This window comes from Salvelinus namaycush, chromosome 5, assembly GCF_016432855.1.
Source record: "Salvelinus namaycush isolate Seneca chromosome 5, SaNama_1.0, whole genome shotgun sequence".
Classification (NCBI taxonomy): Eukaryota; Metazoa; Chordata; class Actinopteri; order Salmoniformes; family Salmonidae; genus Salvelinus; species Salvelinus namaycush.
Window position 1 is genome coordinate 29,753,079 of NC_052311.1, and position 116,531 is coordinate 29,869,609.

At 43.7% G+C, this 116,531-nt stretch overlaps 7 protein-coding genes across 8 annotated transcripts; all 7 read left to right on the forward strand.

The window, feature by feature from the left end:
- Positions 1-1,597: 1,597 nt before the first annotated feature.
- LOC120047052 (protocadherin alpha-3-like) lies at positions 1,598-4,563 on the forward strand. Its single transcript, XM_038992599.1, has 2 exons — positions 1,598-3,980; positions 4,526-4,563. Exons 1-2 carry the CDS (start codon positions 1,598-1,600, stop codon positions 4,561-4,563), a joined length of 2,421 nt encoding a protein of 806 aa, XP_038848527.1.
- A 194-nt stretch (positions 4,564-4,757) lies between these two features.
- Positions 4,758-16,929, forward strand: LOC120047053 (protocadherin alpha-8-like). The gene is made up of 4 exons (XM_038992600.1): positions 4,758-7,133; positions 8,029-8,055; positions 13,769-13,785; positions 16,683-16,929. Exons 1-4 carry the CDS (start codon positions 4,758-4,760, stop codon positions 16,927-16,929), a joined length of 2,667 nt encoding a protein of 888 aa, XP_038848528.1.
- A 10,688-nt stretch (positions 16,930-27,617) lies between these two features.
- Positions 27,618-63,916, forward strand: LOC120048174 (protocadherin alpha-C2-like). Of its 2 annotated transcripts, none has more exons than XM_038993927.1 (4): positions 27,618-30,197; positions 35,459-35,517; positions 42,834-42,922; positions 60,550-63,916. In XM_038993927.1, exons 1-4 carry the CDS (start codon positions 27,618-27,620, stop codon positions 60,849-60,851), a joined length of 3,030 nt encoding a protein of 1,009 aa, XP_038849855.1. In that variant the 3' UTR covers positions 60,852-63,916. The 2 variants fall into 2 exon arrangements, with proteins under 2 accessions (XP_038849855.1, XP_038849856.1); XM_038993928.1 differs by having other exon boundaries at positions 27,618-30,185.
- Positions 63,917-92,080: 28,164 nt separating this feature from the next.
- On the forward strand, positions 92,081-96,830 carry LOC120047054 (protocadherin beta-15-like). Its single transcript, XM_038992601.1, has 2 exons — positions 92,081-94,465; positions 96,546-96,830. The coding sequence occupies exons 1-2, from the start codon at positions 92,081-92,083 to the stop codon at positions 96,828-96,830; spliced, it is 2,670 nt and encodes an 889-aa protein (XP_038848529.1).
- A 1,528-nt stretch (positions 96,831-98,358) lies between these two features.
- On the forward strand, positions 98,359-100,779 carry LOC120047055 (protocadherin gamma-A11-like). Its single transcript, XM_038992602.1, has one exon. It carries the CDS (start codon positions 98,359-98,361, stop codon positions 100,777-100,779), a length of 2,421 nt encoding a protein of 806 aa, XP_038848530.1.
- Positions 100,780-107,490: 6,711 nt separating this feature from the next.
- LOC120047056 (protocadherin gamma-A11-like) lies at positions 107,491-109,902 on the forward strand. The gene has a single exon (XM_038992603.1). The coding sequence runs from the start codon at positions 107,491-107,493 to the stop codon at positions 109,900-109,902; it is 2,412 nt and encodes an 803-aa protein (XP_038848531.1).
- A 3,272-nt stretch (positions 109,903-113,174) lies between these two features.
- Positions 113,175-115,977, forward strand: LOC120047057 (protocadherin beta-15). The gene is made up of 3 exons (XM_038992604.1): positions 113,175-115,589; positions 115,743-115,761; positions 115,973-115,977. The coding sequence occupies exons 1-3, from the start codon at positions 113,175-113,177 to the stop codon at positions 115,975-115,977; spliced, it is 2,439 nt and encodes an 812-aa protein (XP_038848532.1).
- The last annotated feature ends 554 nt before the right edge of the window (positions 115,978-116,531 follow it).

Below are 116,531 nucleotides of genomic sequence, written 5' to 3' on the forward strand. Positions count from 1 at the left end.
TGCCTAAAAAATAAAGGTTGAGCAAAAAATATTGAGATTGATATTAGGCTACAGAATTGATAATGACTATGTTACCCTCAAGGAGATTTCTTTAGCCATTTCTACCGTAGCTTTTCCTTTCAAATGTCTATGTTCAGCAAGTGGGGAACTCCTAGCACAGTCCATGGCACTGAAACCGTTTGTGCTCTGATTAGGGGCAGTGTTCATTTAACATTGAATGCGGTTACATGCACAACATAATGCTATTATTGTGGATAGTCAGATTCATATATTAGTTCGATTAAAACGTTTATATGCTTTGCAAGAATAACGATTCCCCTAATAATCTTTTTTACATGAACACATTTGAAATCAGGCCAGCTGGTGGCACTCTGATACGTGCAGAAAACCGTCAATCAAAATAAACGTTCTACCACAGCGACCATGTTATTTTTGGGAAGCATATTTTATTCTGAGTTCGGGTATATAAAGTTTGTATGTGAGACCTACTTCTAAGAAGCGTACATTCAGTTGTTCCGAACTCACTTCACTCTAGATAAAGAGGGAGGCTGGCTCAGCTGGTGCTAGCACATGCGCAGATCAAATACATCGCTGGAACGCCGATTAAGATGTTTACACGTCCTAATAATTCGAAAGATTGCTCAGGAAACCAGCTGTATTAATCGGCGTGTGCTTACTTCGATTTTGACATTACACTCATTAAGATACGCAGAGTAGCGTCTTTACATGACGATTGCATAATCTCCCTACTGCCATAATCAGTTTAATATCGAATGATTAGTGTGTAACGCATGTAAACGTATTGATACCTTCCACTGGTGTAACGGAATAGATGCAACGTGGAAATGTGTTCATGAGTATTGTGTATTTGTAGTCTTGAGAGCATTAGGTAGCCTAGTGGTTGGAGCGTTGGACTACTAACCAAAAGGTTGTAAGATCGAATCCCGGAGCTGACAAGGTTAAACTCTTTCGTTCTGCTCCTGAACAAGGCAGTTAACCCACTGTTTCTAAGCCGTCATTGAAAGTAAGAATTTGTTCTTCCCTGACTAGCCTAGTTAAATAAAGATAGAATGGTAGACCAGTGAGCTTTCCGTGTCAATGCCTTACGTTTTAGTCCGCACTACTGATCTTTGATTGTTTTAGCTTCTGTCATTGTTATCAGAACATGACCATGTGAAATGTATTTCTTTACGTGAAGTTCATTTACTTGCATGTAGCTACGTTCCCTGTGTTTTGCATGTAACAGCACATTTGTCCTTTTTAACACTTGGGCCTTTCGGTGAGTAAATGTCCAGTATGATATTGTCGACTTGAGGTCATCGCAGTGTTCTAACAACAAGTGAAATGCAAGTGGCACACGGTGTCACTATAGACCACAGAAGGAAATGAAGTCACTGATGTTCTATGACTCCTCCTCTGACTGAAAAAGAGCCTAGCGTCACCAGTCTCGAGAGCATTGTGATGCGAAACTCTCGAATGGTGGTGAGACGGAATGGGCTGGGTGGATTTAAAAAAAAAAAAATCATTTTACAGATTTTTAGGTTTGGTGGATATGTGACTATATTCTGTTGGATTAATTTATTTTGAAAAAACAACCATGATTCGTCGAAGACAAAGAGAAAGCGTTTGGATTCAGTGCGTCGCGTTGCTTTGTTTATTTGACTGGTCTGCAGCGCAGATCTCTTACTCCGTTTCAGAGGAGGTGGACAAAGGCACGTTTGTGGGGAATCTCGCTAAGGATTTAAACCTTAATGTACACGAACTGGAGTCGAGGGGTCTAAGGATTGTATCGGGACAGAGTAAGAGCTATTTTGATGCGAATCTGAAAACAGGAGTACTGTTCGTTAACGAGAGAATAGACAGAGAGGAGCTTTGTCCGAATACGGTAAAGTGCTCTCTAAATATAGAGGCCATATTGAGCCATCCTATGCTTCTCCACCGCATTGAGGTGAATATTTTAGACATCAATGACAATTCTCCGTCATTCATTAAAAAGGTTGCTACTTTTAACATATCTGAATCTTCATACCCCGGCGAGCGATACCCACTACCAATAGCGAATGACGCAGATACCGGCAGTAACTCGGTAAAGAGCTACAAGCTGAGCCCGAATGAACACTTTTCCCTGGATGTACAGAACGGTGGAGAGCAGAGTGTGTCCGCTGAGTTAGTAATGCAGAAAGCTTTAGACCGAGAGAAACAGCCTGTGATCCAGCTCACACTGACCGCTGTAGATGGAGGAAAACCTCCACAATCCGGAACGTTGCCTATTGTTGTAAATGTCATAGATTCTAATGATAATTCACCCTCATTTAGCAAGCCGCTGTATAAGGTCAGTGTGCCTGAGAATATACCTTTTGGGACCACAGTCTTAACACTCAGTGCTACTGATTTAGACGAAGGACTAAACAGTAAACTTGTGTATTCATTCATTGAGCGTGGGAATCTGAATCCTGCTGATATGTTTGCCCTGAATTCAGATACAGGTGAAATGACTGTCAAAGGACATTTGGATCAGGAGGAAAACGCAGCATATGAAATACGTGTACAAGCAACTGACCAAGGCTCCTCACCTCGCAGTGGTTATTGTAAAGTATTAGTTGAGGTTGTTGATGTCAATGACAATGCTCCTGAAATATCAGTGACATCATTAATGAGCCCAGTCAAAGAGGATAGTGGAATAGGCACGGTAGTCGCCTTGGTGACAGTGATAGATAAAGACGGAGGGAAAAATGGCCTAACTAACTGTAATCTTGTTGAGGCTGTTCCTTTTAAATTGAAGTCGAACTATAAAAACTATTATTCGTTAGTTGTAGACGGGCCTCTTGACAGAGAGAGTGCTTCTCAGTATAATGTCACTATCATCGCTACGGACGAAGGGACCCCGCCTCTCTCCAGCACCAGCGTTATTACTGTGCGCGTTTCTGATGTCAATGACAACACTCCTCGCTTCTCAGAACCCATTATTAATGTTTATGTTAAAGAGAACAGTCCGGTAGGTGACGTCATTTATACGATGTCTGCTTTTGATCCAGATTCAGATGAAAATGCAAAGATGACGTATTCATTATTAGACACAAGTGTTTCAATATCATCTTCTGTAAATATAAACTCAGATACAGGAGATATAGTCAGTCTTCAGTCTTTTAACTATGAGGAGATAAAAACATTCAGTTTTAAAGTTCAGGCTACAGACTCTGGTGTTCCTCCGCTCAGCAGCAACGTGACTGTGAACGTTTTTATTCTGGATGAGAATGACAACAGTCCTGGGATTCTCGCGCCCTATTCTGATCACGGCTCCGTTAACACTGAGAACATTCCCTATTCTGCTGAAGCGGGCTACTTTGTGGCCAAGATCAGGGCTGTAGACTCCGACTCTGGCTACAATGCGCTGCTTTCTTATCACATCTCTGAGCCCAAGGGAACCAACCTCTTCAGAATCGGAACCAGCACAGGGGAGCTAAGGACTAAGAGGCGAATGAGTGACAATGACCTGAAAACTCACCCGTTGGTCGTGATGGTTTCTGATAACGGAGAACCTTCACTGTCAGGGACTGTGTCTATTGATGTAGTGGTGGTTGAAAGTGCCATTGAAATCCAGACTCAATTCATAAATGTGCCGAGAATAGAGGAGAGCTTCTCTGATTTAAACTTGTATTTGCTGATCGCCATTGCCTCGGTGTCAGTGATATTTTTACTAAGCCTCATCAGTTTAATAGCTGTAAAATGCTTAAGGACAGACGACAGTTTCAAAAGGTACGGCGCCCCAGTGATCACCACACACCCTGACGGGAGCTGGTCTTACTCTAAATCTACTCAGCAGTATGACGTGTGTTTCAGCTCAGACACACTGAAGAGTGACGTAGTGGTTTTTCCCGCGCCGTATCCACCTGCAGATGCAGAACTGATCAGTATTAATGGAAATGACACGTTTGACAGGACTCAGACATTACCCAACAAAGACAAGGTAAGAGTTACAGGTCAGTTAAAACTGAAATCTGTTTTTCCCCCTTTGTTTAGGCCTACCAACTTATCTGCATTGTTTTGCTTATGCTGGTTATTATGACGTTGTTTTGTTACTCTTTTGAATGATCCGTTTTATTTTAGAACGTTCTGAAGTTGTAACATTGTGTTACCAGTTGTACCAGTTGTAACATTTGTAACATTTGTACCAGTTGTAACATTTGCTTAATATTTGCCTGCATGGTTAAAACGAGAGTGGTCTCGCTCTCCATGGTGCTGAAACGCATCATGCCCGTTTGCGAGAAGTTTGTCTGATGAAGTGGCTGAACATTTGGGTTCTGGTGTCTATGTTAACTAGGCCGAATCAAATGGAGTAGTTTTTACCTCCTCATATTTAAAATACTGTAGAACTCACCAATATCGTCGGATATTAACAGATATTATGGTCATGATCCATAGCTTGTATGGTCACTGTTACCTTTTATGTGTTTTTGGGGGATTGCTGTTTTTGGTCTTCACTTCCAAAGAAATCTATAGCCGAGTTGTTCCGTTTTCTCTGTAGATATCCACCCGGTGTCGCTATCTGCTCACACCGTGTAAATCCTCGCTCGTTGTTTGAGGCTCCTCCCTTTACAGGGGCATTGTTCGGTGTCGAAAAAAAGGCTTTGTTTGCCCGAGCAGCAGAACATCGTGGATCTCGTCTGGATCTGTTTTGGATTTTAAGAAATTACGCAGCTATGCGGACGATAGCTGCTTTTGGTAGCTGAAGGGTTGGTAAACAGAATACTGTCACAATGACTCACCAAGCGTTTAGTTTTCATTCGTGGATGTACTACCTTCTGCCGTTGTCCCATCTTTGGAGTATCGCATCAGCACAGATTGTCTATTCCATATCGGAGGAATCTAACCCGGGCACTGTTGTTGGACATTTCGCGAAGGATTTGCATCTTAACGTGCAGGACCTTGAATATCGCGGGTTTGAGATTTCGGGACTCAATAAGAGGTATTTCGATGTAAATACAAAGACTGGCATTTTGTCCGTGAGGGAGAGAATAGACAGAGACGAGCTCTGTACTCGGAGCACGAAGTGTTCCTTAACGCTAGAAGCCATTGTGAATTCGCCATTGAACCTATACCGCTTTGAAGTGAATGTTTTGGATATAAATGATAACTCGCCATCGTTTAGGTCTCCTAAAACATATTTGAATGTATCGGAGTCTGCATTTCCAGGTGAGAGATTTCCTATGGACAGCGCCTACGACGCGGACATAGGAGCTAACTCGGTAAAGAGCTACAAGCTGAGCCCGAATGAACACTTTTCCCTGGATGTACAGAGCGGTGGAGAGCAGAGTGTGTCTGCTGAGTTAGTGCTGCAGAAAGCTTTAGACCGAGAGAAACAGCCTGTGATCCAGCTCACACTGACCGCTGTAGATGGAGGAAAACCTCCTCGATCAGGGACATCACTTATTATAATAAATGTAGAGGATGTTAACGATAATATTCCTATTTTCTCAAAGCCCCTCTACAAAGCTCGTATTCCTGAGAATACGCCTCCGGGTAGCTCCGTGATTATGGTTGAAGCGAAAGATTCAGATGAGGGGCTAAACGGAGAAATAGTGTATAGTTTTATCAACCAAAACAATGACAATAGCATTGATGCATTTGAAATTAATTCCGTTACTGGAGAAATCACTGTGAAAGGCGTGGTTGATCACGAGACAAACAACGCGTTTGAAATCCGTGTCCAAGCTAAAGACAAAGGCCACAAGCCAAGAGCATCTCACTGTAAAGTGCTGGTCGAAATTACCGACGTGAATGACAATCCACCAGAGATATCTGTCACGTCTTTAGTTAACGTTGTAAAAGAGGATGCGTCATTAGGGACAATGGTTGGCCTGATAACAATAATTGACAATGACGCAGGCAAAAATGGCGCCGTACAGGTTAAAATACTAGACTCCGTACCATTTACGATAAAGAGCTCTTATACTAATCATTATTCTTTAGTAGTAGATGGGCCTCTTGACAGAGAGAGTGCTTCTCAGTATAATGTCACCATCGCAGCTACGGATGAAGGGACCCCGCCTCTCTCTAGCACCAGCGTTATTACTGTACACGTTTCTGACGTGAATGACAACGCTCCTCGCTTCTCAGAACCAGTGATTAATGTTTATGTAAAAGAAAACAGTAAGGTAGGAGATGTTATTTGTACGACGTCTGCTTTTGACCCAGACTCAGATGAAAATGCAAAAGTAACTTATTCTTCATTAGATAAACGTGTTTTCGTATCATCTTCTGTAAATATAAACTCAGATACTGGAGATATAGTCAGTCTTCAGTCTTTTAACTATGAGGACATAAAAACTTTCCAGTTTAAAGTTCAGGCTACAGACTCTGGTATTCCTCCGCTCGGCAGCAACGTGACTGTGAACGTTTTTATTCTGGATGAGAATGACAACAGACCTGGGATCCTCGCGCCCTATTCTGAGCACGGCTCCGTTAACACTGAGAACATTCCCTATTCTGCTGAAGCGGGCTACTTTGTGGCCAAGATCAGGGCTGTAGACTCCGACTCTGGCTACAATGCGCTGCTTTCTTATCACATCTCTGAGCCCAAGGGAACCAACCTCTTCCGAATCGGAACCAGCACCGGGGAACTTAGGACTAAGAGGCGAATGAGTGACAATGACCTGAAAACTCACCCGTTGGTGGTGTTGGTTTCTGATAACGGAGAACCCTCACTGTCAGCGACTGTGTCTATTGATGTAGTGGTGGTTGAAAGTACAGGCGAAATCCAGACTCAATACAGAAACGTACCAAGAAAGGAGGAGAGCTTCTCTGATTTAAACTTGTATTTGCTCATCGCCATTGCCTCGGTGTCAGTAATATTTTTACTGAGCCTCATCAGTTTAATAGCTGTAAAATGCTTAAGGACAGACGACAGTTTTAGCATGCACAGCGCCCCAATGATCACCACACACCCTGACGGGAGCTGGTCTTACTCTAAATCTACTCAGCAGTATGACGTGTGTTTCAACTCAGACACACTGAAGAGTGACGTAGTGGTTTTCCCCGCACCGTATCCACCTGCAGATGCAGAACTGATCAGTATTAATGGAAATGACACGTTTGACAGGACTCAGACATTACCCAACCAAGACAAGGTAAGATCTAGGCTATACATAAACCGGCCTTTTATTCTATTGAATTATACCGTTATTGCTCCTTTAAACTTCTTGCAGTCAAGAATATTGTTTTCAAAGTTTCTCTTACTTTAGAAAACAGCCCTTAACTCTAGAGTTGTCACCTTTGCTTATTTTCAATGAGCGTATCGCCTCATGTCTTGAGTGAGTGTTGCTGTCCTGGGTGCTGAAGGGGCGCTAAGCTTTCAAAAGCTAAAGTTAACATCTGTGACGTAGGAATGCCTCTCTATGACGCTGTGGAAATGTGTTTCCGAGTTACTTTTGTATTTAATTCAATAATCCAAAAATGATGATGATACAGTTGCAGCCTAATTGAAAAAGGCAAATTGTGAGCTTTGTAATGGCAGCAGACTCAGAACGTCAGCTATTGTTGTTTCTTTGATGGATTCTGATTTTTTTTTTCATGATTGAGCAACAACCAATAGTTTCTTTCATAGGATGTAGTTTTATTTCCATCTTCTATTTATATAATGTCAACACTTACCCCCATGTTTAGAAATTTACTACTTAGAGCATTCTTCTGAGTCCATCTTCTCTCTCTCTCTCTCTCTCTCTCTCTCTCTCTCTCTCTCTCTCTCTCTCTCTCTCTTGCATCCACAAGATCGATTCATTGATGGTGTTTGCATGTTGTTGAATCTTTTACAAACCACCACCGAGGTTCAGTGATATATTAATTGAAGCAAACAGACAGTCTTTTAAATTAAGTGTAAATGGAGGAGTCTGTGTTTCTGTGTGTGAGTGAGCTGGCTTGGCACAAGCAGGGGCCTGCCTATCTTTTTGAGTCCCCAGGTGGTGTGTGGATGACAGGATAGGCCTCTCTCTCTCTCTCTCTCTCTCGCGCTCTCAAGCCTTTTATTCTGCTGTTCCCTCAGCTTGGAGGATTACTGCTGTAACAACCTTTTCTTTCACATCTGAGTGCATGAGTAATCCTTCTCTTTCATTCTCTCCCTTATCCTTTTTATTTATCCCCTATGTTTCTCACCCCTGCTGTTGCTTTGTACATTTCCCTGACTCACTGTGTATTTCTCTCAATCTCATGGTCTCTCTGCTCCTATTGCATTCCCAACCCTTCATTGATTTCCCTCAAACCCTCTGCCCCTTTCCCTCAGTCTCTATCCCTGCCTGTCTTTCTCGGTCTATGTTCCCTTTTCTAATTCATCATTTCTCTTTCCTCCAGTCTCCCTTTCTCTTGCTTTCCCACCCTTCAATGCCCCCTCTGCCCCTCCCCCTCCTACCTTTCCCCTCAGCCCACAGGCCTTGTTCCATCCCTCTGATTCTCTCTCCCCTTATTTCACTCTCTATACAACATTTTCCTTCCATTTTCTCAGCCTCAGTGTTTCGCTCGATGTCAATTCCTATCTATCTCTTTGTCTCCCTATCGCCCTATCCCACCCTCCTTCCGTCTACCCTCCCTCCTTCAGTCCACCAACCTTGTTTTCACGTGTGTGTGCCTGTGTGTGTGTGGGGTAGCAGCTGAGAGGAGTAATGGTGAATTAGCAGTAGCTCTCCCCAGACATGCATGCTATCAGCCTGAGCATGCTGTAAACAGGATTCTTCCCATTTTCATTAGCATGCGCTAAGTGTGTCAGGGCGGCTCGATCCGCTCAGCGTGTAAGCTGCTCAGACCCTTTTTGTTGGACTACACAGACAGTGTCTATCAACAGCAAACACTATCTACTCATGCGGATTGAGCATTCTTTTGGCCATTTAAAAGGGTGCTGTTTGTAACCAGTGGCATTCAAGTGGGTTTGTAAATATTGTATAGTCTAGGCCTCAATGTAGCTCTGTCCTCCTTGGTCTCTGTATCGCATGAAGCTCTATGATGTACTTCTCTTTGATAATACGTTCTCTAATACTCTGTCATAATACACTGACCTATTTTTTTGTGAGTGGTCGGTCAGTAAAAACAACTAAATAAAATACAAGCCACAGAGCCACTGTATGATCATTTGGTTGGTTCAGAATGTGGTCTGCTTTGGGGCTCTCTATGAACACACAGGGGTTCTGAATATTGCAGTGCATGTGTAAGTGGGTCCGTGTGTGTTTGGAAGATTGCAGTGCCAATGTGAGTCAGTATGTGTTTACTAGGTGTCTGAGAGTCACACAATATATATTCTCTATGTCGCCACGCTCGCTCTCTCTGTGCTGCGTTTGTCCCAGTATGGCTCCAGTAACAATGCCTGAAGCTGTCTCTTTGCATTCGAGTGGTTCAGAATGCGCTCTGTAGGCTGCAGCTCTCTCTCTCTCTCTGTGTGTGTGTGTGTGTGTGTGTGTGTGTGTGTGTGTGTCTGTGTGTGAGAGAGGCTGTGGTAATTTTCCGCTCTGCGCTGCAGCAGCAAGGATCTCTCAGAGCCTTGGCGCCTCGGTGAGCTGCAGGCTGGGCTGGGCTCTGGGCTGGGCGGGGCTGACGTTACCGGCAGCATCTCAGCTGTCAATCACAGCTAAATCGGGGAGGCGGGACAAAGAGTTAGGGGAATGAGGTCGCAGGGCTTATCCCTCCAGCTCTCAGGTCACCACCATGTCTGTGTGTGGGTGGGTGTTTGTCAGTGTGTTCTCTGTGTACGTGTGTTTATTTGAGTGTGTGTAATTGCCTGATATCAACAGATTCATGTTGGTGTATTAAATAGTATTGCACTTGGTGTATGCGTTTCTTTGTGGGAGCAGCAGTGTGTGTAGTCCTGTATTTAGCTGAGTGTGTGTCATTCAATAACGTGTTTATTACATTGGCTGTGTGTTAAGTGTGTGTTGGCTAAAAGCCTCTCCCTCTGCTCTGCTGGCCCCAATGTTGCAAAAAGCATTACATTATTGATTATCTAAGTACATTATCCCTGGTGAGGTAGCCAGCTAAGTGCTTCACAATTTTACTGGATTGTATTTCTACAACAGGGGCATTCATTCACCTACTGTAAGTCATTTAGGTTCAGTAACCATCCAGATGGGGTCAACTATTGTTACCCCAAAAAACACCCTTACCCCCAGCTCTCTGGTTCAGATTTTGGTAGCATCATGGTTGACGTGATTGGGCTAATGATAATGCAGCACCTTGAGACTCCTGCTCTTTGTCCTGGCTTTGTTCCAGCCTCCTTTGTTTAGCACACAGACATGCACGCATGGACACTCGGGTGTGAACACGTCACTTCCTGTTTCCCCACCTCCTGGGTGTGGCTCTTGGCAAGGGGATGGGAGCTCAGCTGAGGTTGCCATGGAGGTTGCTATGGAGATGATCCCCATTGCTGACGTGCACCAGTCTGTTTCTCAGAGAGAGAGAGAGAGAGAACTGCAAATGTGAATCCACCCCACTCAGAGATGAAAAAAAGAGAGAGTGGAAAGGCAGAGTGAGGGAGAAAGGTGTGAGAGTGGGGAGAGAATAATGGATTGAGAGAAAGAGGGAGGGAGATGAGGACAGCAAAAAGGTGACAGATTTGAACAGGGTGAAATCATGTGAAAGGGAGAGAAGGAGAGAGCCTGGATGAGGCAGACGAAAACAAATTAAACAACAAAATGTGTCTTGCAGCTAAGTGGAAATTACAAGGGGCTGAGAATTGGTCACAGATAAAGACTGAACACACACACACACACACACACACACACACACACACACACACACACACACACACACACACACACACACACACACACACACACACACACACACACACACACACACACACACACTTTATGGCGTTAGGCTGTTGTTGCAGTCTATAGATTAGCTTTGTCATGTTCAGAACCACAGGGTTCTTCCATATCCATCCATCCCCGTCCATCCAGTGTGGCTACTAAGCCAGGGGTCCTGAGTGGAGGGATAGAGGGGAACGGGCGCCTGCCTGCTGTCTCAGATAGCTTTGTTTACCACAACACGAATCTGTTTGATTTTATGTTCAGGCAGAACGGGGACGGCCCACACGCTGTTTAACCCCTCCAGGACCCCGGAGGAGAGATTTACTTCCACTTTCGTAGTGTCATGCCCATTACACAGAAAGGAGAGGATACACTGGGGAAGGCATAACCAAACGCACCCAGCACAGTCTCTCCATCCAACCCTCTACGCTGAAAGGGAGGTACACTTGGGAAGACACAGCCAAACGCAGCCAGAATAGCCTCTCCGCCTCATCCTACATACATGGGAAGGGGTCATCATCTCTACTGAAACCAAGATGTTATATCTGAGATTGAAAAGGTTCTAAAGCATGTTAGGAATGAGTTAAATACGCAGGGGTAAACCTGCGCACCACTTTCAAACAGGCCCTTCGATCTATGAGTCTTTAGATGGAGATTCTCGGTAGAAAGGTGTGCGGTCTTTCATAATACATTGGTGTTACAAAGTTAGCGCCGATGCCGCTAGAGTGTTAGCATTTTATTAATCGGACGTGATGCAAAATGCAGTTAAGAGTTTTGCCGCACGGTAGCCTTTGATCTCTGTGTGCTGGAAGGTCTTTACGATATCATGGTTTGGTTCTGGATTCATTAAAATCTTTACTTAATACCCATCCCGGATCCGGGAGCATCCTCATTAAAAAAGCTGACTAGCATAGCCTAGCCTAACGGGACAGGGATATCATATAATATAATTTTCATGAAATCACAAGTCCAATACAGCAAATGAAAGATAAACATCTTGTGAATCCAGCCATCATTTCCGATTTTTAAAATGTTTTACAGCGAAAACACAATATGTATTTCTATTAGCTAACCACAATAGCCAAAGACTCAACCGCATATTTTCACCATGTTTCTACCGCATAGGTAGCTATCACAAAACCGACCAAATAGAGATATAATTAGTCACTAACCAAGAAACAACTTCATCAGATGACAGTCTTATAACATGTTATACAATAAATTTATGTTTTGTTCGAAAATGTGCATATTTGAGGTATAAATCATAGTTTTACATTGCAGCTACCATCAAAAATATCACCAAAGCAGCCAGAATAATTACAGAGAGCAACGTGAAATACCTAAATACTCATCATAAAACATTTATGAAAAATACATGGTGTACAGCAAATGAAAGATAAACATCTTGTGAATCCAGCCAATATTTCCGATTTTTTAAGTGTTTTACAGCGAAAACACAATATAGCATTATATTAGCTTACCACAATAGCCAAACACACAAACGCATTTATTCACCGCATAGATAGCTTTCGCAAAAACCAGCAAAAGATATAAAATTAATCACTAACCTTGAACAACTTCATCAGATGACAGTCTTATAACATCAGGTTATACAATACACTTATGTTTTGTTCGAAAATGTGCATATTTAGAGCTGCAAACCGTGGTTATACATTGTGAAAATGTAGCAACATTTCCCCAGAATGTCAGGAGCTATTTTGGACACTCACCTAATCTGACCAAAGAACTCATCATAAACTTTACTAAAAAATACATGTTGTACAGCAAATGAAAGATACACTGGTTCTTAATGCAACCGCCGTGTTAGATTTTTAAAAATAACTACCATAACAAACAGCTTGCGTTATTGCGAGACAGCGCCCGCCAAAACGGCGGAGAATAGAAATAACTTTTCCACAGAAATACGAAATAACATCATAAATTGTTCTTACTTTTGCTGAGCTTCCATCAGAATCTTGTACAAGGAGTCCTATTTCCAGAATAAATCGTTGTTTGGTTTTAGAATGTCCTTTTCTCCTGTCGAATTCGCGCCACAATGCTAGCCAATGTTGATGACGTTCCCAGTTTCTCTCGACGCAAAGAACGGAAAACTCCAAAAGTCCCAATAAACGTTGAATAATCTGATAAAACTCGGTTGAAAAAACATACTTTACGATGTTATTATCACATGTATCAAATAAAATCAGAGCCGGAGATATTAGCCGTGTATACCGAACGCTTATCAGAAGACAATATGGAGGTGCTTCGCGCGCCTAGGTAGAGAAAGGAAATTCCTGACCTGCCACTCCAAAAGCTCTTGTTCGACCTCAGATCAAGCTAGACACCCCATTCCACCTTCCACTGCCTGTTGACATCTAGAGGAGTGCATGCATATCGATAAATATAAGCCAGTTGAATAGGCAGGCCCTGGAACAGGTTTTTCACTTCCTGTATGGAAGTTTGCTGCAAAATGAGTTCTGTTTTACTCACAGATATAATTCAAACAGTTTTAGAAACTTGAGAGTGTTTTCTATCCAATAGTAATAATAATATGCATATTGTATGATCTAGAATAGAGTACGAGGCAGTTTAATTTGGGCACGATTTTTTCCAAAGTGAAAATAGCGCCCCCCTATTGACAAGAAGTTCAGGGGAAGGGGTATACCTCGTCAGTTGCACAACTCAATGCAGTCAACCGAAACTCAAAACCTCTGAATAAGAGAGGTGCTGGGGGATCACAAATCAACATCCATGTCACCGGCGCACTGGGAACAGTTGTTGTCGGGGGTTAACTGCCTTGCTCAAAGGCAGGACAGCAGATTTTCCCACCTTGCCGGCTCAGGGATTCAAACCAGCGACCTTACGTTTATTGGCCCAATGCTCTTAACCGCTAGGCTACCTGACAGAAATACCAGATATGTTATCTGTTAGTTATATCTGGTTTTTGTGTTTACGGGTGTGGTTGATCACGTTTACCACAGAGTGCTCTGATCAATCTGTGAGATCTGGCTTGTGTGATTTCTAATGCCTTGTTGCAGACATGTATTCTCTTGCAGGCTGAGGGTGTTGTCATTGGAAACAGGTTCTCTCATCAGCATCTTTTAGTTTCCTTCTCTCTCCTCTGGAGGGGGCCTGGCACTGTCCTTCACAACCACACTGTCAGACACGGGAGGAGAGGAAAGGAGGGGAGCTGCGGATTGAGACACACACACACACACATTGTGGAGACCATGCCGAGTCTGTCCCTGCAGTATCCTCTTACACCAATAGAGGTCCTAGTATTACTGTTTCTCCCTCTCTCATCCTGTCCTGGCTGCAAGCTGCAGGGCTCTTAGATGTTTCTCTCTCTCTCGCTCTGTGGCACAAATCTTGAAACGCTTAGTTCCAGAAAAAAATCTCTCAACCCTCCTGTTCCACACAATATGGTAGATATTGTAGCTATCGATTGAAATGGATGAATCTCCATCATTTATCACATCCCTCCAATAAGTGGTGCAGCCTGATGCATGGGCTCTCTCTTTACCTAAATTGTCAGGATTTGTTTTCTTCACTTTAGAAAAATAATTGTTCCCTGATGCGATGAGTACTTGAGTAAAGTATCATTTGTGATAATGCGGATGATCAGTGTGTTTCTGCCATTCCTTTCATGGTTTGTCAGCCTCTCCTCCTATAGCCTATATATCATTCTCTCTGAGGAAATGGATGTTTTGTCATTTTCTGCCTGTAGATGCAGATATTTCATCACTCTGGCCTTTTCTCCTGGCAACACAGACGCTGTGATTGCTGTCCTCCTACACAACAGCCTGCAGGCATTTTCATTTGTTGAGAGAACAAGAGACAGAAAGAGAAAAAGAGAGAAAGAGAAAGCTATTTTGTTTTTTCATTATTATTTTTAATGGATTTCCTAAAAGCAAGAGTCCTAGAAAACCAGGTGGCCATTTTGTGTGATGTACCCTATTTTAGCAGTGTAATACAGTGGCAAGATTTGTGGCATGCACTAGTTCTGTATAAGAAGTCTAAATCCTGTGTATTAACATTGTAGTTACGTATAGGCACAGTGTAACTACACATAATGTATGTGTCTCTTCACGATGAACAGTAGGTGGTTCAAAGCTCTGACTCCATCTTGTGTGGCGCGGGGGAGGGGGGGTGACATGTATGAGGTCATCACTCCTTGCCCTGAGAACACCAGACCAGACAGCAGCTGACGATAACAAAGAGACAAGACACTCTCAGAGCCCAGATGCTCATTCAGTCTCTTCACCCAGGGCTAGAGTCAGTGCTGGTCCCAGTCCCTTTGTGTGTGTGCATGTGTGTGTGTGACAGAGCGACTGAGGCTTGATTCACCCAGTACCGTCCATGACCCATCTCCCCGCCGCGCTCTCCTCTAGCTGGGACATCTGACTCAGAAACGGAGGGCTTCCACATGGCATAACAGATGCTGAGGGGGGCTGGACGAATGGCTTTTGAACCGGGACAATTAATGTGTCTTAGTAGAGAGAGTGTTACTGGAGAGTCTGTTATTAATATGTCCGCCATCTTGCATAATGGATGGAGAGGGTCATTAATATTATGTCTCGTCTAGCTCCAAAAAGAGAGCACAGGAAGTGTACTCAGAGCTCTGTACCTTTTTCACTCTGCCATTCACTGCTCCATCTCTCCTCCTGTCAGTCTCTCTCCATTCTTTACCTCCTCCGTTTCTCGTCTCTCCCCTCCCTCTCTCTGTCCCGCTCCACTTCTCTCTCTGGGGTGGTTTTAAGAGAGGACATGACAGTGGCGAAGGAGAGGCAGCAGCAGCAGCAGAGACATTAGCTCCTGTGTTTCCACTTCAGACATTCTGGTGGCCCTGGGCCACAGCTCTCCCAGCTGGAGCAGCGGATGTCACAGACACACAGCACAGCTGGGAGGGAGGGAAGGAGGGAGGGAGGGAGGGAGGGAGGGAGGGAGGGAGGGAGGGAGGGAGGGAGGGAGGGGAGGGAGGGAGGGGAGGGAGGGAGAAGAAGTGAAACAGGAGAGAGGAAGGATAGAGGCACTGAGAGGGGAGAGTATGATGCAGTTGGTAGAGGGTAAGAGAGGGGGTGGTGAGAGTGAGACGAGTAGGGGAGGATTGCAGGAAGAGAGGAAAGAGACAGTGATGGTTGGTGAGGAGAGAGATGGGATAGAGGGAGACAGAGAGGCAGAATAGATGATTTCACCCTTCAGTCAGTGGTGAAAGGACAAGAGCAGAGAGAGGGAGCCATTGAAGAGAATTGGACCTTGTACTGTGTTTATTCGGGCGAGACTAACGTCTGTTTGTCTAGCAGAGGAGGAATTTAGATACTTAATCCCGAGCCCCTAGAGTGCAAATGAAATAATGCACAGATCTGTGGCGTGCAATTAACGGTGGAACAGATGGGTGGATTCTAACAGGTACAGTGAGAGAGATGTCAGTTATCTGCCCATGTACCATCAGCCCAATAGACAGAGCGCGACAGAAGAGCAGAACACGAAAAAGAGAGAGGCAGACAATGGAGCGAGGTGGAAAAGGCCAGGTGTAAATCCTGCGGTGTGTGTAATTGACGAGATAACAGTCGCCTCTTTTCATCGCTGTCTCAAATTGCCGTAAACATGGAGCTTGGGCGCCCCACTGGGAGAATCTTCTAAATGTCAGGGGTAGCGCTGCGGCTCGCATGCTTCTGAGACTCACGAGTACGGACCGACACGAGACCCCCGCTGTGTCATCTCCACAGCTCAGTTAAATTGGGCATTGGGAAAAAAAGAAAGGATAGAGGATGTGTAATATAGAAAATAACATTTCCAACTCTGTCCAATGAAAAACTTCCCTCTCGGTCCATCAAACCTAACTCAAGTTCCGTTGCACCTCCATCTCTGTTCTCTTCCGTTGCATCTCTCCAGCTCCCCAGTTCGCCACCCCCTCAGCCTCGCTTTGGAGTGTGAAGAAGAGTCGCTCAGCTCTCTATCCATCTACTTGTGGCATCGGAGTGACTCACCGCTCAGCGGCCGTCTTGCGGGCTGCCAGGGCATGTCATCGCCGTGGGCAGAGGGTTCAGTGGAGGAGAGCTGGTGCCGCACCGGGAGAGGGGAGGGTTGTGTGGGCGTGTTGCGTGCCTGGGTGAATCAGACTGGCACTAGGAATCTCTGAGGTCACACGGTCCCAAATAAACACAGAACAACAACTTGATGCTCAGTCTACCATACTGATATAGGCCTATAACTCAGACTATGTTTACTACCCTGAATGTGTGATTTACCCAGAGATAGACATATAGACATATAGACATATAGACCAATGAATGACCACTGGCTGAGCCAATTTTGTAATTGATGAAAACAACATTTTTAGTTTGAGTCATTTTTCAAAGTAAATGAGCTCCAGGCTATGCTAGTAGTTTCCCTTTTTGACTAAATAAATCAATTGGATGAGATCAGCATTCAAGAACATTACTGTTTAGGCAAGCCCGGCTCCAGGATGACATGTCTGAGGGGTCATTTTAAATCCATGAGGGGTCACAACAAGCATTGATAACCCTGAGCCCTGATAACACAAGGTACAGTAGATTGGTTTTACTACTTTTCAAATGGACAAAAAATGTATCTGAAACGAGGCCCTACGCATGAACAATGAGCCATCGTCGCAATTTGCGCCTACCAACACGCACAGATCCGCTCAAAGATTCTCACAGGCTTCGTAGCTTAAGCTTCAATAACTACAACTAAAAGCTACATTTCTGTTGAATTTGTGACACTACGCAATGACCGTAACCAAGCCACCACTTCTCCTGCTGCGCAATTTTTTTCTGTGGGAGAGTTTCAGAAAAGCGAACTAAATCAAAAATAAGTGCATATTCTACAGTCAATTTGAATCTGCCGCGAATAAGATGAAATGCCCATTCCGAGAGCAACACACACTCTATAGCAAGAGAGCAGGGAAGGGGTGAAAAAGTAGGCTAAAGTTTTGACATCACTTTTACAGTAGCCTATCACACAACTAATGTGTAATGCAAATGAATGACAACAGAGTGGACGTTTGCATAATTATTTTTGTAAGCTACACAAGGTCTTGGTCCTACTACTGCGACATACAACATTTACAAAAATGGAGGCCTATCTGAAATGCAACCATATACACTGTCATTTTGCACACAAGAAAGCAAGCAATGTTGAAGAGAACCCCAAGATGCGCTCATTAAAATGGCACACACCGTAACCGTCGATTCAGGACCATGGACAACAGGCTACCGCCAGTCAGTGTGATGAAAGCATAGCACTAAATGCACTGCCAATTTCAGCACCACTGGAGTGGACAGCCGGACAACAGGAGCACCGCGCAAAGGCTCACCTCGGAGCACAACTAATCGGTTACATTGGTCATTGTCACAATGCCCATCAAATAACGCAAACCTGTATAGAGTGCCTTCTGAAAGTATTCAGACCCCTTGCTTTTTCCACATTTTGTTACATTACAGCCTTATTCTAAAATGGATTAAAAAAATATATATACTCATCAATCTACACACAATACCCCATAATGACAAAGTGAAAACAGGTTTTTAGATTTTTTTGAAAATGTATTAAAAATTAAAAACAAATGTACATAATTATTCAGACCCTTTGCTATGAGGCTCAAAATTGAGCTCAGGTTCATCCTGTTTCCATTGATCATCCTTGAGATGTTTCTACAACTTGGAGTCCACCTGTGGTACATTCAATTGATTGGACATGATTTGGAGAGGCACACAGCTGTCTATATAAGGTCCCACAGTTGACAGAGCATGTCAGAGCAAAAACCAAACTATGAGGTCGAAGGAGTTGTCCTTAGAGCACCGAGACAGGATTGTGTCGAGGCACAGATTTGGAAGGGTACCAAAACATTTCTGCAGCATTGAAGGTCCCAAAGAACACAGTGGCCTCCATCATTCTTAAATGAAAGAAGTTTGGAACCACCAAGCCCAGCCAAACTGAGCAATCGGGGGAGAAGGGACTTGGTCAGGGAGGTGACCAAGTCCCCAATGGTCACTCTGACAGAGCTCTACAGTTCCTCTGTGGAGATGGGAGAACCTTCCAGAAGGACAACCATCTCTGCAGCACTCAACCAATCAGGCCTTTATGGTGGAGTGGCCAGACGGAAGCCACTCCTCAGTAAAAGGCACATGACAGCCCCTGCTTGGAGTTTGCCAAAGGGCACCTAAAGACTCTCAGACTATGAGAAACAAGATTCTCTGGTCTGATGAAACCAAGATTGAACTATTTGGCCTGAATGCCAAGCGTTACACTTGGAGGAATCCTGGCACCCTCCCTACGGTGAAGCATGGTGGTGGCAGCATCATGCTTTGGGGATGTTTTTCAGTGGCATGGACTGGGAGACTAGTCAGGATCAAGGCAAAGATGAACAGAGCAAAGTACAGAGAAATCCTTGATGAAAACCTGCTCCAGAGCGCTCAGGACCTCAGACTGGGGCGAAGGTTCACCTTCCAATAGGACAACGACCCTAAGCACACAGCCAAGACAACGCAGGAGTTGCTTCGGGACAAGTCTCTGAATGTCCTTGAGTGGCCCAGCCAGAGCCCGGATTTGAACCCGATCGAACATCTCTGAAGAGACCTGAAAGTAGGATCTGCAGAGAAGAAGACTTGAGGCTGCTGTAATCGCTGCCAAAGGGGCTTCAACAAAGTACTGACTAAAGGGTCTGAATACTTATGTAAATGTAATAGTTCTGTTTGTTATTTTTAATAAATTAGCAAACATTCTAAAAACCTATTATGCGGTATTCGGTGTAGATTTATGAGGGGATAAAAACTATTTAATCAATTTCAGAATAAGGCTGTAACGTAACACAATGTGGAAAAAGTCAAGGGGTCTGAAAACTTTCCGAAGGCACTGTATATACAGTATATATCAATTGGACCCGTAAAAGCAAGCAATGACATTCATTAAGAATCACAGATTTATCTAAAACATATGTTGAAGGAAAAAGCAAAGGCCTAAACTATATATTACATAAAAAAATATGGCAAAAAACAAGTAGTCTGAAATGGCGGAAAACCATTGAATTAATCATTCGGGCACGACGGCCAGGGAAGTCTTGCAGCCTCCTCCATGCTGTGTTGAACCTTATGACATTTCTGATTCCATTCTCCTTCCTGGCGAAATGTACTTGTCAGGTTCCTCTCAAATGCCAGCTGGACGAGCAAGGCTTTTTGTTGATCTGATGTAACATGCTGTGTCTGTGTTTACTGAATACGTTCTTCAGGGTTATAGCAGGAATTTTTGCACATTGCTGTAGATGTCCCAAATGTTAATCAGGCCGGCTCCAGGGTGACATGCCTGTGGGAGCTTTTTCAATCCACGTTTCAGTGCCAACAGCACAGTCGACATTGCTGGCAAAGGCCCGCCGTATCTTTGAAGAACACTGAGTGAGCTCCATTTGTTGTTGCTGCCTGTGGTCGTGATTTCACTTTGTAAGAATTTGCGAACAACAATAAACTCTGCTTCCACTGGTTCAGGTTTGGTTCGATGCAACAGCTCGTCAGTTGCTAGTGGCTGGGGTAACAGATGTGCAGGTGCTTGTTGTGATGTTACTGTTGTGCTGCTGGTGCTACTCTTCTCGATCTTGTTGACCAGCGGGTATTACATTTGCTGCTATAGGCTCCTCAACTTCGGTGGTAGGGTCAACAGGCTACTCAATGAGTTCGGCATCTCTCTCGACATGGTCCTCCGCAATTTTCGGATGTCCATGCTGATCAAAGCTTAGCCAGCTACAATTATTCAGTGTGCTACTACCAACACTTAACAAAGCTACTGGATACTAGCTAGCTTATTATTAGCTGTAGCTGTCTGCATAATTTGACCCCGTCCTGGGTGGGATCCAATGAGCTTCTTAAACAAGGTAATGCAGGTGTTACCGTATGACATTGCATGACTTGGTGCCCAATCAGAATGCATTTTTAGATTTGAACCGCTAAATATTAGATTATTACACCCCCCCCCCCCCCCCCCCCACCTTTCTCCCCCTTCCTCAGATCACAAGAGCACACCTGGCATATCAGCCTGGTCTCATAGACTAGTCGTAACATAGTAAATGTAAATCTGGGATATCAAATTAAAGGGGGTCAGGGGAAAAGCGGATATCTAGTCAGTTGTACAACTGAATGCCTTCAGCTGAAATGTGTTTTCCGCATTTAACCCAACCCCTCTGAATCAAATTAGTATGATATGTTGTGTTTGGTATGGTTACATAAGACAGACGGTTACGTCTAGCAATTCAAAGGTTGGGGGTTAAAATCTGATCAAGTAAACTTTAACATTTTCACAAATTAGCAACTTTTCAACTACTTAGTAATTTTTAGCTACTTTGCAACTACTTAGAATGTTAGCTAACCATTCCCTTAACCCGAACCATTACCTTTAACCTAACTCCTAAACGTACCCCTAACCCCTAGCCTAGCTAACATTAGCCAGCTAGCTAACATTAGCCACCTAGCTAGAATTCGTAACATGTCATACATTTTCCAAATTCGTAACATACTGTAGTTTTTGCAAATTCGTATCATATTCTACATTTTGCAAATTCATAACATATAATATGAATTGTAGGTTGTAACATATCATCGGCCTTGAGGCCGATATGTAAAGCTTAATAAAGAGCAGTGATTCTAGCGAGAGCAGTGTGCGGGTGTCTTCTTTTTTTCTCATCGTAACACATCATATGAAATAGGTGATGGACAGCCACAAATTAATACATGCCATACAAAACGTAGCATATTGTACTAAATGGAGTGTCTCGGATTTACATACAGAATAATATGAAATGCTCTGAGACCAGGTTGAGGTGGCATATAGCCGCTGTCCAGGTCATACACCATATGTTATGTTTATGGGGAACCAAAACTTGGGGGGCACAAATTCTATGGGGGGGGGGGTCCATGCCCGGATTTGCCGCCCAGTGGAGCCTCCCCTGCGGTTAGGTCACAATGGGGTGTATGTACCCGTGGTGCTTTGAATGGCACTGTACTCACTGTATGACTCAATCAATTTGACTGTTATAAAAGCCGATTGTCTAGCAAACTGATGCCTGTCTGAGTGTTATCCAACTTTTGAGAGCTCTTCAAGAGGTAAAAGGATCGAAGATGAGACGAGAGCCGGGATTCAATTCATTATGAACCGCTGCGTGCCTTAGGTATAGAAAATAAATTAGGCAGTGTCGAGAGATCCTCCCCCTCACTTTGTCGTACTGATTGCGTTAGGAGTAAGAGGCCCCTCTTAATTGAATTGAATCTGATTTTAAATTGGATTCTAATAGGGGTACATGGGTTCAGACTGTACTAATTAGGAGGAAAGTCTGAGCGGGAAGATGTGGGCATTTTACTCCACTACCAGACCACCTGCGGTCAGACATGCGCAGTGAGCCACGTCGGGCCCATGGCCAGATGTTTGAGGTGTTTGAGATATTGAGTCGAATTTAAATGAGGAACCACCTTAACCCTAACGCAGCCGTAGATGTAGGCCTACCGTTGGTTGTGGAATTATATGCATTCTACACTTACTACAATGTCGTCTAATAAAGCCCGACAATTTGTCCAGTGTGATCATTTAGAAGCGGCGGTGGCGCATGATTTTCAATAAATTAACATATGTCACGATCGTCTATAAACCTGACGTCCACTTTTTAAGAAAGTGTATCAAGTCGCCAGGAACCACGGCAGTGTGTGTATATTCATGCCTGCCAGGCTATTAAATGACTATTGCTTGTTGTAAACTTCCCCCAAAGCTATCTCCAAACATGTCAGGAGTTAGTATATTTGTGTGTGAAAGCGTTCCCAGCACTCAGATGGATTGTAGAATAGGGTTTTGTGAAAAACAACGAATTAGCAAAATTATTTTGGTCTTTTACGTCAGGTGGAAGATTACATTCGTTTATTTTTAACAGGATATATCTAAGCTAGATGTTTGGGGAAAGTGAGACTGTCGAAAGGAAATGCAGAGTAACTATTCAAGTGATCGACATTCGTCTAAATTCTTCGTGCCCACGCTTTCCACATCTGCAATTTGCACGCGCTCTATACTATTTCAGCAATTTGGGTCTGACAGGAGAGGACATGTTAGCTTGTTTTGACAGATTGACGGAGAGGCAAGTCTCGAGCATCTTGTTGATGACCTTGTTCGTTTCGCCCGCTCACCCGAAGTGAACATGCTTCATATGACGACATATTGGGGGAGGGGCGGGGGATCCTGTGTACTGCGAGGAATATGATGTGAAACTGGAGCGGCAGCCAAGTACCCCTGTAATCTTAATATGCTGTATGATCAACCCAGCTGTCACTCTCCGGGCAATACGTGAGAGGATATCGCGAGCAGCCAATGACGTCTGAATTGTCTTTCAGCTCAAGGGCTCGTGGACAGCGACAGAGCGCTGGACACAGCTCACTTTGCTTTGAGAGCCGCTGAACGAGTTCAAATAGAGTAGAGGAGAACGATGGCGAAAAGGCATTGAGTAAAATTCTTATAACGCATTCTTAGTTAGGATGCAGCTTTTATTTATTTAGTTCTGTGTTGTTTTGCTCGTTCTATTGTCTCTGCACTCTTAGAATAAATGGTTCCTCATAGAACCAAAAAGGGTTCAATCGCTTGCTTCATATATGGAACCCCTAAAAGTTCTATATAGAACCCTTTTGATATCCTATTAATGTTTAAACTTTATTTATCTAGCCTATAATTTATCATTTGACTCTGGCTTCATATATTTGAATTAAATAATCAACTTTGCTTACCTTAATACATTGAAAATTGGTAACGTTAGGCTACTTGCAAGTTGGTTCAAACACCGTCCTCAAGCGTCGTCATACAGGAATGTCACATTTTGAATTGACCAGAAGGTTCTATATTAAAAAAACGTTTTTTACCTACGCGTGCATGCTTTATTAAGCAGATTATTTCCTGTAGTTTCTAGCTAACGTTTAGTTTATTTCCTGTAGTTTCTAGCTAACGTTTAGTTTGCAACAGCACAGGCATGTTTGCCACTCAGACCTCAGCAACAATGTCGCAAAACAGGAATTCGATCTGCTGCCATAGAGAGGTAAGGATGTCGGACGTCAACTAGACATTTTTCTGACCAGGCGAAGTCACGCAGCAGCAGCATCATTAATATGGATATACATGTCAATGCAAAACAGCTGAAACAAATGAAAAGGGAATACCTGTCAGTTCAGAGTTTGATGTGACTGAGTTATATTTTGTTAGCTGTTGTTTTCAAAAAAATCCCCATTATACTTTGGGGTAGGCTATAAGGATATAACCCTCAAGGTTCGTTGCCTTCACTGGGTATACAGTGCATTCATAAAGTATTCAGACCCCTTGAATTTTTCCACATTTACTTAAGTTACAGCCTTATTCTAAAATGTATTATATCGTTTTTTCCCCTCATCAATATACACACAATACACCATAATGACAATGTAAAAACAAGAAATATCACATTTACATAAGTATTCAGAGACTTTGCTCAGTACTTTGTTGAAACACCTTTGGCAGCAATTACAGCCTCGAGTCTTCTTGGGTATGACGCTACAAGCTTGGCACACCTATATTTGGGGAGTTTCTCCCATTCTTCTCTGCAGATCCTCTCAAGCTCTGTAAGGTTGGATGGTGTGCCTTCACCCTATTCTGAGGTCTTCAGCGCTCTGGAGCAGGTTTTCATCAAGGATCTCTCTGTACTTTGCTCCGTTCATTTTTGCCTCGATCCTGACTAGTCTCCCAGTCCCTGCCGCTAAAAAATATCCCCACAGCATGATGCTGCCACCACCATGCTTCACAGTAGAGATGTTGCCAGGTTTCTTCCAGATGTGACGCTTGGCATTTAGGCCAAAGAGTTCAATCTTGGTGTCATCAGACCAGAGATTCTTGTTTCTCATTGTCTGAGGGTCTTTAGTTGCCTTTTGGCAAATTCCAAGCGGACTGTCATGTGCCTTTTACTGAGGAGTGGCTTCGGTCTGGCCACTCCACCATAAAGGCCTGATTGGGGAGTGCTGCAGAGATGGTTGTCCTTCTGGAAGGTTCTCCCATCTCCACAGAGGAACTCTGGACCTCTGTCAGAGTTACCATCGGGTTCTTGGTCACCTCCCTGACCAAGGCCCTTCTCCCTCAATTGCTCCGTTTGGCCGGTCGTCCAGCTCTAGGAAGAGTCTTGATGGTTACAAACTTCTTCCATTTAAGAATGATGGAGGCCACTGTGTTCTTGGGGACCTTCAATGCTGCAGAATTTTTAGATCTGTGCCTTGACACAATCTTGTCTCGGAACTCTATGTACACTTCCTTCGATCTCATGGCTTGGTTTTTGCTCTGACATGAACTGTCAACTGTGGAACCTTATATAAACAGGTGTGTGCCTTTCCAAATCATGTCCAATCAATTGAATTGACCACAGGTGAACTACAATCAAGTTGTAGAAACATCTCAAGGATGATCAATGGAAACAGGATGCACCTGAGCTCAATATGGATTCTCATAGCAAAGGGTATGAATACTTGTGTAAATCATGTATCTGTTCTTCTCTTTTGAATACATTTGCTATGAAACTCTAAAAACCCTTTGCTGCTATAACAGCCGCCACTCTTCTGGGAAAGCTTTCAACCAGATGTTGGAACATTGCTGTGGGGACTTTCTTCCATTCAGCCACAAGAGCATTAGTGAGGGCGGGAACTGATGTTGGGCTATTAGGCCAGGCTTGCAGTCAGCGTTCCAATGCATCCCCAAGGTGTTTAATGGGGTTGAGGTCAGGGCTCTGTGCAGGCCAGGCAAATTCTTTGACAACAATCTCGACAAACCATTTCTGTATGGACCTCGCTTTGTGCGCTGGGACATTGTCATGTTAAAACAGGAAAGGCTTTTCCCCAAACTGTTGCCACAAAGTTGGAAGCACAAAATTGTCTAGAATGTCATTGTATGCTGTAGCTTTAAGATTTCCCTTCACTGGAACTAAGAGGCCTGGCCCAAACCATGAAAAACAGCCCCAGACCATTATTCCTCCTCCACCAAACTTTACAGTTGGCACTATGCATTGGGGCAGGTAGCGTTCTCCTGGCATCCGCCAAACCCAGATTCGTCCGTCGGACTGCCAGATGGTGAAGCGTGATTCATCACTCCAGAAAACGCATTTCCACTGCTCCAGAGTCCAATGGTGGCGAGCTTTACACCACTCCAGACGACGCTTGGCATGGTGATCTTAGGCTTGTGTGCGTTGCTCGGCCATGGAAATCCATTTCATGAATCTCCCGACAAACAGTTCTTGTGCTAATGTTGCTTCCAGAGGCCGTTTGAAATTCGGTGGTAAGTGTTGCAACTGGGGACAGGTTTTGTTTATACGCCATGCATTTCAGCACCCAACGGTCCCGTTCTGTGAGCTTGTGTGACCTACCACTTTGCGGCTGAGCTGTTGTTGCTCCTGGATGTTTCCACTTCACAATAACAGCACCTACAGTTGACCAGGGGCAGCTCTAGCAGGGCAGAAATTTGACAAACTGACTTGTTGTAACGGTGGCATCCTATGACAGTGCCACGTTGAAAGTCACTGAGCTCTTCAGTAAGGCCATTCTACTTACAATGTTTGTCTATGGAGATTGCATGGCTGTCTGCTCGATTTTTTTTACACCTGTCAGCAACGGGTGTGGCTGAAATTGCCGAATCCACTCATTTGAAGGGGTGTCCACATACTTTTGTATATGTATTGTATATAGCACTTTTTTTTAGGAATCTGAAATGTTCTTTAATCTCATCCAGGGAACCAACACGTTACAGGTAGCCTATGTAGAACAAAAAATAACACTTTTTTTCTAAGAGTGTGGGTTGATAACTCCATGTTTTAATGCTCAGCCCTAACTCGATTTGCATTGCCCTGTTGAATCCATCGACGCATTTCAAGGACAGATCCCCTCTTTACTGGAATGATGAAGCCTACATGTTTCCAAAGCTGCTGTGCTTATACTTACAGTTAAACGATACATTTTATGATGATAATTGCTGAACAAATACAATGAAAAAGTTATATATTTATATATTTTAGTTAAGGGGTTTATTAACCCGATTTCCATAGCTTATTTTATTCGATTAAATATCCGTTACTCGTTTTATTTATATTTCTTCGATTTTTCTTCGAGCTTTGGCGTAATTGCTCGTTTGGATCAATGAAAAGAGAGAAATAATCGCTTGGGCGTACTGAGAAAACAGATCGTCAATGTATCCCAGCACACAATGAAAAGGGCGGTGGCGCTCGCTCTCCCTCGGATAAAAAAAACTACTAGTCTGCTCAAATACATTCTCTTAGAAATGTCAAAAACGATCGACTGTTGAAAATAATGATACAAATTAGTATTCATATTCCCGAGGTGTGAATGGCATTTTTCTTTTTTTTGGACGCTGTTTTCAATCGGAGGTGCTGAAATGCAGCCAGCACAGTCGGAGAGCAAGGCTCCCCCCTCCCCCGCTGCCCACAGACACCATCGCAAAGAGAGAGGGAGGGGGAAGGAGAGAGAGGAGAGATAGAGAGAGGGAGAAAGCGATAGGCAGCACCCGTGAGAGGGAAACAAGAGTCAGCCGCGCGGAGGAGAGAAGAGAGAAAAAAAGCAGTAACCAAACAGACAAAGGAAAACATGGATGTAACGGAAAAACGTCCTTTTAAACAAGCACATGTACAGGAGAGGATGCTTTGGTCGTCCTGCACATAGTAGGGGGTAACGCACGGACTCTTCCCCAGTTTTTAATGTGGCGGGTGGGGACGCACGGCAAGCTAAAAAGGCGGAAAGCTTTCTCTAATCCGTCTGCGGATCCTGCCTGCTTGCGATGGCTGTGGCGGCGCGATGCTGTTACAGCATAACGCAGAATGTGCCTTTTACTTTTTATTTGGTAATTTTTCTACTCAGTGGCCTTACAAATGCACAAATACGATACACCATTCCGGAGGAGCTGGAGAATGGGGCTGTGGTCGGCGACATTGTTCGAGATTTGGGTCTGGACCTGCGAAAGCTCTCTTCCCGACGCATCCGAATCACGACGGACAGCGCAAGGAGATATTTCAACATAAATCATAAAAACGGCAAGCTGTCGGTGAGTGACCGCATCGACCGAGAGACGCTGTGTGAATTCAGCGGCACATGTTCCCTCAACCTAGAGGTGGTGGTTGAGAACCCGCTCGAGGTGCACAACGTGGAGGTGGAGATTCTGGATGCGAATGACAACTCGCCACAGTTCCCCCGGGACGAGTACCAGCTGGAGATCTTGGAGTCCGCTATAACGGGGTCCCGGTTCCCCATCGAAGGCGCGCAGGATGCAGATGAGGGCTCAAATTCGGTTCGGCTCTATCGGCTCAGCAACAACGAGCACCTCGCGCTGGACTCCAACAAGCCCGTGGCAAACAGCAAGCACATCGAGCTCGTGCTCAAAAAGCCATTTGACCGCGAGCATACACCGTCTCATCAGTTCATACTGACAGCTGTCGACGGAGGCACCCCGGCGCGCACGGGCACAGCCAAAATCAACGTTCATGTCCTGGATTCCAACGACAATGTGCCCGCGTTCGACAACTCCGTGTACAAAGTGAAACTGTTAGAGAACTCGCCCAAGGGCGCTCTGGTGATAAAGTTAAACGCCACAGACCCGGATGAAGGCACAAACGGGGAGGTGTTTTACTCTTTCAGCAGTTACACCCCAGAGAGGGTGAGACAAATGTTCTCCATGGATACAGATACAGGAGAGATCCGAGTGAAGAACAACATAGACTATGAGGAGACTAATTCCTATGAGATGTACATACAAGCTATGGACAGGGGCCCTTCTGCGGTGGCCGTCCACTGTAAAGTGGTTGTAGAGGTTTTGGATGTGAATGACAATATCCCAGAGATCGTGCTGTCCTCTCTGTCCAGCCCAGTCCGTGAGGACGCTCGGGCGGACACGGTGGTGGCCTTGATCAGCGTTAATGACCGGGACTCCGCCCAGAACAAACAGGTGACCCTGGAGATCCAACCTGGCCTCCCCTTTAAGATCAAGTCCTTCCGGAACCACTACACCTTAGTCACTTCTGCCTTCCTAGACCGGGAAACCATCTCCACCTACAATGTCACGGTAACCGCCATTGACGGAGGGACCCCGGCCCTCTCCTCACACATGACCATTAAAGTTGACGTGGCGGATGTCAATGACAACCCTCCTCGCTTCGAACAGACGTCCTACACAGTGTACATGACAGAGAACAACGCGCCCGGGGCCTCAATGTGCGTGGTGAAGGCTCTGGACGCAGACACCGGGGAGAATGCTCGCATCACCTACACCGTCCTCAATGACAACAACCACGGAATCCCTGTGGCAAGCTACGTCAGCATCAAACCCGACACGGGCGAGGCCTATGCCCTGCGAGCCTTCGACTTTGAGAAGCTCAGAGAGTTCCACTTCCAGGTGAAAGCCCAGGATGGTGGCGTGCCGCCCCTCAGCCGTGTGGCAACCGTCTATGTTTACATCATGGACCAGAACGACCACTCCCCCAGGATAGTCCATCCTCCAGCCAATGGGACGCGGACCACTGAGACGCTGATGAAGAATGCGGAGGCGGGGGCTCTGGTGACCAAGGTGGTGGCGTGGGACGGGGACGCGGGTCAGAACGCCTGGCTGGTGTACGCCCTGGAGCAGATCACCTCCGAGCTGGACCTGTTTAAAGTCCATGAGCACACGGGGGAGATCCGCACCACGCGGCGTGTCAGCGAGGACAACTCCACCTCCTTCCTGCTCACCGTGCTGGTCCACGACCATGGCCTCCCGCCACTCTCCTCCACCGCCACCATCAATGTGCACGTCATGGAGCTGCCGCCCAAGCTGACCCCTGACCCCAAACGTATCATCAGGCCTCACAGCCCACTACTGTTCTCCAACGTGACCCTCTACCTGATCGTGGCCCTGAGCGCCACCACCTTTGTGTTCCTGGTCACCATTGTGGTGCTGGCCATCGTCCGCTGCCACGCCTACTGCACCCAGCCCGGCTCCTGCTCCCCATGCTGTGTGTCCCAAAAGAGAGTCCCCGAGGGGGGCACCTCGGCCGGCGGGGGTGGAGGGTCATTGGGTCGAGGTGGAGGTGGCGGTGGAGGAGGAGGTCAGGGTCAACCCAACAATAACGTTGCTCTGCGGAGAGACCTGAAAGTGGAGCCTCACTACATTGAGGTGCGGGGGAACGGCTCCATGACCAAAACGTACTGCTATAAGACATGTATGACGGCCACGTCGGGGAGTGACACCTTCATGTTCTATAACACGGGCCGGCCCCACAGCGGCACCTGGGGCTCCGGGGGATACGTTACCAGCCAGAGTGGACAGAGCCAGATGTTTGTGCGCAGGCTCAGCATGCCAGACGCAACTGCGATACAGGTGTGTGTGTGTGTGTGTCCCGTCATCCCATCCAAACAACACATCCCAACTGACTGGAAAGCCAGTTGTTTTTTTGGGAGATGTATTATTTGGGTTTTTCCCCTAGGCAGTGTTATGTGGAACAGTGTTTGGCATTTACATTTTTCATGCAGGGAGGGGTGTAGAGGAGTTTTCATATTTTTTGTTGTGTTTATGCAATATTCAACTCTGCTCTTTTTTTTAAAATCTGATTTTTAAAAATGTTTTTGTTGCAGATATGGTCAAGTTTGAAATCACCAAAATAATTTATACGCTTTTGTGTCACGGGCCTTGAGAATCGAAAACCTGAAAATCACAGTCCCCCTCCCAGTTCTTCTTTTTATCATTTGTTTCTTTTTGTCAGAAGGTTACCTGGGTTACCTGAACTAATTGCATTGTGTTGCAGTAGTAAAGGTGTTTTTGCTGTGTAATGCTCTGTTGTGAGCTCTGTCTGTACATTACGTACATGCATGCAGTGTCGGAAAATATGTTCTCTAATTTCTCGGGCGCTTTGTGAAGTTTTTTTCATTTTAGCTGTGCGGGGTGCAGGCAAGTTCAGAGCTTCTTTGTGGGAGCTGTGTGCTTGTGTGCATGTTTGTGTTGGTGGGTGGAAACGCTCTTATCTCTGTGTTGTGTGTGTGTGTGTGTGTGTGTGTGTGTGTGTGTGTGTGTGTGTGTGTGTGTGTGTGTGTGTGTGTGTGTGTGTGTGTGTGTGTGTGTGTGTTGTGTGTGTGGTGCTCGGAGCCTCTTTAGAGAGCCTGAATCATCAGAAACAAACGGCAGCTACCAGATGTTTATGCGCCTCGCTCCTCCGTGGTCGTTTAGAGAGCTGTTACAAAAATACTCGTATTCAGGGAAAACTTCTCTCTCTCTCCATATCTCACTCACCTTCTTCTCTCTGTTGTGTACTGTACTGCTACAACCTTTGTCAGTAGTACTACACTCAAGAGACAACTGCACCATATCTTGGTTATTTGCGATGATATTGTTTTGGAAATGAAATGGGGTCGATGGTTTAGAAACTGACCGTTTCTAAAGGGGCCGTGGGATTGCTTTGATCGCTTCATTCTAGAACATGTCTGTACAGTTGAATAGACTTTTGTAAACTTGATTGGAATGCTAGGTTTAGTGTGTAAAGGGTTATTGTGATTGACTGGGTGAGGTGGTACTAGACCAATCTGATTGGTCCTCTTGTTCTGGTTCAATGGGCAAAGACTAGTCTCTGAACAGAGAGATAGTCTGGGCATTAGTGTTGCTCTCTCCAACTTAAATAGTCATGGGTCTTACTCCATTACAATCCCCATGGGTCAGTCACGCTCAGGGCAAATGCCCTGAGTTTGGTTTAGTGGGTTAGCAATGGAATGTGAGGGAGATAGACAGACTCTGCGCTGGATTGAAGTCCCGTCTTCAGTTCACTGAGTTTTCTCATTTGGCATCATTTGAGAAGCAGGGAAAAACAGAATCAAACTATTAGAAGCTATGTGTCCGGTGGCTTTACATCATTAATGGAGAGGTTCATTCCAGGTGTAAAGTGGAATCTTGTGACTGTTGCCATAGGAAACTGTTCTGACTGCATGGTTGTCATAGAAAACACATTAGAGAAAAGGACAATTATGACCAAAAAATATGCACATTATCGACACGGCTAATTTTAAATTAAGATAACATTTAAGCCTTCAAAGAGATGGATTGGGATCTTAAGCACTTTAATACACGTGTGTAGCTTAATTTATGAATTGGAATTCGTAACATATTATACGAATCGCAAGAATTTAATTATTGTTATTTCGCTAAACAAATTCAGGACGTAACATATACAAAATGGAATACGTTTTGCACAATTGTGAAACGTTTTCGGGGATCGGTTTTTGCGCATGAGCTCTATTTTCAAAACTATTGGCTGAAATTATACACAAAAAAATGAATTAAGAAGAAATGAGATAGTTCGATGAAAAGGGTGAAATAATGAGGCAGGGGGAGTAAAAGGGGATGAAAAGGGTGAAATAATGAGGCAGGGGGAGTAAAAGAGGATGAAAAGGGTGAAATAATGAGGCAGGGGGAGTAAAAGAGGATGAAAAGGGTGAAATAATGAGGCAGGGGGAGTAAAAGAGGATGAAAAGGGTGAAATAATGAGGCAGGGGGAGTAAAAGAGGATGAAAAGGGTGAAATAATGAGGCAGGGGGAGTAAAAGGGAATGAAAAGGGTGAAATAATGAGGCAGGGGGAGTAAAAGAGGATACAAAGGGTGAAATAATGAGGCAGGGGGAGTAAAAGAGGATGAAAAGGGTGAAATAAAGAGGTAGGGGAGTAAAATGGGATGAGAAAGGTAAAATAAAGAGGTAGGGGAGTAAAAGATGAAAATGGTGAAATAAAACAATGTTCAGGTAATTGCTCCTCTATCCCTGGTGGTTTCCCTCATTAAATGCCAGTCGTGTTTGCCCTAGCTTTGTAATGAACTGTCGGCGACGTGTTTCTCGATACCACGGTGGGATTGATCGGTTCCATGAGGACGGGGAAAGCAAGGTGATTGGACAAGGCGTTCGATGGTGGAGGTGCGAGCGCTGTATCCATGCGAGGGGTGTCCACTCAGAGGCAGAGAGAGAAAGAAAAAAAAACAGGGCCTTATTAACATTTGTGTTCACACAGCGAGGAAGGGAGTACACAGGAAACCCATAGGGATAAAAACATTATATCTTTATTTCTTTCTCTCTCTCTCTTTCTCTCTCTCTCTCTTTTCTCTCGCTCTCTTTTCTCTCTCTCTCTGTGTTTCTCTCTCTGTGTTTCTCTCTCTGTGTTTCTCTCTCTGTTTCTCTCTCTCTCTCTCTCTCTCTCTCTCTCTCAGATACAGAAACCAAATTCAAATTCACAATATCAACTCTCCGACATTGCGCTACGCCCTGTGTGTATTGCTGATAGACTCAGAGCCTGTATGTGTGTAGGGCTGCATCCGACTGCAGATGTGTTTCAGGGTCCAGATGCTCCTCTCTAACCTGCGGTGCTAGTGGGAGTCTGTTCTAATGTACACACACACACACACACACACACACACACACACACACACACACACACACACACACACACACACACACACACACACACACACACCGTAAGGACGGCCAGACCACTCCCCCAAGCAGTTACTCCAGGGCAACTGCTTAGTGGCAGCGTTTTTATTTCTATGGAATCTACCCTATTTTCTGGATGAAGTCTGTCTCTCTTGTTTATGAGAGTTGGAGTGTGGAGTGTTAAGTCTCTCTTGTTTATGAGAGTTGGAGTGTGGAGTGTTTAAGTCTCTCTTGTTTATGAGAGTTGGAGTGTGGAGTGTTTAAGTCTCTCTTGTTTATGAGAGTTGGAGTGTGGAGTGTTTAAGTCTCTCTTGTTTATGAGAGTTGGAGTGTGGAGTGTTAAGTCTCTCTTGTTTATGAGAGTTGGAGTGTGGAGTGTTAAGTCTCTCTTGTTTATGAGAGTTGGAGTGTGGAGTGTTAAGTCTCTCTTGTTTATGAGAGTTGGAGTGTGGAGTGTTAAGTCTCTCTTGTTTATGAGAGTTGGAGTGTGGAGTGTTTAAGTCTCTCTTGTTTATGAGAGTTAGAGTGTGGAGGGTTAAAGGCTTTGGAGTGTTAACATGTCTTGTGCTGTTCAGGTGTGAAGCCTATTTCCATCCTTGGCTGTGCTAACAAAGTCTATTTTATCTGTAGAGTTTGTCACTGCTCCATAAGGTGTACTTCTTTATGGATTTGACGCAACTTCAATACAAATATGGTTTCTCTGAATCGTTGAGGTTTATACTGTGTCCCTGCTGCAGTGCTGATGAGTGTGTTGCTGTGGCACGTTGAGCTGTCTGTTTCCCTGTGGATGTAGATGATGTGATGGGATGTCTGAATGACTCCTGGAGGAATACCAGGTTTTTCTAATTTGGGCCACATATTGGATTTCAGGGTGATGAATGTGCTGCGTGGAGAGACTACGGTCGATTTTTCCATCTCCAGGAAGTTAACATCTGTCTTGTGGACAGCACAGGAAATGGGTAACCACTGTGAAGAAGGGAGAGCTTGTACCTACCACTGATCTAGGATCAGATGTGTTTTTTTTGTTGCCCCGTAATGGTTAGGGTTAGGAATGGGTAATCTGATCACTATGTGACACAAATACATTTCCATTAACTTTTTACAGTAAGACTTGTGTTTTTTAAAGCATGTTATCAACTTGGATACATCCCCAAGTGTTGGCTGGTATTCAGAGTTCACCTGTAGATGTCACTACAGACAGAGCCTGCAGACAGAGGTTATGGCCGTTTCACACGCCTCTCTCACGGCTCTGTTGTGATGGGGATGTCACATTTATTCTCTGTCCAGGTGCAGGCCTGAGGGGGTAAAGCTGATCCCGCCTCCCCCTCACCTCCCCCATCACCTCACCTCTCCTCCTCCACCTGTGACCTGAAACAGAAGGAGATGAGGAGAGATGGGGTGGGGGGATCCATGTGGTTACCATGGTGAGGTCTGTCGGACCAGCTCAGGCTGATACTGTGACAGTGACACACAAGGTTTTGATCAGAGGGGGAAAGGAGAATAAAATGAAAGAGACGGAGCGCCAGCTGGATATAAAATGGAGGATATAGAGATAGGAGAGCACTGAGACGAATGAAGTCGGTAGATTGGGTCTAGCATTTTTTTCCAGATTCTTAATCTTAAACCACGCCTAATACATAAAATACAAATAAATCAAATAAATCAAATATTAAATTAGTAAGAAGGACATTACGAGCGAAAGAGTGATAGAAAGCGAGGGAAAAGGAGGAAGGGTGGAGAGGTGGACAGCTCTGATGGAGCCCTTCGACAAAAACAGCGATGTGAGAATTCCGTTGGGTCGCCATTGTAACGGAGCGTATCCCCTGAAGCTGAGTGGTTTGACCCAGGAAAGGGGTGACCTGAGGGACCGTGGCAGAGAGGCAGGGTCAGGGGACCGGTCTGGTCTGGGCACTGAACAGGCGTATCTCTCAAAGTCATCACTTTCACAGAGGACAGGGAGGAGGGGAAGAGGGGAGGGAAGCAGGGGAGGTCCAGCACAACTCATCACTCATTTCTCTCCACAGGCAGAGGCAAGCTGTTGCCTTCATGATGAGTGTTTGTGCATATATGTGTGTGCATGTACTTGTAGTTCACGCCATGACTTATTCATGAGAAGATATTGGGTTTTGCCTGTGTGATCTCTTTCAGTACCTAAGACTCCAATCCATTTCTCTCTCTGTCTCTCTTGCAGCCCAAGGTGCCCAATTCAGACTGGCGTTACTCTGCTTCACTTAGGGCTGGGATGCAGAGGTAAGCACATAGAACTTTTTTACCATACCTCAAAAGGTGTCCACTGTCCATTAGAATGTTACTTCGTGATTCATAATTCACCGGGATTCCATTCCTTTTAAACCCTCATAAATCATATGTTACTTTACCCATTTCCCTCCACTATAAGTACTACTCACATTGCTGCTTGTCTAATTCAAATGTATACCAAACCCTATAGCACAACAGAAGAATTTCCTTCGGAGTCAGCCACACTCCAAAAAAGCAAGTTTTGTCTAATCTTGATTGTTGTCCAGTCGTGTGGTCCAGTGCTGCAAGGAAAGACCTAGTTAAGCTGCAGCTGGCCCAACACAGAGCGGCACGTTTGGCTCTTAATTGTAATCAGAGGGCTGATATAAATAGCTAAGAGTTGAGGAGAGACTGACTGCATCGCTTCTTCTTTTTATAAGAAACAAGAATGTTTTGAAAATCCCAAATTGTTTGCATAGTCAATTTACACACAGATCAGACTCACACACTTATCCCACCAGACATGCCACCAGGGGTCTTTTCACAGTCCCCAAAACTAGAACAAATTCAAGAAAACAAACAGTATTATATAGAGCCCTAATTGCATGGAACTTCCTTCCATCTCATATTGCTAAAATAAACAGCAAACCTGGTTTCAAAACCCAGATAAAGCAACACCTCGCGGCACAAAGCCTCTCCTCTATTTGACCAGACAGTTTGTTTGTGTAGGCTACGTGTGCCTTTAAAAAAATACATATGTAGTTCTGTCTTTGAGCTGTTCTTGTCTATTGATGTTCTGTATTATGTCATTCTGTATTATGTTTCATGTTTTGGTTGGACCCCAGGAAGAGTAGCTGCTGCTTTTGCAATAGCTAATGGGGATCCTAATAAAATACCAAATACCACAATACATTACTATTAAACTAGATATTATCCTATTTATATAGCATCTGTTCTACAGTATTCTATTAGCTTGGTTGTTAGACAGTAGTAGACAGACAGAGAGCGAGGGGTAATCAGGGGGTCAGTGATAGACTGAGGGGACAGACGGAGGGATGGAGAGAGAGAGGGGGATGGAGAGAGAGATGGAAGGGAGGGCAGTTGGGCGGAAATATGGCATTGGGAATGCGCAACACAACACAGGGATCACATTACCCATGAGCCATTGGGCCACTAGCTGCTCTGGGATTGTCTGGGCTTGACCCAAACGAGGAGCATGCTAATGAGAGGGAGGGGCTAAGTTAACGAGCAGAGCCAGCCTTAATGAGCCAGGGGTAGCCAGGCGAACCACATCACCCACTGCACTGCACTGCGGCCAGGTAATCTCATAGTACCCCCGCAAACACACACACACACACACACACTGCTCTGCTGCAGTACCGATCTCATGAACTGAGGATGACTGGCGGACCAGTCCCTCCGTCGGGGAAAAACAGAAGTAGGTCATCGGCCACCGCCCCTCACAAACACTCACACATATACACACACACACACACACACACACACACACACACACACACACACACACACACACACACACACACACACACACACACACACACACACACACACACACATAGAAGTCTTTCCCTCTGGCCATGGCAAACAGCACTGCGGCAGTGATGAGGGACATGAGAGATGACAGAATGGACAACGCTTTCACAGCTCCCTGTAAACAACGTCTGTCTGTCTGTCTGTCCAGAGACATGGTTCATCAGGGTCAGTGTGTGTGTGTATTTGTCATTGTTTTATGGTTTATCATTTATTGTTTAATGTATCTGTCTCGTGTGTGTATGTGTGTGTGTGTGTGTCAGATTAATACAAGTTTAACATCTCAGTGTCATTGGTGCTACACAGATTCCCTCATAATTACAGCAGGGTTTAATGAGAGTTAATGTGCTTGAGCAAATCATTTTAATACATTAAATCGCTCTTGTCACTTTAGCATGGAGCCTTTTATCCATCCCTCCTCCCCTCTCTTCCCCTCCCTCCCTAAATCTGAGCTGTTGACTCATCTATTTATACTCTACTGAGATTACAGTTTGTTTGAAACATTCTGAGACATTTTGAGTGTATACCCCAAACAGCAATGCACTTGAGTAATGATTTTGACCTAGTTAGTTTTACAGCCCTAAATCTATTTCTCTGTAATTACGAACCCCGCTTAGCTAGAGGCTAGTGTGTCTATGGGTTCATTTTTACTGCACTGGTTGTAATAATGACAGGCAAAGAGGGAGATAGAAATGTTTGCCAATTTATAAAAAATAAAAAACAGAAATACCTTATTTACATAAGTATTCAGACCCTTTGCTATGAGACTTGAAATTGAGGTCAGGTGCATCCTGATTCCATTGATCATCCTTGAGATGTTTCTACAACTTGATTGGAGTCCACCTGTGGTAAATTCAGTTGATTGGACATGATTTGGAAAGGCACACACCTGTTTGTATATGGTCCCACAGTTGACAGGGCATTTCAGAGCAAAAACCAAGCCATGAGGTCGAAGAAATTGTCCGTAGAGCTCTGAGACAGGATTATGTCGAGGCACAGATCTGGGAAAGGGTACCAAAACATTTCTGCAGCATTGAAGGTCCCCAACAACACAGTGGCCTCCATCATTCTTAAATGGAAGACGTTTGTAACCACCAAGACTCTCCCTAGAGCTGGCCGGCCGGCCAAATTGAGCAATCGGGAGAGAAGGACCTTGGTCAGGGAGGTGACCAAGAACCCGATGGTCACTCTGACAGAGCTCCAGAGTTCCTCTGTGGAGATTGGAGAACCTTCCAGAAGGATGACCATCTCCACAGCACTCCACCAATCAGGCCTTTGTGGTAGTGTGGCCAGATAGAAGCCACTCCTCAGTAAAAGGCACATGACAACCTGCTTGGAGTTTGCCAAAAGGCACCTAAAGGACTCTCAGACCATTAGAAACAAGATTCTCTGGTCTGATGAAACCAAGATTGAAAATCTTTGGCCAGAATGCCAAGCGTCACGTCTGGAGGAAACCTGGCACCATCCCTACGGTGAAACATGGTGGTGGCAGCATCATGCTGTGGAATGTTTTTCAGTGGCAGGGACTGGGAGACTAGTCAGGATCAAGAGAAAGATTAACGGAGCAAAGTACAGAGAGATTATTGATGAAAACCTGCTCCAGAGCGCTCAGCACTTCAGACTGGGGCGAAGGTTCACCTTCCAACAGGACAATGACCCTAAGCACACAGCCAAGACAACACAGGAGTGGCTTCAGGACAAGTCTCTGAATGTCCTTAAGTGGCCCAGCCAGAGCCCGGACTTGAACCCGATCGAACATCTCTGGAGAGCTTAAAATAGCTGTGCAGCGACGCTCCCCATCCAACCTGACAGAGTTTGAGAGGATCTGCAGAGAAGAACGGGAGAAATTATAGATAGATAGATTATTTCATGGTATTTGCAGGGTACAGTGTAAATCTTATGCTCTTGGCTCCAACAGAGCAGGTTAAATTAAAAATGAAGATACACAAGTGAATGAGACAAAATAAAGATGATAATAATAATAATAATAATATGCATATTTACAACTGTGGGGACAGGGTAAGAGTCCGTTTGGGAATGTCCATGGGGGAGCAGCGGGGGGGGGGGGGGGGGGGGGGGGGGGAGAAGTGATGGGATGAACTAACCATCAGCCAGACAGGCAGGCTGATTGTCTTTCAGAAAGACAAAGAGACATTTACATGGACACAAGGAGAAAGTGAGACAATGAGCAATAGCGGTGCGTGTGTAAAATCCCCGGGGAAGCCAAACCAGGAAAAAAAAGCCATATTACAACCTATGTGTTGTGATAATTGTATTGTTTGCTCTATAACCTGTTAGTTCATATGCCTTGACATCATGATGTATAGGCCTAAGGCTGAGACAATAAGAAGCCCCATTGGCAGAATAAATTTAACCACACCTTTATTTCGTTACAAAGCCGGAGTACAACCTCTGTCCTGTGAAGTCCACAAAACATATTGCGTGTAACAAACAGTTACATGACCTACAGCGTGGTCAAGCAAGTTAAAATGTTTCTGACATTTTCAGACCACTAAACAACCATTGATTTAGAACCACAGAGAGTTACCGCAAGTCGCAAAGAAAACAGGAGCTGCCTCCACTATTCCAGCACCATTTCATCTTCAACATTTCATCATCATCAAATCACCTATGCTAAGTCTAATACAGTGACAAATTAAAGATACCAAAAACAATGTAGTCCAATCAATGGAAGATAAATATGATGTGGCTGTCCTTGGATGTGATTTGTGTGTGTGTGCCGTGTGTGCAAGTAGAAGAAACATGTTGGCTCACCCTACACCCTCCTATTTCATGTTGACTAAACGGTCTATCACTTTATCATACAGTACAAGCTTTTTTTTTTTGTTGTCCTAGGCTACCTGGCTAAAATGCTTGCTCGCTAGCCTAACGTCCTTTCATGGGCAACGTTAGCTAGTTAACATTAGCCTTCTACATCTAGCTACATATTGAACTTCCATCCTCTCAGTCCAGGGGCACAATATGAATATGTGGTTGGATCAAAATCACCATTATAACCATTGGCTAGCAGGGAAAATTAAGTAAAACCACATGTCCAAATCCCTATCCATCCATTGCTAATTTCAGAAAAGGACAAATTTAGCTAGCTAGCTAGCCACCGGAGGACAGCAACACAACAAGATGCAACAATTCAAGTTGTTTCTGTCAATTACGGATTTCTCTTGATGTGATGAGAAAGAAGCCAAATCAAAACTGGCTTCCCTTGACACTAGCTCAGTTTAGCTCAGCGATGATTGGCTATTATTATTATTTTTTTTAATTATCAAGGGATGCCAAATGCTCGCTGGCTTCCCTGCATTCAGTGCTACAGGCGGCAACAATGTCATACTCTTTATGACCAGACAGCATCACAGAGATGGCCTACACATACAGAGACAGAGGGACGCTGTTTTGCTCGCTCGGATCCTTTCTCCAGTGAGATACATTCAACCTCTTGTGAATTGAAGGAAAATTATGAAACACAAAGAGAAGAAAGATACATAATTTTGTTTCTTTTTTTTCTTGGTCATTTTTTGGGGGGAAGCCTGGCTTCCCTTGGCATCCATGAATACACGTCACTGACAACGAGAGAGAAACAGATACAGGCATTAGCTGTAGAAACATGCTTTCGGTCCAGTGTTCCCCATTAATAATTGATCAGTGAATCTGGATGACTCCAGCTCTACACAGCACTTAAAATGGCCACCCTGCCAAATCTCTATTCATCTCCTTATACCACTACAAAAAGACAGGAGGACCTTTACACACACAACACACACACATTTCAATACAGCTGATGGAATAGAGATGACAGAGGTGTGAAAAATTGCAAAGAAAGAAAGGGAGGGAGAGGGGGAAGGGAGAAATGAATAAAGAGAGAATGGGTGAGGGGGAGAGTCAGATGGCAGAAGAGCGAGGAGAGGATAGGGACTGAGCTGTGATTGCCTGACCTTGGGGGTGAACACGCTCACACGTACACCCGCACACATACACGCACATACACATGTGTGCATGCGGACGGCCAGACAGTGTGTGAAGAGCCTGGAGAAGAAGTGCAACTAAAATGGTGGCAATACTGCTGCCTCCTCCCACACGCTTTCCCTTCCGCCTGTCTCTCTTACATGTTCAACTATTATTTATTTCAATAGCTTCACTTTTACCCTATGGAGAAAATGTCCTTGTGTTCCATCTTTGACATTTTGCAGTATATTGTGTTATGGGATTGAGTATTCAATCACATATTGGGCACTTCCAAGTATGTGTGTGTGGGCCAGAGAGAGAAATACAGCGAGAGAGAGACAGAGAAAGGGACTCCGGCTGAAGTGGGGGAATGGTTCTCTTCTCATCTGACCTCTGTGAGACTAAACTTTGCGAGACCCAGTTTTCCAGGCAGGGTCAAAGGGGAGGAGAGAAGAGAGGGATTAAACATGGAATAGTAGCAATGCAGGGGGTTTGAAAGAGGGAGAGCACCGCCTTAAAACCATATGGACGGGTTGATATCAGGAGACTGTGTGCATTTAGCATGTACACATGCAAACACACAGCGCTCTCCGCGTTGTTAGCTCTGCCTGTGGGTTTCAGTCACCCCTGGTTCCTCTTAAGGTTTCTTCCTAGGGTTCTGCCTTTCTAGGGAGTTTTTCCGAGCCACCGTGCTTCTACATCTGCATTACTCGCTTTTGGGGTTTTTAGGCTGGGTTTCTGCTGATGTAAAAAGGGCATTAAGATTACATTTGATTTGATGTAATATCTGCTAACACAATAAAGAGAAGGTCTAGATAGTGTTTTTCTAACCCTCAGTTAAAACCCTGCTCTGCATCTCACTATGGTAAAAGGTGCTGCCCTTATGGGATAAATGATAGTGGAACATGCAGATTGTTTCAAAAGCGACATGAAATGTACCTGAACCCTTTTCATGATTAAAACACGTAACCATAGTTTGAATAGAGGACATTAAGATTTAGTGGAATCTCATACCTTACATTTATGGTGTGTGTGTGTGTGTGTGTGTGTGTGTGTGTGTGTGTGTGTGTGTGTGTGTGTGTGTGTGTGTGTGTGTGTGTGTGTGTGTGTGTGTGTGTGTGTGTGTGTGCATTTAAGGTTCTGTTTATTTGCTGTATTTTGGCAGCAGCCTGTCGCTGTTTTAACACTGCAGAGCTCAATACATTTTAGTGGGAGGGTTGCTGAAATCCCTGGGGTGGGTGTGAAAATGTTAGAGCACCCATCTGTAATCCCTAATCCAGGGCGCGGTGTGAATATGCAGGGTGACTACTGTTTAATCCTAATCCAAGGGCCCATTTGAGTTCCTGAGATAGAATTGGTCTGACCCCCCCCTCCTGAGACCCCTGCTACTGACTGTGTACACACACACACACACACACACACACACACACACACACACACACACACACACACACACACACACACACACTGTGGTTTCCTACCATGGCTTAATTTAGTAATGCTCTGTATTATAGGAAACTTGTGGAGCGAGAGACGACTGGGTCCACAGAAGCTTATAGCTGCTGCTGCTTTATGGCCCTGTGATAGAGAATATAATGGAGTTCACCCAGAAAATGTGTGTGTGATGTGTTTGAGAGTGAAAGGGTGTGTTTGTGTGTGTATTTATGAGAGAAACTGTCTCCATATATACTGTACCATCAGACTGTGTGTGTGTGTGTTATATTGCTCTAGACTCGGTAACCTCTGAAAATGTGTGTGTTGGGATGTTTCTCCAGTGTGTAACCTCAGAGGGCGTGTGTGTGTGTGTTGTGTTCCAGCTCAGTGCACATGGAGGAGTCGTCGGTGATGCAGGGAGCGCAGGGGGTTCTGGTCCAGAACTGGCCGACCGTGTCTAGCGCCGCCGGAGGTAAGAGCCAGGCCAGTACACCACACACTGAACCGCTCTGACCCTGACCAGACCAGACCAAAGCAGAATACAATCAGACTAAGACCCTGAGCAACCCAGGCCAATGCAGAACAACTCAGACTATCAAAAACCAACCCAGACTAGCTAAGCCAGACCTACCCAAGGACAATCCAGACCAGTTTAGGCCAACTCAGACTAACTCAGACTACCTCCGACTTTGACTGGCACAGTGTAATCCAGACTACGGCATAACCAAAGGGAGAGTCCAGGTTCTCCATCGCCCTGACTCCTGCTCACTGCCCTTATCCACTCAGAGATGAAATGACACTGTTCTGTGGGTGGAGATTGGTATCTGTAACAGGAAGAGAGGGACCGGAGAACAACAGAGAGAGAGAGAGAGAGAGAGAGAAAGGAGTCCAGAGTCAACAGAGTAGATGACCTGATAAACATCAGGTTGTTTACAGAGGCTTAGAGAGCTGAGACTCAGAGACATCAACACAGACCCATATTAACCATGAATACAACTCTGATTACATTCTTCCTCTCTGCAGTCTCTCTCTTTCGCTCTCCCATACACACCCCATTGTGATGCAATGTAAACTTGCCTTTTTTTACAAAAATCACATTCGTCCCCCACGTCTCGTAACCCTGGTGACTGTTCTTGTCACTTCTGTACTTCTCGGATGATGAAACGGGTCGTAGCTTCCTGCTCTCGGCTCCTCTCTACCTCATTAGCATACTCATTATGACCGCACAAGAAGCATTAACATGTGACTCAAGGTCAGCACCTTCCGGAACAGATGTGTTTGGGTGGAGAGGAACTCAGCTGGAATGTGTTATGTAGCAGGGTCCAGGGAGGGAGGGAGGGGCGAGTAACAAGAGAGGAGTGGAACGTGAAGACATTGTGGAGGATACAGAGAGATAGAAAGGAGTGGGAGAGAGATGGATGGACACAGGAAGAGAAGGATGACAGTGCAATTGACTGAGTAGATAGGAAGGTGATTTGTTGTAATTAAGGTATGTAGAGAATGACCCGGCTCTCTGTCCATTATAGACAGCCTGACTAACTGCCCACACACACAGTCTTCTCTCTCTCTCTCTCTCTCACACACACACTCACACACTCTGCCTTCCCCGCTTTTTAATCGATTTCTTGCCCAGACTGAGGAGTTGCAGCCTTGAGCAGGGGGGTGGTGAGTGGAGGGAAACTGAATGGGTGGAGATGCCAGTCTTCATGGGTAGGGTTGACTAAGGGGTTGTGGAAAGGGGTGACAGGATGGGGAGGGTGTATACTGGGATCGACAGAGTAAGGGGTATGGATGGATTTTAATGGGGGGAGGGAGTTAAAGTAAAGAGATTGATGCTAAATGAAGCAGTGCCGTCTGGGCATGAACGTTGGGGGTTTGGAATAATGGGGATGGAGTCCAAAAAAAGTCTAATGGCAAATTTTAGGATGTAGAATGATTCAATTGACCAGATTTGAAAAATGTCAGGAAGTTGTAACGGCGAAGATGTAGACAGGGACACAGCTGGATCTGTCCAGTATGATAACACTCATTGAATGAGTCATCTCCTGGTCTAATGATCAGTGAGTCAGTTGTTGCCTGTCTGCTTTCTGCAGGTTTAGGACCTGAAGTAACTTTAATATATTGCTGCAGCGTGAGAGAGGAGAGGTGTTGTGTCGATTGTTACAACTGCAGGGTGGGTTTGTGTGTGTCGTCTGACAGAGTCTATTTGCTTTCTGTTAGATGTGAGACAAAGAGCCACAGCTGTAGACTACGCCCCTGCTTCTTCCCCCGTGTTTTCGTCAGGGTGGTTTGCTGCGGATATGTGTGTTTGTGTAGGAGTGTGTGAATGTATTTTTATGTATGAGAAAGAGAGACTGAGTGTGTGTGTGTGTGTGTGTGTGTGTGTGTGTGTGTGTGTGTGTGTGTGTGTGTGTGTGTGTGTGTGTGTGTGTGTGTGTGTGTGTGTGTGTGTGTGTGTGTGTGTGTTCGCTCCCTGCTTTGTGTGCAACTCCTGGTATGACAGATGGAGTCCAGCCTACGCCCAGATTAACAGACTCACATTAATGAAATCAGGATTCTGCATGCTGCCTAACTCTATTACTCTCTTCTCTCCTCTCTGCTTCCATCCATCCCGCCATTTCACGGCTCTGTTTCTAAAGCAGGGGCACGCACAGGGATCTGAACAATCCCCTGGGGGAAAAATTGGTAGAGGGACGAAAAGAGAAGGAGAGGGAGAAATGTAGAGCCAGAGCGAAAGGAAGGAGAGGAGAAATGGAGAGCAGTGAGAGGGGAGAGAGGAAAGGAGGGAAGAGAGGGATGGGGGGACTGGGAGAGAGGGGGGAGAGTGTGACAATGAGTTGGAAAAAAGAGACAGAGGCAGAGAGTGAAAAGGGGAGAGAGGGAGAGGGGGAGGGAGAGAGGGATGGAGGGGGTATGAGGCTGCTGTTGCTAGGGGAGAGTGTGTTGCTAGGGGAGAGTGGTTGACTCGGAGAGCGAGAGAAAATGAGGGAGAGAGAGAGAGAGAAAGCTCACAGCATTATTCTCCATCAGCACTGTCGCTGTGACGCCCAAGTCCTACCGCTTCACTGGAGGATGCAGTTTCCCCGGCAACCATTCATAGCCCTGAACTGAGTGTCGAGAGAGAGAGAGATGAAGAGAGAGAAAGAAAGAGAGATGAAGAGAGAGAGAGAGATAAAGAGAGCAGAGAGAGGGTGTAAGAAGACCGTTACGGAGGGAGAGAGAGAGATGGAGATGTGGACGTGAGTGGGCTGTGAGGTTGAAGCTACGCAGGTGAATAGAGAGAAATAGGGAGGTGGCTGCTGGTCAAAAAAAAAAAAAACAAGCGTTGGATAGAAAGGAGGGAGAGGTTGTGTTAGCTAGAAATGGTCTGAGGAGGGCATGGCGAGGGGAAACAAGGAGAGAGGGAAGGAGAGAGGGAAGGAGAGAGGGAGAGAGGGAAGGAGAGAGTTAGAGAGGGAGACTGACCTACATACACAGGGCCGTGCTGTACTGCAGAGGTGGAGGCAGGTTTATTGCAGGTCTGTATGCATCACTGCTCTATTTGATGACAGGGACACACACACGCACGCACACACACACACACAAGCCTGATTTGATGAGAGGGGACAGGAGTCAACAGCAGCTTGCACCTGACGAGGCAAACGGAGGACAGCGGATGAGGGAGAAGGGGTAGAAAGGGCAAGAGAGGGGGAGGAAGGGTGAAAGAAGGAGAGAAAGGGGTGGGCCCTGCCCTCCTCCGGAAATAAGCTCCACGGCAGGTGGTCCATCCTGTGTCCCTCTCCCTTATTCAACCTCCTGGAGTCCAACCATATGACCACAGCACGTTGTTGGGTTAGATTAGGAGGGTGGAGGCGTAGAATTCTAATTTGATGAATGCAGAGATGGAGGGTTGAGGATGCTGCTTTCAGTTGCTCAAGCAGAGGCTCTGTGGTGGTAGTATTGTTATGTGGGTAGGTCTGCTGGATAGAACTCTCTGGAACCTGCCTGGGGCGGAGAGCCAACTCAGGAGGGGAAGCCTAGACCAAGTTGTTCCTCTTTGCTCATCCAAAAATGCCTCCCCTCTCTCTTTTTTCCTCCGCTCCTCCACCTCCTTCCTTCCGATCTTCGCAGACTTCTGTCTATCTCTGTCTGTCCTTCTTTTTTGTTTAATTTCTGCACCTCACCATTTCATTTTCTGCCTCTGTTTCTTTTCTCACCCTCCCTCTCGCCTTCCCTTTCTCTCTCACCCCCCCCTCTCTATCTATCTCTCTCACCCTTCCTATTTTTCCGTCTATCTCACTCCCCCTCTCTTTCTCACCCTTTCTCTCTCTCTCTCTCTCTCTCTCTCTCTCTCTCTCTCTGCTTCACTTAGAATACATCCGTTTCTAATAGTCTGCTAACAGTCATGTCACTGTTAATGACTATATCATCCTCATTAGTAGCACTGCTCTCATTTAGATGAGACACACACCACACACACACACACACACACACACACACACACACACACAGTGGCAGTGGCACCTCTTTGTGAGGCTGTTGAGGACGGTCTCTTGGGAGAGCTTGTCTCTACCATCTGTCACATGATCCGTCTGGGCATCACACTTCAAGGTGTACACACACACACACACACACACACAGTGAAGAAAAACACGCAATCACTGTCACCAACACGTACTGTAATTTCTCATTTAAAAAAAAAACACACACACAACCAGTCGCCATAGTTTATTTTTACACACACACGTACACTTGCTCCTTCATGTTGCCGTTACCAGTCAGGGGAATATATGGTGATTCATGCAGACACACATATACTCCTGTCACTACCTAGGCACAGGCAGAAAAATACAGATGCATGAATAACAATTAGGTTTTGAAGAGACAGCAGTATCGCTTAGGGTTTCTGTCCTCGTAATACACACTCGCACACACACTCACGCATGCACACGTATGCACCTACAGTCACACACACACACACACGGAGCGCAGGTGTTTTGATAGAGAAGGGTGTGGTCCCAGCGTTTCACTACACCCGCAATAACAATCTGCTACATATGTGTATGTGACCAATAAGAATCATTTGATTTGCTATCACAACAACCCATTATCTTCTAGCACTGCGGCGCCTCTCCCTCTCTAAAACAAATCTGCACCTTCAGGATTTTTAGTAGCAGTTTTTCTGCCTTTCTGGGTGGATCGCATTTCATACCCGCATCCCTGTACTTCCTCTCTCCTCTTCTTCTCTCTCTTCCTCCTCATCCTCTCTTCTCCTCCTCCTTCCTTCATTATGTAACCCTGCACTGCGCTCCACTGCGCTTCTGCTCAAGCGGCCGATGGATCGTGGAGCTCCTGGATGATTTAAGTCACTGTGAAAACCTTTGGAGACATGCACAGAGAGAGAGAGAGAGAGAGAGACGGAGAGAAAGAAGGAGAGAGAGACAGACAGACGGAGAGACAGACAGACGGAGAGACAGACAGAGAGAGATGGCGAGAGAGATGGCAAGAGAGACGGAGAGAGAGACGGAGAGAGAGACGGAGAGAGAGACGGAGAGAGAGACGGAGAGAGAGACGGAGAGAGAGACGGAGAGACAGACAGAGAGACAGACAGAGAGAGATAGACGGACGGAGAGAGAGACGGAGAGAGAGAGAGACAGATGGAGAGAGAGACAGACGGAGAGACAGACAGAGAGAGAGAGATGGCGAGAGAGAGATGGCGAGAGAGATGGCGAGAGACGGAGAGAGAGAAGGAGAGAGAGAGAGACAGACGGAGAGAGAGAGACAGACAGACGGAGAGACAGACAGACGGAGAGACAGACAGAGAGAGATGGCGAGAGAGACGGGGAGAGAGATGGAGAGACAGACAGAGAGAGACAGACAGATGGAGAGACAGACAGACGGAGAGACAGACAGACGGAGAGACAGACAGACAGAGAGAGAGACGGAGAGAGAGAGACAGAGAGTTAGGCTACATTAGAGGAGTGTATTGCTTTGGATATTTGTTTCTGAGAGAAAAATAATACATGTTTATGTATAAGTTCTGAAATACTTGGAGTGTGTCGGGCTATGATTCTGATCTTTGGTAAAGACAGAGAGGAAGAGGAAGAGACTCAGAAATGTAGAAACACAACAGAGAGAGATACACATATACAGAGAGGGTGTTATGATGTGGTCATCCCAGTGTAAAATGAATCCTTCACATCACTAATGTGCCTCTTAATGAACAGTGATTGACAAGCTGTTTAATTTCCAATCATAATAACGTTGCCATAACAGTGATGGGCATAATTAACGCTCTATCAATCACTGGAAGGGACGGGTGTTTGCTGGACCAGGTTTCACGCTAGATTAGACGAAAGGTCAGAAGAAATGAGAGACTTCGAGCGGGAGGAAGGGTGAGTAAGGGAGGCAAGTAAGAGAGAGAGAGAGATTTTTCCAATGCAACAGCCATTGACAAATCAGACAGTGCTCAGGCCCCTCCTGTACTCCCTGTTCACCTATGACTGCCTGAGTCTCCAACTCAATGATCAAGTTTGCTGACAACACAACAGTGGTCGGCCTGATTTCCAACAACGACGATATAGCCTACAGGGAGGAGGTGAGAGCCCTGGTGGAGAGGTGCCAGGAAAATAACCTCTCTCTCGACATCAACATAACGATCGGCTAATTGTGGACTTCAGGAGACAGCAGAGGGAGCACGCCCCCATCCACATTGACAGGGCCACAGTGGAGAGGGTCAAAAGCTTCAAGTTCCTCTGCGTGCACATCACTGACAACCTACAATGGTACACCCACACAGACAGCATTGTGATGAAGGTGCAAATGCTTGGCCACTAAGACCCTCACAAACTTCTGCAGATGCACCATTGAGAGCATCCTGTCGGGTAGTAGCACCGCCTTGTACGGCAATTGCACCGTCCGCAACCGCAGGGCTCTCCAGAGGGTGGTGCGGTCAGGCCAACGCATCACTGGGGGCAAACTAGCTGCCCTCCAGGACATCTACAGCACTTGGTTTCACAGGAAGGCCAAGAAGATCATTAAGGACCTCAGCCACCCGAACCACGGGACTATTCACCCACTACCATCTAGAACAAGGGGGGGGGACAATTCCAGTCCTCGAGGGCCTGATTGGTGTCACAGTTTTGACCTAGCTAACACGCCTGACTCCAATAATCACCTAATCATGATCGTCAGTTTAGAATGCAATTTGATCAGCTGTGTTTGCTAGGAATGGAGAAAAAGTGTACACCAATCAAGCCCTCGAGGACTGGAGTCGCCCACCCCTGATCTAGAAGGAGGAGACAGTAGAGGTGCATCCATGCTGGGACCAAGAGACTGAGAAACATCTTCTATCTCCAGGCCATCAGACTGTTAAACAGTCACCACTAGCCTGCCTCTGCCCAGTACCCTGCCCTGGACCTTAGTTAGTGCTCTAGCCGGCTACCACAAGGCTCTACCCTGCACCTTAGAGACTGCTGCCCTATGTACATAGTCATTGAACACTGGTCACCTTTAATAATGTGTACATACTGTTTTACCCACTTCATATGTCTATACTGCATTCTAAGTCCAGGCTCATCCTATATAACTACTGCTGTACACACCTTTTCTTCTCATATACTGTCCATACTGTCTTTCACCATTTATATGTATATACTGTATATTTAAAACATTGTATTGCCAGGTATTACTGCACTGTTGGAGCTAGAAACACAAGCGTTTCGCTGCACCTGCGATAACATCTGCAAATCTGTGTACGTGACCAATAAACTTTTTGGGGGGGGATTTGATTTAGAGGTTGTGGTTGTGTGTGGATCTGTGCTGGGCGAGGCATGTGCCTTTGTTGCCCTCCTGATAGGCGAGAGAGAGGAAGAGCGTGAGTGAAGAGGGGGGAGAAGGGAGAGTGGGATGGGTAGAGGGAACGAAGGGGGAGTAGAGGAAGAAGGTCAGAGAGGGAGGGAGAGATGCTGGGAGGGAGGGGGAAAGAGATGATTGGAGCACAGACAGCTTTTCTGTTCCTGTTTGATTGACAGGGCTCAATCAAAACAAAGAGGAGGAAACGTGGAGGTTTTCCCCCAATATTGTGTCTTGAGGGCAGGAAGCAGTATGCATCCAAATATATAGACAAGGAAGCATTAATGGATTCAGAAAGTGGAAGAAGAAGAGGTGGGAGGGATTCATTCTGACCAGGATTTTGACATGCAGTCAGACCCAGTGAGAGCCGGTCCTGACCTCCCTGGGGCCCTAAGCAAAATTCTGCTAAGGGGCCCTCCTACCTGACCCGTGAGCCATGTCAACCATTTTCCATTGGCACACAGTCACACCTGACACCCAGTGCTCCTCCCTCTTTTAAAACAGTTTGCTCCATCTGTCGGTCAAAGAATAAGTAGATCTATACGGAACAGAATGAGGTGTAAACAAACAATATTTATTGAATAGAATATTTTCTACAGAATCTTAACATAAGTGAATATTAACATGAACATAAATAAGAAATAGTAGAAATATATTAATTATATATATATATATAAATATATATATTATATATTAAATATAACACTGAGCTTTGGCTCTGCTGCCTGGTAATTAGTCCAGTCCTCACAATATTATACAGTTAGCTTTGGCTGTACAATGTAAACATAAGCCTATAGGCAAAGGCTGCAGCTATATGTCTCAAAATAGTCAAATAAAACCTATACAGCTGTGTGTTTAACTTTGGTTCCCTCTACAGCCTGGGCATTTTCAGCATCAGCATGGCCACCGGTCTATCTGGACTGTCTGGAAGAAATTGAGAAAATATGTCACATAGTTAGTTAAGCAGTCATTTACACAAATGCCGTACAATCTTAAATGTTACTAAGTGCGTAAACATTTGAATGTTTGAATTAAAATCTTCCCATTAAAATCTTCCTCTTCTGCACTTTCTTGAGGCAAAGTCACCAATGATGTCATCGTAGGATATGCGTTTCCCCACGTCATGATTTATGCTCATGATGGCCAGACCATTCAAACGTTCCTGTGACATGGAAGACCTCAGGTAGCTTTTGATGAGCTTTCATTTTGAAAAGCTCCTCTTTGCCGATTCTACTGTTACTGGTAGGGTGACTGCAATTCTTCGGGCTATCCAAAAGGCGAGGATATAGAGTTCCTCCAGGTGTTTCTCGCAGAGAAAGGAAAGCAGCTCAAAGGCAGTCATCTTATCTGACGGCAGATCAGGTACATTCTGAATCTCGTGTGCCAGATCCATTCCACTGATGTCACAGTCATCTCTGAAGGTGAGAGTGTTTCCAACTTCCACGCAGGGACTCTTTACAGATTCACTGGACATCTGAGAGGCACTACTGAAGTTCAGCAGCACTCCATATGTGTTTTTCACCTGGTTGAGTGTTTCAAATCTCTCATCCATGGATGTCACAGCAGAGTCGACCACAATGCTGAAGTAGTTGACTTCAAGGTTTTTCAGTGCGTCAGTCACTGGTTCATCGGGAGCCTCGTAGCTGAAATGCCTTCTTTCAGCTACGAGGGTAGCCTTCTTTCAGCCTCCAAAATTGTCATTTGTATCTGGTCAAGAGTCTGTCCCCGACTTAGGCGCAGATCAAGTTCTCGCCACTTATATTGTTTGTGTGTTCAGTACTACCCTCGGGGTGTTTCAGAATGGCGTTGATATTTGACCAGTCATTCACGCCTTCCTTTATTCTTTTGTAGTCTTTTGTAGAAAAGAGCTTACAGGAAAAACAATACACAGCGTTGTTTTTGATTGAGTATGAAAGCCAGCTCAGAAAAATCCAGTCCTGGTTTGAATGGACCTCTGCGCACCAACTCAGTCCTCATAAAGTCTGTTAACCTGTTAGGCGGGCTGTCCCGACATCGGTACACTTATGACAACATCCAGCTCAAGTGCAGGGCGCGAAATTCAAAATCTATTTTTTTAAAATATTTAACTTTCACACATTAACAAGTCCAATACAGCATTTGAAAGATAAACATCTTGTCAATCCAGCCAACATGTCCGATTTTTTAAATGTTTTACAGAGAAAACACCACATATATTTATGTTAGCTCACCACCAAATAAAAAAGAGGACAGACATTTTTCACAGCACAAGTAGGATGCAAGTAGCATGCACAAGCCAACCTAACTAACCTAGAACCAACCTAAATAACCTAGAAAAAACTACCTCAGATGACAGTCCTATAACATGTTACACAATAAATCTATGTTTTGTTCAAAAAATGTGCATATTTTAGCTATAAATCAGTTTTACATTACTGCTACCATCATAGGTACAGTCAGAAATCGCACGGGAGTAGCCAGAGAAAATACAGACACCAACGTCAACTACTAATTACACATCATAAAACATTTCAGAAAAATATATGGTGGATAGCTAATGAAAGACAAAGATCTTGTGAAAAGAGCCAATATTTCCGATTTTTGAAGTGTTTTACAGCGAAAACACAATATATCGTTATATTAGCTTACTACATTAGCTAGCACACAGCAGCATTGATTCTAGTCGAACGGTAGCATAGCACAGTTCGACAGATATATGAAAAAGCATCCCAAATTGGGTCCTTATCTTTGTTGATCTTCCATCAGAATGTTCTCCAAGGGGTCCTTTGTTCAGAAACGTCTTTATTTCGATCCAGAACGAACGATTTCCCTCTTGAATTAGCAAGCACACTGGCAGTGCGACGCTAACCTCTCCATCTTGACAAAATTCTTGCGTCGCATCACGTCTAAAGTCCAGAATAAATTTCAATAATATAATTAAACTATATTGAAAAAACATACTTTAGGATGAAATTGTGACATGTATCAAATAAAATCGAAGCCGGAGATCATATTCACCTTAAACGAGCGTTTTCCAGGAGCCGAGTACAGGTCCTACTTCGCGCCCAGAAAAAAAAAATAAAGTGCGCAAGTCTCACTCCAAGAGGTTGTGTTCAGTCCCTGGACGAGATATTCAAGTCCTTCCTGCTCTCACTTCCGCATGACACCCAGGGGAAGGCGTATGACGTGTTTCTACAGTCCTAAGTGACATGCCCTTTTATAGACAAGGTCTTGAAGAGAGACATCGATGTTGGAAATCTCACTTCCGGATAGGAAATGGGCTGTAAAAATAGTTCTGTTCCACTTAGAGAAATAATTCAAACGTTTTTAGAAACTAGAGACTGTTTTCTATCCAATAGTAGTAATAATATGCATATTGTAAGAGCAAAAATTGATTAAGAGGCCGTTTGAAAATGGGCACATATTTTCCAGTTTTTCAATACGCCCCCTGCAGCCATAAGAAGTTAAGACTGGGGGCCAATCTGCTGGGTCATTTGGTGGAGCAGCAACTGTTCTATTAGGGTCTGAGCTGCTTGTATCTGATGCTGGCTGTACATCTCTGGTTGTGCTAGTACGGGCTGACGCTGCCTGTACTTCACCTGGGTCTGTGTTAGTAATTGCTGAAGATGGCTGTATTGGATCTGTGTTAGTATTTGCTGAAGCCAGCTGTACTGGGTCTGTGTTAGTACTTGCTGAAGCTGCCAGTACTGGGTCTGTGTTAGTACTTGCTGAAGCCGGCTGTACTGGGTCTGTGTTTAGTACTGGCTGCGGCTGGATGTGGATCAACTGAGTCTGTGCTTGTACTGGCTGATGAGCCAGCATCTCCTCTACTGACAAACTTAAGCATAACACTTGTAGATTATAGATAACAATACTATTATTCATTTTATCAGCTGCATCAGGCCCATTCAAACTGTCTCCCCCAGATTTCCTTTTATACATTTTCAAATATAAAATACTATTTATATTATGGCCTGGCTGAGTACTTGATGGTTATTATTTACTGAGAGATATGCATCCATATTGCCCAGTATGCCCAGCTAAGCAACACTTTCAATTCAATATATAAATCAATATTCACTGTCAATCCATTGCATTCCATCTTGCATTAGTCCAGAGTTGTAACTAAACCTTGACTGAGAGACTAGATAATCATTGTGTCTATGAGGAGTGCCATCACGCCCATATATTGTCTGGACTGGTCCCCACAGAGGTTGCTGCTAGAAAGCACGAGTTTCATTTCGTGCACGCGCAACGCGGTTTATCTTTCACGAGCTGCAGTTTATAAACACCGTTGCCCGTTGGCGTTTATCAAACGTAATGAATAGTTGTATTTCACTCTCACTTTTGTCAGGCACAAAGTCACAGAACACAGCCCTGGAAGTGGCTGGCAAGCAAGCAAGACACAGACAGACCAAGAGATGCACTGCCCGGCTAGGTTAGCGAGACAGACAGACTAGAGAGAGATGCACTGCAAGCTAGCACATCAACTTAACGTTCCTGTTATTTGCTGACATCAAACTTGGAGGGGAGAACACAAGTTTACCTGATTGCTGTTCCCGTAATTCCCTCTCATGGTTTTTATCTTCTCTCTCTTCGTGACCAGAAGGATAGTTCCGTTTCATCCTCTCATCGAAGTTGTAAACATTGACACCCGCTTTGACACGAGGGGAAGGCGGGGCCCTTGTGTAATTTGCGGGGCCCTACGCAACTTGCGTAGTGAGCGTATAGGGCTGCCCGGCTCTGGACCCAGTCATGGGGCTTTTGACTCGGTCATGATATGTCAGAGACAATCAAAAGGCTTTTTCTACCCAGCTGTAATGTTTTTGACCCTGTGTAATGCTGCTTCTCTCCTCTGCCCGGCCCTATCAGGTCCTGCTGCATCTGTCTGCTCTCCATCACAGTGACTCAGGGCCGGCTGCGGGCATAAGCATATACAGTATACAGTGCCGTGCAGAACTATTCAGCCCTCTTGGATTTATTCACATTTTTGTGTGTTTAAAAAGTGGGTTTATTTGTACAAAATACTCTGTCATGTCAAAGTGGAGGGAAACAGATTAATACAAATTAAATAACTTAAATAGAGTTGTTGCATAAGTACTCAGACCCTATGTTTAGGCAAGCCTAAATTAGTTCAGGGATAAAATTTGACTTAACAAATCATATAATAAGTTACATGGACTCACTCCGTGTGAAATATTAGAGGTTGACATGATTTTTTAATGACTAACCCTTCCTCTGTCCCCCATCCATACAACATCTGTTAGACCCCTCAGTCAAGTATTGCATTTCAAGCACACATTCAACTACAAAGACCAGAGAGCTTTTCCAACGCCTCACAAAGAAGGGCAGTGATTGGTCGATGGGTAACAATAACACATCAGACAATGAATATCTCTAATCATGGTCATGTTAATAATTATGCATTAAACCACCCAGACACATCAAACTGGACTGCAGGACAGGAATGAAATTGCTCAGAGATGTTACCATGATGCCATTGGTGATTTTAAAACAGCTACAGAGTTCAATGGCTGTGATGGGAGAAAACTGAGGATAGATCAACAACATTGTGGTAGATCACAATAATGTTCTAAATGACAGCATGGAAAGAAGAATACAAATATACAGAATACAAATATTCCGAAACATGAATCTTGTATGCAGCAAGGCACTAAAGTAATACTGCAAAAAAACACGGCAAAGGAAAATACTTTTTGTCTTAAATGCAAAGCGTTATGTTTGGGGCAAATCCAACAAAACACATCACTAGGTAACTGTCTTTTTATTTTCAAGCATAGTTGTGGATGCATCATGTTATGGGTATGCTTGTCATCGGCAAATACTGTGGAGATTTTTAGGATAAAAACAAACGGGATGGAGCTAAGTACAGGCAAAATCCTAGAGGAGAACCTGCTTCAGTCTGATTTACACCAGACACTGGGAGAGGACTTCACCTTTCAGTAGGACAACAACCAACAACACAAGGCCAAATCTATACTTGATTTTATTACCAAAAAGACAGTGAATGTTCCTGAGCGGCCAAGTTAAAGTTCTTACTGAAATCTAGCCACGATCCCCAACATCGTGACAGAGCTTGAAGATTTTTGAAAAGAATAATGGGAAAAATATTGTGCAATCCAGTTGTGCAAAAAAAACTTTTAGAGACTTCCCTGAAAGACGTACAGCTGTAATCGCTGTCAAAGGAGCTGAATAGTAATGTAACGACTATATTTTAGTTATTACTTGTATTATTTTTTATGAATCTATATATGTATATATATTATTCTTTTTTCACTTTGACATTTACAGAGTATTTTGTGTAGATTGTTCACAGAAAAAAAGACAATTAAATGAATTGTATTCCCACTTTGTGCAACTCGTTCGCGGTCTTCGTTTACTGTTAATAGAATACACAATGTGCAGTTTCGAAAATGGATTGTGCATCAGCAGTTCTTCTTGTGTCAGTCAATGACAGTCACTCAACTGTCACTCACTAAACATTTTTAGATTGGTAAATTAGTCTTGCCAGCTACCAAAACTTTTAGTAATCATGGCCGAATTACCGACCGGATATGAAGGGCACTTGCCCAGGGGCCATGACCTCCAGGGGGCCCCCATTGATTTTTTTTTAGCCACTGTCACTCAGATATCATTTTAACATGGCATAAGTCATTGCAAAATGTGTGGAACGTGCTGTAAAATTGCACATTTCTCTCTCCACCCCATGGCAAAACAAATAAACTTGCATAAAATTAGTTATAAACCTGCAACATTTTCTCTATGCTCCATGGCAAAATGTGTAGAATTTCAGGAAATTAACTTTATAACCAAATCTCGCTTAGGGCCCCCAATGGGCTGGAGCCGGCCCTGCAGTGACTCATCACTCTCTGGGGTCCTATTTGTTTATGACTTTATGTTTGCATCAGGGGCATGGGTGTCTCTTCATCTGCCTACATTGTTTTAGACAGGAAATTACCCAGGGACAGCATAGCTGAGCAAATGCATTTTAGAGTAAATACCCTACCACTTTCTACGATTGCTGTCTTTCCCTTTCCCCTCTCATTCCTCCTCTCTTTTATCATTTTCCCTTTTAAAGAGCAGAATCGGATCACAATGTTGGCTGGGAGTCAGATAAGGGCATTAACCCAAGATTGATACAGACTATCCCACTGTCTCATGTCAGAGAGAGAGAGAGAGAGAGAGATTGTATCTGTCTCCTACTCCTCTCTTCCTTTTATCCTCATCCTCTGTCTGAAAATATAAAATCCTGAACCAACACTTGCATTTGACTCCCCCCCCTTTGCTGATAGCTACTTTATTGGGGGAAAGTGTACTTACGAGGCCTGTGATAGGTGGTTGTCTCAGCTAGCTATCTTAAGATGAATGCACTAACTGTAAGTGCTCTGGATAAGAGCGTCTGATAAATGGCTAAAATGTTTTTAAAAAGTCAATGTATGTGTGTCCGACTCTATCTCACGGCGCTGATGTCACAATCAGTGGACGTCAGATAGCACTCCTGGCTTGAATAGGAAGTAAAAAGGGGGACTATGTGACTGCTGGAACTGTGTCTGATTCAATCGGCCAATCTGTGCCCTCTTACAGAGTAGGCAAAATGGCCGCTGGTAGTGAGGATATTCCCTATAATCTTTCCCCTGCGTCCCAATTCTCTACCTTCTAGCATTGGCTAGAGACAGATGTGGCCATATTCTTACACCACTCATTTCCTTTTAAATCCATGAAGGGAAGTGAATAAGTGCACACTTTAGGGAAGAAGGGTAAAGAATTGGGACATAGCATCTGTATCAATGAGAGGGGGAATAGGACGGCGTCCCATCATCCAGAAAGGCTTGCTGCAGTGTTTGACTCCATTAGAGAGATTAGGAGTGTGTGCAATGCAGGGGACATCACACTCTCCTGACGCCCAGCCTGGATTTACTCCCAGAATCCATCACTCTGAGCAGCTCCAGCAGAGAGCCCGGGCTAGTACAGAGGGGGTGAGAGGGAGGAGGGAGAGTAGGAGGAGAGAGGCTGGGAGGGAAATAGGGCTGCAAAGAGAAGGGGAGGGAGAGAGATGGAGAGGAGAGAGCAAAGTCGGGTAGGGAAAAAGGGTGGAGGGAGAAAAATAGAGAGGGAAGAAAAGAGAGGAGCGGAGGAAGGAAGGGAAGGAGAGGAGAAGAGGTGATAGGGGAACGGGAGAGAAAGCGGGGGGATAAAGAGCTTCATAAAAATCTGCATGTTCCATCATTTTTATTGTTTTTTTTAATGGTCACCAATTGCCAGAGAAAATGTTTTGTTTATTCCCTCTACTTCTTTTTATAGTACTTGGAAATGTTTTGGGCAAAAAAACAACTATTTTGGTTCCTTTTGAATTGAGAGAGGAAGCGGGAGAAGAGAGGAGTAGTGTGGCACGAGAATAGATCAGTGATCTAGCTCCATCTTGTAGTTCTGAGCTCTGCTTGGTTGTCATTGAGGCAGACTACATCTGTGCTGCTATTCGTGTTCCTTGAAGCCGTGTAACAAGGCCTCCCCCTGGCCACTTCAATCACTACCTGCTGGATGAGACATGTACTGGCTGATCACAACTTACTTACTGAACTCTTGCCCTGTACCAAATGATGGGTCTCTTTCCCATGTGGTGCTTCATACTAATTTAAAATAGTTTTTTTTGTTCTCTGTTTTTTTCCCCTGTACATGTTTATGTATTCAGGATGCCTTTTGTCCATCTGTCAAGAAAAAGCTATGTTAATGGGAATTTGAGCTGAAAGTACTACCAGAGCTTGTCCTCCTAACTCACCAATAGAGGCAGGGTTAGGGAGGACAGGGACTGGGGAGATGGCCTTCCATACCCTGGGTGTTGTATGAGGCCAGTCCTCCCTCTTCCAGACACTGTTCCTTCGGCTTGGATGAACTCTGTTTTGTTAAACTCCCCTTTGGAGGGAAGTCCAAAAAAAATAGAGAGAAATAAACAGTGTAATATGTGAAGGAAGCATCGCAACTAGGTCATAGCTGTGAGGAACGAGGCAAAGTGGCGTGGGGTGTGTACGTGCGTCGGTTTGTGTGTGTAATGGGACTGAGTAGTTAGAACAGTCCCCTCGGGATCCCTGGGTTGTCAGGCTGGGGTGTTAGCTCTGTTACATGCACCCCGGCTCATCAAACCACACACGCCTTTTGAACGCAGAGTCACGGTGAGCTGGCTGTTGGACTGACTGGGCACCTCTGCCATCCCCTTCCCCATCCCCTTTAATGAGGAGTTATTTATGTGAGCGCCGCTACCCCTTTAATGGTGTTGTTTATGTGTGTGGAGGAGCGGTCTCTCTCCTCGGGCAGATCGACGGGGTCGGGTTGGGAGGGGAGAGCTGAGAGCCGAGCCAGGTGTCGCTCTACTCTGCTGCAGTGAGTCCTGATGTGTGTCGAGAGACTGAGGGAGAGCTGACAGTTTATAGAGGTCGTTTCACACACCGTCGTTCTCAAAGTACTGAGTACAGACTCTTTAACTAACTGGAGACCACTTAAAATGCTGAGCGTTTGAGGTGGTTTGGGTCGCCGTTGTTTCGGCTACTTACTCACGCACACGCACAAGCACACACACATAAGGTAAACACTTCTATTGAACAGACACTATCTCCATTTACCGTTTGTCTTCTTGGCGCTTCAGTGGCGATCTGGGATGGAAGTTGAAAGCGCAGTCATCTCCCAGAACGAACGCTCAGCGTGTAAGCGGCTTGTTGACTTTCCGTTTAAATGCCATGTCTTTATTCCCTGACCTTTCCCCGCCTCTCCCTGTGTGATGGAGCGCTTCGTGTCTTGTCCCACAGCGCCGACCGGGGACCCAGCCGTGGCAGAATGGACACTTTGATCCTGTGCTGCTTATCAGTGGACCGTTTGAGAGCTTGCATTCTGAGTCGCCACCCCTTCCTTTTGACTGGTGTTATGGCTGTTTCTGTTGATTAGTGACCGATTAGTGACATCACAATGGGAGTCAGGGTGATCAGAGAACTCCTGTGGGTGACGCTTCAGCATGGTGTTGACTGTGTGCTATGGGGGCATCACCAATGGATGCTATGTGGGAAGAGTCTGACATGGCAGAGGTTTCCAAGTCTTTTCAAGAAAGTGTCCAAGACTATGACACCAATGACAACATTGGCAGTTGTACCAATGACATTGTTGTTTACAACCATCTTACAACCCCCTCGATATAGACGATATTGATGACAATGGTTGTGAGAGAGATGATTCCAGCGCAACATTTAATAACAATTTGTTGTTCTCTGTCTCTGTCTCTAGATGCTGAGGGTGGAGAGGTGTCCCCACCCATGGGAGCCGGAGTGGACAGTAACAGCTGGCACTTCCGTTACGGCGCCGGTGGTCCCGGAGGACCCCCCCAGCACCTGAAGCCCGGCGAGGTCCCCCCCGAAGCCTTCATCATCCCTGGATCGCCCGCCATCATCTCTATCCGCCAGCAGGGAGGAGAGGACGACAAGAGCGACTTCATCAGCTTCGGAAAGAAGGAGGAGGCCAAGAAGAAGAAAAAGAAGAAGAAGGAGAAGAAGGATAAGAAGGATAAGGGGAAGGATGACGATGAGTAGAGGAGGGAGGAGGAGGAGGAGGAAGAGAAGGAAGGGGAGCTGTTGAAACAGAGGTACCAACCAAAGTCCACCAGGAAACAAAAATAAAATTATTTTAGACCACAGGTGAAAAGAGATCCCCAATTCTACTTCATAATCTCTGGCTCAGTAACACAGACAGGCAGACAAAGTCACACTGCCGTAGTCTGCTCTATACCCACCCCTGCGACAAAGATAATAGCCCAAATCTCTCTGGTAAAAATCGGCTTTACCAAGATTATTGAAGATTACTGTCGCCTCACAAATCCCTTACTGGGGTAATTGATTAATCATGCCTTGATGAGAAAAAAACAGATTGATAAATGTTCCTCCATGCCCCCTGGTGCCTATACACCTTGAGCCAAACGATACCCTCCCTACTCTTCTCAGCGAGGGGACGAGAGCCACTGTCTCCCCTCGCCCTCTGCTTTTCACCCTCCCACCCACGGATACGTTGGCACCTCTGTCTTACCCCTTCCCACCATGTTGTATAATTCACTCTCTTTGAGAGGAAAAGAAAATCCAACAGCAAGAAGAAAACAGCTCTGTGCCAGCCTCGGAAAAAGAGCAAAAAAAAAAAGGAAATGACGAGAAGAAAGTAAACTGAAGACTACACAACAGAAGACGAGTTAAATGTTGGTGATTTAGAGCTGGACACTCACACTTGTAAATAGCACGGGAGAGAGTCGCTAAAGCTGAGGCTAAAGGCTAACATGACACTGCTGCTGCGGCTTCCTATCGCGCTCTCTAGCCGTCAGTGTTCCCTGTGACGGCAAGGAAAACATGGCTGTCAATGACAAAACACATACACGCTGACACACACTCGCTGTAACAACCCGGACACTGAGAACACCTGAGAACTGGAGAGAGGTAAAAAATAAAATAAAAAATACAGGAGCAGCCAACAAAACGACATTGTGTTTAATACAGAACGCAAGCTTTTCCCCAGCAGCACAGCAGTCTCCTAAGCAGTACACATGTGTACAGTAGATCTACTCTCTCAGGGTTGGCACAGCAGCATCCCCTGCAGTTACTCCTGATGGGTTCGCTCACTACTCTCTTTTGGGACAACCAGATCCTTCTCTCGCTCAATGCAAACAGATAAAACGAGGGATCGAGAGAAAGGGGGAACACTCTTCAGAGTCTCTTGAGAACGAAAGAGAGAAGAGTCCAGTTGAGTTGGCCTGTGATCCAGCTTTGTTGATCTGAGCTCAGTTGGAACCTTGTAGAATAGCAGGAACGTCTCTAGCTAAAGAGGATCTCTTCTACTCTCCCCTGCCACTCAGCAAAAGCCTGAGGCTTTCTGCTCTGAATGTTTGGTAGCAACCATCACTTACCTGATATCCGACCTGATCCCCATCCTCCACAGCCCCCCCCCCCCCCTTTTCCACTCCCTGCCCCTACCCACAGATTCTCATCCCCACCCTTACACCAACCACAGACTGCTTCTTCACATGATGATGATGAATCTGTGAAACTTTTTCACTTTCTATTGGTTCTTGGAGAAGACCCACGATTTCCTACTCTGTTTTGTTAGCTTTAACTGCTCTGCAGCGCTTCTGCTTGTCCCACCCCCCTTGCCCTCGGCCTTTCTCTTTTTCTGGCCATGGACTCCCCCTCTAACCCCATGTTCTGTCAGGGTGAACTGGGAAGGCTGAACATTGTGGTGTGCTGGGAACAGCATGGAGTAATGTGTAAGAGGCCTGAAGAACCCAGTCGGGACCGGGGTTCCATTATTCTGAGTTCTAACGCCAGATGTCTCCAAGTGCAAAACGGTTGAGTGCTTTTAACTTGTGAATACTACGCTGTTCATTCCTGTTTGTGGTCCCTGGCGAGAGGGGGCGAGGTGGGATGGGGACAGGGATGGGGTGGATGTCTGGGACATGGTTCTGAGGGCTAGGCCTATCCTCCATGTTCCTGAGTACACGTATATCTCGAAATTGATTGATTATGATTGGTGAATCAAAACAGTAGGTCATCCTTTGGCTTTTATGTACACGAAAAATGTAGTTAGACTTGCTTTTTATATATGTGGCCTGTGCATTAATAAATGCAATGTATACGCTAATTATTACATTATTAATGAATAAATAAATAAGAGCATCTAAGGATTCCCACCCCACAGCTCTATCCCACCAATCCCCTCTCAGGAGGTTTTGTAAAGGGGCGGAGACATGCTTCAGCCCTGCTTCGATTGGTTCCCCGTTCCCCTGCCTGTATGTCGTTGCGACGCCCCCCCCCCCCCCCCCCCCCTCCAGGTTTTGCGGCTCAATATGACGTCACTCCACTAAAGCGGCTGCTGCATGTTCGTCTCAAAGGAAACTCAAACAATATAGAGATACAAAATATATATATAGAAATAGATGGCTATGATTTTATTGTTTCGTATTATAATTTGACTTTATGACTCCCACAGGAGATATGTGTATGTACCGTCTCTGCCATGCATCTTCTACATATTACACCCTCCGCACTCCACAAGACAGTGGTGTTGTATGACGTTAACTAAACCTTTTCGATATTTGTAAATGCTGTTGTGTGATGCCCTTGAACTCAACTCTGTTCATTTTGTTTTATGGAAATAGGATTTTCGTTTTTGAGAACAAGCAACAACAAAAACGTTTCGTGTCCGGCTTTGACATGATCTAACTAACACTGTAATATTGTAACTGAAATATGTATGATCCTGTGATGAGCTATCCTCTTCCCTTTCACTCCCTTTCAACAGAAAAAAATGAAAAAATAACCACAAAAAAAGAAGACAATTCCTATGTAAAAATTGTATATGTAGTGTATGCTTGTGTTTAGTGAGCGTTCACGCGGTCATTCTTTTATCAGCGTATGATGGTGACCAATGGTGGCGCTGTCCTGGCCTACTGATCAGTACAGATCTGTTGTGAAACCTTTTTTGTACACCTGCTCATCTACTGTGACGGTGAAGTAGTGAAATTTCATTTCTTTCTGTTTTTTTATTTGACCTAAATGGATACAGTGGTAATGTGTTTTGTTTATAAATCACTAAATAAAAATTTTCTTTCATAAAATGAGACTGACGTTGTCGCCTTGGAGCTTGCTTGGAAACATGCATTCACACACACACACACACACACACACACACACACACACACACACACACACACACACACACACACACACACACACACACACACACACACACACACACACACACCTTCTCCCTCTTTGCACGAACAGCACAGTTGCAATCAGTACACTGTAAAAAATAATGTGCCCCTTTTACTTAAACATTTTTTGGTAACTATTTGCATCAGCCTTTTAAGTAAATCCAAAAAGGAGGATCATTTAAGTATAATATACTTCGCTTTTAGTGCATCACAAACTCAAATATATTAAGTGCAAACAACTAACAGGATCTCAAAAATTCCTTTCATTCAACTTAATTTTATCAGGTTCAGAACTGTTTTTTTTTTAGTTTGACCTGCTTAAGTCCTTCAAGTCCTGTAACTAATGTTATACGTTTGATATACTTTATGTAATCAGTTACAGAACTAATATTGTAAGGTTAATTTGCTGAATTTACTCCATATCGTAATTGATATTCTATGTTTTTTTGCTCAGTTACTTATGGTTCTCAGGTTAGTTAAATGTATGTAACCTTAGTACTCAAAGATATACTCACAAATATACTTAAAAAGCTAATGCAAATAGTTACCTCAATAGACTTGGGAAAATGGACTAAAAATGGTATTTCTATACAAGGGAATATGCAAAGAGAAACAACAACTTCAAACTTCAACACCTTGATTTTGAATAAAGACTTTCTTCAAACGTCAATCTCAAATTGCCATTTAAACCCTACTCCTTAAGCATTTGTGGAGAGCTCATTATTCTGTCATCTTTAATCATTCTGCGTATAAATCCACCTTGCCTCCTTAGGTAAAGTTACATCCAGATAGCTTGCACCTGACTACAAATAAGTTCAGATCTTCACAACTGCATAAAGTTTAGGTGAAAGTTTGGGATTAGCACTTTGACCTCACATCTTGTACAGTTTGGCAAGAATTCTCTGGTGGTCTGTGTGCCCCTTAGCAATATTTGAACAGAAACATAAATGAAGGATTTATCTTAACAGACTTTACACAAAGCACAATATGAACTTAGCTCAAATACAACCTCATTCAAACTGTTTTAGATTCATCAAAACGTGGGTTTTCAAAACATACACTGCACATATTGTTACAAAATGTATGGCAAATTGTCCCTTAAACCTGACTCCATGTGGACATATTATTTTGACAGGTATAAGCATTCTGGGTATAACTCCACCTTGCCTCCTTAGGTAAAGTTACACCCAGATAGCTTGCACCTGACTACAAATAATCTCAGAAATCCACTAGTGCATATGGAGTAAGTTTTAAAACAAAGCTGTTTTTTAAACAGGAATTGACCATGTCTCGTATGACTTCACCTGACAAAGAGCATCTTTGTAAACTGTAGCTCCTATACCACCTAGCAACTAGCTTTTCAGCTTACCGAGTAGGGTTTAGACCACCGTTTGTGAGTGGCCCTTTGAGAGTTCTCATAGATATCTTTAGACATCTCTGAAAACAAGTAACTTCATCTTTAGAGCTTGGACCCGTGGGGAGGTCCTGAGATCATCAAGTTCCAAGAATACTTTTTGGAACACCTCAAAAGGTATATTTCAGTTCTTTGGGGTACCTTAGATTTAAGCCATAGATGAGGCCCATATACAAGGTACGTGACTGTGTAACACTACAAATAGCAGACAGGACCTCTGCTCCTTCGATGCAGATCCCCATGCTCTATACTCTGGTGCAGATCCTTCACAGTGAACACCTTCATCACATGCTGAACGAGGTCCTCTCGGATCACGGTGTCGTTAGCATCCTGAGTGAAACAATTAAGAAATAACAGGCTAGGCTATTACGTTAACTGTGCCACTTGAGGAGGAGGGAAACAAAGGAAGATACCTCATTTAGAGATAAATAAGGATACAAAAATACAAACCTTTACCTTGTGTTCTGTGATAAGGTCTTCAACCCTCTCGCCGAGGTATATGATCAGGCCACGGATCACACTGTCTCTTCTTTCCTGGATGGTGTCGCACTGTAATACGATGTTATACAAATAATTGCATTTAATACCGGCAACTAAATACATACAGTATAACCTATATACTATTGTGAAGGTGTTCCTGTGCATACCCCGTACAGAACATACTCCCACCTTTGCAGCACTTCCTTTTGACTTAAACAAGTCCAATAGTTTTGGTGTAAATTCATCCAGCTTCTGGATGAAAGTGGACTCAAGAGCAACAGTTGCATTTCTTCTGAACTCTTCCTTAATCAGAGAGAGAGAGAGACAGAGACAGAGACAGAGACAGAGACAGAGACAGAGAGAGAGAGAGAGAGAGACAGAGACAGAGACAGAGACAGAGACAGAGACAGAGACAGAGAGAGAGACAGAGACAGAGACAGAGACAGAGACAGAGACAGAGACAGAGACAGAGACAGAGACAGAGAGAGAGAGAGAGAGAGAGAGAGACAGAGACAGAGACAGAGACAGAGACAGAGACAGAGACAGAGACAGAGACAGAGACAGAGACAGAGACAGAGACAGAGAGAGAGAGAGAGAGAGAGAGAGAGGAAACATCTTCTGAACAGATAAGGACAAAAGATGATCTGAGAGACAATGCTATTGGGAAACTCCTCCCAAAGCATGTGCAGAGTGAGAATGTTCAGACTAATCTTTAATGCATATATAATTGTAGATTAGAATATTAGGTCAAGATAACACAAAATATTTAAATGAATATAAAAAAAAATTGACCTACATTGACTATTTTCATTCAGCTTTATTTTGTACCTGAATGGGCTTAAACAGGGCTGGCCATCTTTCTTTGAAGTCCCTCACAGGAAGGGCCTGAATGACATCTTGTCTTCGATATTAGAAGGTCTTTGCCATTTTGACACTCACAATGTTGTGGTTGTCACGTATTTGTACTTGAACGCAGCAAAACTGCAGCTCTTACATTGCATGTGCCCCCTGATCCCTATGGAATTAAGATATAATCCATTCATTTTTGTGTGTGTATACATCAGCACACACATATATTATTACTTGTGTAACCATTATTTAACTAGGCAAGTCAGTTAAACCTGTTTGGGCTGCAAGCCCGACACCGGTACACTTATGACAACAGCCAGCTCAAAGTGCAGGGCGCGAAATTCAAAAGATATTTTTTTTAAATATTTAACTTTCACACATTAACAAGTCCAATACAGCATATGAAAGGTACACATCTTGTGAATCAAGCCAACATGTCCGATTTTTAAAATGTTTTACAGGGAAGACAAAATATGTAAATCTATTAGCTAACCACGTTAGCAAAAGACACCACTTTTCTTACTCCATCAGTTTTTTACTCCATCAGTAGCTATCACAAATTCGGCCAAATAAAGAAATAAATAGCCACTAACCAAGAAACAACCTCATCAGATGACAGTCTGATAACATATTTATTGTATAGCATATGTTTTTTTCGAAAAATGTGCATATTTCAGGTATAAATCATAGTTTACATTGCAGCTACAATCAGAAATTGCACCGAAAGCAGCCATAATATTTAGAGACACCAACGTCAAATACCTAATTACTCATCATAAAACATTTCTGAAAAATACATAGTGTACAGTAAATGAAAGACAGGCATCTTGTGATGCCAGACAATATTTCCGATTTATTAAGTGTTTTACAGCGAAAACAAAATGTAGCGCTATATTAGAGTAGCCACAATAGCCAGAAACACTTGGGCGCCCACGACCAGTTCACATGCACGACAGATATATGAAATAACATCATAAATTGGGTCTTACTTTTGCTGATCTTTCATCAGAATGTTGAACAAGGTGTCCTTTGTCCAGATGAGTCGTTGTTTGGATTCAGAATGGCAACTTTCTCTCTCCATTTAGCAAGCGTGCTAGCCGGGTTGCACGGATCTCTCCATGTAAACAAACGGAAGAGAACGGAACACGGCAAAACTCCCGAAAAATTTCAATAATCTGATGAAACTATATTGAAAAAACATACGTTACGATGATATGGTGACATGTATCAAATAAAATCTAAGACGGAGATGTTAGTCGTCCATAACGGGAGCAAAACAGAACGCATATCCATGTCCAAGTCGCGCGCTTCAGAGTACCGGAAGTGGACGGTCACGTCAAAGAAATAGCTTTTATTCCACCTCAGACCAAGATAAACACAAAATTTCTTCTCTCACATCCTCTTGACACCCAGAGGAAGGCGTATGAAGTGTACGTAGGCTCCTACGTGTCATGACCATGTATAGGCAGGAAGTTGAACAGAGCATATATTTCTGACATTCCACTTCCTGGTCAGGGAAAGTGCTGCCAAATGAGTTCTGTTTCACTCAGAGAAATAATTCAAACGGTTTTAGAAACTAGAGAGTGTTTTCTATCCAATAGTAATAATAATATGCATATTGTACGAGCAAGAATTGAGTACGACGCCGTTTTAAATGGACACATTTTATCAGGCTACTCAATACTACCCCTTGCAGCCATAACAGGTTTTAAGAACAAATTCTTATTTACAGTGACAGCAGGTTAACTTCCTTGTTCAGGGGCAGAACAACAGATTTTGACCTTGTCAGCTCGGGGATTCGATCCAGCAACCTTTCGGTTACCGGCACAGCGCTCTAACCACTAGGCTACCTGCTGTCCCCATTAGCTATCTCATTCTAAAATAAGGAAGACACACATTGTCAATACCTGCCTGGGCGACAACGCATTGAGTCAAACACTAATAGGGCCCTATGAAATCCTTCTTCTTTCCACCCCCCAAATGCTGTTTTATTTTCCGGAATTCCATGTTAACTTTTTGTTGCCTAACGTGTTCAATCCATTTGGTTGATTTAAAAAATACAGGATACATCTAATACCTATTACTCACACTAATGTTGGGGTACTGTAATAAAAATATCCTGTGTATCCTGTCTGAGGGGTACAGTGTATTCTGTTTACATTTCTGGATTCCATAGGATTCCGTCTGAGTTTTCCGCATTGCGGAAATCATGGGGCCCTACATGCCCCATTGTGAGTTACAATGAAAACACACAGACATTTGAATATACTGACATACCTTTCCAATGTATTCTGTAAAATATGGTCTGTCCGGTACTCAGGAACGTCTGAATACCTAAAAAAGAAAATAAAGAAGAGGAGTTGTATTAAAATCTATAACAATGTCAGGAAATTAAAACTCGAATGACTTCAGCTTTAGATAGCTAGCTAAAAAACGGAAACATCGCAATCCAAGCTGACTTGGAAGAACTGCTTGTTATCTATTTGACTAGCCAGCCCAGTTATTTAATTTAGCTAGTTTGGCTGTTAGATATTGACTAGATAACTAACGTTACTGCACAAGGTCAATGTTGGCAGTGCTGCCTTGAACGTGTTGTGAATACTGAACAGCAAGAAGGTTTCTGCAAGGACAGGTGTAGTTTGCTAGCTAGCTACGTATTGTTCCTACCTGTCTCTTCCTGGGTAGCTTGCCTAGCAGACAAACATTCAGTTCTACTCTAATGTTTGCAGAATATGCATTTTTTGAGAAGCTAGGTAGCTAATATGTTACATAGCTATTTCGGTTAGTATAAAACTTACACAAAATGACAAACGTTACAAACAGCCCTGAGGTGAGTAAATGTACTGCTAACTTACTAGCTAGTAGCATGCCCACCACTAGCTAACTATACAGACATCACCGCCGTTAACTAGCTAGCTTATCAACGTGCAAATATATAACGTACTCTGGCAATATAGCTAGCTAAAGGCTTTTCGTATTTGAATAATATTATTTCACGTTTTCCACAAATATTTTTGACATTTCGTCGAAAATATGTGTAGAAATATCCAAACTACATTCCAAGTTATAATTTGGTCCTTACCTGCCGCATGGCCATTCCAGAGGAGAAAGATCAAGACCATGCCCGTTGAAATGTTCCAAGCGCAATTGATGTCCATAACTAGATCTAGCATGTCAGTCCAACACAATAATGATCATTTGAATATCATATTTTTTAAGTTGTTGGTTGTTACTTAGAAATATTCGTTCAAATTTAGCAGCATATTACCTTGGATTTTTATTTGCAAATGCCAGTCTTTTCCAACACATATAAATGAAGTACTATATTCAAAAATGTAAGTAAAACCAGAAACCTATTATTTTAAGTAAAAATCATTGATTTTCTTTTGCAATATTTACTACGCCCGTGGGTCAATTTTTACAGTGTATATTTGCCTCACAGTTGGACCTTGTTGCTAGTGTCATGACGTTGGCAGTGGGGGTAGGTTTATGACAGTCATAAATACCTCTTTCCCCCTTTTTCTCTCTCCCTACTATAACTGATGTGACATAAGAAAACCCCTTGGTTAACATGGAGATTCTGGGGACATCAGAAGGTGGGGGGAAATGAACTATATTCTGGTAATCCGACCAACTGAACATATGCGGTGGTACTTAAGGTATATTATGTCAGTTCGGTTGCCCTCTGACACATTCTCATCAATGATAGAATGACATAAACTCTACTGTGGAAAGTCTAAACGTCAGAGGTATCGGATTCACATGGAATTGTTGTTTAATTCAAATGTTTGAATATGAAATTATTTGTGAAGAGATTAAATGTAATTTTAGCTTCCAAATGAGAGATTTGGATTTTCATAAATTTGGGCTTCTGCTCAACTAGGGGCCCGCCCCTGTGAAGAGACATGGGTTATAAACTTTTCAGACACACCCCTCTCCCTCCACTATAAAAGCCATTGACAAAAATATAACTTTCTGTTCCGGGTACACTAGGATGACAATCCGGTGTCAGAATGGTTCAGATAATAACTACAGAACTAAGCCAACAGCAGCATGGACTTTGGTTGTGAATGGTATGAACTTTGAACTCGTATTCACTACAGAAGGGATACCTCCTAGCCGTTGAGTTAGCAACAGCTGCTACAAACGTAGGTTAGGAAGGACAGTCAGAGTATCCCGTCTACTACACACGGCGTTACTCCAACGTATCCAGTGACTACCAGAGACATTCTTCAAAGGACAGAGGACTCGGGTTGGCGATACGGTCTTCCATCTACCACCAACCTACTGAAGCGCAGCTCAGAGTAAATATTTATTGCATTTTCCTTTTTCAAATGGGCGGTAATTTAGAATGCATAAGATACTGTATTTACGATAACACAGCTTCGCCTATGTTCCAGTCTCCCGCTCTTTCACTAAAACCCAGTCCCCCCCTTTCCTTTGTGTAACAAGCTGTCATGTCTATTCCGCCCGCTAGGGACGTTTTCTTTATGACGGCACTTTGTAATCAAGTTGTGATTTAATTGTGTATGTGTGTTTCTGTGTGATTAGTTAGGTATTTAGTAAATAAATAATTAAACCCAATTTTGTATTGCTGATTCAACTTGTTAGCCAGGATTCTTGCAGATAATCAAGGATTTACAACTTTCAGATGAGACTGAATAAACTGACGATTAAGGTGACTGCTATGGATGTAAACTATTACTAAATCTTTAAGAGTTTATTCGAAAGATAACAGCTCTATAAATATTCTTTCGTGGTGTCCCTCTCTAGTTAATTAATATTTACATGATTAGTTCAATCAGGTAATATTAATTACGGAGAAATTATTTTATAGAATAGCATGTCATAGCAATTAATCTGGCATAGTCAAAGACACGACACTAGGGAGAGTGAGAGACAGGGCTAGAAAGACAGGGCTAGTGTTTCTCTTCAAGTTGAAGAGAGAGAGAGAGAGCGAGAGAGAGAGTGAGAGAGAGAGAGTGAGAGAAAAAGAGCAGACATTGATCTGCATTAGTCTTTGGATAATAGGCAGACATTCTCTCTCTCTCTCTCTCTCACACACACACACACACACACACACACACACACACACACACACACACACACACACACACACACACACACACACACACACACACACACACACACACACACACACACACACACACACACACACTCCTGTCTCTGTTGTGGCACCCAGTCAGAAAGGCTCAGTCCCAAAGGAGATGAGAGAGACTGGCTGAGTGACCTGGCTCCTCCTATTGTCCTCTGTGACTGCCACAGTCACAGTTTGTCCTGAAGAACACCTGCTTTTATATCAAACCTTGAATCAATTATACTTGAATGAATTGTTTATTGACTAAATACGAAGAGGTCAAATCATTTGACCATAGAGCACAGTGTATACAGTGAACGCATTTTGGTCCACTAAAGAGACACCTAGGATTTGGTAAATGGTTTGTAGAGCACAGTGGAAAAGTTTAAGTTAAATCACAAGAATAGCATTTAAACAATACTGCTGTACTACTGTAATACCACAGTGATATACATCTTTATCAGGTCCTTAGAGGAGTACTGTGTATATTTTATAATTTCACACAGAACAAGGAGACCCATTTTGTCTATAATCAGTCCCAGCAGACTTCAAGATGGCCGCCATTCATAACTGAATAAATAGTTGGTGTTATAAGACCAATAAAGGCTTCAAATGTGTGGTACAATGAGGACAACAGAAAATGATGAACAAAGTATGGCATACAGTGCATTCGGAAAGTATTCAGACCCCTTGACTTTTTCAACATCTCACAAAGACACGGCGGTTGGAACCAGAAATCGCACATTTGGACTCATCAGACCAAAGGACAGATTTCCACTGGTCTAATGTCAATTGCTTGGCCCAAGCAAGTCTCTTCTTCTTATTGATGTCCTTTAGTAGTGATTTCTTTGCAGCAATTTGACCATGAAGACCAGATTCACACAGTCTCCTCTGAACAGTTGATGTTGAGATGTGTCTGTTACTTGAACTCTGTGAGGCATTTATTTGGGCTGCAATCTGAGGTACAGTTAAAGTAATGAGGGACTTATTCTTTGCTTCTTTGAGATGTTCTTGCCATAATATGGACTTGGTCTTTTAACAAATTGGGCTATCTTCTGTATACCTACCGTACCTGGTCACAACACAACCGATTGTCTCAAACGCATTAAGAATGAAAGAAAATCCACAAATTAACTTTTAACAAGGCACACCTGTTAATTGAAATGCATTCCAGGTGACTACCTCATGAAGCTGGTTGAGAGAATGCCAAGAGTGTGCAAAGCTGTCATCATGGCAAAGGATGGCTACTTTGAAGAATCTCAAATATAAAATATATTTAGATTTGTTCAACACTTTTTTGGTTACTACATGATTCCATATGTGTTATTTCATAGTTGTGATCTCTTCACTACTATTCTACAATGTAGAAAATAGTAAAAAAAATAAAGAAAAACCCTTGAATGAGTAGGTGCGTCCAAACTTTTGACTGGTACTGTATATCTCATACAGCAAGACATATAATGGTGTGAAAAACATAGAAAGCTACTTTTTTGGAGCGGTTACCATACATTATATATAATACATTTGATCAGGGGCTTGTGGGGAACCATTTTAATACCATCAAACCTTTGCCACCCCAATGTGGACCAACTTTTGGTCTAGACCGTGGACTAACTATCTAATTTAGAATTCTAAGAATATTCCAATTAGACTGTGATCCATTGACTTGGTTCCCTGATTTCCACAGTGTTAATTATGGGGTTTGGAGCACTTAAGTGTTCCTCCAGCACATTGATAGCTGAGTGATTAATGGCCGTTTATCTAGCAGGAAGCTTTGAAAGATCTGAGAGCTCTTGTCTCTTTTCACGTCTCTTTTCTCTGCTGCCTCTCATCTGAGTCTTTGAGCTGCGTACGATGATGTTTGTTGCTCATCTCTCACCCTCCTCTCTCATTGTATCTCTCTGCCTCTGTCTCGCTCACTCCCTCTTCCATTCTGCATCTTGGAGAAGGGAGGGAGCTGGCGGTGAAGAGAGTTCAAGGGGTCACATGTTAATGCTGCCTGCCAAAACAACCCTCTCTCTCCCCTCTCTCTCCAGAAAAGGAGGTTTCTATGGTTACCACCAATAGGGGACATGTCTCCATGGCAACAGTCTTATGATAAACTCATTGTGCAGAGGTGGAGGGTGGAAACAGTGGGGGACCAGGAAGGCAGGATGGGCGGGGTTCCTTCCATCTGACAGACAATGGTTCAATGGACTGTCAGAAGACTCTCTCTCTCTCTCACACACACACACACACACAAACCTTTTCTCTCTCTTGGTGTCTACGTCAATGAGATGAGATGATTCCCCTGAACCCTCCTCCGATCACAGGTACACTGTCAAGACAAACTGCAGCTGCACTGACCCAGCACACCCTGTGTTCCAGACACAACACCAGACAAACATACAGAATCACAGACATCCTGGTCTGCACGCGTGGGAATAGCATCTCAACTCTCCCCAGAGCATTCACAAGGGGGGTCCTAGCCTTCTTAATTTCTGCATTTTGTATTATTTCAACTCTCTCAGTAACACAAACAAACAAACATACAAGCGAGGGGGAGGAGGGAAAGAGTAGCCAGCAGTGTGTGGTCTGTAGAGTAGTGAATCGCTCCAGTTAATGAATATGGATATGCATTGTGGCAGAACTAACAGACCTCGAGCACTACTAGCAATAGACTGCTATACTAACAGGGGTCTCTGGTCTCTCTTCTACATGACCGTGATCTAGTTATATGCCGTCCACAAAGATAAAGAGGAGACGATTTAGTCTCACACAACATTATGATCACTACTAGGACTGGTTTTGAGAGAAGGAATGTAAAAATAAAAAAAAAAAGGTCCTGAGTGACTCCAACATTTCAGCTCACTGCAAAAAAAAAAAAGAACTGACTTAACCCTGAAAATGGAGTGAGGGATTGTGGAGAGGGAGATGAAGGAGTGCTGCTTAACCTGAAGTCAGGACGAGGTCAGCACTGGATGACTGAAATGCAAAAAGCAGGTAAGGTGCTGCGCAGTGCATACTTAAATGACTGAAACACTTCATTTCATCATGGCTACCTCGCTGTCACCTCCACTCCGTTCCCTGTAAGAGTTCATAGTTGCTTATTATGGCTTTTAACAGAGTATTTGGGATGTGAATGTATACCGTACCGGGTTGGAGTGTTCGGGTTTGAGGGATTGAGATGTAATGTTTCAGGGGTTAAAGGTTTTGGGGGTGTTTGTGGTGGGGTTTGTCATGGGGTGACAGACAGCCAGCTCTCCAGCCGCAGTGACTCGGCAAGAACAGCATCCTGCTGCGGGAAGCGAACAGGGTGGGTCGGAAACACGACCACAGCCAAGCAGACGTGGAGATGGATGTCTGTAATAAATCCACTCCGCAGCAACAAAGCTTGCCAGGGAGAAATACAGAGCGCCTAAGAGAGTGTGAGAGAGAGATAATGAAAGAGGGGCAGACAGGCGTGGAAATTAAGTGGCTGACGGTAAACTCACATCGGGTCTGCGGAGAGGGAGCGGGCAAGGACAGCGTCGGTGTGTGCGGTGGGTGTGTGAAGGACGTGAAGTTTAGACAAGAGCATTACCATAAACCCAACCCATTGAAAGACGCAATGTGCACTTTTGATTTTAATAAAGCTCCATATATTTCTATGGAGGGTTGCGTCTGTCATTTGCAGTTTGCCATTCATCATATTGAACTCTTACGGTATTTACCTACTCTATAGCAGAGCATGGTAGTGTTGCTGACTCACGGAGCTGGCAGTCACACCTGCCTCACAGGACGTGCCAGACAAACACCATGTCCCCATGCTGCCTACACTACACAAAGCAGGCTTACAGCAGCACAGCGCTGTCCATCTCTGATGACCAACCAACCATTCACGGTCACATTCACAGCCACACCTCAGAGGTCGCCTGGCGTGTGTGTCGTCTGTTCCGCTCCAGACTATGTGCCAGGGACATGAATGTAGCTGGATGGTCATAAGAGCGAGGGCACAGTGAACAGGGCACAAGAGAGGTCTTAAAAGGGCTGATTAGACCAAACAAAATGGCTGCTGACGCTATATTGGCTGCAGTGGCCAGAGAGACTGGTCTAATGAGGAGCCCAGAGACTGCAGGGCTGAAGTCGATCAGATTTGACCATGAGTTCTCTATTCTCCCTTTCTCATATGTATAGCATAGTCTACGCTATAGAAGACATAAACATGCTTCCCACTGGGCACACACTGGTTGAATCAATGATGTTTCCACGCCATTTCAATGAAATTACGTTGAACCAACGTGAAATAGACCTTGAATTGACGTCTGTGCCAAGTGGGTTCTCAGTGTTTCTTCATAGACCTAAATGATTTGGCTATAGATGCAAATCTGCCTACAACCAAAAAGCCCTTCCTTGCCTTGCACTGAGGAAAATGCGCAGACTATGCGCCCCACGATGCAATGGGTGGACGACGCAACACACGCTTCGATCTCCCTGGAAAGCAACACTTTTACAGTCACACAAACAAACAGCTTACAGGTTGATAACACGCGTCTGCAATTCTGTATGCAATTTAGATCAGCTGTATACCACCAGCGTAACACGTTGCAAAGCTGTTGTAGAGCACAATTAGTTGGAAGACCGTTTATCGCTCTCGTCTGTTTCGTCCACATTGAGTCTTGCTGGCTCGCGCTGTGAGTGAAAGGCGCTATCTGCTGGAGAAACACAGCACACACGGACCTGGCAGGTCGTATTCATTACGTCTTGCAACGGAAACCAAACGGAAGCAAACAGAGCAAACGGAACAAAACGGTAGGGAACTACCTGAATGTGTTTTTCGCGTTTTCATGCAAAACGTATTCTATTTGGAGTAAACTGTTTCTGCTGCAAAACGTAATGAATACACCCTTGTTTTAAGGCCAAACAGGGGGGCCAGTGCGGTTATAGTTGCTTTCGTCTACAACCAACAACGGGTAATGTCTGCATTTACGACACAGTATCATCATCCTTGCCCAAAAATGCATGTTCACACGAGAATAGTTTGATTAATCCAAATGCAAGTTTAGCAGTGCATGCCCTGACCAGTCCCTTTGGAGAGCGGGTCTATCACGCTAAACTGATTCACAACTTAACAATTAACCAGAATAGGACCCCAACATTATTTCCCGATGTATGCCTACATATCCAGCCCAGCCTCACATTCAATTCGCGCATATATGTACAAAATGTATTTCAGCAGATTTCGTGCGTTTTTGTGCATTTTTGGGGTGGTTCAATTCGTTTGAAAATACACGAATTTCTGTGCTACTTAATTTGTGCGAAAATACACGAATTTCTGTGCTACTTAATTCGTGCGAAAAGACACGAATTTAACCAGTAGGCGACACACAAGCCGTTGCAACAACCATAGACGCGATCGCCTGTATTTATTTATTTTACGTTATGAATATATAGATATTTTGTCTTTTTTTAACCATTTAACCATAAGAGGTTATATATATATTGTCTTTATTTAATCCCTATTAAAACATTGTGGTTTTATGCCTATATGTACTGTTTTCGATTTTTCTGAACAGACTTTTCAGGATAGAATGAATGTAAGCAATGCATGATGGTTAATGGTGTTTTATTCGGTTGTAGTTCCATGTATTTCTTAAAAAATAAACGTGTAAACCATTTTTATTGAACAGAATGTAACTGAAAATACAATGGCAGCCTTGCCATTGTCCATCAATAACAAAACATTTTTTTTTCGTATAACATTTGGGGAAACGTATGCAGTCATTGTAGTCTTACATTTTGTTGGCCAACCAAAATTACCAAAACGTTAACCCGTAATAAGGCTAGGGTGGCTGAGTGTAAATACATGGCTCTGAGTGTAAGCACCTTTTCACTAGAAACGTTCTTGTGTTCAAATTACCGTCAGTGCGAAATAGTTAGAAAGCTTTCGTATTTCCACTTGGCTGCACCTACGGTTACGATAACGATAAATCAAGTGCAATACCTGCGTCGACCTGTGTCGAGCAGCAAAACACCGGAAAGCTTCTAGCCTACCGGAAAGTTACAAGAAGAACAAAATAGCATTCTGAAATCACCACTAAAAATGACATCACCATAGCCGTGCCGAGTTCAACGAGATGCCCCGCTTGACCGTAGCTTGCTCGGTCTGAGCGCAGCGACAGGGACAAGAAGATGACCCTTGACCTACATTTCAAGTCTTTTGCTTTTGGGAGACAGAGAGAGAACTGTTAAGGTTTAGAAGCACAATTTGACCTCAGGAACGTTCCTAAGGTCTCTGTGCAAGCCTAACATTGACCGTGTGGCATTAACCCTTAACAGTTAAAAGAAGGTGTTTACATCAAACAGTTTACAATGACATCTCACCCCATAGGAACACATTGCCTGCACCCCTAAATTCAACCTGAAGCCTATGTGGGTTATGAATGTCTTATGAACCTGTCTTCAATGACAATCCATCAAGCCACTATGAGGTCTACCTGTGTTGATTCTAAGCTTCCTGGAGCAACCGGAAGTGATAAAATCACCCTAAAAGTGTTTTGCCATACCCAACCAGCAGTTTGTGATATATAGTGCATTCAACCCTGTGTAAATCAGTCAGTTCTTAACGTATAGACTTAAAACTCAGGATTCTGTAAAAGCATACCCCGATCAGGATATGTATTTACTTATAGCTTCCTGTGCCAACCGGAAGTGCCTTAAAATGGGGTCATAGGTGCTGTTTCGAAGGTTTAAAAAAGTCAGATCTTTCCAAAACTTTAAATGTGTGAATCGGTCAACCCTCATGAACTGTAAATCAGTAATTTCGCTAAACAGATGTCAAAGAAAAGCTCTCTCTCTCTCACTCACACACACACACACACACACACACACACACACACACACACACACACACACACACACACACACACACACACACACACACACACACAGCAAGGATGGAGTGAAAAAGTATGGTGCTTAAAGACACACAGAGCCTTAAATGCTTTTAGGGGGGATCCAGACTTCCATACCCGCTCTGGGAGCGCTATACTACCGCCCCAAATCAATGGGTGCTGGCCTGAGTGATTTATGGAGGTTTTCAAAAAATATTCTGTTTTTTCTTCTGGAAAATATTTTATGTTTTTTCTTCTCGAGTCAATGGCCTGAGTGATTTATGGAGGTTTTCAAAAAATATTCTAAGTCCAAACTTTTCATGCACCTGGTATTTTTTTGGGGTTACCAGGCGTCATTTTTCAAAACGGTTGAAATTGCTTTTAGGGGGCATCCAGAGTGTCACATGACCGGATGAGGTAACTATTCTTGGTGGTTTTTCACTGTTGAAACATATTGCAAATGCACAAAAGTCAACTAGCAAGTCAGTGTCCATCAGCCAATTAGATATTTTCAGACACCAAACTGATACCATCTGACTCCAAACTCACTTTTTCCAACTCGTTTAGAAGCCAACTATCACATATTTCAGAGCAGGCCCAAAATTCACAGCGCCTTCCATTTAAACCATAATAAAACAAATAATACGTAGTTATGTTCTAGCTGCGGGTCCAGTTTTCACATTATGTTTAGCCCTATGTGAGGCGACCTCGAATCCCAAGTTTCGGCTTGATAGGTCATTCAGTGCCCGAGCAAAACCTTAATTGGTGCTGAAATTCCACTTTTTTCCATGCCTTGCTACGGGGTCCTTGAATGAGCTATCGGACAGAAATGTCGGGGTCCGTCTCTATGGGCCGAGCCGGTTTCAATGCACCTAGTCTTGCAACTCTGGGACTTTTCTAAATGTCACCATTTTGTAATGCTCAAAATGAATTGAAGTCAATGCAAATGCACCGAGGCTTTTTATCGGTCCGAGAACCTTCTAGAGCCACATAACTCACCGTGCTTAATCGACCTGAGCTCTAGAACAGGTTTGTAAAGTTTCAGAACTCTAGGTCTGACGGTTCTTTAAAAGTTCAAACAAAAGTAACTATTGCAGGCACTGTCTGCCTCTAAGCCCCTCAGTGTGTCACTCCATCCTTTCTGTGTGGGTGTGTACATTTTTCCTTGAAATCTGATGGGATGAATGACTGATTTACAGTTCATGAGGGTTGCCTATTCACATATATTAAGTTTTGGAAAGATTTGACTTTTTTAACCCTTCGAAACAGCCCTTTTGACACCAATTATGGCACTTCCGGTTGGCACAGGAAGCTGAAAGTAAACACATATCCTCATTGGAGTGGGCTTTTACAGAATCCTGAGTTTTAAGTCTATACGTTAAGAACTCACTGATTTACATAGGGTTGAATGCACTATTTCTCTCAAACTGCAGGTTGGGTATGGCAAACACTTTTAGGGTGATTTAACCACTTCCGGTTGCTCCAGGAAGCTTAGAATCGACACAGGTAGACCTCATAGTGGCCTGATGGATTGTCATCGAAGACAGGTTCATAAGGCATTATTAACCCACATAGGCTTCAGGTTGAATTTAGGGGAGCAGGCAATGTATTCCTATGGGGAGACATGTCATTGTAAACTGTTTGATGTAAACACCTTCTTTTAACTATTAAGGGTTAATGCCACACGGTCAATGTTAGGCTTGCACAGATCGGGAGGACCTTAGGAACGTTCCTGAGGTCAAATTGTGCTTCTAACCTTAACGGTTCTCTCTCTGTCTCCCAAAAGCAAAAAAATATGAAATTGAGGTCAAAGGGTCATTTGGGTCCTTCTTCTTGTCCCTGTCGCTGCACTCAGACCGAGCTAGCTACGGTCAAGCGGGGCATCTCGTTGAACTCGGCACGGCCTGGAGATAATGGCAATGCCATTGCAGGCTTTGTGTGTCTTTAAGCACCGTACTTTTTCACTCCATCCTTTTATCCCCTTTTCTTCGTGGTATCCAATCGCTAGTAATTACTATCTTGTCTCATCGCTACAACTCCCGTATGGGCTCAGGAGAGACGAAGGTCGAAAGCCACGCGTCCTCCGAAGCACAACCCAACCAAGTACTGCTTCTTAACACAGCGCGCCTCCAACCCAGAAGCCAGCCGCACCAATGTGTCGGAGGAAACACCGTGCACATGGCCCCCTTGGCTAGCGCGCACTGCCCCCGGCCCGCCACAGGAGTCGCTGGAGCGCGATGAGACAAGGATATCCCTACCGGCCAAACCCTCCCTAACCCGGACGACGCTAGGCCAACGGACCTCCCGGTCGCGGCCGGCTGCGGCAGAGCCTGGGCGCGAACCCAGAGACTCTGGTGGCGCAGCTAGCACTGCGATGCAGTGGCAGAGCTTCGAGACCCACTTAAAAAATGTTCGTCTGAACACACTGCAACTGGATCTGTAACTTTTTTTTTTTAACTCCTTTTTGTGAACATGACCAATTTGTCAATGTACGATTTCTCTTAAATTACGATAGATAAATGGCTGGTTCTTTTTTTCCTGACACCGTATGCTTATGTACTTTGACGTGAAGCGGTCAAATTAGCACCCTACTTTACGTTTTTGACCGTTAATCCCAGAAAAATGGCCATAACTCAAAAAGCGTTGAGGCCTCGACGCCATCTTGTTCGGGGCCAACTGTCCATTACGTCTTCGAAATATTTTCCGTTTAGGAGAAAAGGCCACATGCATTTGCAATGTGCTTGTGCATTTGCAATATTATTTATTTTCCCTCTGGTGGGAATTTCCTAGACTGCGGAAAAATGACCAAAATGTGTTATTTTTATAAAACGGAAACCGAACGTCCGAGAGATTTAGTTTGATGACTTCCTGAAAGATCTCTCCCCCGCGCACGGCCCGACGCCGTCCGCGAATTTTAGAAACGTTGCAGGACGTCTAGTAAGGGACCTTACATTTGCAATGTGGCGTTTCTCACTAACCAAATGGCGAGTGCTAAAATGTTCCCTTAAGGTATGGAAAGGCCTTGGAAAGGCCATAAGTGTAAGCCAACATAATTCATTATTTTACATTAACATGTAATACATGCATTATGAAGAAAGTGGTGTAATTTAGGCTCCACGAAATATGAAATGGGTTATGAAGAAAATCGTGTATGGTTGCCTACATGACAAAAAGGCGTTCTGATTACAAGTGCACCAGTATCCAAAGTATTAAGCGAAATCAAGCACAGAAAACAGCATTGGCATTAATAAAACAATATTTCCCACGAAATAAGTCGCAGGTAAATGTGCGTCTTTTCTCAAAAATTCTGTTCAGCAAGTCTAAAACAGTACATATAGGCATACAACGACACATTTTAAAACATGGTTAAACAAAGACAACATTTCTGTATATTCATGACGTTGAATTAGCCATTAAGAAGAACAAAAATGAAATACAAATTATCGCGTCTACATGGTTGTTGCAACGGCTTGTGTGTCACCTACTGGTTAAATTTGTGTCTTTTCGCACGAATTAAGTAGCACAGAAATTCGTGTATTTTCAAACGAATTGAACCACCCCAAAACACCCCAAAAATGCACAAAAACGCACGAAATCTGCTGAAATACATTTTGTACATATATGCGCGAATTGAATGTGAGACTGTGTTGACATATCAGATAAACGTGTATGTTACCGTCACGTTCCATTATTTGCAAGCAAGCAGGAATATATAGGCCTCACACTGTGCTAGCAATTATATTTAAGGAGTTACTTTTATCACTGCAGGTTGTCCTTTATTTCCCACTGTCACTGGATCACGTGCAAGGAGGATGTCGTCATAGATGCCACAGAGAAAAGGTGGGATGTTGTGTATTGATTCCTAGATTCATATAACTGTTGCTGAGGATTAACGGCCTATTGGAATATCGAATACGAGTTGCACGACGCAGAAGCTTCGTGTGTTTGGAATGTTGCCTTACAGAAACCAAATGTTTTGGCTTAATGTGTTTCGAACGAATATGGTCTAGTCCTCGACAACCCGAAATGCGTAGGCGAGTTGTTGTTTCGTGTCACTGGATTCAGTGGATCGCGTGCATTCAAATACCAGGACTAATCATTGGGTCAACTGCAGTCGGTGCCTTCCTTTAGTCGATGTGTGCAGTTCTAAAATGACTCTCTGCATGCCGCTGTGTAGCATCAGCCACGAGCTACTTTCAATGAATTGCGCAGGCGCGTCTCTTTCCCTCCCTCCCTCCCTGTCCCTTCAGGATAGCCTACAGTAAATACTGTAATGCGAGCGCAGCACTTGTGAACTGCATGTGTGTTAGCCTACACATCGTGTACAATGGGTCCGTGTCCGGCTTTTTCCCGTCAGTTAATTTGGTTGACATGCAGCATCTTTATAGGTCGGGATTTAGCTCGTTTTAACCCACCATCTCTCTGTCACTACATTGGGCCTGAAATGGCAGCATTCTGTGGTATTCAGTTTCCAGGTTGGAAAACGAGGCTATTTGCTGACATAGGGACGAGAAGAGGAAGCGTGAGAGTATTTCTAGCGCTTCCCCTGGTGACCGCTGTCCATGGTGCTGAAACATGTTGAAACATGTTGCTCTGTATAAACAATGGCTTTGTTAATACAGATAAAAGCTTAGCAGATAATAAGAAAATACGTAAAATATTTATCTGGCTTAAAGAGAAGGAATATAATATCTATTGTTTACAGGAAACTCATTCAACAATTTTAGATGAAGTTGTGTGGGAAAAAGACTGTGGGGTGGGGGATATACTTATCCCATGGGCAAAAAAACTCAAGGGGTGATGATATTAATTAACAGGAATTTTTATTTTTTTATTTTTTATTTATTTCACCTTTATTTAACCAGGTAGGCTCGTTGAGAACAAGTTCTCATGTACAACTGCGACCTGGCCAAGATAAACAAGCGTACAGTCAACACAATAGAAAAAAAGGAAGTCTATATACAGTGTCTGCAAATGGCATGAGGAGGTATGGCAATAAAAAGGCCATAGTAGCAAAATAATTACAATTTAGAAAATTAACACTGGAGTGATAGATTAGCAGATGATGATGTGCAAGTAGAAATACTGGTGTTCAAAAGCGCAGAAAAGTAAATAAAAACAATATGGGGATGAGGTAGGTAGATTGGATGGGTTATTTACAGATGGGCTGTGTACAGCTGCAGCGATCAGTTAGCTGCTCTGATAGCTGATGTTTAAAGTTAGTGAGGGAAATATAAGTCTCCAGCTTCAGCGATTTTTGCAATTCGTTCCAGTCATTGGCAGCAGAGAACTGGAAGGAAAGGCGGCCAAAGGAGGTGTTGGCTTTGGGGATGACCACTGAGATATACCTGCTGGAGCGCGTGCTACGGGTGGGTGTTGTTATCGTGACCAGTGAGCTGAGATAAGGCGGAGCTTTACCTAGCATAGACTTATAGATGACCTGGAGCCAGTGGGTCTGGCGACGAATATGTAGCGAGGGCCAGCCGACTTGAGCATACAGGTCACAGTGGTGGGTGGTATATGGGGCTTTGGTGACAAAACGGATGGCATTGTGATAGACTGCATCCAGTTTGCTGAGTAGAGTATTGGAAGCTATTTTGTAAATGACATCGCCGAAGTCGAGGATCGGTAGGATAGTCAGTTTTACTAGGGTATGTTTGCGGCGTGAGTGATCCAAATTATCCAAACATATCCGCAAGGTAGATGGATGATTTTAAATATGTTATTGGACCATTAACAGATATGGCTCATTAACCTTTACGGACCAAATAATGATGATCCACGATTCTTTGAAAATATATATAATAAATGATCAACCCTACAAGCAACACAAGACTCTATTACTATGGTGGGAGATTATAATACTGTTTTAAATACCTCAATGGACCTTAAAGGAAATCACACTACAAACGATCGCCCTCCATGCTCTTAAGGAAAACACAAATGTCATGGATATATTGGAACTAGTGGATATATGGAGGCTTAAATTTCCTGACCTAGTGGGATATACATGGCGGAGGCTCAATCAAGCTAGTCTTGACTACTTTCTTATGTCATTCTCGTTGGCACCAAAAGTGTAAAAAGTGTTGTTATGGGACCGAATGCGGTCGGACAATCAGATAATTAGCATTTACATTGCTCGTACTGAATTTCCACGTGGGCGAGGATATAGGAAATGTAATCGATGACTAGGACAGAGAAATGTATAACTTATTTTTTCCCACATAATATAGGTACAGCAGATTCCCTTAATTTATGGGATACTTTTAAATGTGCCTTTAGAGGCCATGCAATTCAGTACTCATCTATAAAATATAAGCAATTTATGTCAAAAGAGTCCTAATGAACAAAGGAAATAGAAGGCCTAACAGAACAGATAAGTAGCAATAAAACGGTACCATAGAGGCTCAGAATAAGTTAGAGGAAAAACAAAAAGAAATGGAGGGACTTATTCAAGAAAGATTAAGTGTAAGATATTATACAAATAAAGCAAGCTGGATGGAATATGGGGGAAATGCACCAAATTATGTATGTATCTTCAACATAGAAATGCTACCAAAAAGAATTTACTGAAACTTGTTACAAATGACGGAGTCACCCATGATTCACCAAATTATATTTTGAAAGAGGAAGCAAAGTACTTTAAGGTGGTTTTCGTTTGTCTCCTCCATCTCCTCTAATCGAAGCTTAATTGTATGGATTTTTTTAAATTAATGAGATAAAATTAACATCTGTACAGAAAGACTCATGTGAAAAAAAAAGTAGTTTTTTTGATATAGTCAGAGGACCGTTATTAGCATGTTTTAACCACTCCTATGAAAATGGTAGATTATCGGACACTCAACAAGGTCTGATTTCATTATTACTGAAACAGGATACAAGTGGTAAATATAAAGATTTAGTCCATTTAAAGATCCAGGGCTTAAAAACAAAGGTGTCATTGTACGCTGATGATTCCTATTTTCGCCTCATAGAGGATACTTTTTCTAACCTCTCTGGATATATTCTAACCTCTCTGTACTATATTTCGTATTTGATCACAAACAAATACAAGTTTTACATTACATTACATTGTAGTTTACCAATACAATGGTCTAATGTTGATGTGGACATATTAATTTAATAAAAAAATATATATATATATATTTAACTAGGCAAGTTAGTTAAGAACAAATTCTTATTAACAATGACAGGGGCAGAACGACAGGTTTTTACCTTGTCTGCTCGGGGATTCGATCTAGCCCAACGCTCTAACCACTAGGCTACCTGCCGCAACCGATATACAAATCGCGAAAGAAATGATCTCACTCCAATACATTTTTATAAAAAGTTTGCAAAAATGGATAAGATCTTGCTACCATGGAAAGGAAAAGACCTTTCTATTTGTGGAAAAATCACCCTGATTAACTCCTTAGTCATGTTCCTGTTTACCTATTTGCTTATGGTATTGCCTACACCTAGCGAACAGTTATTTATATTATATGAGAAAAAAATATTCAATTTTATTTGGAACGGCAAGCTAAACAAAATTTAACGGGCCTATTTATGTACTGAATATGAATTCAGAGGGCAGAAATGATGAAATATTAAAGCATAAGACCTCTCACTAGAGGCTTCAGTCATACAAAAGTTATACTTAAATCAGAACTAATTCTCCAGCAAATTAATAAGAATGTTTCACCCCATGTTCAAGACTGGCCTTTTTGCTTTATTCAGATTACAACCTCGCACTTTCAGTTATTTGAAAAGTAAATCATATCCCAAATATCGCTATTTTTATTTAAATTTAATCAACCAGAAAAAAAACTGAACAAATAATACAACAAATATTATGGTTAAACTCACATATACTAATAGATTTTTTAAAAACATAATAAAAATAAAAATAGGTATAATCTTTTTAAATTATATCATAAATAGGACTGGTGGAGTTATGTCACACATGCAGCTAACAAAAATATATGGAAATGTCTGCTTTACCCAAAATTACAAACAACAAATTGCAGCATTACTGCAAAAATGGAAGAGGAATGTGGAAGGGGGGAAAAAGTAGGGAACTTGTCTGTCGGCCCTGCATTAAACAACATAACTGCTAGAAGAAAATTGTGATAAATAAAAAAGTATATCAGTTTAATTTAAGGTCCAAAAAATGCCATATAGATTGCAAAATAGTTGGGAAGAGATTTGTGACGTACCGATTCCATGACACATGGTTAATGAACTGATACGCAAAATGACGCAAAGCTTAGAATTTTTCTATTTAAATTATTATATAAAATTCTTGCAACCGATAGAATGTAATATATATGGGGGATACAATCTTCCCAGCTCTGCAGATTTTGCTGCAAAGAGACAGAGTCATTAGATCATTTATTTTGGTACTGTCTATATGTAGCTTGTTTTTGGTCACAGGTCCAGGAATGGCTGAAGAATTGTAACATTTGCCTGGAGCTAACGCTGCAGATAGCAACACTGGGTGATCTGAAAAGTCATAGTCAATCGATCAATAATACACTGCTCAAAAAAATAAAGGGAACACTTAAACAACACAATGTAACTCCAAGTCAATCACACTTCTGTGAAATCAAACTGTCCACTTAGGAAGCAACACTGATTGACAATAAATTTCACATGCTGTTGTGCAAATGGAATAGACAAAAGGTGGAAATTATAGGCAATTAGCAAGACACCCCCAAAAAAGGAGTGATTCTGCAGGTGGTGACCACAGACCACTTCTCAGTTCCTATGCTTCCTGGCTGATGTTTTGGTCACTTTTGAATGCTGGTGGTGCTCTCACTCTAGTGGTAGCATGAGACGGAGTCTACAACCCACACAAGTGGCTCAGGTAGTGCAGTTCATCCAGGATGGCACATCAATGCGAGCTGTGGCAAAAAGGTTTGCTGTGTCTGTCAGCGTAGTGTCCAGAGCATGGAGGCGCTACCAGGAGACAGGCCAGTACATCAGGAGACGTGGAGGAGGCCGTAGGAGGGCAACAACCCAGCAGAAGGACCGCTACCTCCGCCTTTGTGCAAGGAGGAGCACTGCCAGAGCCCTGCAAAATGACCTCCAGCAGGCCACAAATGTGCACCGCCAGCATTCAAAAGTGACCAAAACATCAGCCAGGAAGCATAGGAACTGAGAAGTGGTCTGTGGTCACCACCTGCAGAATCACTCCTTTATTGGGGGTGTCTTGCTAATTGCCTATCATTTCCACCTTTTGTCTATTCCATTTGCACAACAGCATGTGACATTTATTGTCAATCAGTGTTGCTTCCTAAGTGGACAGTTTGATTTCACAGAAGTGTGACTGACTTGGAGTTACATTGTGTTGTTTAAGTGTTCCCTTTATTTTTTTGAGCAGTGTATAATAATACTTTCAGCAAAACAGTTTATTTTTCATTTACAATCTGTAGAAATTATGAGAGTAGAAAGGTTCAGAACTTTTGTGAAACATCACAGCACAGTTGAAAAACATATGGCAAATAGAAATCCAATATGGATGGTGTTAAAACTTCTTCAGGATTGGTGGGTTCCCTGCAGGATGGTTGAGCTAACGTAGGCTAATGCGATTAGCATGAGGTTGTAAGTAACAAGAACATTTCCCAGGACATAGACATATCTGATATGGGCAGAAAGCTTAAAATCTTGTTAAGAGATAGATGGGAAGGGTTACATGTAGCCGAAGTAATAAATGAACATTTAAAAAAAAATTGTATATACACATTGTTGCAGAGAGGATCGAGAGAGAGGGGCTTTGTGGCAAGAAGACTTTGTGCGCTTTGACACAGGAACTTGTGTTAGAGAATCGTTTGGAGCTGCAACGATTAGTCTTCATGTTCAATCTATTAATGATAACTCTCCACAATTGAATGAGTTGATTCAATTTGAAATAGCAGGATCGGCAGATGTTTCAATTGAAGATAGCATTGCATTTTCTATGGATCATAAAACTGGAGAAATAACAGTTTGGTTCAGTTGATTATGAAGAGGAGTCATCGTATGAAATGCAGATCGGTGCCAAGGATTGGTTAGGGTCAGCGTCATACGCAACGTTGATAATACAAGAAACTGATGTAAATGACAATGCCCTTGTGATTTATCTAAAATTCCTGAGAACGCGTCACCTGGCACAGAGGTGGGCATCATTAACGTGCAGGATAGAGACTCTGAGAATAACCGACAGGTCCGATGCTCCTTTCAGCAAAACGTTCCTTCCTTCTACACCTGCATTGCTTGCTGTTTGGGGTTTTAGACTGGGTTTCTGTACAGCACTTTGTGACATGCGCTGATGTAAAAGGGGCTATATAAATACATTTGATTGATTGATTGATTAAGCTGGTGCCATCAATCAAAAACGACTATTCTCTGGTGACCACGGGTAAACTGGACCGAGAACTAGTGTCTGATTACAACATTACAAACACTGCCACCGACGAGGGCTCTCCGCCGTCTGCCCTCCTCTAAAACTAAAACGTATCTGATCATCGGGCTAGTGTCCGTCTTCACCTTTTTCTTTACCTTCATTATTGTCATCCTGGCCGCAGGGGAAAGCCCCGACTTTTGTTTGATGGAGTGGTCACCATCCCCAGCGCATATCTCCCTCCAAACAACACAGAGGTGGATGGCATGGGAACTTTCCGCAGTGCCTACAATTTATAACGCGTACCTGACGACGAAGTCACGCACAAGTGACTTCCATGTAAGATCTTCCATTGACAACACGCTGCCCGCAGATCAGACTCTGAGAAAAACTCCAGCAGACTTTTCTGAAGATCTTGATGACACTGATGGGTCCTCGAAAGTAGGCCTTTATTGTAAATAAAAATAAACTACATTTGTTTTCATAATTTAATGGAAGAGAGCTATATTGTTATACAATTACAGGTAAGATGCTTTTTAAAATTTTCCTGGATAAAATCACCATTCCCCGTGACTATGTCAATGCAGATTGTCTATTTAGCTGACTAGTTTGTTCCCCAGGTTCGATGTAATCTCATTATGTGGTTTGATTTGTGACGGCCTATGTACTGTTTGGGATTGATTTATTGGATTTTTCACCTTCACGCAGCGCAGTTTGGATTTCACAGGAAATGTGTTGATATAAGACTTTTTTGGCACTGTTGGAGTCTAAGCTTATTTGAAATGAGGTTAGAAAAGAGAGAAATACATTTTTTTGGAGAGCTACACTACATGACCAAAAGTATGTGGACACCTGCTCGTCGAACATCATTCCAAAATCATGGGCCATAATATGGAGTTGGTCCCCCCTTTGCTGCTATAACAGCCTCCACTCTTCTGGGAAGGCTTTCCACTAGATGCTGGAACATTGCTGCAGGGACTTGCTTCCATTCAGCCACAAGAGCATTAGTGAGGTTGGGCACTGGTGTTTGGCGATTAGGCCTGGCTCGCAGTCTGTGTTCCAATTAAAACCAGAGGTGTTCGATGGGGTTGAGGTAAGGGCTCTGTGCAGGCCAGTCAAGTTCTTCCACACCAATCTCGACAAAACCATTTCTGTATGGACATCACTTTGTGCATGGGGGAATTGTCATGCTGAAACAGGAAAGGGCCTTCCCCAAACTATTGGCATAAAGTTGGAAGCACATAATCGTCTAGAATGTCATTATATGCTGTAGCATTAAGATTTACCTTCACTGGAACTAAGAGGCCTATCCCGAACCATGAAAAACATTCCTCTTACACCAAACTTTACAGTAGGCATTGGGGCAGGTAGCGTTCTAATGGCATACGCCAAACCCAGATTTATCCGTCGGACTGCCAGGTGGTGAAGCATGATTCATCACTCCAGAGAACGCGTTTCCACTGATCCAGAGTCCAATGGCGGCAAGGTTTACACCACTCCAGCCGATGCTTGGCATTCCGCATGGTGATCATAGGCTTGTGTGCGGCTGCTCGGGCCATGGAAAACCATTTAATGAAGCTCCCGACGAACAGTTCTTGTGCTGATGTTGCTTCCAGAGGCAGTTTGGAACTTGGTAGTGAGTGTTGCAACCGAGGACAGACGATTTTTACGTGCTACACGATTCAGCTCTCTGCGGTCCCGTTCTGTGAGCTTGTGTGGCCTACCAATTCGCGGCTGAGCCGTTGTTGCTCCTAGAAGTTTCCACTTCACAATAACAGCTCTTACTGTTGACAGGGGCAGCTCTAGCAGGGCAGAAATTTGACAAACTGACTTGTTGGAAAGGTAGTTTCCTGTGACTGTGCCACACTGAAAGTCACTGAGCTCTTCAGTAAGGTCATTCTACTGCCAATGTTTGTCTATGGAGATTGCATGGCTGTTGGCTCGACTTTTTACACCTGTCAGCAACGGGTGTGCCTGAAATAGCCGAATCCACTAATTTGAAGGTGTGTCCACATACTTTTGTAAATATATAGTGTATTTACACAGCGTAGGCCTAATTAGCGATACAATGTGATGCTTCGAACACACCGACATTGCTTTTTGCGCATAATAGTACGCAGCATCATCTGACTATGTATGCAACAAAAATTCAACATTCACCTTCTGATACCATTTCTGTCAAGCAGTCTACGCATACAGTTTAACGCATACGTTAGATAAATCCAACGTATGCACCACACCGAAAGCACTGCAACTGCCTCTGCAACGCAATGCTACAAGGCAAACGCAGCGTTTAATTGGAAATGAAATATAATTCTGGTGTACCAAAATGTACTCTTTCGGTGTGTTCGAAGCGTGAGAGTGTCTGGCGTGCAGCGGCCTCGCTATGTCGCTGTCCATGATGTTGAAATCTCATACAATCCATGTTTAAGCCAGTGGGGTTTACTCAATGATTGTGGACTCTTAGGACTTTCTTTCACATTCTCTGCTTTTGTGTATGAGATTTTCCTCGCTGAAGTACCAGCACTATAAATGGCATACATCTAATATTTGCATTGTAGTTTATATGCCCAATCGCAGATGCGTTCCCTTTTGTAATGCATTCATTCTGCCTGATCCTAACTCATATCAACAGAGTCCGGTTCATTGACAATTATGGATGTTTTTGTGGTTTTATATGCTGTCGTTTGCTGTTCTTTTCTTTGGTTATTTCCAATAGTTTCCCGATCAATTCAGCCTAGGCTATAGGCATTTTGAACGATAATATGTGTAATATCTGAAGGGTACTCACTGTGTCGCTATTCACCAGCTATGTTTTTATAGATCCAGTTCTCCACCCACTTGTGTTGTTACAAGGCTCGGGTGCCATTTAGCCGCGGAAAAGGTTGGAGACGGTCAGATTGGGTGCACATTTTGAGAATGTAATTTCGATGAAACTGTATTTTTTGATGAAATACTATTTGTTTGCATTGTATATTATCTTGGCTGTAAGGTGATTTGACGTTTTAATCCCATGATGGGGCACAAAGGATTTTCGGTCGCAGTCCTGGTTTGCAGCGTTTCTTTCTTTCTTCTTACACTGCACTCCGCCTATGGAGACGTGAGCTATTCTTTTCCCGAGGAGATGAAACGCGGATCTGTTATTGGAAATATAGCCAAGGATCTGGGGTTGGAGGCGAGCAGACTCTCCTCTCGTAAGGCCCGAATTGATACCGAAGGGAACCGCAAACGTTATTGTGACATTAATCTGAGCACCGGAGATCTTATTGTTGCGGAAAGGATTGACAGAGAGGGGCTTTGTGGCAAGAAGGGTTCGTGCGTTTTAAATCAGGAACTTGTATTAGAGAATCCGTTGGAGCTGCAACGTATTAGTCTTCATGTTCAAGATATAAATGATAATTCCCCACAATTTAATGAGCACATGATAGATATGGAAATAAGCGAATCGGCATCTAAAGGCGCTCGTTTCTTATTAGGGGAGGCCCATGACGCAGACATAGGACCCAACTCAGTCCAAACATACACGCTAGAAAGGAATGAGAATTTCGTTTTGATTGTTGACAGTAACAGTGTTGAGCTTGTTCTAGAGAAAGAGCTCGATCGAGAACAAAAGAACGATCTCAAATTATTACTCACGACGATGGATGGCGGCACTCCGCAGAGATCAGGTACTGTGGTCATACACGTCACTGTCCTGGATGCTAACGATAATGCCCCAGTGTTTAGCCAGGCCGTCTATAAAGTCAGTCTCCAGGAAAACTCTCCTTTAGATACTGTAGTGGTGACAGTGAGTGCTACAGATGCAGATGAGGGCGTGAACGGGGAGATGGCTTATGATTTCGATCACATTTCAGATGAGGATAAGACGGTATTTTCTATGGACCGTAAGACAGGAATAATTAAAGTGATCGGCGCTGTTGACTTTGAAGACGTTCCGTTGTTTGAGCTGCGCATTAAAGCGAAGGATGGTTTAGGCTTAGCCTCATATGCCAAAGTGATAATAGAAATTACTGACATAAATGACAACGCCCCAGTGATATATCTGAAATCTTTGACTAACCCCATACCTGAGAACGCGTCACCTGGCACAGAGGTGGGCATCATTAACGTACAGGATAGAGACTCTGAGAATAACCGACAAGTCCACTGCTCCATTCAGCAAAACGTTCCTTTTAAGCTGTTGCCATCCATCAAAAACTACTATTCTCTGGTGACCACGGGCGAACTGGACCGTGAACTAGTGTCTGATTACAACATTACAATCATTGCCACCGATGAGGGCTCTCCGCCTCTGTCCTCCTCTAAAAGTGTTCAGTTATCTGTAGCTGACGTGAACGACAACCCACCTGTGTTTGAGGAACAGTCCTATAGCGCCCACGTGACTGAAAATAACCAACCTGGTTCCTCTGTGTGTTCCGTTACTGCTCGAGACCCAGACTGGAGACAGAATGGCACAGTTATTTATTCCCTTTTACCTGGCGAGATGAACGGTGTCCCGGTGTCCTCATTGTTATCCGTTAACGGAGACACGGGGGTGATCCACGCTGTGAGGTCGTTTGATTATGAACAGTTCAGGAGCTTTAAAGTCCACGTTGTGGCCAGGGACAACGGTTCTCCTCCGCTCAGCAGCAACGTCACCGTCAGTGTGTTCATAACGGATGTGAATGACAACTCTCCTCAGATACTATATCCCGCTCCGGAGGGGAACTCTTTCATGACCGAGCTGGTCCCCAAAGCTGCACACGGGGGCTCTCTGGTTTCCAAGGTGATAGCGGTGGACGCGGACTCCGGCCAGAACGCCTGGCTGTCCTATCATATAGTCAAATCCACTGATCCGGGACTTTTCACTATTGGTCTCCACAGCGGAGAGATCAGGACACAGCGGGACATTTCTGAATCTGACAGCATGAAACAGAACCTTATTGTGTCAGTAAAAGATAACGGACAGCCCTCTCTCTCTGCGACCTGTGCCATGTATTTAGTGATTTCTGATAACTTGGCTGAAGTGCCAGAACTGAAAGATATATCTTATGATGAGAGCAATTCCAAACTCACCTCTTATCTGATCATCGCGCTGGTGTCCGTCTCCACCTTTTTCCTCACCTTCATTATTGTCATCCTGGCCGTGAGGTTTTGCCACCATAAAAAGCCTAGACTGTTGTTTGACGGAGCGGTCGCTATCCCAAGTGCTTATCTCCCGCCCAACTACGCAGAGGTGGATGGAGCTGGAACTCTCCGCAGCACTTACAATTATGACGCCTACCTGACGACGGGGTCACGCACTAGTGACTTCAAGTTCGTCAGTTCCTACAATGACCACACGCTGCCCGCGGACCAGACTCTGAGAAAAATTCCAACAGACTTTGCTGAAGAACTTGACGATTCTGAGGGATCAGCCGAGGTAGGCCTTTCCTGCAAATAGAAATTGAGGAGATTTGCTTTGATGTTTTAAGAATATTATTTCAATGCAAGTTTTTTACAAAGAGAGATAAAATGCAACGATTTAATCCCCTTTTATTTCAAAGGGAAACATCTTATTGATGTTGTGACCGGTTTATTGTGATTGATAGATTGGCTGGACACTTGTGCAGCATGTACGCTGCACAGATGTTCTTACAGAGAATGTGTTCATGGTAGTTTTGTAAATTGTGGTTGGTAGTTAGGTAGCCTATTGTGGTACAGTTTACATGTAGACCTGTTTGTATATAATCATTTCACGAGCTAAAGTGATGAGAAAATCAGTTATAACTCATCAGTTAAAAACAGCAGCAACTCTGAACGAGTAGTGCTATCCGAGATCCTTGGGGCGTCCCTACCCTTACCCTAACCATTACCTAACCTTAACCATAACCCTAAACCTTATCTAACCCTAACCCTAACCATTACATAACACTTATCTAACCCTAACCTTATCCCTTACCGTAATCATTTGAAACGTGAACTTCAATGTGGTAGTGACGTCCCAATGAATCTACATAGCAAGGACAAACTCTGAACTAAGTGTGACTGTCTGAGGTGCTGAAATCATGTATTCAAGAGCGATAAGACCAGCTAGTCATTATTGGTTGAAAGTTATCACTTTGTTTACGTCACTATTTTTCTATTTTTATGGGAAACAAAGGCTTTTCCGTGACAGTCCTGAAATGTTACGTTGCTTTCTTTCTTCTCATGCTGCACTCTGCCTATGGAAATGTGAGCTATTCTTTACTGGAGGAGATGAAACGCTGATCTGTTATTGGAAATATAGCCCAGGATCTCGGGCTGATGGCGAGCAGACTGCCTGGTCGTATGGCAATTGTTGATACCGAAGGGAGCCAAAAACGTTATTGTGACATTAAAGTGGCAATCAACAGTTGCTGAATACATTTTTGACTGCTACGTTAATGATGTGTACCCATTGATTCTTGAAGAATATATCTTAGAAATGCGCCATGAGCTTAATTCAACTGTCGTTCCCCATCAGAACCCCAAATATAATCAATTTTTTTAACTCTATTGTTTGTAAACAAAGAAAATGTAAGCAAACGCTATATATCCTCAAAACATGGTTAAAACTATAATGTTGTACCTTGGATGATTAGTCCTTGCATCCATAGCTCTGTCTGGATTTGAGAGTGGTTAGATTTCCCCAGCTCCATCCCTCAGCTTTTTACCGAACCAGGGACGGCGTACGCTATGTTATTGTTTACACTGCGTATTGCCGCTTTTATCTGAGTACCGTGGAATTGATTGTTGCCGAGAGGATTTGACAGAGATGGGCTTTGTGGCAAGACAGGATGTTGAAGGTATTAATGATAATTCCCCACAATTGAAAACAACATAATTACAATTTAGATCGCCGAATCTGCAATTGAAGTTGCGCATTTTTCATTAGATGAGGCCACGATGCAGGTATCGGACAGAATGTGCTCCAGAGCTATACAATGCAAACAAATGGCCATTTCGTTTTGAGCATTAATGCGAAAAGTGGTGGACGCAGATACTTTGAGTTAATCTTAGACAAAGTGTTAGACCTTGAACAGCGGCGGGAGATACAATTACTATTGACAGCTGTAGATGGTGGCATTCTGCAAAGATAAGGCACTGTAGGCATACACGTCACTGTACTGGATGCAAACGATAATGCCCCAGTGTTTATCCAGACCGTCTGTGAAGCCCGTCTGCATGACAACCCTCCTTCAGATACTCGAGTTACAGTGAGTGCTACATATGCAGACGAGGAAGGAAATGGTGGAGAGACGTACGACTTTGACCAAGTTTCAGATGAGAATGTTGAACTACTCTCGTTTGATCCTACGAAAGAGGAAATAAGGGTTGTTGGGTCAGTTGATTATCAAGAGGGGTCGTCATATGACATGCAAATTAGAGCCATGGATGGGCCTGGGTTAACTTCAGATTCTGCATTAATTACAGAAATAACCGACATAAATGACAACACCCCTGTAAAATATCTAAAATCTCTGACTAACCCCATTCCTGAGAACGCGTCACCTGGTACAGAGGTGGGCATCATTAACGTGCAGGATAGAGACTCTGAGAATAACCGACAAGTCCGCTGCTCCATTCAGCAAAACGTTCCTTTTAAGCTGGTGCCATCCATCAAAAACTACTATTCTCTGGTGACCACGGGCGAACTGGACCGTGAACTGGTGTCTGATTACAACATTACAATCATTGCCACCGACGAGGGCTCCCCGCCTCTATCCTCCCAACAGACTTTGCTGAAGAAATGGATGACTGATGGGTCTCCAAAGACCTCACTGTAAATAGAAATAATCTACACTTGGGTTCATAATGTTATGGAATACGGCTATTTCTTTCATTCAATTACAGCTAAGATGGTTTCTAAATTTTTTCCCACTGTGTCACGCCCTGACCGTAGAGAGCTTTTTATGTCTCTATTTTGGTTTGGTCAGGGTGTGATTTGGGTGGGCAGTCTATGTTCCTTTTTCTATGATTTGTATTTCTGTGTGTTTGGCCGGGTGTGGGTCTCAATCAGAGGCAGCTGTCTATAGTTGTCTCTGATTGAGAACCATACTTAGGTTGCCTTTTCCCACCTGTCTGTGTGGGTAGTTGTCTATGTGTTGTTGCCTGTCAGCACTCATTTTTGTATAGCTTCACGGTTCGTTTGTTATTTTGTTAGTTTGTTTAGTGTTCGTTCTTTGAAATAAAGAAGTATGTACGCATCCCACGCTGCGCCTTGGTCTCCTCTCTTTGACAGCCGTGACACACTGAAGAAAATCATTCTCCCCACGGGCCCACAGGAATGCGTAATTTAGCTTGTCTATTTAGGCAACTTGTTAGTTCTCCACGAGTGATTTAGTTTGTAACGCATTTCAATCCCCTTGAAGTTCTAGTGAGAAATCCAGGGATGCTAATATTATGTGGTATGGATTGTCATGTGGGATATGTGGCCTCCTGTTCGGGATTTCATTTTTCACATACACGCTGCACATTTTTGAGGTGACAGGAAAAGGGTTGATATAGGAGTTTGGCTCTATACGAGTGAAGTGCTATTTAGCTCGTTTTAGGAAGAAGATAAATACTTTACATTGAGAGCTATTTAGACAGAGTGATGAGAGTAGCGGTGTGAGTGTCTGACGTGCAGCGGCCTCGCAATGTCACTGTCCATGGTGCTGAAAATGCATACAATCTGCTTTTACGCCAATAAGATCTACTTATTGTTTAGTGTCACAACTTTCATTTCTTGCCGTACTCTGTTTTTTTTGTGTGAACGCACTGATGCTTTTGTAATGGCTGAAGAAGCCGCATAAATTGCATAGCCTAAATCTGATATTTGCATTGTAGCCTACTTCTTATCGCAGATGTGTTCTCTTTTGTAATATATTCCTTCCACCTGCTCTTAACTCATATCAATAGAATGCGGGTTATTGGCAATAATTTATGTGTTTGGGGTTTTATATACTGTCGTTTGCTGTTCTTTTCTTTTGTTATTTCCAATAGCTTATCAACCAATTCAGCCTAGGCTGTTTATAGGCCTATTGAAATACTTTTGGTGACATATAAACGAATGTGGGATAATATGTGTAATATCTGAAGGGTACTCACTGTGTCGCTATTCACCAGCTATGTTTTTATAGATCCAGTTCTCCACCCACTTGTGTTGTTACAAGGCTCGGGTGCCATTTAGCCGCGGAAGAGGTTGGAGACGGTCAGATTGCGTGCACATTTTGAGAATGTAATTTCGATGAAACTGTATTTTTTGATGAAATACTATTTGTTTGCATTGTATATTATCTTGGCTGTAAGGTGATTTGACGTTTTAATTCCACAATGGGGCACAAAGGATTTTCGGTCGCAGTCCTGGTTTGCAGCGTTTCTTTCTTTCTTCTTACACTGCACTCCGCCTATGGAGACGTGAGCTATTCTTTTCCCGAGGAGATGAAACGCGGATCTGTTATTGGAAATATAGCCAAGGATCTGGGGTTGGAGGCGAGCAGACTCTCCGCTCGTAAGGCCCGAATTGATACCGAAGGGAACCGCAAACGTTATTGTGACATTAATCTGACTAGTGGTGATTTGATTGTTACCGAAAGAATTGACAGAGAGGAGCTTTGCGGAGAAAAGGTGTCATGCCTTCTGAGCTTTGAGTTAGTCCTAGAGAATCCTCTTGAGTTGCATCGCATATCACTTCAAATACAAGATGTCAATGACAATTCACCCATATTTCCGAAGGATACAATTAAACTGGACATCAGAGAATCAGCTGACAAAGGAGCTCGCTATCGTGTGAACGCTGCTCATGACGCAGACATAGGACAGAATGCAGTTCAAAGTTACGTGCTACAAAGGAATAATCATTTTGTGTTGAGTGTTCAAACCACTTCTGCAGGTAGCAAATACGGCGAGTTAGTGCTTGACAAAGAATTAGACCGTGAGAAGCAGCAGGAATTACAATTATTGATCACAGCTGTGGACGGGGGCACTCCGCAGAGATCAGGTACTGTAGTCATACACGTCACTGTACTAGATGCAAACGACAATGCCCCAGTGTTTAGCCAAGCCGTCTATAAAGCCAGTCTGCCCGAAACATCTCCTTTAGGTACACTAGTTGTTACTGTGAGCAGTACTGATGCAGATGAAGGAGTGAACGGCGAAGTAATGTATGAATTCAGTCGAATGTCTGATAAGGCAAGGAAAATGTTTACATTGGACCAGAAAACGGGGGACATTACAGTGATAGGGGAGTTAGACTATGAAGAGGAATCAAAATATGAAATGTTTGTGGAAGGAAAAGATGGCTATGGCCTTTCTTCAGACACTAAAGTGATAATAGACATTACAGATATAAATGACAACGCCCCAGTGATATATCTGAAATCTTTGACTAACCCCATACCTGAGAACGCGTCACCTGGTACAGAGGTGGGCATCATTAACGTGCAGGATAGAGACTCTGAAAATAACCGACAGGTCCGCTGCTCCATTCAGCAAAACGTTCCTTTTAAGCTGGTGCCATCCATCAAAAACTACTATTCTCTGGTGACCACGGGCGAACTGGACCGCGAACTAGTGTCTGATTACAACATTACAATCATTGCCACCGACGAGGGCTCTCCGCCTCTGTCCTCCTCTAAAAGTGTTCAGTTATCTGTAGCTGACGTCAACGACAACCCACCTGTGTTTGAGGAACAGTCCTATAGCGCCCACGTGACTGAAAATAACAAACCAGGCTCCTCCGTGTGTTCCGTTACTGCTCGAGACCCAGACTGGAGACAGAACGGCACAGTGATTTACTCTCTCTTACCCGGTGAGTTGAACGGTGTCCCAATGTCCTCGTTTTTATCCGTTAATGGAGACACGGGGGTGATCCACGCTGTGAGGTCGTTTGATTATGAACAGTTCATGAGATTTAAAGTCCATGTGATGGCCAGAGACAATGGTTCTCCTCCGCTCAGCAGCAACGTCACAGTCAGTGTGTTCATAACGGATGTGAATGACAACTCTCCTCAGATACTGTACCCCGCCCCTGAGGGGAACTCTTTCATGACCGAGCTGGTCCCCAAAGCTGCACACGGGGGCTCTCTGGTTTCCAAGGTGATAGCGGTGGACGCGGACTCCGGCCAGAACGCCTGGCTGTCCTATCATATAGTCAAATCCACTGATCCGGGACTTTTCACTATTGGTCTCCACAGCGGAGAGATCAGGACACAGCGGGACATTTCTGAATCTGACAGCATGAAACAGAACCTTATTGTGTCAGTAAAAGATAACGGACAGCCCTCTCTCTCTGCGACCTGTGCCATGTATTTAGTGATTTCTGATAACTTGGCTGAAGTGCCAGAACTGAAAGATATATCTTATGATGAGAGCAATTCCAAACTCACCTCTTATCTGATCATCGCGCTGGTGTCCGTCTCCACCTTTTTCCTCACCTTCATTATTGTCATCCTGGCCGTGAGGTTTTGCCACCATAAAAAGCCTAGACTGTTGTTTGACGGAGCGGTCGCTATTCCCAGTGCTTATCTCCCGCCCAACTACGCAGAGGTGGATGGAGCTGGAACTCTCCGCGGCACTTACAATTATGACGCCTACCTGACGACCGGGTCACGCACTAGTGACTTCAAGTTCGTCAGTTCCTACAATGACCACACGCTGCCCGCGGACCAGACTCTGAGAAAAATTCCAACAGACTTTGCTGAAGAACATGACGATTCTGATGGATCAGCCGAGGTAGGCCTTTCCTGCAAATAGAAATTGAGGAGATTTGCTTTGATGTTTTAAGAATATTATTTCACAGCAAGTTTTTTACAAAGAGAGATAAAATGCAACGATTTAATCCCCTTTTATTTCAAAGGGAAACATCTTATTGATGTTGTGACCGGTTTATTGTGATTGATAGATTGGCTGGACACTTGTGCAGCATGTACGCTGCACAGATGTTCTTACAGAGAATGTGTTCATGGTAGTTTTGTAAATTGTGGTTGGTAGTTAGGTAGCCTATTGTGGTACAGTTTACATGTAGACCTGTTTGTATATAATCATTTCACGAGCTAAAGTGATGAGAAAATCAGTTATAACTCATCAGTTAAAAACAGCAGCAACTCTGAACGATTGTGCTATCCGAGATCCTTGGGGCGTCCCTACCCTAACCCTAACCATTACCTAACCCTAACCATTACCTAACCCTAACCATTACCGTAATCATTTTAAACGTGAACTTCAATGTGGTAGTTACGTCCCAATGATTCCACATAGCAAGGACCAACTGAACTGAGTGTGGCTGTCCGAGGTGCTGAAATCGTGTATTCAAAAGCGGTAAGACTAACTAGTCATTATTGATTGAAAGTTATCACTTTGCTTACGTCACTCTTTTTATGCAAGCTGCTAACCTTAAGACCAACAGCAACATACAATGGTTTATTTGTGGTGGTTTTATGTTATAACCTGTCTTTCTATTTGGTTATTAATTGATCTAAAGAGATAAATGTATCGAATAGTTGATCAAGAATGCACGTCTTTATTTGAAAAGCATTCAGGACGATATCAGATCATTTGTGTAATTTCTGAAGGGTCCTCACTGTGTCGCTAAATCTGGGGCCATTTCACTGCAGAAAGGATTGGAGACGGTCAGATTGCGTAGATGTCATCTATTCTTTACTGGAGGAGATGAAACGCTGATCTGTTATTGGAAATATAGCCAAGGATCTCGGTCTGATGGCGAGCAGACTGCCTGGTCGTAAGGCCCGTATTGATACCGAAGCGAACAAAAAACGTTATTGAGACATTAAAGTAGCAATCAGCAGTTGCTAAATACATTTTTGACTGCTACGTTGATGATGTGTACCCATTGATTTTTGATGAATATATCTTATAAATGCCTCATGAGCTTAGTTCAACTGTTGTTCACCATCAGAATTGATCTGACGAACTTCAAGTTCTTCAGATCTTACAATGACAACACGCTGCCCTCGGAACAGACTCAGAGAAAAACACCTACTGACTTTGCAGAAACTTTTGAAGATTCTGAGGGAGGGTTAATTTGATTTTATAAATATATATGTACGTATGTATGTATGTATGTGTATATATATGTATACATACAGGTAAATATATATATATATATATGTACATATGTATATATGTATACATACGTATGTATATATGTAAATATATATATATATGTACATATGTATGTATATATGTATACATACGTATGTATATATGTAAATATATATATATATGTACATATGTGTATATATATATATGTGTGTGTGTGTATATATATGTGTATGTATATATGTATATGTGTATATATGTGTATGTGTATATATGTGTATATATATGTAAAAACCTGAGAAAAAAATCTAAACAGGAAATGGGAATTCTGAGGTTGATAGATTTTCAACACAGCCCCTATTGAACAAACAATGGGATATGGATGAGTTTGCACTTCCTACGGCTTCCACTAGATGTCAACAGTCTGTAGAACCTTGTCTGATGCCTCTACTGTGAAGTGGGGCCGAAGGAGGCAGGAAATAGTCAGGTCTACCATGACCTGGCCATGTTCTGACCATGCACGTTCACATGAGAGGGAGCTCTGTTCCATCGCATATCTGAAGTCAATGTAATTCTCCGATTGGAACGTTACTGAAGATTTATGTTAACAGCATTCTAAAGATTGATTCAATACATCATTTGACATGTTTCTACTGATTGTTACGGAACTTTTTGACATTTCGTCAGCTTTTAGTGAACGCGCTTTCTGACTTTGGATTTGTTTACCAAACACGCTAACAAAAATAGCTATTTGGACATAAATGATGGACATTACCGAACAAAACAAACATTTCTTATGGAAGTGGGAGTCCTGGGAGTGCATTCCGACGAAGATCAGCAAAGGTAAGTGAAGATTTATAATGCTTTTTATGAGTTTTGTTGACTGCACAATTTGGCGGGTAACTGTATGGCTTCCTTTTGTGGCTGAACGCTGTTCTCAGATTATTGAATATTGTGCTTTTGCCGTAAAGCTTTTTGAAATCTGACACAGCAGTTGCATTAAGAACAAGTGTATCTTTAATTCTATGTAAAACATGTATCTTTCATCAAAGTTTATGATGAGTATTTATGTTATTTGACGTGGCTCTCTGCAATTTCTCCGGATATTTTGGAGGCATTTCTGAACATGGCGCCAATGTAAACTGAGGTTTTGGGATATAAATGAGCTTTATCGAACAAAACATATATGTATTGTGTAACATGAAGTCCTATGAGTGTCATCTGATGAAGATCATCAAAGGTTAGTGATTCATTTTATCTCTATTTCTGCTTTTTGTGACTCCTGTCTTTGGCTGGAAAAATGACTGTTTTTCTGTGATTTTGCGGTGACCTAACATAATAGTTTGTGGTGCTTTCGCTGTAAAGCCTATTTGAAATCGGACACTTTGGTGCGATTAACAACAAGATTACCTTTAAAATGGTATAAGATACATGTATGTTTGAGGAATTTTAATTATGAGATTTCTGTTGTTTGAATTTGACGCCCTGCACTTTCACTGGCTGTTGTCATATCCTCCCGTTAACGGGATTGCAGCCATAAGAAGTTTAAATAAAGGTGAAATCATTTATTTTTTTAAATGCTGCAAGGAGGCATGAGGCCTGCAAATGTGGCCAGGGAAATAAATTGCAATGTCCATACTGTGAGACACCTAAGACAGCGCTACATGAAAACAGAAGGGACAGATGATCGTCCTCGCAGTGGCAGACCACAGGTAACAACACCTGCACAGGATCACTACATCCGAACATTACACCTGCGGGACAGGTACAGGATGGCAACAACTGCCCGAGCTACACCAGTGCTCAGACTGTCCGCAATAGGCTGAGAGAGGCTGGACTGAGGGCTTATAGGCCTGTTGTAAGGCAGGTCCTCACCAGACATCACTGGCAACAACTTCGCCTATGGGCACAAACCCACCATCGCTGGACCAGACAGGACTGGCAAAAAGTGCTCTTCACTGATGAGTCACGGTTTTGTCTGACATGGGGTGATGGTCGGATTCGCGTTTATCATCGAAGGAATGAGCATCACACGGAGGCCTGTACTCTGGAGCGGGATCGATTTGGAGGTGGAGGGTCCATCATGGTCTGGGGCGGTGTGTCACAACATCATCGGACTGAGCTTGCTGTCATTGCAGGCAATCTCAACGCTGTGCGTTAAAAGGAAGACATCCTCCTCCCTCATGTGGTACCCTTCCTGCAGGCTCATCCTGACATGACCCTCCAGCATGAAAATGCCATCAGCCATACTGCTCGTTCTGTGTGTGATTTCCTGCAATACAGGAATGCCAGTGTTCTGCCATGGCCAGCGAATAATCCCATTGAGCACGTCTGGGACCTGTTGGATCAGAGGGTGAGGGCTAGGGCCATTCCCCCCAGAAATGTCCGGGAACTTGTATGTGCCTTGGTGGAAGAGTGGAGTAGCATCTCACAGCAAGAACTGGCAAATCTGGTGAAGTTCATGACTAGGAGATGCACTGCAGTACTTAATGCAGCTGGTGGCCACACCAGATACTGACTTACTTTTGATTTTGATCCCCCTCTTTGTTCAGAGACACATTATTCCATTTCTGTTAGTCACATGTCTGTGAAACTTGTTCAGTTTATGTCTCAGTTGTTGAAATTTGTTATGTTCATACAAATATTTACACATGTCAAGTTTGCTGAAAATAAATGCAGTTGACAGTGAGAGGACGTTTCTTTTTTTACTGAGTTTATTTATATGTACATATTCTTATTCCATCCCTTTAGATTTGTGTGTATTAGGTAGTTGTTGTGGAATTGTTAGATTACTTGTTAGATATTACTGCACTGTTGCAACTCGAAGCACAAGCATTTCGCTACACTCGCATTAACATCTGCTAACCATGTGCATGTGACCAATAATATTTGATTTGATTTGTACAATAACCTTTTTTCCCCTGTCAATATCCAAGTTTGCCCTTTTCAAGACAACTTGGAATTCGGAAAATTCGCACATTTCCTACTTGTAAACTCAATGTAGAAAGATGAGCTCCGAGTTTCCCACTTGGAAATTATCAGAATCAACCAATAGGAAGCTCTGCGCAAAAAACGTACCCACATTTTTACTCAGAGGATCAGAGTTTCCGAGTTGTCTTGAAAGCACCATATTGGTCAACTTGTTCATGCTTTAGGTTTGATTCTATTGATGATAATGTATATGTACCCTCAAAATTGAAGTGGAAATGTTTTATGTTAATATATTTTGTGGTTTGAATTATTTTGATTTGAGTATGTGCTTTGAGCTGTGATGTCTATGTTGTGATTTATTTCGATTTTTTACATATGCCTACACGCTGCATGTTTGAGGTTAAAATGAGTTAGTAGCCTAATTTGTCCTGTTCGAGTGCAGGACTATTTGGAAAAGGGTTACAAAATATTAATACGGTATGAAGAGAGCGACTAAGACAGAGTGATGAGAGAAGCGTTGCGCAGAGGCATGTGTATGTCGCTGTCCATGGTGCTGAAATGACATTTTTAAGACCTTTAGGGTTGACTTTTCATCGCCTTTTGACTGTCATTACTTTCATTCATTGCCATACTCTCTGTTTTTTTTATATTGCATCGATGAGATTGTGTTAACTAAAATACCGGCACCTCAAATATGATACCTGCAATGTAGACCTATACCTTTTTGGATATGTGTTCACTTTGGAACGTATTTCTTTCAATCTATATCTTAACTCGTGAAAATAGTCTGATATGGATTTTAATGCCTGGTACATCCATTTGAACTCAATCACTTTTTGACGTCACCCGTTTTGATTTGAACGAAACCTTCCATACATATTTGCCTGTTGTAGAAGTGTTCAGTAAGTGACTTTTTGGACAGGAATTCCCAAATATTCAAGAGATAAATGTCTTCATCGCAGGAAAAGATCACCAAACGGTTTAGATTGATATCATATAAAAGCTTACAAACAGGGTTGTTAAACTATATTGGGGGTGGAGTAAAAAAATATATATATATTTTTTAACCTTTAACATGAATTATCTAAAAAACGTGTAAACTCGGAGTTTTTTCATGTTCACTTTTGTTGTATCTTAGACCCTATTTTGAATACAGTGTGGGTGTCATGTTTTGGCTGATAAATGTACAAAAAATTGTAATAACATTTACATTTCAACCTTGAAATAGTACCACAAAGATGGTTGGAGGTCCACACATCAGAGAATGTTGACTTGAATGGGAATATCTGTTGTTTTAAATTATACTGTCAATCCTCAATATACTGTAAACCTATTGATATCATAGAAATATAGATCATAGAATAGACATGACCATTCAAGTTGACATTCGACAGTGGTCGGTCTACAAGATAAATTACTGTGGTCTGAAGGGATAGGTCCATTCTATTAAATGTATTTCTATGATTGAAATGACACCCACCCAGGATTCAAGAGCATGTTGTATCTCAACCGATAGCGGGCACAGCGCAAAATAGGGTCTGAGCTACAACATATGCAAATATTTCAAAAAAATCACAGATGACACATCGTTAGATACTTGACGTTAAAGGTTGATATCTAACAATATATAACATGTAAAGGCTATCCAAAACAAATACTATGGGTTATATTCTAGTCACTCAAAAAGGCTATTGTACATGGGAATCAGAATGGTTGTTCATGACCTTTTAAAAATATATATATTTTTTGAAATAATAACATGGTTTTGACAACACTGTTTGTAAGCTTTTAAATGATATCCAACTCAACCGTTTATATCTTCCAGTGATGAAGACATGGATGCCCAATGGTATGCGACATGAGTAAACGTTGAGCACCTTTATCTCCTGGATGTTTTGGCATTCACGTCCAAAAAGTCACTTTCTGACCAACTTTTCCATGGGCAAACTTGAACAGAAAGTTTTGTTTAAGGGATGCTGTCAAAAAGGGATTGAACTCGAATGGATTTACCCTTCCGTAATTTATGTGTTGGGCGTTTTACTGCCGTTTACTGTTTTTCTATATATTTGGCTTATTTACATAAGGTTGGGGTGATTTCCCCCCAATAATTACAGTAGTCTACCTATTCAATCATGCAGCCTACGTATATAGGCTACAGATTCCTATGAGGACTTTTCGTGAAATATACTGTAGATTTAGAAGAATGTTTGTTATCATATGTAATTTCTTAATAGTACTCACTGTGTCGCTATTCACCAGCTGTGTTTTTATAGTCCCAGTTCTCCACCCACTTTGTTCTGTTTCCAGGCCAGTGTGCTCTGGTGCCATTTAGCCGAGGAAAAGATTAGGAAACGGTCAGATTTCTGCCACTTTCGTTGGATATTATTTCAATCAGACTTCCATAGTTTTGTGGAACACTATTTCTTTACATTCCAGTATCTAATGATATGCTAATTTGCAGTTTATAGTCCAAGGATGGGTCACAAAGGAATATCGGTGACAGGCCTGGTCTGCGGCTTTGCATTCTTTCTCCTAACACTGCACTCCGCCTTTGGAGACGTGAGCTATTCTTTTCCGGAGGAGATGAAACGCAGATCTGTTATTGGAAATATAGCCAAAGATCTCGGTTTGGAAGCCAGTAGACTGTCCGCTCGTAAGGCCCGAATTGATACGGAGGGGAACTATGAACGTTATTGTGATATTAATCAGAGTACCGGGGATTTGATTGTTGCGGAAAGGATTGACAGAGAGGAGCTATGTGGAGATAAGGTTTCATGTATGCTTACATTCGAGTTGGTTCTGGAAGGTCCGTTGGAATTGCATCGTGTATCACTACTGATTGAGGATGTCAATGATAATTCACCAATTTTCCCGAAGGACACAATCAAATTGGAAATTAGTGAGTTGGCAGTCAAAGGGGCTCGCTATCGTGTTAACGAGGCACATGACGCAGACATGGGACAGAACGCAGTGCAAAGGTATACATTACAAAGTAATGAACATTTTGTGCTGTCTGTTCACGATTACACAGATGGAAGAAAGAACGTAGAGTTGGTTTTAGATAAAGAACTAGATCGTGAAGAAAAACAGGACATGAGTTTACTGCTTACAGCAGTAGACGGTGGCACTCCGCAGAGATCAGGTACTGTAGTCATACACGTCACTGTACTGGATGCTAACGATAATGCCCCAGTGTTTAGCCAGGCCGTCTATAAAGCCAGTCTGCCTGAAAACTCTCCTTTAGGTACTGTAGTGGTTACAGTAAGTGCTACAGATGCAGATGAGGGAGTGAATGGGGAAGTGACGTATGAATTCAGTCGCATATCTGACAAAGCAATAAAGGTATTTTCTTTGGGCCACAATACTGGAGAAATTAAGGTGATAGGTCCGATAGATTTCGAAGGCGACCCAAAATATGAAATGCGCATAGAGGGTAAAGACGGCTATGGCCTTTCATCTGATTCAAAAGTAATTATTGATATCACGGATGTAAATGACAACGCACCTGTAATATATCTGAAATCTCTGAGTAACCCCATACCTGAGAACGCGTCACCTGGCACAGAGGTGGGCATCATTAACGTGCAGGATAGAGACTCTGAGAATAACCGTCAGGTCCACTGCTCCATTCAGCAAAACGTTCCTTTTAAGCTGTTGCCATCCATCAAAAACTACTATTCTCTGGTGACCACGGGCGAACTGGACCGTGAACTAGTGTCTGATTACAACATTACAATCATTGCCACCGACGAGGGCTCTCCGCCTCTGTCCTCCTCTAAAAGTGTTCAGTTATCTGTAGCTGACGTGAACGACAACCCACCTGTGTTTGAGGAACAGTCCTATAGCGCCCACGTGACTGAAAATAACAAACCAGACTCATCATTGTGTTCCGTTACTGCAAGAGATCCAGACTGGAGACAGAATGGTACAGTGATTTACTCTATCTTACCCGGTGATGTGAACGGTGTCCCGGTGTCCTCGTTCTTATCCGTTAACGGAGACACGGGGGTGATCCACGCTGTGAGGTCGTTTGATTATGAACAGTTCAGGAGCTTTGAAGTCCACGTTGTGGCCAGGGACAACGGTTCTCCTCCGCTCAGCAGCAACGTCACAGTCAGTGTGTTCATAACGGATGTGAATGACAACTCTCCTCAGATACTGTACCCCGCCCCTGAGGGGAACTCCTTCATGACCGAGCTGGTCCTCAAAGCTGCACACGGGGGCTCTCTGGTTTCCAAGGTGATAGCGGTGGACGCGGACTCCGGCCAGAACGCCTGGCTGTCCTATCATATAGTCAAATCCACGGATCCAGGACTTTTCACTATTGGTCTCCACAGCGGAGAGATCAGGACACAGCGGGACATTTCTGAATCTGACAGCATGAAACAGAACCTTATTGTGTCAGTAAAAGATAACGGACAGCCCTCTCTCTCTGCGACCTGTGCCATGTATTTAGTGATTTCTGATAACTTGGCTGAAGTGCCAGAACTGAAAGATATATCTTATGATGAGAGCAATTCCAAACTCACCTCTTATCTGATCATCGCGCTGGTGTCCGTCTCCACCTTTTTCCTCACCTTCATTGTTGTCATCCTGGCCGTGAGTTTTTGCCGCAGAAGAAAGCCTAGACTGTTGTTTGATGGAGCGGTCGCCATCCCAAGTGCTTATCTCCCTCCAAACTACGCAGATGTAGATGGCGCGGGAACTCTCCGCAGCACATACAATTATGACGCCTACCTGACGACGGGTTCGCGCTCCAGTGACTTCAAGTTCGTCAGATCCTACAATGACAACACGCTGGCCACCGACCAGACTCTGAAAAAAACTCCCACTGACTTTGCTGAAGCGTTTGATGACTCTGATGGGTCCCCAGAGGTAGGCAAATAATAATAAATTACATTTGTTTTTAGGCCTACATATGATAGAATAAAGGCTATACTTCTCTTAGAATTTCAGCTAAAATGCTTTGTACAATCACTTTTCCCCCTGGAGAAATTACAAGGCTGCACCTACGAGTTTACTCATTCATTTTACATTTTAGTCATTTAGCAGACGCTCTTATCCAGAGCGACTTACAGTAGAGTGCATATATTTTATTACATTTCATTACATTTTACATACTGGGACAAGGATATCCCTACCGGCCAAACCCTCCCTAACCCGGACGACGCTATGCCAATTGTGCGTCGCCCCACGGACGTCCCGGTTGCGGCCGGCTGCGACAGAGCCTGGGCGCGAACCCAGAGACTCTGGTGGCGCAGCTAGCACTGCGATGCAGTGCCCTAGACCACTGCGCCACCCGGGAGGCCACTAGGTATCGATTATACTTGCTCCAGGTTTAATACAATTTGTGATGTTTTAGATAATTATTTCCTCCCGATGCAATATAAATGATAACCTACATCTTGATTTGTTATTATATGTGTGTTTAAAAAAAAAACTTCTGATGGGGTAGGCCTATGTTTGTGATTGATATACTACATGACCAAAAGTATGTGGACACCTGCTCGTCGAATATCTCGTTCCAAAATCATGGGCATTAATAAGGAGTTGGTCCCCCCTTTGCTGGAATAACAGCCTCCACTCTTCTGGGAAGGCTTTTCACTCGATGTTGTAACATTGCTGCAGGGAATTGCTTCCATTCAGCCACAAGAGCATTAGTGAGGTCAGACACTGACTGATGTTGGGCGATTGGGCCTGGCTCGCAGTCGGCATTCCAATTCATCCCAAAAGTGTTTGATTGTGTTGAGGGCAGGGCTCTTTGCAGGCCAGTCAAGTTCTTCCACACCGATCTCGACAAACCATTTCTGTATGGACCTCGCTTTGTGCACAGGGTCATTGTCATTCTGAAACAGGAAAGGGCCTTCCCCAAACTGTTGCCACAAAGTTGGAAGGACAGAATTGTCTAGAATGTCATTGTATGCTGTAGCATTAAGATTTACCTTCACTGGAACTAAGGGGCCTAGCCCGAACCATGAAAAACAGCCCCAAACCATTATTCCTCCTCCACCAAACTTTACAGTTGGCACTATGCATTCAGGCAGGTAGCGTTCTCCTGGCATCCGCCAAACCCAGATTCGACCGTCTGACTGCCAGATGGTGAAGCGTGATTCATCACTCCAGAGAACGCGTTTCCACAGCTCCAGAGTCCAATGGCGGTGAGCTTCACACCACCCCAGCCGACGCTTGGCATTCTGCATGGTGATCTTAGGCTGTTCGGACATGGAAGCACATTTAATCAAGCTCCCAACGAAAAAAGTGAATATGCTGACTTTGCTTCCAGAGGCAGTTTTGAACTCTGTGGTGAGTGTTGCAACCGAGGACAGATGGTTGTTACACGTAATGTGCTTTAGCACTCGGTGGTCCCGTTCTGTGAGTTTTTGTGCCGGACCACTTTGCGGCTGAGCCGTTGTTGCTCCTAGGTGTACATAACAGCACTTACAGTGGACCAGAGCAGCTGTAGCAGGGTGGAAGTTTGATGAACTGATGAACTGACTTGTTGGAAAGGAGGCATCCTATGACTGTGCCATGTTGAAAGTCACTAAGCTATTCAGTAAGGCCAATATACTGCCAATGTTTGTCTTTGGAAATTGCATGTCTGTGTGCTCGATTTTATACACCTGTCGGCAACGGGTGTGGCTGAATAAGCCGAATCCACTAATTTGAAGGGGTGTCCACATACTTTTGTATATACAGTATATTGTATATTCGGGTGATATTTCACTCATGCTTCACAGATTTGAGTTTACAGAAAATGAGTTGATAATCGAAATTGGTACTTTTTGAGTGAATGTTTGTTTGGAAAGAGTTTACAAGAGATAATTGCTGTGTGTGGCAAGCTTTTTGTAGAATTATGAGAGAAGCAGTGTGCGAGTTTCTGAAGGCCTCTCATTGTTTCTGTCCATGGTGCTGAAATGTGCAAAATGTCTATAAGCCAGTAGGGATCCTTCATCATTGATTGACTGTCGTGTCAACGCTTTCCTTTCATGCCATCTTCTCTGTTTTTGTAGATGACATTGGGTGTGCTGGTTGTGATAATACATCTTATTTGCATTGCACCTTATATTTCAGATGTGTGGGCCTAAACTACTCTTTTGTAATTAATGTCTGTTTCACCTGAGTAGGCGGGCTGTCTACATGCGATGATTTATATGTTGTGGTTATACATAGTGGCATTTCCTATCCGTCTATTTGGTTATGCTTATTCCGATAAACGCAGGGTCAAAGTTATTCCCAATAGCTATAAAGCAGACTATAGGCATTATTCACGTTTTCTAAATCATTTTGAAAAATAGTTGCTGTGTGTAATTTTTAAAGGTATACTCAAAGTGTCGCTGTTCACCAGCTGTGTTTTTATAGATCCAGTTCTCCACCCACTGGTGTTGTCATAAAGCTCGGGTGCCGTTGAGCTAACGTGTCGTAACACTCAGCAAATGTCTTCGTCCATTTTATCGTACGCGATCCGACAACCTAATTGGTGCAGTTTGTCTCGCGAATATGTGTCATGTTCACATGTGTTGGCTACATGTTTGTTGTTGAAGTGACATTATAGACTTTTACAACAACTTGTTGACAACCTTAATGGTCGAACTACTTTGACATTCTCTTAGGACACAGTAAACAGAGGACATGACCTATCAGTAACATGCAAACACGATGGACATTTCTAATGCAACGTATTTTGTAGATCAATTCACATCATCAGATATTATATAATGTAATTATTATCTAGGTCTCTGGGTGACGCTATTTTATCGCGTTGGATTGGAATATGGCTTAATACAATCCAATGCTCTCCCTCCCCATCCGTGTTATTGTTGCAGGAATTGTGTGTGTGTGTGTGTGTGTGTGTGTGTGTGTGTGTGTGTGTGTGTGTGTGTGTGTGTGTGTGTGTGTGTGTGTGTGTGTGTGTGTGTGTGTGTGTGTGTGTGTGTGTGTGTGAGAGCGAGAACTTTGGTAGCCCAGTCATAGTGAGAGTGAGTGAGTGCGCGCGGTTGAGGCGGGAGGAGAGAAATCCAAACTGACACGAGCAGGCTCCAGAGTAGGGCATGCTCTAGTCGGCTCGAGACGAGTATAAGAGGGTCACTGCGTTGCTTTGATGCTATATTTATTTTCAACCAAACGATATATTTTATGACTAATCTTAGTCGTGTTTAAACATGGTTTTACTACTAATAAATCGTATTATCAACAAGGGATTTACCATAGAGCAACTGTGCGTAAAACGGAGTAGCTGGCTGCGATTTTGGGGGATTGTGCTTCTCTTCGGCGCGTCGTTTGGAGATGTGCGCTACTCCGTACCAGAGGAGATGGAGCGCGGCTCGGTCATTGGGAACCTGGCTCTGGATCTGGGGCTGGAATTAGTTGAGATTGGTGCACGTCGAGCCCGCATCGTGGCGGAGGGCACTCGGCAGCTTTGTGAGCTTGACTATGGTTCGGGCTCTCTGTTGGTCAGCCAGAGGATAGATAGAGAGGAGTTGTGCGTGCAGGCAGCTGTCTGCGTCCTACAGTATCAGCTGCTGCTGGAGGATCCGCTCAAAGTGTACGGTCTTGTTTTGGACATTCAGGATATGAATGACAATAGCCCTGCTTTTGCTACTGGGAAAATTGATCTGGACCTGGTCGAGTCGACGGTGCTGGGGAGACGCTTCCCTCTGGAGAGTGCGCATGACCCTGATTTGGGCACCAACTCGGTTCGTGATTATAAACTGAGTCACAATGATCATTTTGCCTTAGAAATTAACACTCAAGTGAATGGAATAGCATACCCAGAGCTGGTTCTGAAAAAAGCTTTGGACCGGGAGACCCAGGCAGAATACACTCTGACCATCAGTGGGGTTGACGGGGGTAATCCTGCCAGGTCAGGTACCGCGTCTGTTCACATCCAAGTTCTGGATGCCAATGACAACGTCCCCGTTTTCAGCCAGAGGACATACAAAGCCTCTCTGATCGAGAATTGTGCCATGGGCGTTTTGGTGGCGACGCTGAACGCCACTGATTTAGATGACGGTGTATATGGGGAGGTAACCTACTATTTCAGTCACGTGTCTGACAAAACTAGAGGCATCGTTGAAATTGACCCTGTGAGTGGGGAGGTGAGGGTGGCGGGTCAAGTGGACTATGAGGAGGCGAGTGCGCATGAACTTGACGTCCAGGCTAAAGATGGCGGGGGTCAGGCATCACACTGTAAACTCATCATTGAAGTGATTGATGTGAACGACAATGAACCAGTTATTGCAGTGAAATCAGCCTCGGCTATCGTTTCTGAGGATTCTAAACCCGGTACCATGGTTGCTCTGCTAAACGTGTATGACCTAGACACTGGAAACAGTGGTCGGGTCAAGTGTGCCATCTCAAACGACATACCTTTCAAGTTGATATCAGAGGTTAAGAATTACTATATGTTAGTGACTGATGGTATATTAGATAGAGAGATGAAGCCACACTATAACATCACGGTGACGGCTATTGACTCTGGTTCTCCCGAACTGTTCAGTAGAAACGTGATATCCATCACAGTGGGTGACGTGAATGACAACCCCCCTACATTTACGCAGAGCGAGTACACCGCCAAAGTTTGGGAAAACCAACACAGAGGCACGTTAGTGATAAGGGTGAGAGCCGAGGATCTAGACGCAGGACCCAATGCTAAAATACTGTACTCTTTATCAGAAGGCATGAACCCAGAAACATTATCTTCCCTCTCCCTTAACGCGGAGACCGGAGAGCTCTTCACCTCGCGCCCCTTTGATTATGAGCAGGCCAGTCACTATCAGGTAGGAGTGACAGCTCAAGACGGTGGTGACCCTCCTCTTTCCGGTACTTGCACTGTGAGGGTGTTCGTCGGTGACCATAATGACAACACACCAGTTGTTCTGTATCCTGTCCAATCATCTGGCTTCATCGCTGAGGACCTGGTGCCACTGGAGGCACCTAAAGGTTACCTGGTTACCAAAGTGCTTGCTGTAGATGCTGACTCTAGCAATAACGCGTGGCTCTCCTACCATGTGGTCAAAGCGTCGCAGCCCAACCTCTTCACTGTTGGCCTGCACAGCGGGGAAATCAGGACTCTGAGGCCATTTGTAGAGCAGGACGAGCCTAAACAAACTCTTGTGATCACGGTAAGGGACAACGGGCCTCAGCCTCTCTCAGCCACTGCCACAGTCAATGTAGTCATTGGCGATGACGTGCCTGTTTTAAACGAGCTTTTTGAGAACACGGACGATGACTCACAGGCGAGCTATAACTTGACGCTTTATTTGAAAATCGCCCTGGCGACCGTGTCTTCTCTCCTCCTTGTTCTGATCAGTGCGGTCGTGTACTTCAAGACGTGTAGACGCGGGTTTGTATACCGCGCATCTAGCCTCCCAGTCTTCCCTGCAGCCTACGGCCCCCCGAGATACGTTGACGTCAGCCGGTGTGGAACTGTCCTGAAAGATGACCGATATGACTCCTTTCTGACCACTGGCTCGTGGAAAGGTGACTTCCGTTTCGGGTCCTCCATGGACACTGACCCATTGAGGAAAAGCAGCGTGGTCTATCAAAAAGGCACACTCAGACGCACAAGTCTCAAGGTGAGCCTATGGGAATGGGTTTCTGATGACGTAGTTCATTAAGTGTCAGCTATGGCAAAGCATCGCATCGGTTGAATGCGTTCAGTTGTGCAACTAACTGGGTATCCCCTTTCCCTTATATCTTATCTGAACCACGCTCTGCTCGTCTACCAGCAACTGTGTGGCTCAGTTGGTAGAGCATGGTGCTTGCATCGCCAGGGATGTGGGTTCGATTCCCATGGGGGACCAGTATGCAAATGTATACACTTAAGTCGCTCTGGATAAGAGCATCTGGTAAATGACTAAAATGTAAGAGTGTCATCATCTCTTATGTAGGCTATCATTCTACTGCCCTGCCTGTCCTTTCTGTGTACTCTGTTTCTCTGTGTGTGGTTGTCTATCAGGCTGATCTCTATGTTGGTTTGTTTCTTTTGGGAGCTAAAACCAGTTTGCAAGCTGCTATTTCTTTTATCTTATATCATCACGTAGTTATGTCACACCTACAGTGGTTATGTTACACCTACAGTGGTTATGTCACACCTACAGTGGTTATGTCACACCTACAGTGGTTATGTTACACCTGCAGTGGTTATGTTACACCTGCAGCGGTTATGTCACACCTACAGTGGTTATGTTACACCTACAGTGGTCATGTCACACCTACAGTGGTTATGTCACACCTGCAGGGGTTATGTTACACCTGCAGCGGTTATGTCACACCTGCAGCGGTTATGTCACACCTGCAGCGGTTATGTCACACCTGCAGCGGTTATGTCACACCTGCAGTGGTTATGTCACACCTACAGTGGTTATGTCACACCTACAGTGGTTATGTTACACCTACAGTGGTTATGTCACACCTACAGTGGTTATGTTACACCTGCAGCGGTTATGTTACACCTGCAGCGGTTATGTCACACCTGCAGCGGTTATGTCACACCTGCAGCGGTTATGTCACACCTG

What these genes read in the sequence shown, in the direction of transcription:
- LOC120047052 (XM_038992599.1), top strand. Translation starts at nt 1,598, where the DNA reads ATGATTCGTCGAAGACAAAGAGAAAGCGTTTGGATTCAGTGCGTCGCG. An exon ending in AGACAAGGTAAGAGTTACAG is followed by an intron (nt 3,981 to 4,525) that starts GTCAGTTAAAAC and finishes TTTTCTCTGTAG; the next exon opens with ATATCCACCCGGTGTCGCTA.
- LOC120047053 (XM_038992600.1), top strand. Translation starts at nt 4,758, where the DNA reads ATGACTCACCAAGCGTTTAGTTTTCATTCGTGGATGTACTACCTTCTG. An exon ending in CCAACCAAGACAAGGTAAGA is followed by an intron (nt 7,134 to 8,028) that starts TCTAGGCTATAC and finishes TTTTATTCTGCT; the next exon opens with GTTCCCTCAGCTTGGAGGAT.
- LOC120048174 (XM_038993927.1), top strand. Translation starts at nt 27,618, where the DNA reads ATGGCTGTGGCGGCGCGATGCTGTTACAGCATAACGCAGAATGTGCCT. An exon ending in CGATACAGGTGTGTGTGTGT is followed by an intron (nt 30,198 to 35,458) that starts GTGTGTCCCGTC and finishes TCTCTCTTGCAG; the next exon opens with CCCAAGGTGCCCAATTCAGA. An exon ending in CTTAGGGCTGGGATGCAGAG is followed by an intron (nt 35,518 to 42,833) that starts GTAAGCACATAG and finishes GTTGTGTTCCAG; the next exon opens with CTCAGTGCACATGGAGGAGT.
- LOC120047054 (XM_038992601.1), top strand. Translation starts at nt 92,081, where the DNA reads ATGGGGCACAAAGGATTTTCGGTCGCAGTCCTGGTTTGCAGCGTTTCT. An exon ending in ATTCTGAGGGATCAGCCGAG is followed by an intron (nt 94,466 to 96,545) that starts GTAGGCCTTTCC and finishes CCCATTCCTGAG; the next exon opens with AACGCGTCACCTGGTACAGA.
- LOC120047055 (XM_038992602.1), top strand. Translation starts at nt 98,359, where the DNA reads ATGGGGCACAAAGGATTTTCGGTCGCAGTCCTGGTTTGCAGCGTTTCT.
- LOC120047056 (XM_038992603.1), top strand. Translation starts at nt 107,491, where the DNA reads ATGGGTCACAAAGGAATATCGGTGACAGGCCTGGTCTGCGGCTTTGCA.
- LOC120047057 (XM_038992604.1), top strand. Translation starts at nt 113,175, where the DNA reads ATGGTTTTACTACTAATAAATCGTATTATCAACAAGGGATTTACCATA.